General features: G+C 49.6%; 2 protein-coding genes across 3 annotated transcripts; both read right to left on the reverse strand.

Annotated features, from left to right (window-relative positions):
* Positions 1-8,860: 8,860 nt before the first annotated feature.
* On the reverse strand, positions 8,861-57,063 carry ppp1r13l (protein phosphatase 1, regulatory subunit 13 like). Its single transcript, XM_085973322.1, has 13 exons — positions 56,840-57,063; positions 31,515-31,636; positions 28,455-28,603; positions 26,011-26,557; positions 24,979-25,080; positions 23,199-23,281; positions 19,432-19,807; positions 17,468-17,970; positions 16,435-16,572; positions 12,957-13,090; positions 11,897-12,063; positions 11,080-11,279; positions 8,861-10,119 (listed from the first exon to the last, which is right to left on the reverse strand). The coding sequence occupies exons 2-13, from the start codon at positions 31,576-31,578 to the stop codon at positions 10,090-10,092; spliced, it is 2,493 nt and encodes an 830-aa protein (XP_085829448.1). The 5' UTR covers positions 31,579-31,636; positions 56,840-57,063; the 3' UTR covers positions 8,861-10,089.
* A 9,862-nt stretch (positions 57,064-66,925) lies between these two features.
* ppp5c (protein phosphatase 5, catalytic subunit) lies at positions 66,926-117,221 on the reverse strand. Of its 2 annotated transcripts, XM_085973323.1 has the most exons (13): positions 117,112-117,221; positions 105,525-105,766; positions 99,922-100,069; positions 94,391-94,512; positions 87,534-87,599; positions 86,068-86,166; positions 84,134-84,239; positions 80,210-80,352; positions 77,738-77,825; positions 76,651-76,691; positions 73,700-73,878; positions 72,858-72,939; positions 66,926-72,096 (listed from the first exon to the last, which is right to left on the reverse strand). In XM_085973323.1, the coding sequence occupies exons 1-13, from the start codon at positions 117,200-117,202 to the stop codon at positions 72,034-72,036; spliced, it is 1,470 nt and encodes a 489-aa protein (XP_085829449.1). In that variant the 5' UTR covers positions 117,203-117,221; the 3' UTR covers positions 66,926-72,033. The 2 variants fall into 2 exon arrangements, with proteins under 2 accessions (XP_085829449.1, XP_085829450.1); XM_085973324.1 differs by lacking the exons at positions 105,525-105,766; positions 117,112-117,221 and adding an exon at positions 102,477-102,572.
* Between the last annotated feature and the right edge of the window lie 7,053 nt (positions 117,222-124,274).

The raw sequence follows: 124,274 nt of genomic DNA on the forward strand, positions 1-124,274 counted from the left end.
AGCATGGCAGATGCTGCAATAATGTGGATAAATGCGAGGTTATCCACTTTGGTGGCAAAAACAGGAAGGCAGATTATTATCTGAACAGCAATAGATTGGGAGAAGGGGAAGTGCAACGAGACCTGGGTGTCCTTGTGCATCAGTCGCTGAAGGTAAGCATGCAGGTGCAGCAGGCAGTTAAGGCGGCAAATGGTATGTGATGTGCCTCAATGATTGATGTGCCTCAATGAATCCGAGGACTCAACGTTAACAGAGCAAAGCAAGGCTTTTATTAACTCAGAAAGTAATACACAGTGGAGAAGTGTCTCTCATCCAGAGATCTGCTATACTGCCTGTGAGACACGCTGGGGCCTGCTTAAGTAGGGGCCAGGTATGGGCGGAGCCCTACACACAATACAATACAGGTAAGGAAATGAAACTGAAACTAAACTCCCCTGCTTGTCACAGTCACAGGCACAATCAAACACAGAGAATACAGAGTGCCTGATGAATGGCATATTTCATCACATTCGCCCCTTCTACAGATTTAGTCTGTTCGGGGGTTTGATAGTCCTCTGTGACCGACGTAGCTGTTGTGGTGCCGCGGGTGTCGGCTGGGTGTCCCCGGTGGCCTCCTGGGTCTCTGCCGGGGGCGCCGCCAGGGTTGTTGAAGGGGTAGTTCGGTGGGGGCACCGTTGGTCGATGTTCTTCCGGGGGTGATGAAAGGATAATGGGTGGGTAAGAGGTGCTGTGATCGTTGTTGCTGTTGTTGTCGTGGTTGTTGTCGTTACCGACTGGGGCGACGTCTTTTATGGACACGGTGTCCTCCCTTCCGTCGGTGTGCCGGACATACGCGTATTGGGGGTTGGCGTGGAGTAGGTGCACTGACTCCACGAGAGGGTCCGTCTTGTGGCCCCTCACATGCCTTCGTACAAATACCGGACCTGGGGTGGAGAGCCATGACGGCATGGATACGCCTGAGGTGGATTTCCGGGGAAAGACAAACATTCGTTCATGAGGCGTGGCATTAGTGGCAGTACACAATAGCGACCGTATCGAATGGAGCACATCTGGGAGGACTTCCTGCCAGTGGGAGATAGGGAGGCCCTTGGTCCTTAGAGCTAGAGTGACTGCTTTCCATACTGTCCCGTTCTCTCGCTCCACCTGGCCGTTACCCTGGGGGTTGTAGCTGGTGGTACGGCTCGTGGCGATCCCCCGGACAGCATGCACTGGCGTAGCTCTTCACCCATGAAGGACGCCCCCCTATCCGTATGGATGTAGCTCGGCATACCGAACAGGCAGAACAGGCTGTTGAGGCATTTAATGACCGTGGTGCTGGTCATGTCTGGGCAGGGGAAGGCGAATGGGAAACGGGAGTATTCGTCCACAATGTTCAGGAAGTAAACATTGCAGTCGACTGACGGGAGGGGGCCCTTGAAATCTAAGCTGAGCCGCTCAAAGGGCCGTGTAGCTTTGATTAAGTGGGCTCTATCTGGGCGGTAGAACCGAGGCTTGCACTCAGCGCAAGTGCGGCAGTTCCTGGTCAGAGACCGAACTTCCTCAATCGAGTAGGGTAAGTTGCGGGACTTTATGAAGTGGAACAGCCGTGTGACCCCTGGGTGGCAGAGGTCGTTGTGGAGGGTCTGTAGCCGATCCCCGGTGGCGCTGGCACACATCCCTCGTGAGAGGGCGTCGGGGGATTCGTTAAGGGCCCCTGGCCGGTAAATGATGTCATACTCGAAGGTGGAGAGCTCGATCCGCCACCTGAGAATCTTATCATTTTTAATCTTCCCCTTCTGTTTATTATTAAACATAAACGCTACTGACCGCTGGTCGGTAAGTAGGGTGAAGCGTTTGCCGGCTAGGTAGTGGCACCAGTGGCGCACTGCCTCCACGATGGCTTGGGCCTCCTTTTCCACGGAGGAGTGTCTGATCTCGGGCCCTTGGAGGGTCCTCGAGAAGAAAGCTACGGGCCGCCCCGCCTGGTTGAGGGTGGCCGCCAAGGCAAAGTCAGACGCATCACTTTCCACTTGAAAGGGAGTGTTCTTGTCCACTGCCTGGAGCGTGGCCCATTCAATATCCCGCTTAATGCTTTTGAAGGCGGCGTGGGCCTCAGCAGAGAGCGGAAAAGAGGATGCTTTCAAGAGGGGGCGGGCTTTGTCGGAGTAGTTGGGGACCCATTGGGCATAATAAGAAAATAACCCCAGGCACCTTTTCAGGGCTTTGGGAGTGTTGGGCAGGGGCAGCTCCCGTAGGGGGCGCAATCAGTCGGGGTCTGGTCCGATTTCCCCATTCTCCACCACGCTGCCTAGTATGCAGAGGCGCGTGGTGTTGAAAACGCACTTGTCCTCGTTGTAAGTGAGGTTGAGTTTTTGTGCGGTTTTCAGGAACCTCTCGAGGTTCGAGTCATGATCCTGCTGGTTGTGACCGCAGATGGTGACGTTGTCGAGGTAGGGGAAGGTTGCCTGCAAGTGGTGGTCATCGACCATGCGGTCCATCTCCCTCTGGAAGACCGAGACCCCATTCGTCACCCCAAAGGGGACTCTGAGGAATTGGTAGAGGCGTCCGTTCGCCTCGAAGGCGGTGTACGGGCGGTCCTCTGGTCTGATAGGGAGCTGGTGGTACGCTGACTTGAGGTCGATGGTGGAGAACACCCGGTATTGGGCAATTTGGTTCACCATTTCTGATATGCGGGGTAGCGGGTAGGCGTCTAGTTGGGTGTACATGTTGATCGTTTGGCTATAGTCGATCACCATCCGTTTCTTCTCGCTACCCCTCACCACCACCACTTGGGCGCGCCACGGGCTGTTGCTGTGTTCAATAACGCGCTCCCTCAGCAGCCTGTCCACCTTGGTCGCGATAAACCGCCTGTCCTCCCAGCTGTACCTCCTGCTTTTGGTCGCTATTGGCTGGCAGTTGGGAGTAAGGTTCGCGAATAGCGAAGGCGGCTTTACCTTCAGGGTAGCCAGACCGCACACTGTGAGGGGCGGCTGGGACCCACCGTAATTGAGCGTGATGCTTTGGTGGTGGCACTGGAAATCCAGGCCCAAGATCACGCTCGCACATAGACTCTTCATGATTAGTAATTTAAAATTATCGTATACAGTTCCGTTAACGGACAATTGTACCGCGCAGTAACCCATAATGGTCGATGTCTGGGTTTTATCAGCCATAGAGATGGTGCCCCGAGCAGGGACCACCGTTAGAGAGAGTTGTTGTGCTAGTTCAGGGTGGATAAAACTCTCCATGCTTCCACTGTCAATTAAACATTTAACCCCGCACCCGTTTACCTCGATGTCCACCATTGATTTGGATAGCGGGTGCGGTCTGGTCTGGTCCACTGTGACCGATGCCACTGTAGGGCCCTGATCGAGACAAGATGGCGTCCACGCTGTCTGCTCACAAGATGGCGGACCCCACGAGGTCAGGCAAGATGGCGTCCAAGATGGCCGCTCCCACGGCGGTGGCGGGTTTTCCAGCAGGGTTCCCTCTGCACACCTTCCCGAAGTGCCCCTTCTTACCGCACTTAAAGCAGGTGGTGCCTTTCGCTGGGCACAGGTTTCTGGTGTGCTTCGGCTGCCCGCAGAAGTAGCAGTTGGGGCCCCGACGCGTCGCGGCTGTCGTAGGGCTTCTGGGGGGAGAGCGGGGCCCCGACGGTGTCAGGCTGCCGGGCGGGGAAGATGCCTTCCAAGATGGCAGTGCCCTTGGTGCACACGTGGCGGCGTGGGCGGCGCAGGCTGAAGAGTAGGCGTCCGAGTTTCTCTGGGCCACATCCAGGGATCGTGCTGTGTCCACAGCCTGTTTCAGGTCCAATCCCGTTTTTTCCAGTAGCCTCTGCCGGATGTAAGTGGAGCCGAGGCCTGTGATAAAGGCATCACGAACAAGCTCGTCAGTGTACACTGCGGCTTTTACATCTTGGCACTTGCAGTCTTTGCCAAGCGTTTTCAGGGTGACTAGGAACTCATCCAGCAATTCCCCAGGTCGCTGTGTGCGAGTAGCGAGCAGATGCCTAGCGTACACCTCATTCGTAGGCTGCTGGTAATGCGCCTTTAGGATGTCGCAGGCGGCCGGGTACGTGTCGGCATCTTGGATGAGGGGGTAAACCCGGTGGCTTACCCAATTCCGCAGGATTCAGAGTTTCATACTTTCAGCGTCCGTAGCGTCTGTGATGGCTGCGGAATTGTCCAGGAAGAATTCCATACACTTAAACCAGTGTCCGAATCGTGCCGATGCGTCTGAAGCATGCGGGTCCAAATCCAAACGTTCGGGTTTCAAGATTTGATCCATTGCGTTGAAAATTGAGTTAATAAAATTGATGTGCCTCAATGAATCCGAGACTCAACATTAACGGAGCAAAGCAAGGCTTTTATTAACTCAGAAAGTAATACACAGTGGAGAAGTGTCTCTCATCCAGAGATCTGCTGTACTGCCTGTGAGACACGCTGGGGTCTGCTTAAGTAGGGACCAGGTATGGGCGGAGCCCTACACACAATACAATACAGGTAAGGAAATGAAACTGAAACTAAACTCCCCTGCTTGTCACAGTCACAGGCACAATCAAACACAGAGAATACAGAGTGCCTGATGAATGGCATATTTCATCACAGTATGTTGGCCTTCGTAGCGAGAGGGTTTGAGTACAGGAACAAGGATGTCTTGCTGCAGTTGCACAGGGCCTCGGTGAGACCACACCTTGAGTATTGTGTGCAGTTTTAGTCGCCTTATCTGAGGAAGGATGTTCTTGCCATGGAGGGAGTGCAGCGAAGATTCACCAGGCTGATACCTGGGATGGCAGGAATGACGTATGAGGAGAGATTGGGTCAATTGGGCTTATACTTGCTGGAGTTTAGAAGAATGAGAGGGGATCTCATTGAAACTTATAAAATTCTGATAGGACTGGACAGACTAAATGCAGGAAGGATGTTCCCGATGGCGGGGGAGTCCAGAATCAGGGGTCACAGTCTAAGGATAAGGGGTAAGCCATTTAGGACAGAGATGAGGAGGAATTTCTTCACCCAGAGAGTGGTGAACCTGTGGAATTCTCTACCACAGAAGGCAGTTGAGGCCAATTCATTAAATATATTCAAGAAGGAGTTGGATATATTTCTTAAGGCTAAAGGGATCAAGGGATATGGGGAGAAGGCAGGGACAGGGTACTGAATTTGGATGATCAGCCATGATCTCATTGAATGGCGGAGCAGGCTCGAGGGGCCGAATGGCCTACTCCTGCTCCTATCTTCTATATTTCTGCTGCTCTGAGTGCCGTGGGATCTTTTACGTCCACCTGAGAGGGCAGACGGGGCCTCGGTTTAACGTCTCACCCGAAAGACGGCACCTCCGACAGTGCGGCACTCCCTCAGTACTGCATTGGGAGCGTCAGCCTAGATTATGTGCTCAAGTCTCTGGAGTGGGACTTGAACCCACGACCTTCTGACCCCGAGGCGAGAGAGAGCACTGCCCACTGAGCCACGGCCGACGGCCATTCAAACCTCGGGACAAACCGGTGACCTCCCTGGTTGCCTCAATGTTGTACCAACCACGAGGTGCATTAGCGAGGGTCTTGGGTTCTGGAGCTTGGCCAACCTCTGTAAGAGTCACAGGCCAGCAAGAGACAACACCTTCTGGAGAGGAGAACTATGGACAAAAAAAAACCCCACCACATACATCTCTGAAACGGTTAATACGTGTCAGGTCTGCGATTGAGTTCAGGATACTGTGGAAAGTAAATCAGTGGCTCTCGGGATCACAGTTCGAGGATGCAGCAACCGTAGGCAGCGGATATACGATTCCAGGAGGCGGATTCAGCACAGACAAGGATACGATAGGAAACGGGAGTCGGGGGGTTTTCCCCATATTAGCAACACCAGCCCCACTGCTGTAACAAGTGGGATCGGACAGCCAATCGGAGCAGGTCTCCCGCCCCCGTGCTTCTCGGGGGCGGTGCGGGACGGTGCTAACGGGACACGCTGGGAGTTGGAGGATCTCGCAGCCCCACAGCTCGACAACCTCTGGAAATCGCATCAGTCGGGACGTCTCCATCTCCCCCCCCTCCAGAGTGTTCTTGGATTTCGCCACCAGACTCAACTGGGAGACCCCCCTCGACATCTCTCCGGGTTCTTCCCGATTACATGGCAGCTGTTAGAACAATTTGCAGAAAGGATTGCGGCACCGCAGGGGGGGGGGGGGGGGAACTGATGCTTCTCGTTCTCATCCTTGTGTTGTCAACGCGACCCTTCCCAGTCGCAGTGTGCGCCGGCAACAACTGCGCCAAGATGCTGTTCCACTGTTGTCACGCATGGCATCCCCTGCACCACCTCCCCCCCCCCCCAAGCACACTCCTCTCTGCAAAAGACTGGCTCTCGCTGTGGTACAAATCCATACATCCCCCACCATCTCACCATCAACCACACAGCACCGCAGCCACGCCTGATCTTACCCTCGCTTGACTCTCTCGCGTTCTCCAGCTGGGGGAGGGGGACACTGGAGATTATTCCCACTCCCCCTCCGGCCCATGGGCTGCCTACTCCTGCCCCCCTAGAGATAAGCTAACTCAGCAAAGACTGATGTGGAGAGACTGAAGAAGCTGGGATTGTTCTCCTTAGAGCAGAGGAGGTTCAGGGGAGATTTAATAGAGGTGTTCAAAATAATAAAGGGTTTTGATCGAGTAAATAAGGAGAAACTGTTTCCACTGGCAGGAGGGTCGGTAACCAGAGGACACGGATTTAAGGCAGTTGGCAAAAGAACCAGGGAGGTGGAGAATTTTTTTATTTATTTATTTTTTTTAAAACGCAGCGAGTTGTGATCTGGAACGCGCTGCCTGAAAGGGCGGAGGGAGCAGATTCAAGAGTAACTTTCAAAAGAGAATTGGATAGACTCCTGAAAAGGAAAAATTTGCAGGGCTGTGGGGAAAGTGGGACTATTTGGAGAGCTCTTTGAAAGAGCCGGCACAGGCACGATGGGCCGAATAGCCTCCTTCTGTGCTGTATGGTTCCAAGACAGGGAAATTGAACCTGGAATCTTGCTGTGCACTACGCCTGTTGAAGCGGCCCAGACAGCGGGGACAGCACCATCTGCTGGCCAGGTGGAGCATTTACCTGCACCGTTCTATGTATATAGCACTAGTCAGTGCGAAAGGTGGGTGCTGTGCTTGACAAATCAAAGGCTCTTGTAAATACAGCCTCCGGCCACTCCTCAAATCATACAAAGACCCCGACAGGAGCTGCTGCAGAACTGGTTTCAGGCCTGGTGGACAGGGCCTGGGGCCGGAGGCAGCACTGATGCTCCAGATTGCCAGATACCAGGCCTCTCAGTCCGACTAGGCCGCACAGCCCAGAGCGACAGGTTCAGTTCCAGGGGAGCTGAATCAAATGTCAGGTTCGAGTCAGAAGGTTGTGGGTTCAAATCCCACTTCAGATACTTGAGCACAAAATCCAGGATAGCACCTCAGTTCTGCACCGTCAGAAGTGCTGTCCTTCGGAGGAGGCTTTAAACCAATCCAGCCTGCCCTCTCAGGCGGACGCAAGAGATCCCATGGCCACTATTCTGATGACGAGCAAGGGAATTCTGGTGTCCTGGCCAAATACTCCCAGGGCAGGTACAGCACGGGTTAGATACAGAGTAAAGCTCCCTCTACACTGTCCCATCAAACACTCCCAGGCCAGGTACAGCACGGGTTAGATACAGAGTAAAGCTCCCTCTACACTGTCCCATCAAACACTCCCAGGGCAGGTACAGCACGGGGTTAGATACAGAGTAAAGCTCCCTCTACACTGTCCCATCAAACACTCCCAGGGCAGGTACAGCACGGGTAAGATACAGAGTAAAGCTCACTCTACACTGTCCCATCAAACACTCTAAGGGCGAGAGCACACCTGGAGTACTGCGTACAGTTTTGGTCTCCTTATTTAAGGAGGGATATACTTGCATTGGAGGCAGTGCAGAGAAGGTTCACGAGGTTGATTCCGGAGATGAAGGGGTTGTCTTATGACGAATGGTTGAGCAGGTTGGGCCTATACTCATTGGAGTTTAGAAGAATGAGAGGTGATCTTATTGAAACATAAGATGCTGAGGGGGTTTGACAGGGTGGATGCTGAGAGGATGTTTCCCCTCGTGGGGGAATCTAGAACTAGGGGGTACAGTTTCAGAATAAGGGGGCACCCATTTAAAATGGAAATGGGGAGGAATTTCTTCTCAGAGGGTCGTGAATCTTTGGGATTCTCTACCCCAGTGAGCTGTGGAGGCGGAGTCACTGAATATATTCAAGGCGGAGATTGACAAGATTTTTGAAAAACAGGGGAGTTGAGGGTTAGGGGGAGCGGGCGGGAAAGTGGAGTGGAGGCCAAGATCAGAGCAGGCATGATCTTATTGAACGATGGGGCAGGCTCAAGGGGCCAAATGGCCGACTCCTGCTCCTATTTCTTAGGTACAGCCCGGGTTAGATAGATAGAGAGTGAAGTCTCAACAATGAACCCCAGCCTCTGGAGAGTGCCCCCGACTGCACCCATATGACTTGCCAAGTCCCCACACCTGTGCCACCTCGTGACCTCGGAGTCACAATGCCTACCGAGCGCCCGGTTTCCTGCTGTGGGTCGATGCCCGCGAGCAGATGGGTTGAGATTTCCCCCAACTCATTTCGCCCAGGAGCTTTGTAGAGAACACGCTCGGTCCAGCAGCCCCGGGCTGGAGTTGTGCTCAAGATCTCCAGAATTGAAAGATCAGCGCTGACACACTGCCGGAGAAATCGGTCAGTGCGCGGACTGCGGGCGGAGCCCGTTGGCATCCAGTCGTGACCCCCCGTCTCCAAAGCTCCTGCGATTACAGACACTCCCCGCCTCCTCTCCTCCCATGGATTGCACTGAGCACAGAAGACACTGCAAGTTCCTGCATTATTATTATTTTAATAATCGTACAAAGCATTAAAAACATTTTTAAAAACACTCAACGACACTTTCTGGCCCCTAGCTGTGCATCCAGGTTAGCGGAATGGAAGTGAAGTGAATCTGGACGCGGAGAGAGAGTTCACCAGATGAAATGTAAACCCAATGATAGCAAAATACTGCGGATGCTGGAAATCCGAAATAACAGAAAACGCTGGAAAAACTCAGCAGGCCAGGCAACATCCGTGGAGAGAGAAACAGTTAACGTTTCAGGTCTGGGACCCTTCGTTCTGACAAAAGGTTTTCGACCTGAACCGTTGACTCTGTTTCTCTCTCCTCGATGCTGCCTGGCCTGCTGAGTGTTTCCAGCATTTTCTGTTGTTGTTTCTAGTCTGATTATATTCAGCTTTTAAAAAAAAAAAGCACTTGAGAAGTTCATGGTTTGCGCCACCAGTCTCGCGCCTGCCTTGAGCGGAGGTGAAGGAGCAGGCGGGCAGCGCGAGCGATCAGCCTCCTCCCGAGGGGGGGGGGAACCGCTGAGGCAGAGAATCACGAGGCAAGATTGAGACCGCGCGGCTCGCGAATCGGATCCCATCTAGGCACTTTCCCGCAAAAGGTCCGTCTCCGTCTTGATCGACGAGCGACCGGTCGAGTTCAGAGAGCGCCCGTTCGTGCCGAAGACGTGGTTTGGGGGGGGGGGGGTCGTCTATTCCGCTGCGGGCGCCCGAGGACCAAGGAGATGGGCATCGGCGTCACAAGTCGACTCCCGAGCGGATTGAGGGGGAAGAGAGGGCGGTGGGTGGTGAAATATTTAATCTCTCACCGGGACACCTCAAATATTATTCGGAGAAGCATCAGACGCCCGCCGTCGCTCTGGCACCAGGGAGACGCGATGCTTTCGTTCGGGAGGCTTCCAGGAGGAACACGCGGACAGTCATGAGTAGAGGGGGACCGAACGTGGGAGGGGGGACGGTGGGTCAGTGATCGTCGCTCTTGCCGGAATGCACAGAGCCGATGACAGTCGGGAGAAAGGAGCAATTGCTGGATGATTTATGGTCGCATTTTCTCTCGGTGACCGACCTGCATCAGCAGGGGGGGTGGGGAGGGGGGGGCGATGGGGGTCAGCACTGTGGTCGGACAGCCCCGGGCGGTGGTGCCAGGCGCTCGGCGGCCTGGGTACCCCGCTGCTGTGTAATGCAGCCGTCAGTCGGTACACGGAGAATGCCCCTCGCTCCTACACCACGGGCCTCACTCTCGGAAACAGCTGCAAAGAGAGAGAGCAACGTGTAAACAGAACGTCCATTCCAAAGAACGCGCGGTTCTACCGCTCCTTTCTCAACCTCAGGACACCCCAAAGCCCTTTACAGCCAATCAAGTGCTTTGTGAAGAGTTGCAATGTGAGGAAACTCGGCAGCCAATTGGCGCACAGCAAGACCCCACAAACAGCAACCAGATCATCTGCTCTGACGAAAGGTCATCGACCTGAAACGTTATCGGTGTTTCTCTCGCCACAGATGCTGCCTGACCTGCTGAGCATTTCCAGCATTTGCTGCCTTTGTTTCAGATTTCCAGCATCCGCAGTATTTTGCTGTTGTAATCTGTTTTTTTAGTGATGTTGATTTAGGGATAAATATTGGCCCCAGGACACCGGGGAGAACTCCCCCCTGCTGCTCTTCGCAATAGTGGCCCGTGGGATCTTTTACGTCCACCTGAGAGAGCAGACGGGGCCTCGGTTTAACGTCACATCCGAGAGACGGCACCTCCGACAGTGTGGCACACTCTCAGTACTGGACTGGGAGCGTCAGCCTAGAGTTTTGTGCTCAAGTCTCTGGAGTGGGGACTTGAACCCACGACCTTCTGACTCAGAGGCGAGAGAGAGTGCTGCCCACTGAGCCACAGCTGACACCTGAAATTTTGGCGAGTTCGAGTGTGCCAGTCGTGTGAGAATACCTCCCACAAAAAAAAACTCAGTGGGTATACAAGTCCCCCCCCACTCCCCCGCAGAGCGGTACTGAGGCTCACAGACCAGCAGGGCACTAGGTTCCACCTCTGGATCTGCGCCCTCAGCCTGGGCAGCAGGTGGAAGCTGCTACACGCTCCTCGTGGCTCTCCAGTGCCACCTGCTGGAAGGTGCAGGCCTTGGGGAAAAGGAATGGGCTTGGCCCGCGACGCCTCGCATAGCCGAATTGCTGAATTCAAAAAAATATCGGAACTAAGCACTTACTCCAAGGAAATTGTAGGGCACGTAGCCCTCTCGGCCGTAGAGCGACGCCCACCACCAGCTGCTCTCCTCCGTGTCCCCTCGCCGCAGGATGGTTATTGTTTCGCCTTCACGGAAGGACAGCTCGTCGCTGTTCTCCGCCTCGTAATCCCACAGCGCATACACGACCGCGTTGTTCAACATCCCCGCCTGCTGCTCCGCACCTGGGAGGGGAGGAAGGAAGAGAGATACTGAGGGGCTGATGGGAGGGAGGGAGGGAGGGAGGTGGGAAGGAGGGAGTGAGGAAGAGAGATACTGAGTGCGCGACGGGGAGGGAGGAGGGAGATACTGAGGGGGTGACGGGAGGGAGGGTGACAGGAGGGAGGGAGATACTGAGGGGGTGACGGGAGATGGAGGGAGGGAGCGAGAAAGCACAGAAAAGGAAAGTACAGAAAGCGTGTGCGCAAGAGGAGGAAAGAAAGAGGGGGAGACAGGCCATAGAATGAGCGGAGAGAATGTACGAGCGGAGACAGGTGGAGTGTGAAAGGAGAGTGCGCGTTTCGCAAGGAGGGAAGAGAACGAACGAGAAAGGAGTGGGAGCGGGTGTGAACTGGAGGTTCGTACAGGAGAAAAAGGAATGCGAGGGCAGAGACTGCAAAGGGGGGGGGAAGAGACGGGGGACGGAAGAAAGGAGGGAGAAAGTTCACACAAGAGGAGAGAGCAACAAACAGGACAGAGAGAGAGATCATGAAAACAGAGGGGGGAGAGACAGAGAGAGAGAGAGAAAGGAGCGAGACGGGAGAGAGGGAGCTGGCGGTGTGGGTCTGGGGCGTCCACTTACTGAACAGAAACCGCGCGCACTCCTCGTAGCCGTCCAAGTAACGGTCGCATTTCTCGGCGGCCGTGTCGCCGTCGCTCAAGGTCATGGCGAAGACGGCGGCTCCTTTCCTCACCAGGAAGGTGCAGATCGGCAGGTCATTGCAGGACGCCGCGCAGTGCAGGGGGGTCCTAACCGCACAAAAACACACCGTCAGCTCAACACAGCGATGGCACCCACTCGCCGGTCAGCTTAAATTGTAAACCCCTCCCTCACACCATTCCTTCCCTTCCTCTCCCTTCCCCTCTCCCTTTATTGGGGCAGCAGGAGCGAACAACTGGTCCTTCATCACGTGCGAGCCTGATCAACGAGCGTTGGCATGGCTATTTGACTGCGAGAGGCATCACAGCTGGGCAACCTCCAAAACCGGCCCACGTGCGCGCTGCCTGGGAGGGGCCAGTGGGTAATGAGCCGGAGCAGGAACCCTGGCCGATGTCCCCGCCGCGTCCTCTCCAGCGCAGGAAAGCTGAGGCGCAATCTTAGTCCCTCCGCCAAACGACCAACTCACTACAGGCTGAGGATTAAACTTGGGACCTACTGCGCTCCTCCAACTCTGGCCTCTTGCGCATCCTCCGATTTCCATCGCTCCACCACTGGCGGCCGTGCCTTCAGCTGCCTGGGCCCTAAGCTCTGGAATTCCCTCCCTAAACCTCTCCGCCTCTCTCTCCTCCTTTAAGACGCTCCTTAAAACCGACCTCTTTGACCAAGCTTTTGGTCACCTGGCCCAATATCTCCTTATGTGGTCCAGTTCTGACGAAGGGTCCCAGACCGCAAACGTTAACTCTGTTTCTCTCTCCACGGATGCTGCCTGGCCTGCTGAGTATTTCCAGCATTTTCTGTTATTTCAGTGTTGAACTGTTGTCTGATAATCGGCCTTGGGGCGTACTACTTTAAAAGGCGCTATGTAAATGAAAGTTGTTGTTGCTGCTCGGTTTGGCAGAGTTCTGCACTAGGGAATTAATTCACCCGTCTACCCCATGGGGGCGCTATTTGCACGGCGCGGAAACCATTTTTAAAAACTAACCATCCGTAGCTGTCGGGCGCATTGACGTTGACTCCGAAGTTGACGAGGAACTCGACGACTTTGTAATGGCCTCCGCACACCGCGTTGTGGAGTCCCGTGATGCCCTCGGCGTTGGACTGGCTCGGGTCGCTCATCTGGGAAGGGACAAAAGGAGCGCAAGGTCAGCGGGTTCACCGGGCGAGCGGCCGGAAGGGCAGACTCCAATCCACCCGGCCCCCCCCCCCAAAAACAATAGCCTATCGGTCAGTCTCCACCCCGCACCTACTGGAGGGGGTCAGACCCCTTCCTGACCCCCCCACTGCTGCTCCCGCACTCCCCAATACAGCCAGCAGGGGGCAGTTATAGCTCACATAAGAGGGGCCCCCCTAGTGGAAGGAGGATTTAATTACAGGTTCCGTGTAAGCAGGCCATTCGGCCCCTCGAGCCTGTTCCGCCATTCTATTAGATCATGGCTGATCTGCATCTTAACTCCATTTACCTGCCTTGGTTCCTGGGTAGCACTCTTGCTTTCTGTGTCAGGGACTTGAGCACAAAAATCTAGGCTGACGCTCTCAGTGCAGTGCTGAGGGAGGTGCCGTCTTTCAGATGAGACGTTAAACCAAGGCCCCGTCTGCGCTCTCAGGTGGACGTAAAAGATCCCACAGCCACTATTTCGAAGAGGAGCAGGGGGAGTTCTCCCCGGTGTCCTGGGGCAATATTTATCCCTCAATCAACATCACAAAGAGATTATCTGGTCATTATAACATTGCTGTTTGTGGGAGCTTGCTGTGCAATTGTCTGCCGCGTTTCCCACATTACAACAGTGACTACACTCCAAAAGTACTTCATTGGCTGTAAAGCGCTTTGAGACGTCCGGTGGTCGTGAAAGGCGCCATAGAAATGCAAGTCTTTTTAGTTATAGCTCACATAAGGGGACCCCTAGTGGAAGGAGGATTTAATTACAGGTCCGTGTAAGCAGGCCATTCGGCCCCTCGAGCCTGTTCCACCATTGAACTGGATCGTGGCTGGTCTGTATCTCAACTCCATTTACCCGCCTTGGTTCCGTAACCCCCAATAACCGTGCTTAAAAAAACATCCATCAATTTCAGTGTTGACATTTTCAAACGAATGCCGATGATTTGGAACGCGTTGCCTGATCGGGCGGCGGAAACAGATTCAATAGTAGCCTTCAAACGGGAACTGGAAAAACACTTGCAGGAGGTGAGAAAAAATGGCAGTGATTTAGGGAACGATCGGGGGAATGGGACTAACCCTTCGAAAGAGACTTGATGGGCTGCACGGCCTCAGCATAGAATGATTGAAATTTACAGCATGGGAGGAGGCCATTCGGCCCATCGTGTTCGCGCCAGCCGACAAAGAGCTCTCCAGCCTAATCCCACTTCCCAGCTCTCGGTCCGTAGCCCTGTGGGTTACAACACTTCAAGTGCATATCCAAGTTGTAGCGGTTCGTGTAGATCGCCACTAAATAAGAGAGTTTGACTTCGACGAACTATAAATAAGTTGTTTATTTACAGGAACAGGCTAATTACAGCAGGTAAGATGGCTGACTAGGAGCACCGTGGTGTAGGTCTTGTCCCAGCGGGGACTCCACGAGGACAGAGTTCGCAGTCCTGTGGGGAGCGTGATGACGTCATCGCATTTGTGTTGCGGCGTCATCACGTTGTTCGCGTTTCCCGCGCTTAGGGAGTCACGTGATGCGCGTTGTTGCGTCGCTGGCCGTTGAGGCCGATGTCGGGAGGCCGGGCTGTGCCGGTGCTTGCCGCGGGAGCGGAAGATCGTGTCGCTCCCGTCGGCTGGCCGTTGAGGCCGAAGACGCTAGACCGGGCTGTGCCGGCGCACGCACATCACGTCGTACATGACGTGACATCAGCGCGCTAGGGCGCGTCTTAAAGGGGCAATGGCCCCAACAGGTAAGTTAAAAGGGCAACGGCCCCAAAAGGTAAGTTAAACATACAGTAAGATAAGTTAAAGGGAATTATGTGTCTCAATGTAAGGGACAACCAGTGGTACCACCACAAAGTCCTTTTTAAATGCGGTGAGGGTCTCTGCCTCGACCACCCTTTCAGGCAGTGAGTTCCAGACCCCCACCACCCTCTGGGTGAAAAAAGATCTCCTCAACTCCCCTCTAAACCTCCGACCAATTACTTTAACTCTATGCCCCCTGGTTATTGACCCTTCTGCTAAGGGAAATGGGTCCCTCCTATCCACTCTATCCAGGCCCCTCAATTTTATACACCTCAATCAAGTCTCCCCTCGGCCTCCTCTGTTCCAAAGAAAACAACCCCCAGCCGATCCAATCTTTCCTCAAAGCTAAAATTCCCCAGCCCAGGCAACATCTTCGTAAATCTCCTCTGTCCCCTCTCTAGTGCAATCACATCCTTCCTGTAATGTGGTGACCAGAACTGCACGTAGTATTCTAGCTGAGGCCTAACTAGTGTTTTATACAGTTCGAGCATAACCTCCTTGCTCTTATATTCTATGCCTCGGCTAATAAAGGAAAGTATCCCGTATGCCATCTTAACCACCTTATCTACCTGTCCTGCTACCTTCGGGGATCGCCAAGGTCCCTCTGAACGTCTCAGTGTCCTACCATTTATAGTATATTCCCTTGCCTTCTGTGCTGTATGATTCCAAGATAATAGTTTGCTTCACAGAGGGTGGGGAATATGTGGTTCAGGGAGACGGTGAACTCCGGGCAGTGTTTTGCCAAATTCAAGAGGAAGCTGCTTGGACTTCTGCTGAGCGGCCAGTGACGGTGACCCACAGTGACCCCGCCAGGCACTCGCGAGAACTGCAGCAAAAAGAAATAAACGAGGACTTGCATTGCTATAGCGCCTTTCACGACCACCGGACGTCCCGAAGCGTTTCACAGCCAATGAAGTACTTTTTTTTTTGTTGAAGTGCGGTCACTGTTGTAATGTGGGAAACGCGGCAGCCAATTTGCGCACAGCAAGCTCCCACAAACAGCAATGCGATAAATGACCAGATCAGCTGTTTTAGCGATGTTGATTGAGGGATAAATATTGGCCCCAGGACACTGGGGAGAACTCCCCCCTGCTCTTCTTCGAAATAGTGGCCGTGGGATCTTTTACGTCCACCTGAGAGAGCAGACGGGGCCTCGGTTTAACGTCTCATCTGAAAGGCGGCACCTCCGACAGTGCGGCACTCCCTCAGTACTGGCACGGGGAGAGTCAGCCTGGATTTTTGTGCTCAAGTCTCTGGCGTTGGACCCGAACCCACGACCTTCTGACTCCGAGGCGAGAGAGAGTGCCTCCCACTGAGCCACTGGCGAGAGAGGAACTTCCTCCAGCGGCTGCAGTTATCCCAAGCGCCTGGTGGGGTCAGTGTGGAGCTATTGAACCCCCCGAGCCCAGTGGGTGAGAGATTTTACATAAATAATCACCGATTTCCTCTTAAAAATACTTCCGGGAGGGGGGGTCGAAAGTGGAGATGGCAGAACGGCGACCGGCGAATTTACCTCGTATACGACCCGCTCCAATATATCCAGCTCCCCGAGCAGCGCAGAGTCCAGTAAAAGCACCAACGGGTCCAAGCGAGCCCTCGTCTTCTTGCTCGACCCAGGCCAGCCGTCTCGCTTGAGGATTGAGCGCTTCAACTGGAAAGGGCCGGAGAGAAGGACATGTCAGCACAGACTCTCCCTCCGGCGGCGGCGGTGTCACCGTGTAGGTGGCACGCACGGGGTTAAACACCAACAAGCACAAGTGTTCTAAATAACACGCTTCACAGTCCTGGTTCGTCCATCCAATAATAGTCCCACACAGGTTGTGGGGGGGGGGGGGGGATTAGTGAAAACAATCAGATTGTTACAGATCAGTCTTGGGAATTGAACACTTTAATATCAGGTACCCAGTCCCATCAAACACTCCCAGGGCAGGTACAGCACGGGTTAGATACAGAGTAAAGCTCCCTCTACACTGTCCCATCAAACACTCCCAGGGCAGGTACAGCACGGGTTAGATACAGAGTAAAGCTCCCTCTACACTGTCCCATCAAACACTCCCAGGGCAGGTACAGCACGGGTTAGATACAGAGTAAAGCTCCATCTACACTGTCCCATCAAACACTCCCAGGGCAGGTACAGCATGAGCTAGATACAGAGTAAAGCTCCCTCTACACTGTTCCATCAAACACTCCCAGGGCAGGTACAGCACGAGCTAGATACAGAGTAAAGCTCCCTCTCCTGGCAACATGCCTCAGTCCCCACCTCGGAACATTGTCCGCTGCTGCAGCAGGGCGGCATTCCCGATCCTCGGGCCTCCCAGAATTTGGCGCTGAATCAGGGTCGTGCCCGATCGGAGCTGGGCTGGGCCGGGCCTGGGGCAAGCCCATTTCACATGAAACTGCGTCAAACAGCAAAGGAGGGGAGGGGGCAGCCAGCCAAGTCCTCAATCTCTGGCGACGTGCGAGCGGGACAGAAGCACGGATTTGCCGGCCCATGTTATGCAGGTGACCCCCACACGGGCGGAGGTCGTGACTGCGGCTCAACTTACGGGCAGCGTGGGCGCGGAGGTCAGAGATTCCACAACCGGGGTCAGAAGGACGGGAGTGAAGTCCGAGTCTGATTCGGGCGAGATCTGCAGGGAAGCGGAGACTGGGGAGGAGGACCCGCCGTCCTCGGCCAGCCTCTTCTGGGTGGCGCGGGTGAAGAGCTGGGTCAGCTGCTGGTACATTCTGGTGCCTTTGTGCTTGGGGAGTGGCTGGCCCGCCGGCTGGTCGATGGAGGTCCGCTTCTTCAGGGCGCGCGGGATGGCGGCTCGGATTCGCAGCAGCTCCTCCATGTCCTGGATGGCCTCGGTGTCGGGCAAGGAGATGGGCTGGAGCCGGGTGGGGCTGAGGGGCCGGGGGACGCTCTCGGGGCCCTCGAGGTCCGTCGCCTCGCCGGTCCGAAAGATGCTGGCGAGCTCCTGCTCCACCTCACCCGTCTCCGCCGGGGGAAGCAGGGGGCACCTGGCATCCGAAGGCAGGGGCGAGGAATTGGACACCCGCCTGCTGACTGCAAGAGGAGAGAGAAAACACCACACGCTTTAAACCACAATATTAACAGAGCTCCAAACCCAACCCCAAATCAGCAGCCTAATTTACATCTCCTCTCCTGAAGGCGCTAACTCGCCCCAAGCCCCGTTCGCCCATCACCCCCTGACCCACACTGGCTCCCGGTCCAGCAACGCCTCGATTTGAAAATCCTCATCCTTGTTCTCAAATCCCTCCGTGGCCCTCGCCCCCTCCTCCCTAATCTCAGTGACCTCCTCCAGCCCCGCAAACCCTCCGAGATCTCGGCGCGCCTCCAACTCTGGCCTCTTGAGCCTCCTCCCGATTTCCATCGCTCCACCATTGGCGGCCGTGCCTTCAGCTGTCTGGACCCCAAGCTCTGGAATTCCCTCCCTAAACCTCTCCGCCTCTCTCCTCCTTAAAACCAACCTCTTTGACCAAGCTTTTGGTCCCAATATCGCCTTAAAACATCCCAAGGCGCTTCACAGGAGCGTTATCGAACAAAATTTGACACCGAGCCACATAAGGAGATATTAGGGCAGGTGACCAAAAGCTTGGTGAAAGAGGTAGGTTTTAAGGGGCGTCTTAAAGGAGGAGAGAGGTGTAGAGGGGTGAATTGAGGCCCTGTATACCTGGTCACGTTAAAAATCCCTGGCACTGTCCCAAGACGAACAGAGTTCTCACCTGGTGTCCTACCCGACATTCCTCCTTCAACCAACCCCACCGAGGACAGATCAACAGATGACTCACCTCATTGATGTTCGCGGGACAATCCCTTGCACAGATTGGCCGTGTTTGCCCGCATATGAACAGTGACTACACGTCAAAAGTATTTCAACGTGTGCAAAGCACTTTCAGACGTCCCATGGAAGTGAAAGGTGCTGTAGAAACGTGGCGCAGCGGGCAGCACCCTCGCGCCTCGGAGTCAGAAGGTCGTGGGTTCAAGTCCCACTCCAGAGACTTGGACACAAAAATCCAAGCTGACGCGCCCAGTGCAGTACTGAGGGAGTGCCACACTGTCGGCGGTGCCGTCTTTCGGATGAGACGTTAAACCGAGGCCCTGTCTGCTCTCAGGTGGATGTAAAATCCCACGGCCACTATTTCGAAGAAGAGCAGGGGGGAGTTCTCCCCGGTGTCCTGGGGCCAATATTTATCCCTCAACCAACATCACTAAAAGACTGGATGATCTGGTCATTACCACATTGCTGTTTGTGGGAGCTTGCTGTGTGCAAATTGGCTGCTGCATTTCCCACATTACAACAGTGACCACACTTCAAAAAAAGTACTTCATTGGCTGTAAAGCGCTTTGGGACGTTAGTTGGTCGTGAAAGGTGCTAAAGAAATGCAAGTCTTTTCCCCCAAAAAGTCGCTTCTGTGGCTCAGTAAACAACACGATCTCATCACGCACACACACGGCCCGCCCCAGCCACCCACACACACAACACACCCCGCCGCGGAGCCTCACCGTCCGGTGCCTGTTGGGGATGAGAGTATCTCCTCGTGGCGGGCACAGCGGAGTGTGCCGGTGGGGGCCTGGCGTGGGCCGGCAGCCTTCCTCGGCCGCCGACGATCGCGGGTCTGATCAGGACCGAGAGCGGCAGCACGTTCCTGCGCTCCTTGATGGGAGAGGCCCGCGGGCTGCCCGGCGCGACGCCGTACCGGGCCGGAAGCGGAGAGGGCCAGGACCAGGGGGCTTGCGGTGAGCCGGGGATGCCGGGTCGCTTCTGCTTCGGGAGGGTAGCGTCGTGTCTCCTGGGGGACAGGTTGGGGTCCTGGAAGCTCCTGGGGAGGGTCCCGTATATTTGAACTGAATCGTACCTCTTGTTTTGCCCTCCTGCAGCCTAGACAGAGAGAGAGAGAGAGATACCAAACAAAATTAATTCCCCCTCTCATCTATCACAGCCTCCCTCGACTCACTACAATTGTTGCTTCTTCCCCAAACGTACCTCTCCTGGGATTTAAGATCATTGGCAAAAAAGCCGTGAGGGTGAGGGGGCGATGAGGATTTATTTATTTATTTATTTTTAATGCAGGGAGTTACGATGATCTGGAACGCGCTGCCTGAAAGGGCGGTGGAAACAGATTCAAAAGGGAAAATGGGACAAATACTTGAAAAGGAAAAATTTGCAGGGCTACGGGGAAAAGAGCCGGGGGAGGGGGAGTGGGACTAATTGGAGAACTCTTCCAAAGAGCCGGCACAGGCACGATGGACGAAACGGCCTCCTCCTGTGCTGCAAGATCCTGCGATTCAGTCGCAGCTGAAGGCCGGAGGGTTTGAGGCAGGCAGCCAGCAGTTGCCAAAGCTGATTCACAGCTCCGTCATCACACAGAAATCACACAGAAACCCCACAGTGCAGATAGAGGCCATTTCGGCCCTTCGAGCCTGCACCGACACATATCCCACCCGATCCCCGTAACCCCTACACCAACACATATCCCACCCTATCCCCGTAACCCCACGTATTTAATCCCCCTAACACTAAGGGTCAATTTATCATAGCCAATCAACCTAACCCACATATCTTTGGACTGTGGGAGGAAACCGGAGCACCCGGAGAAAACCCACGCAAACACGGGGAGAATGTGCAAACTCCACACAGACAGTCACCCGAGGCCGGATTCGAACCCGGGTCCCTGGCGCTGTGAGGCAACAGTGCTAACCACTATGCCACCGTGCTGCTGAGGTGTGACTCTCTCGTCTCTCGGTCTCCTTTGTTCGACGGCATTCACACACAATAAACATCTCTCAGGTCTTGTCTTCTTTAATCCTGGGATTAGAAAAGTCGACAGCCACTATATGCAGCACCACCCAAGTGCTGGAGATGAGGCGTTTCTGAAAGGGGTGTGGATCTAACTGTAGGCTTTCAGCACTTGGGTATTAGGTGCAGCTCACAGATCAGCCAGCGGCTCAGTGGGTAGCGCAAACTCGCCTCGGAGTCAGAAGGTCATGGGTTCAAGTCCCACTCCAGAGACTTGAGCACAAAAATCTAGGCCGACACTCCCAGTGCAGTACTGAGGGAGTGCCGCACTGTCTGAGGTGCCGTCTTTCGGATGAGACGTTAAACCGAGGCCCCGTCTTCCCTCTCAGGTGGACATAAAAGATCCCACGGGCACTATTTCGAAGAGGAGCAGGGGGGAGTTCTCCCCGGTGTCCTGGGGCCAATATTTATCCCTCAATCAACATCACTAAAAACAGATTATCTGGTCATTGTCACATTGCTGTTTGTGGGAGCTTGCTGTGTGTAAATCGGCTGCCGCATTTCCTACATTACAACAGTGACCACACTTCAAAAAGTGCTTCATTGGCTGTAAAGCACTTTGAGACGTCCTGAGGGGGTGAAAGGCGCTATAGAAATGCAAGTCTTTCTTTTACTTTTAAATAATGTGCGCTATGAGAATTGTACGTTATGTATCTAACCCGCCCATAGTTGGAATTCAAAAAAGTGAAGTTACACAGCAGTTGTAGAGCTCTGGTCAAAACCCTATCGGGAGTACAGGAAACTTTGGTTTTTCCGGAGGTTGTATGTCCGGAAACCTCATCTAACGGCAGAAATCAGCAGCCGTTTTGGTTAGGTTTTTTTTCTTCTCTTAGCATTCTTTTAACAGTCAGGCTCTGGAAAGCATCTCTGTAGCTTAGCAACAGCTTCAGAAACGCTTCCAAGGTACGGGCCGAGTGTTTACAAGCTGTTGCTAAGCAACAGTGTTTGTTGTCAGATACGGAGATGAAAACCTCCATATCCTTCAACATTAGCGCTGGTCTATCTGGAAGTTTTGATAGATTGGCAGCAGCTCGGTCCCGTCGGTGCCGGATATCGCGAAGTTTCCTGTAACTGGGTTCAGTTCAGGGCCCCGCACCTCAGGAAGGTTATCTCGGCCTTGGAGGGGGGTGCAGCCCAGATTCACCAGAATGATACCGGGGCTAAAAGGGTTAAACTATAAGGAGAGACTGGGCTTGTATTTCCCCCCCCCCCCCTCCCCCCGAGTTCAGTAGAGGGGTGATCTGATCGAGGCCTTTAAAATGATTACGGGATTCGATAGGGCAGATGCAGAGAAACTATTTCCTCTGGTGGGGGAAAGAGTCCAGAACAAAGGGGGCATCACCTTAAAAGAAGAGCCAGGCCGCTCAGGGGTGATGTCAGGAAGGGTAGTGGATATCTGGAACGTTGGGTCAAGTGAAATTTTCAAGACAAGATTTTTGTTGAGTAACATAAGGATATCAAGGGACATGGAGCAAAGGCAGGTAAGGTCATGATCTACTTGAATGGTGGAATAGGCTTGAGGGGCCGAATGATCCAGTTAACCAACCGTACAATGCCACAACAGCCAGTGTCTTGCGGTGGCCACCAGATTTGGACAGGTTGGGTGATTGGGCAGAAACATGGCAGATGCAATATAATGTGGATAAATGTAAGGTTATCCACTTTGGTGGCAAAAACAGGAAGGCAGATTATTATCTAAATGGCAATAGATTGGGAGAAGGGGGAGTGCAACGAGACCTGGGTGTCCTTGTGCACCAGTCGCTGAAGGTAAGCATGCAGGTGCAGCAGGCGGTTAAGAAGGCAAATGGTATGTTGGCCTTCATAGCGAGAGGGTTTGAGTACAGGAGCAAGGATGTCTTGCTGCAGTTGTACAGGGCCTTGGTGAGACCGCACCTTGAGTATTGTGTGCAGTTTTGGTCGCCTTATCCGAGGAAGGATGTTCTTGCCATGGAGAGAGTGCAGTGAAGATTCACCAGGCTGATACCTGGGATGGCAGGAATGGCGTATGAGGAGAGATTGGGTCGATTGGGCTTATACTCGCTGGAGTTTAGAAGAATGAGAGGTGATCTCATTGAAACTTATAAAATTCTGACAGGACTGGACAGACTAGATGCAGGAAGGGTGTTCCCGATGGTCGGGGAGTCCAGAACCAGGGGACACAGTCTAAGGATAAAGGGTAGGCCATTTAGGACAGAGATGAGGAGGAATTTCTTCACCCAGAGAGTGGTGAACCTGTGGAATTCTCTACCACAGAAGGCGGTGGAGGCCAATTCATTAAATATATTCAAGAAGGAGTTGGATATATTTAAGGCTAAAGGGATCAAGGGATATGGGGAGAAAGCAGGAACTGGGCACTGAATTTGGGTGATCAGCCATGATCTCATTGAATGGCGGAGCAGGCTCGAGGGGCCGAATGGACTATTCCTGCTCCTATCTTCTATGTAAGTACAGCGGGATTCCGACCAAGGCTTACCTTGTTTGGTAAAACTGCTAAATCGAGGTCCGTCTGTCGCCAGCTGCCTCCTTGCATGGCTGCATTCCAGTTCGGGTCACGCTCTGAAGTAAAACACAGATACAAATACAATTAGATTGTCCCTCCTCAGGCTCCCCTCAGCAGCCTGGGAATCAAGACAGCCTCAGCAGCAGGTTGGACAAGCCTCCAGTTATCAGCCTCCCTCAGCAGTTTGCATTCAGAGGCCAAAGGCTTGCGTTTCCCCCAAGTTCCTTCAGCGGTTTGGGGGAGGGAGGGAGTCAGAGGCCCTCGGGGGCCCTGTCTTTAGGCTTCCTTGGCAACCTGTGGCCAGCGAACACTGGATGTCTCTGTTGTGTGCTGAAGAGGTAGGGTGCAGTAAAGATGTCAATGGGCCTTTCACTTGACCCAACTTTAGAGAGAGTTCCAGATTTCCACTACCCTTCGTCTGAAGAAGTGCGGCCCGACATCACTCCTAAATGGCCGAGCTCTAATTTTTAAGGAGGAGGCCATTCAGCCCTTCGAATCTGTTCTGCCATCCAATTAGACCATGGCCGACCTGTATCTTAACTCCATCTACCCGCCTTGGTTCTTAATACCCTTGTCCAACAAAACTCTATCACTCAACTTTGATTATTTTAATTGACCCCCAGCCTCAATAGCTTTTTAGGGGAGAGGGCTCCAGATTTCCACTACCCTTTGTGTGAAGAAGTGCTTCCTGACATCACCCCTGAACGGCCTAACTCTACACATCCTCTTACTTTCTAATCAGGAGTCACTGGATAGTGATCAGGAACAGAAATAGCCCTTGCTGGATTGCCCCCGTCCTTAACCCAGGGTCCTGAAGTCGAGCGTGGCACCCAAGACCCCAATATCCTGGTCTGAGAGCCCCCCCAGTACCCCACCTGGTGATGCAGTCGCCCATTGAGCCACTGGGTAAGTTTCTGCAATTCAAGCCCAAGTCTTTTTCTCAACTAAGGTACCAGGGTTGACTTGGAGAAGCCGGGATTGTTCTTAGAAGTAAAGGGAATTAAGGGTTACGGGGAGCGGGCAGGAATTTGGACATGAGTCTAGGTTCGGATCGGTCATGGCCCTGTGGGTAGCGGAGCGGGCCCAGGGGCCGTGTAGCCTGATCCTGCTCCTATTTCGTGTGTCTAATTCTGTTAGATTCAGGAGATGGTTCTGTGATAGTGGATTGGCGGTTAGGATCAGATCAGCCATGATCTTATTGAATGGCGGAGCAGGCTCGAGGGGCCGATTGGCCTACTCCTGCTCCTATTTCTTATGTTCTTATGCTCCTTAGAGCAGAGGTGGTGAAGGGGAGATTTAAGAGGTGTTCAAAATGATGAGGGGTAGAATAGACAGGGAGAAACTGTTTCCAGTGGCAGGAGGGTCAGTAACCAGAGGACACAGATTTAAGATAATCGGCAAAAGAACCAAAGGGGGAGATGAGGAGAATTTTTTTTTTTTTTTTTTTTTTTTTTTTTTTTTTAATTAAACGCAGCGAGTTATGATCTGGAACGCGCTGCCTGAAAGGGCGGCGGAAGCAGATTCAATAGTAACTTTCAAAAGGGAATTGGATAAATACTTATAAAAGAAACATTTGCAGGGCTGTGGGGAAAGAGCTGGGGGAGTGGGACTAATTGGAGAGCTCTTTCAAAGAACCGGCACAGGCACGATGGGCCGAATGGCCTCCTTCTGTGCTGCATCACTCTATGAATTTAAGTTTTCAAATCCATGTTAATAGACAATTAACAAACTGCTGCCCGGAGACAAGACGTACTGTTTTCGTAGCTGGGGGTCTGCGAAGGTTTCTTCTCGTACGCGACGTCCAAGTCGGCCTCGGCCCACACACTGGCCGCTTTCTTTTTCTTCAAACTGTCACCTGCGGGAAATGAATGACGATTTTTAACCCACAAATCTTTTACCCGACTTCAGTGTCAGCGCCGCCGCGGATTCGTCTCAGCGGGAACGTACACAGCGCAGACGGCAACTCTGTACAGTTACACAGCCCGTGACCCTTACCCTGCTGAATAAACAGCAACTCTGTACAGTTACACAGCGAGTGACCCTTACCCTGCTGAATAAACAGCAACTCTGTACAGTTACACAGCCCGTGACCCTTACCCTGCTGAATAAACAGCAACTCTGTACAGTTACACAGCGAGTGACCCTTACCCTGCTGAATAAACAGCAACTCTGTACAGTTACACAGCCCGTGACCCTTACCCCCTGCTGAATAAACAGCAACTCTGTACAGTTACACAGCCCGTGACCCTTACCCTGCTGAATAAACAGCAACTCTGTACAGTTACACAGTGAGTGACCCTTACCCTGCTGAATAAACAGCGACTCTGTACAGTTACACAGTGAGTGACCCTTACCCTGCTGGATAAACAGCGACTGTACAGTTAGCGAGTGATCCTTACCCTGCTGAATAAACAGCGACTCTGTACAGTTACACAGCCTGTGACCCTTACCCTGCTGAATAAGCAGTGACTCTGTACAGTTAGTGAGTGACTCTTACCCTGCTGAATAAACAGCAACTCTGTCCAGTTACACAGCGAGTGACCCTTACCCTGCTGAATAAACAGTGACTCTGTACAGTTAGCGAGTGACCCTTACTTTGACTGGGGATGGAACTTGTAACCTTACCGATCTATACGACTCAGAACCGCACAGGCTGCTGCATTCACGCACTGAGCCATTGGTCAGATTTTGGGGGTGGGGCGGGTGGGACAAAGAGGGGGACGAGCCGATACCTTATTTTACACCGTTTGAGCTCCTCATCACAGTCAAGGTAACACATCTTCACCTGCATTGGCGTTGAGCGCTCCACGATCACGCAGCTTCAGTCCTCCTCCCGGCGAACCATCCTCTGCTTCGAGAGAGAGCCTGGTATGCTCGGGGACCCACGAGCACGGAGAGAGGAGCGGCTGAACGTTCTCACGCGGACTGATTCCGGGAAATGGATCTGTTGGATAGCAGGGTCCTGTGTAGCGTGACGGGGGACCAGACATCATCGGGCGGGGAGAGGGGGCGCGATCCGGCTGAGCGCGCTGGTTCGGCGGTGAATAAAACAGTGGGGGTCCAGACATCATCGGGCGGGGAGAGGGGACACGTTCTGGCTGAGCGTGCTGCTCCTCATGTCGGTAAAGTACTGTGGGGTCAATCGGGTCAAAACTGTAGGGCGAGGGAGGCCGGTGGGGTGGCAACAGTGGCATGTAGGTTTGGGGCGGTTGCGGGGACTGGCTTCGATCCACACTGATGACGGGCAATAGCTTGTCGTATTTACTCTGCGATTCAGACTTGCTCGAGCCGTACGTGCTGGGCGTGGTCGGCGACCCATCGTTTCCATAGGTCTGAAATTTAAAAAGAAAACACAGAACTTAAAACAAGAGTTCTGATGGAAGGTCGTTGACCTTGAGCACATAAATCTAGGCTGACACTCCCAGTGCCAGTACTGAGGGAGTGCCGCACTGTCGGAGGTGGGAGGTGCCGTCTGCTCTCTCCGGTGAACATAAAAGATCCCACGGCCACTATTTCGAAGAGGAGCAGGGGGACTTCTCCCCGGTGTCCTGGGCCCAATATTTATACCTCAATAAACATCAACAAAAACAGATGATCTGGTCATCATCACATTGCTGTCTGTGGGAGCTTGCTGTGCGCAAATTAGCTGCCGCGTTTCCTACATTACAACAGTGACTACACTTCAAAAGAGTACTTCATTGGCTGTAAAGTGCTTTGGGACGTCTGGCAGTCGTGAAAGGCGCTATATAAATGCAAATCTGTCTTTTATTGCCTCTCGCTCTCTCCACAGATGCTACCTGACCTGCTGAGTGTTTGCCAGCACTTTAGTATTTCAGATTTCCAGCATCTGCCAGTATTTTCCTTTTGACAGACAGTTAGGGGATCGCGACCCAGCAACAAGCAACACGAAGCTTCATTTTTGCCCCATCTCCCGCCAGCTCTTGTCGCGGTGCGGTTAGACACGGACAACCCAAGCCTCGTGTTTCCATTCCACATAAGATATTAAAATTCCGGATCCAGCACGATTGGGAGTCCCTTCCGTTCAATTACATCGAATTTAAAAAGCACAGAAACAGGCCATTCGGCCCACCTGGTCCGTGCCGGTGTTTATGCTCCACACCAGCCTCCTCCCACCCCCTCTTCATCTCACCCCATCAGCGTATCAATCGGTACAACTTAGATATAAAATAAAGAACACGGAGTATATCCAAAGGCCGAGATTGATAGACTTTCAGACTCTAGGGGAATCGAGGGATATGGAGATCGGGCGGGAAAGTGGAGCTGAGGTCAAAGATCAGCCATGATCTCATTGAATGGCGGAGCAGGCTCGAGAGGCCGAATGGCCGACTCCTGCTCCTAATTAGGTTATGTTCTAGCGCAATAGAGTAACATCTCTGCATTCTGTCCCACAGCCCAAGGCCGAAATTCACTCCCTGGAGTCCCCTGCCTTTTCATCTTCCAGCAGTACTTTGTTCACGAGTTGACCGTACGCTTTTGAAAGGCCTCTCTCTCTCTCACTTGGGTCTGAAACCTCTTTCCTACATTTACAACACTCCTGAAGTGCTTCATTGGCTGTAAAGCGCTTTGGGAGGTCCCGAGGCCGTAAAAGGATATACTTGCCATAGAGGGAGTGCAGCGAAGGTTCACCAGACGGGTTCCTGGGATGGCAGGGCTGTCGTATGAGGAGAGATTGGGTCGACTAGGCCTGTATTCACTCGAGTTTAGAAGAATGAGAGGGGATCTCATTGAAATGTATAAAATTCTGACAGGGCTAGAGAGACTGGATGCAGGGAGGATGTTTCCCCTGGCTGTGTGGGGGGGGGGGTCTAGAACGAGGGGTCAGTGTCTCAGGATACGGGGTCGGACATTTAGGACTGAGATGAGGAGAAATGTCTTCACTCAGAGGGTGGTGAACCTGTGGAATTCTCTACCACAGAAGGCTGTGGAGGCCAAGTCACTGAATATATTTCAGAAGGAGATAGATAGATTTCTAGACACAAAAGGCATCGAGGGGTATGGGGAGAGAGCGGGAATATGGTATTGAGATAGAGGATCAGCCATGATCATATTGAACAGGCTCGAAGGGCCGAATCCTGCTCCTATTTTTCTACTTTTCTAAGGTGGTGAAAGGTGCTATAGAAATGCAAGTCTGTCTTTAGTTTTTTCCTTCAATATTGCCTCTCCCTCCTCCCCGAGTGCCCAAGTATCGCCCCGCCCCGCCCTGTGTACCTTGGCTTCCTGCTGTAGGCGGCCCTCGGCTGCAGAGCTGCTCTGTGTGGACCACATCGAATCCAGCTCCTGCGACAGCCTGTCCAGCTCAAACGTCGCTTGGCTGAGCTTCTTCTGCTCGGAATCAAACAAGTGGCCCATCTGACATTCTTTATATATATATATTTTTTTTAAATGAAACAGAAACACAAAACAGAGGGAGAGGCGTCAGTCAATGAGGCACAAGAGAGGGAGTGGAGTTCCCGGGAGCAGTTTCGTAAATAAAAAAAGAGTCGAGTATCACCGGGAATGTCACACTCAAAGAAGATGAACACAGGAAGGAGGCCATTCAGCCCATCGAGCCTGTTCCGCCCTTCAATTAGATCTTGGCTGATCTGTATCTTAACTCCATCTGCCCGCCTCAGTTCCGTATCCCTTAACACCCTTACCCAACAAACATCTATCCATCTCAATTTTGACATTTTCAATTGACCTCCAGCCTCAACAACTTTTTGGGGAAAGAGTGTTCCAGATTTCCACTACCCTTTGTGTGAAGAAGTGCTTCCTGACATCACCACTCAATGGCCTGGCTCTAATTTGAAGGTTCTGCCCCCCTTGTTCTGGACTCCCCCCACCCCGGCCACCAGAGGAAATAGTTTCTCTCTCTGTATCTACCCTATCCAATCCTTTAAACACCTCGATCAGATCACCCCTTAATCTTCTGTACTCGAGGGAACACAAGCCCAGTCCGTGCAACCTGTCCTCGTAATTTAACCCTTTTAGCCCCGGGTATCATTCTGGTGAATCTGGGCTGCTCCCGCTCAAAGGCCGAGATATCCTTCCCGAGGCCCAGAACTGACCGGCGTGCCCCAGACGGGTTGAGAATATGATGGCCCGATAATGATGGCGGATCGCGGCAGCGCAAGAGCAGACCCCAGCGTTTATAGCAGGCACGCTCGTGTGCACACGATTGACCCGCTACGCCGGGGTATCGCGGTGACAATTCTCGACTGTAGATCGCCGTTGGAAGAAACCAAACATGATTACATCCAATGCAACTATTTAAACCGCAAAGCCTAATACGTGTGCATCAATGATAAGGGATTAGGGCTTGTGCTAATTGGAGCTTAAAGGGGGCAGACATTCAAACCGGTTAAAAATGTCACGCAGTCACAGAGTTGCTGCATCGCGTGAACGAGCCAAGATTTGAGTTCAGCACGATCTTTGCAGTGGCTGTGTTGCAGAGTGCCCATGAAGGGAACAGCACTGTGGGAGCAGGAGTGAGGTCTCGCAGGGTAAAGCTTGCGATCACAAGGCACTATTCCAAGAGCGGGGGGGGGGGGGGGGGGCGGGGAAAGAGAGTTCTCCTGGGGCCAATATTTATCCCTCAACCAACATTACTAAAATGGATTCTCTGCTCATTTATCACATTGCTGTTTGTGGGAGCTTGCTGTGCATCAGTTGGCTGCCGCGTTTTCCACATTACAACAGTGACTACACTTCAAAAAGTACTTCATTGGCTTTGGGACGTCCTGAGGTTGTGAAAGGTGCTACATAAATGCAAGTCTTCTCTTTCTTTATATCTCCACAGTGTTCTGGTCGGCTCACCGACTCCAACCCTCGAAGTTAGTGGAAGTCAGCTCAGAAAGGGGCATCGGGGGAGCAGACAGTCCACTCGATGACACCTCAGGGAAAAGAAAACATCTTCGCAATGTCATAGGACCGTAGGGACAGGAGGAGGCCATTCAGCCCCTCGCGCCTGCTCCGCCATTCAATGAGATCGTGGCTGATCTGCGACCTAACTCCATCTGCCCGCCTTTGGCCCATGTCCCCTTAATACCTTTGGTGAACAGAAAGCCATCAATCTCAGATTTAAAATTAATTGACCCAGCATCAATTGCCGTTTGCGGAAGAGAGTTCCAAACTTCTAGCACCCTGTGTGTGTAGAAGTGTTTCCTAATTTCACTCCTGAAAGATCTGGCTCTAATTTTTTAAGACTGTCCCCCCTTCTAGTCCTAGACTTCCCCCAACCAGCGGAAATAGTTTCTCTCGCTAACTAACCTATCAGTTCCCCATAATATCTTGACAACTTCGATTATGGGACAATTGGCGGAGGAGATCTCCCACAGCTCCACAATGAGTCTCGGTGCCCTTTGGCCTGCGGGAGACGAGAACGGAGCCTGGGCTCCTGGTGTTCCCTGGGCAGTTGTAGGTGGGTGGGTGTTGAGGGAGGACAGGATTGGGCAGCAGCAGCTGCGAAGCTCTTCACAGGCAGGTGCCCAGGCTCACTCGTGGCCAAGTAGCGGAGGAGTGGCCGGTGCTTGTGACCCACACGCCAAGGATAGAGTCAGCGTCTCCAGGAAACAGAAACACAGAAGATAGGAGCAGGAGTAGGCCATTCGGCCCCTCGAGCCCGCTCCGCCATTTAATGAGATCATGGCTGATCATCCAAACTCGGTACCCTGTCCCTGCTTTCTCCCCATATCCCTTGATCCCTTTAGGCTTAAGAAATATATCTAACTCCTTCTTGAATATATTTAATGAATTGGCCTCCACTGCCTTCTGTGGTAGAGAATTCTACAGGTTCACCACTCTCTGGGTGAAGAAATTCCTCCTCATCTGTCCTAAATGGCTTACCCCTTATCCTTAGACTGTGACCCCTGGTTCTGGACTCCCCGACCATCGGGAACATCCTTCCTACATCTAGTCTGTCCAGTCCTGTTAGAATTTTATAAGTTTCAATGAGATCCCCTCTCATTCTTCTAAACTCCAGCGAGTATAAGCCCAATCGACCCAATCTCTCCTCATACGTCATTCCTGCCATCCCAGGTATCAGTCTGGTGAATCTTCGCTGCACTCCCGCCATGGCAAGAACATCCTTCCTCAGATAAGGAGGAGAGGAAATAAAAGGATCATCACGGAAAAAGATTCTACCGAAAAACAAGTGCTTACAATTTTCCAACGCAGCCACTGCAACAATGGCGACGATCATGGCTTTGGTCACCATCTTGGATTAAGACGCATTCCCCCACCCCCCACTTTATCGGTGATAGGACCACACTGATTTGGAGAGGGTCTTACCCAGTGCAGGGGTGAACATATTGCCCATGGGCAGCGGGCTGACCTCGAGCCGTTCCTCCGTCATCCTTTTGCGAGTGTGCGGCGTGCCGTTGCCCAGCAGCTGTTCCAGTAATACAGAAATCCTAAAAAGGGGAAAGAGGAAACCCCATGAAATCACAACAGGCGACGACGTGAGCGGCTGAGCTGGGGCCCAGCTGACCGAACCCGCTCTGACCGTTAACAGGGCAGACTGTCCCAGCCTGTGGCCCTGTGGGCAGCACCCTCGCCTCAGAGTCAGAAGGTCATGGGTTCAAGTCCCACTCCAGAGACTTGAGCACAAAAATCCAGGCTGACACTCCCAGTGCAGTGCTGAGGGAGTGCTGCACTGTCGGAGGTGCCGTCTTTCAGATGAGACGTTGAACTGAGGCCCCGTCTGCTCTCAGGTGGACGTAAAAAGATCCCATGGCCACTATTTCGAAGAAGAGCAGGGGAGTTCTCCCCGGTGTCCTGGGGCCAATATTTATCCCTCAACCAACATCACTAAAAAAACAGATGATCTGGTCATTATCACATTGCCGTTTGTGGGAGCTTGCTGTGCGCAAATTGGCTGCCGCGTTTCCTACATTACAACAGTGACTACACTTCAAAATAGTACACAAAGCGCTTTGGGATGTTCGGAGGTCGTGAAAGGCTTTCTTTCTTTGATGGTACCTGTGACAGGACAACTGTCCATGGTCCTAATGTGCACCAAGATTCCCCACCACAGTCTAAAGCAAATGATCAGAAAACGGTGACAATACACAATTTATGGCTTCCGAGGGGGTTGGGACAAGAACTCTGCGCCCCACACAAAAACAACCAAATCCCCCACCATCAACATCCTGGGGGTCACCATTGACCAGAAACCTAACTGGACCAGCCACATAAATACTGTGACAACAAGAGCGGGTCAGAGGCTGGGTATTCTGCGGCGAGTGTCTCACCTCCTGACTCCCCAAAGCCTTTCCACCATCTACAAGGCACAAGTCAGGAGTGTGATGGAATACTCTCCACTTGCCTGGCTGAGTGCAGCTCCAACAACACTCAAGAAGCTCGACACCATCCAGGACAAAGCAGCCCGCTTGATTGGCACCCCATCCACCACCTTAAACATTCACTCCCTCCACCACCGGCGCACCGTGGCTGCAGTGTGTACCATCTACAAGATGCACTGCAGCAACTCGCCAAGGCTTCTTCGGCAGCACCTCCCAAACCCGCGACCTCTTCCACCTAGAAGGGCAAGGGCAGCAGGTGCACGGGAACACCACCACCTCCAAGTTCCCCTCCGAGTCACATACCATCCCAACTTAGAAGTATTTCGCTGATCCTTAATCGTCGCTGGGTCAAAATCCTGGAACTCCCTCCGTAACAACACTGTGGGAGTACCTTCACCACGCGGACTGCAGCGGTTCAAGGCGGCGGCTCACCACCACCTTCTCAAAGGCAATTAGGGATGGGCAATAAATGCCAGCCTTGCCAGCGACGCCCACAACCCATAAGCGAATAAATAAAAAAACGAATTGACCGTTCCTGCTGGCGACCGCCTCAAAAACAGTAACTGGACACTTGGTTGAAACCTGTTCTTGCAACAAAAATCAGACAAGGAATCTGCAACCACTTACAACATGAATAGTCTTGTTAACGGACAGCTGGGGAGGGGGGAATTGGAACTGGTTCTTAAGCAACACTCGATCAAAGCCTAGTCGGTCCTGTGCAGGAGGATCACAATATTATCGAGAGAGAGAGAGGGCTGACTGTCGCTGCGACTCCGAGACACGGACTGCACTGAAGCAGTGCATGTGAAGACATATATATCCCCAGAGATTGGTCCCACGCCTAGGCCGGTGGTTGTGGTTGCGTCAGCCAATGTGACGTGAGTCGGACAGGCCACTCCCAACCCTCCCTCTGGCTGGTGCTGTAAGCTGAAAAGGGTGCAGCCACTTTTCTCCGCTGATTCAGGAGATTTTCTGGTGTACCAAGACAGGCAAGTTAAATCGGCCGAGCTCGACATTGTACCACCGCTGGCCGAGGGCACGAGAGAGAGAGCGCGTGCGAGAGTGAGAGAGAGAGAGTGTCCCAGGCCATGGACGAAGGGGGGGGGGGGGGGGGGGGGGGGGAGAAAGAGAGAAGAGGGCAGGCAGGGAAATGTAAGGTTCCCACCGCCTGATCAATATGTAATGGGAACAGTAGCATAGCGGCTATGTCACTGAACTCGCAAGCGAGAGGCCTAGATGAATGATCCGGAGAACGAGTTCAAATCCCACCAGGGCATGTGGGGAATTTAAATTCAGTTCATTAAATAAATCTGGAATTAAAAAGCTAGCGTCAGTAACAGTGGCCATGAAACAACCGGATTATCGAAAAAACCCATCTGGTTCACTAATGTCACTTTAGGGCAGGAAATCTACCCGGTCTGGCCTATATATGTGACTCCAGACCCACAGCAATGTGGTTGACTCTTAACTCGAATCCCAATAAGTCAAACTCCTTCCCACTGTATAGAATTCGAACAGACTAAATCCCTTCCCATTTACTGACTCTACAAAATCCCAATGGACCAAACCCATTCCTAATAGCTCCCACTATATAGGATCGCAAGAGACCAAACTCCCTTCCCATTGAACAGAATCCCAATGGAGCCAACGTCTGTTTTTTTTATATTTATGGGATGTGGGTGTCGCTGGCAAGGCCGGCATTTATTGCCCATCCCTAACTGCCCTCGAGAAGATGGTGGTCAGCCGCCTTCTTTAACCCCTGCAGTCCGTGTGGTGAAGGTGCTCCCACAGTGCTGTTAGGGAGGGAGTTCCAGGATTTTGACCCAGCGACGATGACGGATCGGCGATATATTTCCAAGTCAGGATGGTGTGTGACTTGGAGGGGAACTTGGAGCTGGTGGTGTTCCCAAGCGCCTGCTGCCCTTGTCCTTCTAGGTGGTAGAGGTCGCGGGTTTGGGAGGTGCTGCTGAAGAAGCCTTGGCGAGTTGCTGCAGTGCATCTTGTAGATGGTACACACTGCAGCCACGGTGCGCCGGTGGTGGAGGGAGTGAATGTTTAAGGTGGTGGATGGGGTGCCGATCAAGCGGGCTGCTTTGTCCTGGATGGTGTCGAGCTTCTTGAGTGTTGTTGCAGCTGCACTCATCCAGGCAAGTGGAGAGCATGTGAAGGAATAAGCCACATAACCTATTTAGAAAAATACACTATTCTATGAAAGAATTCTGGCTATTGAGATAAGACAGTTGTTGACCCTGAATAAACGACCTTATCGAAACAGAAGGTGAGGGGCTCTGACAGGCTGACTTTTGGGAACAAAAACAATGGTCCACCCTGGATAAGGTGTTTTAATTTAAACTTCGTAAAGATGGCACATAAGATAAGGAACATTTGCCCTCGTAAAGATGACAAAATAAGGGACACCTGCTCTCGACACCGTTTTATATGGTGACCCCAGAACACCTGGAGATGAAACAAGATTCTGGAATATTACAAGCTGATGTAGCAGTAAGAATTGCACAGGTCGGCAGAAAGATGAATAGGGATAATTAACTTGCAGCAGCAGAAACTTTAAAGGAAATACCACTGAAAAGGGGTATAAATATTGAAGTCTCAAATGGGATATCAGACTTGCTTTATTCAGGCAAAGCGATTCTCGACCAGAGGTGGCACTGTGGTCTCCAACTCTTTGTACCTCGGGGATCAAAGGTATTTGATATTGATGGATATCCTGTACAGAAAACTTCAAGAACTGTAATACTGTAGAGAAGTTAAGATTTAAAAGTAAGATTCTCTGTTAATAATAAGATCGTATCGTTTCTCTTTTCAGAACTGTTAATGTTGCGATTGACTGATTCACCAACTGTAAACTGCGTGTTGGTTCTTTAACAAATCTCTATATATTTTTTAGAATTGTCTCACATATGTCTTCTGTATCAATACCTCGCGAACTCAATCTCTGTACACTCTTTGGTGAAGAGTTACAGAATTCTGAAGGAGTTCTCCGGACCCTCATAATATCCGGGACATTACAGTCTAGCTAAACTTATTAAAAGCGCTATCTGGAGGATGGTAACATTCTCGGGTTGTTCCTTTCCTTTAGGGAGAGACAGCCCGGACCTTTACACCCAATTAAGCATCTTTAGGATTCGGCTAACTCAAACTTTAGTTGAAAGTGAACGTCTGAGAAATACGCATGATCCGGGATAGCCCCAAAGGGGCTAGGACTAGTAAATAGCCTTTCAAGTGTTCCATCACACTCCTGACTTGTTTGCATGTGAGAGGCAGAGAACAGACACACTGGATGTAAAGGAGTGGCTCAATAATCTTATATGATTGAAAGCTTTACATACAGTTTAGACAGGTACTGGCATCAGAACTCCTAGTTAAATTCCTGCCTATTAACTCCACTCAACACCCCCCACCCCAGTCCCCACAATTGTACAACGTTAAGAAAATTTGAATGCCTTGAACACCATCTGCAGAGTGAACAAGGCTCCAAACACAATACAGGGTGCAGCACATGACCCCAGGTGCTTACAGCACAATTATCATGTTCAATGCTCGGGCAATCCGATCTCCCTTACAAGACCGCTTACAGCCGACTCTCGAGACAGACGCTCTGAAGATTTTTTAAGAAGTTTGACCTTGCCCTTGGAGACGGCCATTCCCCTGTGTCTTTCCCCTCCCCTCCCACACCTGTTGAGATCTGGGAGGAGCGAAGGGGAGAAAGAAAGCAGGCCCATTGTAAGCTGGAATTATACCCTGAACTTACTGGAGCTTCCCTCGTACATACAGTCTGATAAAGAGATGTTAACAAACCAGTTTATCAAACGATTATCTCGAGTCTCGGCATGTACAGATTGCAACAGTCACAGTACTACATTACAACAGTGACTACACTCCAAAATACTTCCTTGGCTGTCCAATGGTCATGAAAGGCGCTACATAAATGCAAGTCTTTCTTTTCTTTCTTTATTATTATCAGGCCAATGCTCTTCACTTGCCTGGATGGGCGGTGAGAGTGACTGCCCTTGACAGTACCCATACGACCAGATTTAGGAACAGCTTCTTTCCCAGGGCTGTCATCCTACTGAACTCCACAAATAAACTCTAAAGCCTGCACATCTGCCAATGCACTTTATTATGGTTATGTTTATGTTAATGTATTACAAGACAAATGTATGTTGAATGTTTAAATGTCTTAATCTAAATGTACACTCTCGGGAGCCGCAAGCCTACGTTTCGTTGTACTGCACTTGTGCACTAACAATGACAATAAAGTTGATTATTATTATCAAGGCAGCATTTGGCCGAGTGTGGCATCAAGGAGCCCTAGTAAAACTGAAGTCAATGGGAATCGGGGGGGGTGGGGGGGGGGGGGGGGGAAGAAGGAGAAACTCTCCACTGGCTGGAGTCATACCTAGCAGAAAGGAAGAAGGTTGCGGTGGTTGAAGGTCAATCATCACAGCCCCAGGACATCGCTGCAAGAGTTCCTCAGGGTAGTGTCCTAGGCCCAACCATCTTCAGCTGCTTCATCAATGACCTTCCCTCCAATCAAAGAAAGACTTGCATTTCTATAGCGCCTTTCACGACCACAGGACGTCTCAAAGGGCTTTACAGCCAATGAAGTACTTTTGAAGTGTCGTCACTGTTGTAATGTAGGAAACGCGGCAGCCAATTTGTGCACAGCAAGCTCCCACAAACAACAATGTGATAATGACCAGATAATCGATTTTTTTTGTTATGTTGATTGAGGGATAAATATTAGCCAGGACACTAGGGATAACTCCCCTGCTCTTCTTCGAAATGGGGATGTCCGCTGATGACTGCACAGTGTTCAGTGCCATTCCAAACTCCTCAGATAATGAAGCAGTCCATGCCCACATGCAACAAGACCTGGACAACGTTCAGGCTTGGGCCAATAAGTGGCAGGTAACATTCGCGCCAGGCAATGACTATATCCAACAAGCGAGAGTATAACCAACGCCCCTTGACATTCAACGGCATTACCATCGCCATATCCACCTCCATCAACATCCTGGGGGTCACCATTAACCAGAAACTTAACTGGACCAGCCACATAAATACTGTGGCAACAAGAGCAGGTCAGAGGCTAGGTATTCTGCAGCAAGTGTCTCACCTCCTGACTCCTCAAAGCCTTTCCACCATCTACAAGGCACAGGTAAGGAGTGTGATGGAATACTCTCCACTTGCCTGGATGAGTGCAGCTCCAACAACACTCGAAGATCGACACCATCCAGGACAAAGCAGCCCGCTTGATTGGCACCCCATCCACCACCTTAAACATTCACTCCCTCCACCACCGGCGCACCGTGGCTGCAGTGTGTACCATCTACAAGATGCACTGCAGCAACTCGCCAAGGCTTCTTCGGCAGCACCTCCCAAGCCCGCGACCTCTTCCACCTAGAAGGACAAGGGCAGCAGGCGCATGGGAACTCCACCACCTCCAAGTTCCCCTCCAAGTCACACACCATCCTGACTTGGAAGTATATCGGCCGATCCTTCATCGTCGCTGGGTCAAAATCCTGGAACTCTCTCCCTAACAGCACTGTGGGAGCACCTTCACCACACGGACTGCAGCGGTTCAAGGCGGCGGCTCACCACCACCTTCTCAAGGACAACTAGGGATAGGCAATAAATGCCGGCCTTGCCAGCGACGCCCATGTACTGAGAGTGAATTTTAAAATAGTCTTTCACAACTTAGCCCTATTTTATCAATACAACTGTGGCTATTGATCCTCCGATCTTTCCTCACTTATTCCTATTGAGCACCGTATACACCGACCTAAAAACTCTTCCTTCACTCTGAAGTCGCAACTACGTTGAACGCAAGACTCACTCCACCATCTCCTATTTCGCAAGTTATTCTTTCCTTGTCCTAGGCATGATGATCCAATGGTGGGCACAGCGGAGTGAGTCCGACAACACGCCAAAGGGCCCCACCTCATGAAGTCGCAGTGTGCTGGGAGCTGGAGCAAAATTCACCTGCTCTTCTTCGAAATAGTGCCGTGGGATCTTTTACGTCCACCCGAGAGGGCAGACGAGGGCCTCGGTTTAACATCTCATCCGAAAGACGGCACCTCCGACAGTGCGGCGCTCCACTGGGAGTGTCAGCCTGGACTATGCGCTCAAGACGCTGGTATGCGGCTGTGAACCCACGCCCTTCTAAGAAAATAAGAAATAGGAGTCGGCCATTCGGTCCCTCGAGCCTGCTCCGCCAGTCAATAAGATCATGGCTGATCATCGACCTCAACTCCACTTTCTCGCCCAATCTCCATATCCCTTGATTCCCCTACAGTCCAAAAATCTATTGATCTCAGCCTTGAATATACTCAACGACTGAGCATCCACAGCCCTCTGGGGCAGAGAATTCCAAAGATTCACCACCCTCTGAGTGAAGAAATTCCTCATCTCAGTCCTAAATGGCTGACCCCTTATCCTGAGACTGTGCCCCCTAGTTCTAGACACGCCAGCCAGGGGAAACAACCTCTCAGCATCTACCCTGTCAATCCCCTTCAGAATTTTGTATGTTTCAATGAGATCACCTCTCATTCTTCTAAACTCCAGAGAGTATAGGCCCATTCTACACAATCTCTCATCATAGGACAGCCCTCTCATCCCAGGAATCAATCTAGTGAACCTTCGTTGCACCGCCTCTAAGGCAAGTATATCCTTCCTTAGATAAGGAGACCAAAACTGTGCCCAGTACTCCAGGTGTGGTCTCACCAAGGCCCTGTACAATTGTAGCAAGACTTCCTCACTCTTATACTCCAACCCCCCTGCAATAAAGGCCAACATGCCATTTGCCTTCCTTATTGCTTGCTGTACCTGCATGCTAGCTTTCTGTGTTTCTTGCACGAGGACACCCAAATCTCTCTGAACGCCAACATTTGAAAGTTTCTCACCATTTAAAAAAAATTGTTTTTCTATTCTTCCTACCAAAGTGAATAACCTCACATTTCCTTACATTATACTCCATCTGCCACTTTACTGCCCACTCACTCAGTCTATCGATATCCCTTTGCAGACTGTGTGTGTTCTCCTCACAGCTTACTGTCCCACCTAGCTTTGTATCTGACTCGAGAGACGAGCGCTCTACCAACCCAGCCGTGGCTGACACAACAGCTTATAAGTAGCTACAAGTCAGAGCATCGGGCTTAAAGGCCAGGTAAATATTACAACCGCGATCCAGATTCGAGACAATTTATCAGCAATGAGATGGAAGATCAGCTAGTATTAAAAAAGTGGTCTCCTCTACACTGGGGAGAGAGACCGAACGCAGATTGGGAGACCACTTTGCGGAATGCCTCCGTTCAGTCTGTAAGGGTGACCCCGAGCTTCCGGTCGCCTGTCACTTTAATTCTCCGCTCCACTCCCATTCTGACCTCTCCATCCTCGGCCTCTTACACTGTTCCAATGAAGTTCAACATAAGCTCGAGGAACAGCACCTCATCTTTCGATTAGGCACTTTACAGCCTTCAGGACTCGACATAGAGTTCAACAATTTCAGATCATAACCTCGGCCCATTCTTTTTTTTCCCCCATTTATTTTCCCTCTCCCACACGGCAGCTGTCTGTCATTCTGCCAGTGCCATTTACACTTCATCTAGAGCCATACTTTGTTTCTTAACTTGTCCCATTACCATCTCCTTTTGCCTCGCACCATCATCCCTTTTGTCTCTCAATCTCTCCTGCCTTCCATCCTATCACAGACCTTCCCTTTTGTTCTTTCCTCCCCTCCCCCCTTTCCCTGCCCCTACACTGGCTTAAAAACCTGTTCCATCTCCAGCTTTTTCCAGTTCTGACGAAGGGTCATCGACCTGAAACGTTAACTCTGTTTCTCTCTCCACAGACTTGCTGAGTATTTCCAGCATTTTCTGTTTATTCTAAAAAGTGACCATCTTCTCCCCCTTCACCCACGCACTGCTGAGTGTGGACATCATGTTTAGGAGAGCAGAACTCAAACAGGTAATTCGGACATTACAAGCCGTTCCACTTCAACGTCCTCGATACAAGCAATTACAAGGCTTAGAAACATAGAAAAATAGGAGCAGGAGTCGGCCCTTCGAGCCTGCTCCGCCATTCAATATGATCATGGCTGATCCTCCATCTCAATACCATATTCCCGCTCTCTCCCCATACACCTTGATGCCTTTTGTGTCTAGAAATCTATCTATCTCCTTCTTAAATATATTCAGTGACTTGGCCTCCACAGCCTTCTGTGGTAGAGAATTCCACAGGTTCACCACCCTCTGTGAAGAAATTTCTCCTCATCTCAGTCTTAAATGTCCTACCCTGTATCCTGAGACTGTGACCCCTCGTTCTAGACCCCCCAGCCAGGGGAAACATCCTCCCTGCATCCAGTCTGTCTAGCCCTGTCAGAATTTTATACATTTCAATGAGATCCCCTCTCATTCTTCTAAACTCCTAGTGAATACAGGCCTAGTCGACCCAATCTCTCCTCATACGACAGTCCTGCCATCCCAGGAATCAGTCTGGTGAACCTTCGCTGCACTCCCTCTATGGCAAGTATATCCTTTCTTAGGTAAGGAGACCAAAACTGCACACAGTACTCCAGGTGTGGTCTCACCAAGGCCCTGTATAACTGTAGTAAGACATCCTTGCTCCTGTACTCAAATCCTCTTGCAATGAAGGCCAACATACCATTTGCCTTCCTAACTGCTTGCTGCATCTGCATGTTTGTTTTCAGTGACTGGTGTACAAGGACACCCAGATCCCTTTGTACATTAACATTTCCCAATCTATCACCATTTAAATAATACTCTGCCTTTCTGTTTTTCCTACCGAAGTGGATAACTTCACATTTATCCACGTTATACTGCATCTGCCCACTCATTCAACTTGTCTAAATCGCCTTGAAGCCTCTTTGCATCCTCCTCACAACCCCACCTAGTTTTGTGTTGTCAGCAAACTTGGAAATATTACATTTGGTTCCCGAATCCAAATCCTTGATCTATATTGTGAATAGCTGGGGCCCAAGCACTGATCCCTGCGATACCCTACTGGTCACCGCCCGCCACCCCGAAAAAGACCCATTTATTCCTACTCTGTTTCCTGTCTGTTAACCAATTTTCAATCCATGCCAGTATATTACCCCCCAATCCCATGTGCTTTAATTTTGCACAACCTCTTATGTGGGACTTTATCAAAGGCCTTCTGAAAATCCAAATACACCACATCTACTGGTTCTCCCTTATCTATTCTACCAGTTACATCCTCAAAAACTCCAGTAGGTTTGTCAAACACGATTTCCCTTTCACAAATCCATGTTGACTTTGTCTAATCCCGTTAATATTTTCTAAGTGTCCTGTTAACACATCCTTTATAATAGGCTAATGTAATCCTAGACAAAAGGAAAGAGAACACAGTAGGAAAAACCATTAGACCAAGAGCTCAAAGCATTGGGTAGAGTAAAAGGTCAAACCATAATCACTCAATGTTGGAGATTACATACACAAAGCTTGTGGATCCAGCGCGCAACCAGGAAATCATCTCAAAGCAGTGTGTAGACACAGCTCCATCTTTCCCCTCCTGTATTCATAGGATGTGAACTAGATATTCTTCCGACAACAATGTCTTTGCGAGTTGTAGCTTTAGCCTCCAATAAAATGAAGACGACTTGCATTTCTACAGCGCCTTTCACGACCTCAGGACGTCCCAAAGCGCTTTACAGCCAATGAAGGACCTTTTGGAGTGTAGTCACTGTTGTAATGTGGGAAATGTGGCAGCCGATTTGCGCACAGCAAGCTCCCACAAACAGCAATGTGATAATGACCAGATCATCTGTTCTAGTGATGTTGATTGAGGGATAAATATTGGCCCAGGACACCAGGGAGAACTCCCCCTGCTCTTCTTCAAGATAGTGGCTGTGGGATCTTTCATATCCGCCTGAGAGAGCAGACGGGGCCTTGGTTTAACGTCTCCACTGAAAGACGGCACCTCCGACAGTGCAGCACTCCCTCAGCACTGCACTGGGAGTGTCAGCCTGGATTTTTGTGCTCAAGTCTCGAGTGGGACTCGAACCCATGACCTTCTGACTCAGAGGCGAGAGAGTGCTGCCCACTGTGCCACGGCTAAAAGGTGAGAGGATCTCCCTTCACGCTTTTCAGAAACCAAGGTGGCCGGCCAAAACCACCAATACCTCCTCACCAAGGTTGAAAAGGATTGCAGCAGATGTGACGAGGTAAATGACAAGGTGGTGATGAGAGAACACCAAGTTCAGGCTTGCAAACCCTGCAGACTGTGGGAGGACAGACAAGTTGGGGGAGGCGAGGAGAGGAAGTCTACAGGTTTAAGGGTAAGAACATATGACAGTGCATTGGCTGTACCTGGGATGGCAGGAATGACGTATGAGGAGAGATTGGGTCGATTGGGCTTATACTCGCTGGAGTTTAGAAGAATGAGAGGGGATTTCATTGATACTTATAAAATTCTAACAAGACTAGACAGACTAGATGCAGGAAGGATGTTCCCGATGGCGGGGGAGTCCAGAACCAGGGGTCACGGTCTAAGTATAAGGGGTAAGCCATTTAGGACAGAGATGAGGAGGAATTTCTTCACCCAGAGAGTGGTGAGCCTGTGGAATTCTCTACCACAAAAGGCAGTGGAGGCCAATTCATTAAATATATTCAAGGAGTTAGATATATTTCTTAAGGCTAAAGGGGATCAAGGGATATGGGGAGAAGGCAGGGACAGGGTACTGCATTTGGATGATCAGCCATGATCTCATTGAATGGCAGAGAAGGCTCGAGGGGCCGAATGGCCTACTCCTGCTCCTATCTTCTATGTTTCTATGTCTTCCTCACCCACCACAAAGCACAGAAACATGGGCTGCTTTACTCATGGGCCCGGAATTTCTAGGAACATCGAAACATAAGAACATAAGAAACAGGAGCAGGAGTCGGCCATTCGGCCCCTCGAGCCTGCTCTGCCATTCAATGAGATCATGGCTGATCATCGACCTCAACTCTACTTTCCCGCCCGATCCCCATATCCCTCGATTCCCCTAGAGTCCAAAAATCTATCGATCTCAGCCTTGAATATACTCAACGACTGAGCCTCCACAGCCCTCTGGGGTAGAGAATTCCAAAGATTCACCACCCTCCGAGTGAAGAAATTCCTCCTCATCTCAGTCTTAAATGGCCGACCCCTTATCCTGAGACTATGCCCCCTATTTCTAGACTCTCCAGCCAGGGGAAACAACCTCTCCGCATCTACTCTGTCGATCCCCTCCAGAATCTTGTATGTTTCAATGAGATCAACTCTCATTCTTCTAAACTCCAGAGATTATAGGCCCATTCTACACCATCACTCATCAGGCCATTCAGCCATTCCACATGTTTATTCTCGTAGTCCCTGTAAGCATCAGCACAGGCCCCAAAGATTTTTTTTGTATCAGACATTTTGTATGATTGTTACTGCTGATTGACCAGCAGCCTGTATAGAAAAGATGGGAAAGGCCCAGGTGTTCATAATGGACGGAGATTCCAGCCAGGCCGACAAACTGATTACGGGAGAATGTCTGAGCAGACAGAGTTCTCTGGGAAACAATGGGCTCGGGCAGGTGACTCATACGGTGATGGGCAGAGGATGGAGGGCCATTGGAAAATAATGGGAAACCACTTAACCCGGGATCGGGTGAGAAGTGCAGCCCATCATCTGCCATTAACACCAGCATCGAGATGGGATAGCCCCGAAGGGCGGGAAACCAGACAGACAAAGAAGCGCGATTAAAAAGACATCACTGCAATACACAGACCTTAATGAACTTTTAGGGTATAAAAGAAGGCAGCTTTGGCCATTCTCGCTCTCTCTCGCCTTCGCGTGCCCTCATCTCTGATCCAAGAACCGAGCACTCCGTCCGAGATGGAGAGAAGAAACCATCACGAGCGACAAGAGCCGCGCCTTGCTCTCCGACTGTAGGAACGAACCTTGAAACTGGGACTTGGACACCGCATCGGCGATACGGAACCAGGAGACACGCTCTACACAGGGGAGCAGTGAGCAAGAAAACGGACAATGGGGTGAGCATTGTCCAAGCCCACGCATCCTTAAGACCACCAGTACTGTGTGAGGGGGTGTTGTGCGTCCCAACCAATCCAGAGGGGCATGGTGGGGCGGTTGTGTGTGTATGTTCCGGGGTTTGTGGGATAAGTCCATGTTATACTCTGTATAGCAACACAGTGTGATTTTAGGCGTCTTAACACTAGACAGGGGCCTGTTCGACGGGCCAAGTTGTATTGTTGTACAGGAAACTTTCGTTTAACCGGAGGTTAAATATCCAGAACGCTCTATCCACCGGCAAAATTCAGGAGTCGGTTCAGATAACTTTTTTTTACTTTTCGTTGCTTTTTTTCTCCATTCGTGGCTCTGCGAGCGTCTAGCTGAAGCTGTTGCTTAGCTAGAGACACTTGCAAGCTGCACCGACTGTTTTGAGGCTGTTGCAGATTTGTTGCTTCAGACGGAGCTCAGAAGCTCCGTATGTTTTAACATTAGCGCTCGTTTTTCCGTCAGTGTTGATCAACCGGCACCAGCTCGGTCCCGTCAGTGCCGGATACCAGAAAGTTTCCTGTACTGTTTGTTTTACACCACCAGGCATTTTATGTACCGGAGGCGGGTGTGTGTGTTAACCTTATTAAACACCGGACGGTTGAGTCCGAAAAGCTTGTCTGTGTTCCAATCCTGTTCACCGTAATTCCCGTCATCGAGAACCAAGTAGGAGAGGTGATCAGAACCACCAAGGCAAACCACCTACACCCGTCCAGCATTTGATATCCCCCGATGAGGGCCCGCCACCACCCCCCTCGCTCTCTCGCCTTATCCCAAATGTATTCTCCACTCCCTAGCACAGCAGTGAGGTGCAAGGCAGAAAATCAGCTGATCTGCCAATTCTACAGGAAACCGCGCTCCCATCGCAGCTACGACCCACATGCTACCGTGGCTCAGTGGGCCACACTCTCACCTCCCGAGTCAGAAGGGGCAGGGAGAGGGACACACCCCAATCTACATCGAAGGGGCTGAGGTGGAGAGGGTTAGCAGCTTCAAATTCCTGGGTGTATTCATTACAGAGGACTTAATGTGGTCCAATCACATCGACGTCGTAACCAAGAAGGCATGCCAACGCCTGTTCTTCCTCAGGAGACTGAAGAAATTTGGAATGGCCCCCCAGATTCTCACCAACTTCTACCGGTGCACCATCGAGAGTATCCTGTCCACCTGCATCACTACCTGGTATGGCAACTGCACCGCCACAGACCGCAAGGCTCTACAGATGGTGGTGAAAGCTGCACAACATACTATAGGAATTAAACTACCTGCTGTGCAGGATATCTACCCCGAGAGGTGCCGGGGGAAAGCCCTGAGAATCATTAAAGATGCGAGCCACCCCAGCCACAACCTCTTCGCCCTGCTCGCGTCCGGTAAGAGATACCGAAGCATACGGTCTCGTACCAGCAGGTTTCGAAACAGCTTCTACCCCCAGGCCATAAGACTCATGAACGTATAATTTATTATTAATTATTACTGTTGTTTTATTTATTATTACTGTATTTCTATTAGTATATTTATCATTGCTATGCCATATTTATTCCAAATGTTGGGAGGACTCGTAAAAATCAACATTTCATTGTGCAGTACACGCGTTTGCTGCATATATGACAAATAAAATTGAATTGAATTGAATTGAGAAGGTTGTGGGTTCAAGTCCCACTCCAGAGACTGGAGCACAAAAATCCAGGCTGACACTCCAGTGCAGTGCTGAGGGAGTGCTGCACTGTCTGAGGAGCCGTCTTTCAGATGAGACGTTAAACCGAGGCCCCGTCTGCCCTCTCGGATTGATGTAAAAGATCCCACGGCCGCTATCTCAAAAGAGCAAGGGAGTTCTCCCCAGTGTCCTGGCCAATATTTATCCCTCATCCAACATCACTTTGGATACAGCAAAGGCTGTGGGCCCCGACAACATCCCGGCTATCGTGCTGAAGACTTGTGCTCCACAACTAGCCGCACCTCTAGCAAAGCCTTTCCAGTACAGCTACAACACCGGCATCTATTCAACAATGTGGAAAACTGCCCAGGTATGTCCTGTCCACAAAAGCAGGACAAATCCAACCTGGCCAATTAGCACCCCATAAGTCTACTTTCAATCATCAGCAAAGTGATGGAAGGTGTCATCGACAGTGCTATCAAGCAGCACTTACTCGCCAATAACCCGCTCACCGCTGCCCAGTTTGGGTTCTGCCAGGACCACTCGGCTCCCGACCTCATTACAGCCTTGGTCCAAACATGGACAAAGGAGCTGAATTCCAGAGATGAGGTGAGAGTGACTGCCCTTGACATCAAGGCAGCATTTGACCGAGTGTGGCATCAAGGAGCCCTAGTAAAACTGAAGTCAATGGGAATCGGGGGGAAAACTCTCCATTGGCTGGAGTCATACCTAGCACAAAGGAAGATGGTTGTGGTGGTTGAAGGTCAATCATCACAGCCCCAGGACATCGCTGCAGGAGTTCCTCAGGGCAGTGTCCTAGGCCCAACCAGCTTCAGCTGCTTCATCAATGACCTTCCCTCCAACATAAGGCCAGAAATGGGGATGTTCGCTGACGACTGCACAGTGTTCAGCGCCAATCACAACCTTAGCGTCTTTGGCTAGGGTGGGGAATATAACACAAAAATAGTAAATCCGTCAGCTGAGGGGTAAATATTGGCCAGGACACCGGGGAGAACGCCCCCTGCTGTCTCAATATCCACAGGGGGGTCACCAGGAAGGCATCAAAGTTTGAAAACCAGTGCCCTAGTCTTACATGGCTCAAAGTGATCTCTCCAGACACAATCGGGCTCGGAAGCGCCGAATCTAAGCGTTCTACTTCTGCGCAAGAAAAAGGAAAAGCAAGACTAGCATTTCTACAGCACCTCTCATGGCCGCAGGACGACCCAAAGCGCTTTACAGCCAATGAAGTGCTTTTGAAGTGTTGTCACTTGTTATAACTGCAGCCAATTTGCGCACAGCAAGCTCCCACAAACAACACTGTGATAATGACCAGTAATCAACGTTCCCCCGCAATTTCTTTTTTGGTGTGCGCGGCCCACTTGCAGATTAGTGTGCCCGCGCGAGTTTTAACGGTGCATGGAGAGCTGTGCGGCTTAAAGGGAACGTTGCCAGTAATCTGTATTCATTGCTGATGTCGGTTGAAGGAGAAGTATTGGGCCGGGACAGCGGGGTGAACACCCAGCTCTTCTGCCAAATCTTTTACGTCCACCCGAGGGGGCAGACGGGGGCCTCGGTTTAACGTCTCATCCGAAAGACGGGCACCTCCGACAGTGCGGCGCTCCCTCGGTACCGCGCTGGGAGTCCATAGAAACATAGAAGATAGGAGCAGGAGTAGGCCATTCGGCCCTTCGAGCCTGCTCCGCCATTCAATGAGATCATGACTGATCATCCAAATTCAGTACCCTGTCCCTGCCTTCTCCCCATATCCCTTGATCCCTTTAGCCTTAAGAAATATATCCAACTCCTTCTTGAATATATTTAATGAACTGGCCTCCACCGCCCTCTGTGGCAGAGAATTCCACAGGTTAACCACTCTCTGGGTGAAGAAATTCCTCCTCATCTCTGTCCTAAATGGCCTTACCCCTTATCCTTAGACTATGACCCCTGGTTCTGGACTCCCCGGCCATCAGAAACATCCTTCCTGCATCTAGTCTGTCCAGGCCTGACAGAATTTTATAGGGTTTCAATGGGATCCCCTCTCAATCTTCTAAACTCCAGTGAGTACAAGCCCAATCGACCCCAATCTCTCCTCATACGTCATTCCTGCCATCCCAGGTATCAGCCTGGTGAATCTTCGCTGAACTCCTTCCATGGCAAAGAACGTCCTTCCTCAGATAAGGCGACCAAAACTGCACACAATACTCAAGGTGCGGTCTCACCAAGGCCCTGTACAACTGCAGCAAGACATCCTTATTCTTGTACGCAAACCCTCTCGCTACGAAGGCCAACATACCATTTGCCTTCTTAATCGCCTGCTGCACCTGCATGCTTACCTTCAGCGACTGGTGCACAAGGACACCCAGGTCTCTTTGCACTTCCCCTTCTCCCAATCTATTGCCATTCAGATAATAATCTGCCTTCCTGTTTTTGCCAAAGTGGATAACCTCACATTTATCCACATTATAGTGCATCTGCCATGCTTCTGCCCAATCACCCAACCTGTCCAAATCATACTGGAGTCTCACGACATCCTCCTCACAGCACACCCTCCCACCCAGCTTTGTGTCGTCTGCAAATTTGGAGATATGACATCCAATTCCCTCGTCCAGATCATTAATATATATTGTGAACAGCTGGATTTTTGTGTGTGCTCAAGTCGCTGGAGTGGGGCTCGAACCCACAACCGTCATGACTGAGACGGGAGTGCGACCCAATGAGCCACCTTAGACATTTCAGTGGAAATTTCACACACCCTCCCTTATGACTTAAATGAAGGATGCGTCAACACTCCTTGCAATAGTAATCATTAAACTTAGAAGGTAACCGCACAACTGTCGAAAGGAGGTGAAGTGAAAGAATTTGCCATGGGGGAGGAGCAGAGCTCTCTCTCTGGAATGTGAAATTAGCTGTTTAGCACACAATATGCCAAGCTGCGTCACCACACCCTTCAAAAGCTTTGAAGTCAAACCACCTCATATTGGCACAATCTGTACTGTCGCCGGATGCGGATTGTCACCGGACACGTTTCAAACCAACAAAACCATTATTGTTACATAGCGCGATACATATCAAGGCTACAGCACAGAAACAGGCCATTCGGCCCAACTGGTCCGTGCCGGTGTTTATGCTCCACACCAGCTCCTCCCCCCCCCCCCTTCCTTTTTCTCTCCCACCTCAGCATATCTCTTCCTCATTCACTTTACACCTACTCAGCTGTTTCATCGAGCTCCCTCTTAACTGTATCTTCTACTTATTCGCCCTTCACTCATCTCTCCCTGTTGGCAGCCAATTTGCGCACAGCAAGCTTCCCACAAAACAGCAACTGTGATGATCCAGGCAACAACCTTGGAGAGAAATTTGAGTTGACGTTTCGGGTCGAACCCTTCTTCAAAACTGGAAAGAAAAGAAAACAGACCGAAGGCAGGGCAAAAGAAGTGAAAGAAACAAAAGAGCTAGACGAAATGGTAATACGCTGAGATTAGGTGTAAAGTGTACTGGCAGGGCAAGAGATAGCTGCCAGGTGCGAGAGAGAAACAAAAGGAAAGGGGGGGGGGGGGGGGGGCGGGGGGGCAAGGAGTGGACAAATTACAAGGGGCGGGAGGGTAAGCTGCGAGGAGGATGTCGGGAAACTCCAGTACGATTTGGACAGGTTGGGTGATTGGGCAGAAACATGGCAAATGCACTATGTGGATAAATGTGAGGTTATCCACTTTGGTGGCAAAAACAGGAAGACAGATTATTTGAATGGCAATAGATTGGGAGAAGGGGAAGTGCAAAGAGACCTGGGGGTCCTTGTGCACCAGTCGCTGAAGGAGGGAGTGCAGCGAAGATTCACCAGGCTGATACCTGGGATGGCAGGAATGACGTATGAGGAGAGATTGTGTCGATTGGGCTTATACTCACTGGAGTTTAGAAGATTGAGAGGGGATCTCATCGAAACCTATAAAATTCTGTCAGGTCGGGACAGACTAGATGCAGGAAGGATGTTTCTGATGGCCGGGGAGTCCAGAACCAGGGGTCATAGTCTAAGGATAAGGGGTAAGCCATTTAGGACTGAAATGAGGAGGAATTTCTTCACCCAGAGAGCGGTGAACCTGTGGAATTCTCTACCACAGAGGACGGTGGAGGCCAGTTCATTAAATATATTCAAGAAAGAGTTGGATATATTTCTTGAGGCTAAAGGGATCAAGGGATATGGGGAGAAGGCAGGGACCGGGTACTGAATTTGGATGATCAGCCCATGATCACATTGAATGGCGGAGCAGGCTCGAAGGGCCGAATGGCCGACTTCTGCTCCTATCTTCTATGTTTCTAAAAATGTGTTAATAGGGGCCGAGGTTATGATCTGAAATTGTTGAACTCGATATTGAGTCCGGAAGGCTGCAGAGTGCCTAATCGGAAGATGAGGTGCTGTTCCTCGAGTTTACGTTGAGCTTCCGTGGAACAATACAAGAGGCCAAGGACGGTGAGGTCCGAGTGGGAATGGAGCGTTGAATTAAAATGACAGGCGACCGGAAGCTCGGGGTCACCCTTATGGACTGAACGGAGGTGTTCCACATAGCGGTCACCCAATCTGCATTTGGTCTCCCCAATGTAGAGGAAACCATCTCGTCTCGTTTTGAATACCTCTTAATGTCTCTTCACTTCTTCTTGTTCTCTCCCAGCCCTGCCTTCGATCTATTTCATTTCCTTTCCAGTTTTGAAAAAGGTTTCGACCCGAAACGTCGACTCTATTTTCTCTCCACGGATGTTGCCTGGCCTGCTGAGTTTTTTCCAGCATTTTCTGTTATTAGAGCAGACGGGGGCCTCGGTTTTAACGTCTCAAGACGGCACCTCCGACAGTGCGGCGCTCCCTCCGGGTGGTTGGAATCTGGAACTCACTGCCTGAAAGGGTGGTAGAGGCAGGAACCCTCAACATTCAAGAAGCATTTAGATGAGCACTTGAAACGCCATAGCATACAAGGCTACGGACCAAGTGCTGGAAAATGGGATTAGAATAGACGGGGCTTGATGGCCGGCTGCGGGACATGATGGGCCGAAGGGCCTCTTTCTGTGCTGTATGACTATGACAGCTGAAAGAGAGAGAGCGTGGTTTCAGGTCAAACGACCTTCCATCAGAACTCTTGTTTCAAGTTCTGTGTTTTCTTTTTAAATTTCAGACCTATCGAAAAGATGGGTCTCAGTGACCACGCCCAGCACATACGGCCTCGAGCAAGTCGGAATCGCAGAGTAAATACGACAAGCTATTGCCAGTCATCAGTGTGGATCGAAGCCAGTCCCCGCAGCCGCCCCCAATCCGCCGTGTCTCTCTTCATAGCTGAAGCGCTCCAGCCCAGGTAACATCCTGGTGAATCTACAGTAGGTGAGGATGAACTCTCGGCAATTGTGCCCAGTCAACAGTCCAATCTAAAAATCGATTTTTGAAACTACGGTCACTCTCCCCTTCTGCAGGTTGGTCCAGCACAAGGGGGGCACAACCTTAAAATTAGAGCTCGGCCATTCTGGAGTGAAATCAGGAAGAATTTCTTCACATTAAGGGAGGTGGGAATGTGAAATTCTCTCCCCCCCCCCCCCCAAGAAGGCTGTGGAAGCTGGGAAGGGGGATCAACTGAAATTTTCAAGATTGAATTCGACAGATCATTATTAGTAGGTATGGTGTCAAGGGATATGTTTCAAAGGCAGGTAAATAGGGTTGAGGGGTACAGATCAGAGGACTTGAGTACAAGGGAGGTAGAAGTTATGCTGCAGCTGTGCAAAGCCCTGGTTTGACCACACCTGGAGCACTGTGAGCAGTTCTGGGCACCACACCTTAGGAAGGATATATTGGCCTTGGAGGGAGTGCAGCGTAGGTTTACCAGAATGATACCAGGACTGCAAGGGTTAAGTTACGAGGAGATTACACAAACTAGGGTTGTATTCCCTGGAATTTAGAAGGTTAAGGGGTGATCTGATCGAAGTTTTCATGATATTAAGGGGAACAGATAGGGTAGATAGAGAGAAACTATTTCCGCTGGTTGGGGATTCTAGGACTAGGGGACAAAGTCTAAAAATTAGAGCCAGACCTTTCAGGAGTGAAATTAGGAAACACTTCTACACACAAAGGGTGGGAGAAGTTTGGAACTCTCTTCCGCAAACAGCAATTGATGCTAGATCAATTAATTTTAAAGCTGAGATTGATAGATTTTTGTTAACCAAAGGTATTAAGGGTTGTGGGACAAAGGCGGGTATATGGAGTTAGGTCACAGATCAGCCAGGATCACACTGAATCGCTCGAGGGGCTGAATGGCCTCCTCCTGTCCCTACGGCACCATAAGGCCTCCGACACCTCCCCCAAGCAACCATTCCTCGATTGAGACTAAAAACGTCGTAGAGCGAGGAACGTTTTTGGACAAACTGTCTGGGCTAAACTGACTTGCCTTCGTACAGCAACGACGTGCTTTGATATAGTACCTTTAACGTTAAAAAAAAAAACACTACCCCGCGGAGCTTCACAGGTAGCATTAGATATGGGAATGAAGGGAGAGATCGGGAAAAGTTACTGAAGTCTTGGTTGAAAAGTTGGGTCTTAAAGTTTTTTTTTAAAATAGAGGTAGAGAGCGGTGGAATGGTGCAGGGCTGGACTTTGAGTCTATTGCATTGTATGTACAGAACAAAACAGGCCATTCGGTCCATGTCGGTGTTTATGCTCCACATGAGCCTCCTCCCACCCCTCGTCATCTCACCCCATCAACATATCCCTTCTATTCCTTGCTCCCTCGTGTGTCAGCCGTGGCTCAGTGGGCAGCACCCTCGCCTCAGAGTCTGAAGGTTTGTGGGTTCAAGTCCCACTCCAGAGACTTGAGCACAAAAATCCAGGCTGATAGTGCAGCGCTCCCTCAGCACTGCGCTGGGAGTGTCAGGGGTGCCGTCTTTCGGATGAGACGTTAAACCGAGGCCCCTTCTGCTCTCTCAGGTGGACGTAAAAGATCCCATGGCGCCATTTCGAAGAGGAACAGGGGAGCTCTCCCCGGTGTCCTGTCCCAATATTTATCCCTCAATCAACATCACTAAAAACAGATGATCTGGTCATTATCACATTGCTGTTTGTGGGAGCTTGCTGTGCGCAAATTGGCTGCTGCTTTTCCCACATTACAAGTGTGACTACACTTCAAAAAATACTTCATTGGCTGTAAAGAGCTTTGAGACGTCCGGTGGACGTGAAAGGAGCTGTAAAAATGCAAGTCTGTCTTTTCGCTCATGTACGTATCTAGCTTTCCCTTAAAGGCATCTATTCTACTCTCCTCAGCCACTCCTTGTGGTGGCGCAGTCCACAGTCCAACCACTGCGAGTGGAGAAGTTTCGCCTGAATTCTTTATTAGATTTATTATCCGAGTCCGGAAGGCTGTAAAGCGCCCCATCGAAAGATGAGGTGCTGTTCCTCGAGCTTACGTTGTGCTTCGTTGGAACAGTGCAAGAGGCCGAGGACGGAGAGCGGTGAATTAAAGTGACAGGCGACCGGAAGCTCGGGGTCACGCTTGCGGACTGAACGGAGGCGTTCCGCAAATAGATCACCCAACCTGGGTTCGGTCTCCCCAATGTTCCTTTACTTGTCCCATTACCATTGCCTTTCGTCTTTTAATCGCTCCTGCCTTCCACCCCGTCACAGGCCTTCCCTTTTGTTCTCCCCTGCCCACCCCCCGACTTTCCCAGCCCCCCTGCACTTGCTTAAAACCTGTTACATCTCTAAACTTTTTCCAGTTCTGACGAAAGGTCACCGACCCGAAACGTCAACTCTGTTTCTCTCTCCACAGCCTGACCTGCTGAGTGCTTGCAGCATTTCCTGTTTTCATTTTATATTTATGGCCCCTTTGTTCTGGTCTCCCTCACAAGGGGAAACACTTTCTCCACGTCCACCCTATCAAACCCTGTGATAATCCTAAAAGACTTCCATCAGGTCACCCCCTCAGCCTTCTCATCGAGGGGAAAAGAACCCCCAAGCCTGTTCAGTCTTTCGATCAGCGAAGAGTCGGGTCTACTGGAGGGCGAGGTTAATTCAGAAACCGATATAAAGGACTGGAGGGTGTGGGAAAGGGATACAGGGCTGGAGGAGTTGCAGAGATAGGATGGGGCGCGGCCACGGAGGAATTAAGGTGCGGTTTTCAAATTTCTTGCGCTAGATGACGGGGTTGGCGAGTGGGTCTTAGTCCAGAAGGTTGCGAGTCCCACTCCAGGGACTTGAGCACAAAAATCCAGGCCGACACTCCCAGCGCAGTGTCGGAGGTGCCGTCTTTCGGATGAGACGTTAAACTGAGGCCCCGTCTGCTCTCTCAGGTGGACGTAAAAGATCCCACGGCCACTATTTCGAAGAGGAGCAGGGGGGGTTATCCCCGGTGTCCTGGAGCCAATATTTATCCCTCAATCAACATCACTAAAATAGATGATCTGGTCATTCTCACATTGCTGTTTGTGGGAGCTTGCTGTGCGCAAATTGGCTGCCGTGTTTCCCACATTACAACAGTGACTACACTTCAAAAAGTGCTTCATTGACTGTAAAGCGCTTTGGGTCGTCTGGTATAAATGTCAGTCTTTCTTTCAAAACATATTTTGGTGACTGCACTTTGGATAAGTGGAGGTTAAGGATGGTGGAGAATTAACCGAGTCTCGAGGCGACAAAGGCCTAGATGAGGGGGTCCTGCTCCTAATCTTTGGCACGGCCCCCTTGTATCGGAATCACAAGCTGTCAATTTGCTTCCCTCTGCTCAAACTCGGGAGGCTGAATTACAGACTCGGAACTGGAAACAGGGACAAGTTTGGCCACGTTTGATCCAGCACAGCTGTGATTGAAGACAGCCTCAACAATCACCAGTTCATAAATCCCCAGACGCAAGAGCAGCCTCTGCTGTTCACTGCCTTGCAAGATGTAAATTGCTTCAGAAATGGTTTTAAACTGCTTCGGAGGGTTCGCCACGGCCGCCATTGCATGCTGGGAACTGCAGAAAGTCACGAAGCGTCACCGCCACCAATCGATGCACCAAAACATGCCACCGTGGCTCAGTGGGCAGCACTCTCTCGCCTCTGAGTCAGAAGGTCGTGGGTTCAAGTCCCACTCCAGGGACTTGAGCACAAAAATCTAGGCTGACACTCCCAGTGCTGAGGGAGTGCCGCGCTGTCGGAGTTGCCATCTTTCGGATGAGACGTTAAACCGAGGCCCCGTCTGTTCTCTCAGGTGGACGTAAAAGATCCCACAGCCACTATTTCGAAGAGCAGGGGGAAGTTCTCCCTGGTGTCCTGGGGCCAATATTTATCCCTCAATCACATCACTAAAAACAGATTATCTGATTATCACATCGCTGTTTGTGGGAGCTTGCTGTGCGCAATTTGGCTGCCGCCTTTCCCACATTACAACAGTGACTACACTTCAAAAAGTACTTCATTGGCTGTAAAGTGCTTTGAGACGTCCGGTGGTCGTGAAAGGTGCTGTACAAGTCTTCCTTTCTTTCAGGACCGGTTCAGCACTGTTATGTTATATTTTGCAAAGCAATAGTTACTTCAACTAGCTGCGGTGTGAAAGAACCTCACTCCACAAATGGTGCGGACCCGAGGACAGGTCTGGCGATACATTCACAGTCAGACACGCCGAATAGTATTTTGCCCTACATCAGACACCGAACATCAGCAGAATCCTCCAAATTCAAGAATCTAACCTGCAGCAAAACAGCCAAGAATGTTGGGTTAACTGATTGCAGCTGGGGCGTTGGTTTGGGTGGTGTTGGGCGTTTTAATTGGCTTCAACCACCCTTCACCTCCCCCAGGCTGGGGAGCAGCAAATCAACCGGGGCAACCTGTTCTTCATCGCTGTGCGCTGGTCTCCCCGCCAAGTCATAGAGTCCCAACGGCACAGGAGGCGGCCATTCGGCCCATCGAGTCCGTGCCAGCTCTCTGTCGAGCAATCCAGTCAGTCCCATTTCCCCCACTCTATCCCCGTAGCCCTGCAAGTTTATTTCCCTCAAGTGCCTATCCAGTCTCCCCTTGAAAACTGAGCGTCTCCGCTTCCACCACTTCCGTCAGCAGCGAGTTCCAGGTCCTCACCACTCGCTGCGTAAAAAAGTTTTTCCTCACATCCCCCCTGTATCTCTTGCCCAAAACCTTAAATCTGTGTCCCCTAGTCCTTGTACCATCAACTAGTGGGAACAGCCTTTCCCCGTCTAGCCTATCCAAACCTGTCATAATCTTGTACACCTCTATCAAATCAAAGTGGGCACGATGACCACGGTACAGTACGGTACGGTGCCACTGCAACCCAAACCCAACCCTCACCCCACCCCACCCCAAACCACAACAATCCCACAAACAAATAGGCAGTGATGCCTTCCCTTGCCGACCAGCTCGTCCTTACTCACTGCAGCTGCAGCCCAAGGTAAGGAGCCATTGCCTTCGGGGAGAAACAAATGTACAAAAGAAACCCAGTTAAAGGGGAGCGGGAGTTATAGAGCCCCAGGTTGCGGGATTGGGCTACAGAAAACATTGGGAGGGGTTGAGTGGGTGGGGGGAGGGGGAGTTGGCCTCAGTACCACTTGCAGGCTCTCGCTCACCTGTAGCTGCGGCTCCACTGACAACTCCAAAAAAAGGAAAACAAAAAACAAAAAAAAAAGAAAAAGTTTTAGCCGAAGTCTGCAGACGAGAAAACTTTCCTCCTCCCTCCAGCGAACTTTTCTCCGCACTGTCCCGGCGCAGGCGCAATGCTCGCCCCAGCCCAGCTGCGGGCTCCAGGTGCAGCCCGCAGGTGTGGGGGGAGGCGGCAGCTCTGCGCAGGCGCCGCGCTACCCGCCGGGACTTGTAGTCTTTCTCCCCCTCCACACACACACACACACTGGGCGCATGGGACTCCAACTACCGGCAGCCCCCGCGCGCGGTCCCAGGCCACTGACTCAAGCCACCCTGTTGCCAACCTCTCCAGGATTGACCTGGAGCCTCCAGGAATTGGGGATCAATCTCCCGGATACCGACCTCCCCCACCACCACCCGGGGGGCAGAAAAAACTCACGCCGGCGTTAAAAAAATAAATTGTGTTTTTTTGCATTTTATTTTCTTTGTTCAAAATGTTGGCGATAGGGCTACAAGGAAAGGGCGGGGGGAGTGCGACCGGCTGAGGTGCTCTTGCAGAGAGCCGGCATAGGCTCGACGGGCCGAATGGCCTCCTTCTGTGCTCTGACCACTCTATGAATCTATAATTCTAAGACTTGCATTTCTATAGCGCCTTTCACAACCACCGGACGTCTCAAAGCGCTTTACAGCCAATTAAGTACTTTTTTTTTAAGTGTAGTCACTGTTGTAATGTGGGAAACGCGGCAGCCAATTTGTGCACAGCAAGCTCCCACAAGTAGCACTGTGATAATGACCAGATCATCTGTTTTTGTTATGTTGGTTGAGGGATAAATATTGGCCCCAGGACACCGGGGAGAACTCCCCCCTGCTTTTCTTCAAAATAGTGGCCACGGGATCTTTTACGTCCACCCGAGAGAGCAGACGGGGCCTCGGTTTAACGTCTCATCCGAAAGACGGCACCTCAGACATTGCGGCGCTCCCTCAGCACTGCACTGGGAGTAACAACAGAAAATGCTGGAAAAACTCAGCAGGCCAGGCAACATCCGTGGAGAGAAATTAGAGTCGACGTTTTGGGTCGAAACCCTTTTTCAAAACTGGAAAGGGAATGAAATAGATCGAAAGGCAGGGCTAGGACAGAACAAAAGAAGTGAAGAGACATTAAGAGGTATTCAAAACGAGACGAGATGGTGATAGGACTAGTGGAGACAAAAGATGGCTCAGATTAGGTGTGAAGTGTTCTGGCAGAATGAGAGACAGCTGCCATGTGGGAGAGAGAAAAAAAAGGAAAGGGGGGGAAGGGAAAAACCAAAACAAAGGGGTGGATAAAAAATATAAGTAAAAATGTAATAGGGGCCGAGGTTATGATCTGAAATTGTTGAACTCGATATTGAGTCCTGAAGGCTGTAAAGTGCCTAATCGGAAGATGAGGTGCTGTTCCTCGAGTTTACGTTGAGCTTCCGTGGAACAATGCAAGAGGCCAAGGACGGTGAGGTCCGAGTGGGAATGGAGCAGTGAATTAAAATGACAAGCGACCGGAAGCTCGGGGTCACCCTTACGGACTGAACGGAGGTGTTCCGCAAAGCGGTCACCCAATCTGCACTGCACTGGGAGTGTCAGCCTAGCTTTATGTGCTCAAGTCCCTGGAGCGGGACTTGAACCCACAACCTTCTGACTCAGAGTTCTATAGGAACAGGAGGAGGCCATTCAGCCCCTCGAGCCTGTGCCGCCATTTAATCAGATCCTGGCTGATCTGTATCTCACTCCATCCACCGGCCTTGGCTCCATATCCCTTTATACCTTGTATAAAAGATGGGGGGGGGGGGGGGGGGGGGGCGGGGGAATGCTATTTGATTGACAGTCACCAGTCATCCAATCGGTTCCTGAGAGAGCAGACGGGGCCTTGGTTTAACGTCGCAGACGGGGCCTTGGTTTAACGTCACATCCGAATGACGGCACCTCCGACAGTGCGGCGCTCCCTCAGCACTGCACTGGTGGATACAGGCAACACACAGTAAACACAAGTTAAAAATCACATACGGCGGAGTCTGGAGTGACGCTGTAGTTAGCACTAATGCCCTGCACACCCATTCTCCTGCTTGCCCATGAACTCTCATCAAGGTCTAACCGGCACCCCATGAGTTTTCACCCTGACCAACAGCAAGAGCAGACAATGATGTACCACGTTCAATCCGTCCATTCCCCTTCACAGTTCCACAGCACGGTGCCACACACTGATTGCCTACATTCCAGCTAACTGCAGCTAGCAGCCTAACACCATAAAACAGGGTAATAAAGAACGACTGCGAGATACAAATAAAGCCCATCTCCATGGAACAGCATTGCAATGGAATGCAGTCCCTCTTTAAGTATCTGTTGCCTGCAGTGTGGAATGTGAAATGTGCATTTTCAAAACAAGGGTTATCAGGATCGGATTATGGAGGGCATTCTGGAAAGGTTATCTGGCCAGCCCTTGACAGCCACATAAATCCTGACAATGCCTCCTGTCTGATAAACTGTACTTTCCCAACACGGGGTTTATGCCTAAATTTGGTTGACACTGAATCCTTCTCTCTCCCTGTCACAACCTTGTTTTGGCTCTTAATCGATCAAAGTGTGGCCAATGTTGTTCCTTCCAAGCTCCAAATAAAAAGCTGTCCTACATAAAAAGGAAGACTTGCATTCCTATAGCGCCTTTCACGACCTCAGGATGTCCCAAAGCGCCTTACAGCTAATAAAGCACTTTTTTTGAAGTGGAGTCACTGTTGTAATGTGGGAAACACGGCAGCCAATTTGCGCACAGCAAGCTCCCACAAACAGGTGACTGATGAGTCCAATGCAGGACCTACAGTTTCTGTCACAGGTGGGGCAGACGGTGGTTGAAGGGGCGGGTGGGTGGGGTGCTTGGGTTGACGTGCGCTTCTTGCGCTGCCTGTGCTTGGCTTCCACTTGCTCTTGGCGAAGAGACTCGAGGTGTTCGGCGCCTTCCCGGATGCTTCTCCTCCACTTTGTGCGATCTTGGGCCAGGGATTCCCAGGTGTCGGTGGGGATGTTACACTTTTTCAAGGAGGCTTTGAGGGTGTCCTTGAAGCGTTTTCTCTGCCCACCTGGGGCTCTCTTGCCGTGCCGGAGCTCCAAGTAGAGCGCTTGTTTTGGGAGTCTCGTATCGGGCGTGCGGACGATGTGGCCCATCCATCGGAGCTGATCGAGCGTGATCAAAGCTTCGATGCTGGGGATGTTGGCCTGAGCGAGAACACTGACGTTGGTGCGCCTATCCTGCCAATGGATTTGCATGATCTTGCGGAGGCAGCGTTGGTGGTACCTCTCCACTGCTTTGAGGTGCCTGCTGTACATGGTCCATGTCTCTGAAGCATACAGGAGGGCGGGTATCACTACTGCTCTGTAGACCATGAGCTTGGTGCCGGGTTTGAGGTCCTGGTCTTCAAACACTCTCTTCCTCAGATGACCGAAGGCTGCACTGGCACACTGAAGGCACCCGATCCACCCATAGTCCAACCGGGAGAGCAGAAACCTCATTAAAGTAAGTCCCAAGTGAGCTTCCCCCAGTCAAAATTCAGATTGGCTTTTTCAGGAACCAAAAACGACCGGAACAAATTAGCATTTACACGCCACCTGAACTCATCCTCAGGGCAGCCTAAAGGTCTTCTCAGACAATGAATTCTTTTTGAGGTCAACCTTGGCTCAGTCAGCAGCACTCCGAAAGTCATAAAGTTGTGGGTCCCAGACCCACTCCAGTGACTTGAGCACAAGAATCTAAGGCTGACGCGCCCAGTGCAGTGCTGAGGGAGTGCCGCACTGTCGGAGGAACCGTCTTTTGGATGAGACGTTAAACCGAGGCCCCCGTCTGCTCTCTCAGGTGGACGTAAAAGATCCCGCGGCCACTATTTTGAAGAAGAGCAGGGGGGCAGTTCTCCCCGGTGTCCTGGGCCAATATTTATCCCTCAACCAACATCACTAAAAACAGATGATCTGGTCATTATCACATTGCTGTTTGTGGGAGCTTGCTGTTTGTGGGAGCTTGCTGTGTGCAAATTGGCTGCCGTGTTTCCCACATTACAACAGTGACTCCACTTCAAAAAGTACTTCATTGGCTGTGAAGCGCTTTGGGATGGGCTGAGATGGTGAAAGGTGCTGCAGAAATGCTCGTTTTTCTTCTTTGCTTGTGTTTTTTAGGCGAAGACAGCAATCAATTTGGAGAGTTGCAGCAATTTCCAACAAAGAAGACGAGTGACCAGCCAATCTGCTGTAGCTGGCGGTAGTGGAGGGAGGAATCTTTGACCTTCCTGCTCTATTAGTGCCATGGGATCTTTCACAACCACCTGAACAGGCAGGACGGGGCACCTCTGACGCCCCCCACCCCCTTCTTCACATCAATTTCTATAGCGCCTTTCACGACCACCGGACGTCTCAAAGCACTTTACAGCCAATGAAGTACTTTTAGAAGTGTAGTCACTGTTGTAATGTAGGAAACGCGGCAGCCAATTTGCGCACAGCAAGCTCCCACAAACAACAATGTGATAATGACCAGATCATCTGTTTTTAGTGATGTTGGTTGAGGGATAAATATTGGCCCCAGGACACCGGGGGAGAACTCCCCCTGCTCTTCTTCGAAATAGTGGCCGTGGGATCTTTTATGTCCACCTGAGAGAGCAGACGGGGCTTCGGTTTAACGTCTCATCTGAAAGACGGCACCTCCGACAGCGCGGCGCTCCCTCAGCACTGCACTGGGAGTGTCAGCCTAGCTCTTATGTGCTCTCGAGTCCCTGGAGTGGGATTTGAACCCACAACTTTCTGACTCAGAGGCGAGTGTGCTACCCACTGAGCCATGACTGACGCAATGGAAACAAAGTCATGGCTGGGGCACAGGAGAATTTCGAGATGGACGCAGAGTGAATGGGGGAGAAAAAAAGATTGAGGGAAAATGTACAGGAAGCACCTTTCACTACCAGAACACCAGAACATAGAAAGAAAGAACTCGAATTATATATAGTGCCTTAAGACGTCCCAAAACATTTTACAGCCAATTTTAAGTGCTGTTGTAAATAAATCTAGGAAACGCGGCAACCAATCTGCACACAGCAAGCTCCCACAAACAGCAATGTGATAATGACCGGATAATCTGTTTTTACTGATGTTGATTGAAGGATAAATATTGGCCTCAGGACACTGGGGAGAACTCCCCCCTGCTCATCTACGAATAGTGGCCGTGGGATCTTTTACGTCCACCTGAGAGGGCAGACAGGGGGGCCTCGGTTTAATGCCTCATCCGGAAGACGGAGTGCGGCGCTCCCTCAGCACTGGCACCGACCAGAGTCTCTGGAGTGGGGACTTGAACCCACGGCCTTCTGACTCAGAAGCGAGGGTGTCGCCCTCTGAGCCACGGCTGAACACTCCGCAACGCTTGCGCAAGAGCTGCGTGTCAACAACACCATACAGCCCGGGTTAATTTTTAACCAACTTTTTAGGCCCACCGCACAATGCGCTCGTAGAGAAATTGTGTGGGTAGTTGGGCAAACCCCAAACTGGTGTTTTAAAAAGAAGTTTATTGATTGTAGGAAGACCGAGGGAGATTGCATTCTGCAGTTTCGAGGCCGCGGGGAAAGAATGAGTTAAGAGTAGCAGATTTGTGTGGATCAATTGGTCACATTCCTGTCCTGACAAAGCCTCAGTTGTCAGGCATGGGGAGGGCTGGGTGAGCTCACTCACACTATTTGTGCTGCTTGATCCCGTTGATTCGAGGCCAAGACCGAAGCACAATTCAAATTCCAGAACTGATGCCAAAACACAAAAAAAAATGCCAATGCTGTAAATCTGAAATGAAATCAGAAAAATTAAACCCAACGGAAATACAAGAGCAGCAAATCAGCATCCTACAGAGGGGGCGGGTTAACGTTTTGGGGAACAAGAGACCCGGACCCGAATGCCCGGGGGGCGGAGGAGGGGGAATGCAGTCAGGGCTCAGCATTTTTGATCGCTGTTCAGTGACACTTGGGGGAAAGTTTGTGTGTGATGTTTGTGTGTTTGGTGCGCCGACAACAACCTGGCCCTTAACATCAAGAAAACCAAAGAAATCATTGTGGACTCCAGGAAGTCCAAAGGCGGAAGTCACACCCCCATCCACATCAATGGGGCTGTGGTGGAAAGGGTGGACAGCTTTAAGTTCCTCGGAGTCCACATCACGGAAGACCTCTCCTGGTCCCTCAATACCTCCTCTCTGGTGAAGAAGGCCCAGCAGCGCCTATATTTCCTAAGGAGGCTGAAGGGATGTAACCTGTCACCCCTGATCCTCTCTAACTTTTACCACTGCACCATAGAGAGCATCCTGACAAACTGTATCACAGTATGGTATGCCAGCTGTAGCTACTATGACCGGAAAGCCCTGCAGCGGGTAGTCAAAACTGCCCAACGCATTACCGGCACCCGGCTACCGACCATAGAGCACATATACCAGAAATGCTGTCTATGGAGGTCACGGTCCATCATCAAAGACCCTACCCACCCCAGCCACAGTCTGTTCGCCCTCCTGCCATCTGGGAGACGCTACAGATGCATTCGCACCCGTACGACCAGATTTAGGAACAGCTTCTTTCCCAGGGCTGTCATCCTACTGAACTCCACAAATAAACTCTAAAGCCTGCACATCTGCCAATGCACTTTATTATGGTTATGTTTATGTTAATATACTACAAGCCAAATGTATGTTGAATGTTTAAATGTCTTAATCCAAATGTACACTCTCGGGAGCCGCAAGCCTACATTTCATTGTACTGCACTTGTGCACTAACAATGACAATAAAAGTTGATTTGATTTGATTTAGGGCAAGATTGGGTGAAGGTGTGATGCCTTACGAAGTTGAATAACTCACCAACAGTCACCGCCTTTGCTCGCACATGAAGAATGGCCACTTGGGCGGGGAAGAGGGCGCCGGTATCACCGTAATCCAGTAAGAATGAGTACCGTCAGGAGAGAAAATTTAAAATGATTGCAAAAAACCTTCACTAAATCCCATCAAAGCATCGACATTGGTAGGGTAGGGTATTATTTGCTCGGGGGGGGGGGTTGAGCGAGCGAGACTTTTTAAAATTCGTTCATGGGAGGCGAGCATCGCTGGCAAGGCCAGCATTTATTGCCCATCCCTAATTGCCCTCGAGAAGGTGGCGGTGAGCTACCTTCTTGAACCGCTGCAGTCCGTGTGGTGAAGGTGCTCCCACAGTGCTGTTAGGGAGGGAGTTCCAGGATTTTGAGCCAGCGATGATGAAGGAACGGCCGATATATTTCCATGTCAGGATGGTATGTGACTTGGAGGGGAACTTGGAAGTGGTGCTGTTCCCGTGCGCCTGCTGCCCTTGTCCTTCTAGGGGGCAGAGGTTTTGGGAGCGGGACTAACTGGATTGCTCTTCGAAACAGCCGGCGCAAACTCGATGGGCTGAATGGCCCCCTTCGGTGCTATACTATTCTATGAAATCCGCCATCAAGGTAACAGCTTAAATCTGCGACAGAGCGAGAACAGAACCACTCGAAGGAGTCGCAAGGCTGTAATCAAGGATGGAGTGCAGTACTGCACGCATTCACACAACAGGAGCGTGGCTGCAGACTACACTGACGCTAAAAGTTGTGGTGCAAATCTAATGCCTGCGCAGCACACGCCTTTGCTTCGCCCCAGTCAGGCAGGCTAGTCCCCGAGTCACACTGGAACTGCAGCGCTGGTCCGAAGTGACACTAATTGTAGTATAAATGCAACCTGAACTTCTGTTTAAAAAAAAATACGTTTGGTGGTGAAACTGTTTTAAGTTGCTCTTCGGTTCAACAACCAAAACAAAAAAAGCTAGAATCATAGGATAGAAATGGGCCATTCGGCCCATCGTGTCTATGCTGGTCGAAAAAGAGCAATCGCAGCCTAATCCCACTTTCCAGCTCTTGGTCCGTAGCCCTGTAGGTTACGGCACCTCAAGTGCATATCCAAGTACTTTTTGAATGCGATATAATCCCAAGAGCAGATTTATACAAATGGACTAAGTCTGGATTTAAATCATGGGAACCGGTGCCAGCAGAAGGTCACCTCCTCTCTTTCTGGTCTGAATTTCCCCCCACCACACCCTGCAGGTTAAAGGACTCGTTTCCCAACCCCGCTTCCTCCAAGTGCTTATGTGCGGCTCCGCAGTTCAAACTTAAGTCAAGTGACGAAAGGTCAATATTGATTCTTGAGCCTGCGGTTAGAAGTTTCTCATCCAAGTGACTCCCTTTCTGGATTGCACTGCTTCTCTGTGGGAAAGAAAGGTTCTGGCCCCAATTCAAAAAAAAGAACCAGATTATCTGCTCATTTATCACATTGCTGTTTGTGGGAGCTTGCAAATTGGCTGCTGCGTTTCCTACATTACAACAGCGACTGTACTTCAAAAGTACCTCATTGGCTGTAAAGCGCTTTGAGACATCCTGAGGTTGTGAAAGGCGCTATATAAATGCGAATCTGTATGTCGTTTATTGGGTCTAAGAGCTTCTGTCAGGTTGCAGTCAGAGAGTAGGGGGGAAAAAGAGGGTAGTACAACATCCTAACGCAATTAGAAGGCTTGACTTTCACACCCTCGCAACGTCCCAATGTGCTTTACAGCCAATAAGTACTTTCAAAGTGTAGTCACTGTTGTAATGCAGGAAAAGCAGCAGCCAATTTGCACACAGCAAGCAAGCAATGTGATAATGACCCGATAATCTGTTTTTAGTGATGTTGGTTGAGGGATAAATATTGACCCAGGACACCGGAGAAAACTCCCCATCTCTTCTTCAAAATAGTGCTGTGGAATCTTTCACGCCCACTTGAGAGAACATAAGAAATAGGAGCAGGAGTAGGCCAATCAGCCCCTCGAGCCTGCTCCGCCATTCAATAAGATCATGGCTGATCTGATCCTAACCGCCAATCTACTATCACAGAACCATCTCCTGAATCTAACAGAATTAGACACACGAAATAGGAGCAGGATCAGGCTACACGGCCCCTGGGCCCGCTCCGCTACCCACAGGGCCATGACCGATCCAAACCTAGACTCATGTCCAAATTCCTGCCCGCTCCCCGTAACCCTTAATTCCCTTTACTTCTAGGAAACTGTCTATTTCTGTTTTAAATTTATGTAATGATGTAGCTTCTACAGCTTTTTGGGGCAGCATATTCCATGGACTTACCACCCTCTGAGTGAAGTAGTTCCTCCTCATCTCAGTTTTGAAAGAGTAGCCCCTTATTCTAAGACTATGCCCCCTAGTTCTAGTTTCACCCATCATCGGGAACATCCTCCCCGCATCCACCCGATCCAACCCCTTCACAATCTTATATGTTTCAATAAGATCGCCTCTCATTCTTCTGAACTCCAATGAGTAGAGTCCCAATCTACTCAACCTCAACCAAGGGTAAGTTGGTTTAACGGCTCATCTGAAAGACGGCACCTAGCACAGCGCTCCCTCAGTACAGCGCTGAAGTGACAGCTTAGATTATGTGCGCAAGTCTCTGGACTTGAACACAACCTTCTGCAGTGAAGGTCCCAGGTCCGCTCCATGGTCCCTGTTGTATTATATCAGTAGGGGAGGGGGGGCAGCAGTCAGGGTGCTGTAATTGGTCTCGGTACCTCCGAGCTATGAGGGGCGGGGACCAGCAAGGGTTCTCGCTATCCAGTGATCCTTATTATAAAGTTAAGGTGTCAAATGAGAACAAGTTCAACCCCCGTGGTCGGATAGCCCACTGGCTCATTGCCTAGACTTGTGGATTAAGAATGGTCCATTTAATAAAATACAAATGGTACCACAGCCCCAGGAGAAGGGGGGACAGCCTCTAATTTTGCTATGGGGATTTAACTGTGGCTCAATGGTACATTTGGTTCCATGTCCCCTTTAACAAGTCAGCTAACTTCACAGAAGAGCCAGCGGGGGGAGATGAGGCAGCGAGAGCGTCTACCAGAGAGCGTCCATCTTTAACCTGTAGTGCCGGATTTGAAACCAAGGCCCACGCAAGGTGAAGGGCTGCGTTCTGACCCACGGAATGGACAGGTTCAAAGGTCTGAGCAAACACAAGTTCCTTGCAATCTTTATTTTATTCAACATATTGCTGCCTCCTGGCAAATACACAGTCTTGTAGGAAGTTGCAAGCCATCAAATACCACAATGCAGTGTCATTAAATATAATTCAGAATTCTAACATTTGAATAAAATTTTATTTGTCAGTGACATTATGATGGCAAACACATACAATTATAAAACTCTTGTGCCTAAATGGAGCACCAGGTCGTCAAGTCTCTCCCCTCCCCCACCCGCCCCCACCTTTTTGTTTCAAACTCAACACCAAACTGCGAGCAGGTTTGAAGTCTACAGGACACGCGATGCCCAGCAGGCCCTTGCCCGTAGATCAGACCTGGTCTTGGCACTAGGGAGTGCCGACCTCACGGAAGTACCACGGCATCGAGGAGGGAGCAGAGGAACAAAAAAAGAGAAATCCATCACTCACTGCATCAGGCGCCGCTCCCTCGGCGTCAGGCGAAACCACAATTGCGGTCTCGGAACAACCAAAGTGCTTCCCAGGGGCAGTGGAAAATTCCAGGAGGAAAATGGTCGTGACAATTATTATTATTATTTTTTTTTTTTTTTTTAAACCTTGCAGGACTTTCTAGAGGCTCTGAATGATTGTCACGTTTCCCCCATTGGAGTAGGTCTCCTCTTGTATAGAAGTCAACAGAACTTGGCTGCTAACTCTGGAAGATCAGCTGTGTCCAGAAGGAATATTAGCAGTGGGTGGGAAGAACTGGAGCATTTTGGTAAAGTTAGGAGAGGGGAGAAATTAGGAGCGTTGGATATTAACTGAAGACATTTTCACTTCATTGATCAGCACCCATGATCTTTCTCCCTCACTATGAAACAGGCGTACATCCCTATTCTAGCCAAGATCAGGGTTTCCCCAGCATTACTCCATGCCCGTTATAAGCTGAGCATGCTCCCAGTGCCTTAGAGGGGGGGGAAATGAGATTTCTCACCCCATTGCCTCCGTCTCTATTAGTTTTACTAAATTTTCCAAAGCATTTTTCTCCGCCAAGTTTCAGGTGGCAGAGTAATCGCAAAGTAAGCAACACATCCCCCCCTCAGGTCACTGGCGGAGACCGATCAGGGGTGGGGAGACTCCCACTCACCCAGGCTGAACTAACACGGCCGCCCGCGCAGGAACAAACAGCCAACACCAACCAGTGTATGATCTGCAATCGAAACAAGGCTCCTCCCTTCTTGCCCCTCTTAATTTTTCCATTCCCTTCCTGGGGGGCATTGATGGCGCACACACGCGCAGCAGGGGCTAATGGGACTGTGCCGAGGTGGTGAGCCACGTAGCGAGTGTCGGTGGACTCCTTCAACCGTACAAGGTTCTTCATAAACATCTTCGGTTGGCAGTACCCGTTCTGAATGTAAAGTTGCAGGGACCTTGATGTGTCCATATTAAGAAAACCTGCATTTGAAATAAGCACCTTTCACAGCCTCAGGACATCCCAAAGTGCTTCTCGGGCGATGAATTACTTCGAAGCGCAGTCACTGTTGGGTGGGCAAGCGCGACAAGCCAATTGGCACAAAGCAAGATCTCAAAAACAACAATGGGGCAAATGACCAGTTAATCTTTGTGTTCTTTTGTTTTTTTAAAGTGGTGTTGGTTGGAGGAATGAATGTTGGCCGGAACAGCGCAAAGAACATGCAGCTCTTTGGACAGTTCCATGGGATCTTGCATGCTCATCCGAACAGGCAGAAAGGGCCTCGGGTTTAACATCTCACCCGGAAAGCTGGATATTACAGGAACGGATTGCTACCCAGAAGAAAAGCTGGAATGAAACGCCCGCCTGTCTGTTCCATCGGGCACGATTCTGTAGCCAAAGGTCCTTTTGGTGGCCTTCCTTTGGCCATCAGTTGCGACATACAGGTTACTCCTTACTGAAATATGTCAGGAACTAGAAATGCCAACTCGAAAAACTTTTACTTGGGGACGCTGCGTTGAAGATCAAGAGAAGCCACTGCGGGTGGCCTCTGCTGAAACAACTCGCCGCAGATTTTAATTACAGGAACGCCATGCTACCCAGCATGAGAAAAGCCAGGAGCCTGGTTTCAAGCATCAGGTTGATTTCTCCGCCTTGAAAAGGGGTGCGAGACCGTCTGCTGCAGCGGAGAAGGTGGCGGGGGGGGGGGGGGGGGGGGGAGAGAGAAAGAGAGAAGGAGGAGGATAGAATAACGCCCCAAGATAATAATGGCTGGACCCCCCACCAAAATCAGAGACATTCCCCCTCTCCAATTGCCTCCTCCAGAGAAACGTGGGCCTCTCAGCCTCTAAGGGAAGAGAAACAATAAATTGAACTTGGAAGGGATCGACTGGGTAGATGCGGAGAGGACGTTTCCCCCTAGCTGGGGGGTCTAGAACTAGGGGGTCACAGTCTCGGGATAAGGAGTCGGCCATTTAGGAGTGAGGCGGAGGAGGAATTTCTTCACTTAGAGGGTTGTGAATCTTTGGAATTTTCTACCCCAGAGGGCTGTTCAATTCGGAGATCGATAGGTTTTTTGGACACTAAAGGAATCGAGGAATATGGGGATCGGGCGGGAAAGTGGAGTTGAGGTCGAAGATCAGCCATGATCTTATTGAATGGCGGAGCAGGCTCGAGGGGCCGAATGGCCGACTCCTGCTCTTATTTCTTATGTTATGAACTTCAAACTAAACTGCATAAATAGGGCAAGGGGGCACGGCCAAATGAACAGCGGGCACATGTAGGACTGGTATCAGTAAGCTCTTCACACATGGTGACCAACACCTGGAATGGAGTAGAGGAAGGCACCAGAGGCTAAAAGTTGTCGGAGAAACAGCTGGATGCGGGGGGAAATTGCGGGCCCCTTTCTGCATGGACGAGCCCAGATGGGCTAAATGGCCACCTACTCCTCAGTGTGGATCTTGTGATCTGTGAACTCGAAACATTAATCCCCGACCCCCCTCAGTGTGGAGAAGCAACATTTGATTAAATTTTGGTTGGGGGTGGTGGCGTCACCCGATGGTCGGGCGAAAATGCATCATCCAGTGAGGCATGGGGCTTTTACAGAACCAGGACATCTCCAGGTTGAACCCCTGGTCTGTGCTGTGGTAGCTGATCGTCACGGGATTGGAGGGGGGGGGGGGGGGGGTGCGCACCGCAATGGATTCCGTCACCGTCAAGGTTCTCGTACGAGCACCTGGCACTTGGGCGAGGTGCTGCAGGACAGCTGGCATCAGTGGAACCCTCTGCCAGCGCTCATGTTCCACTTTGCTCTGCTGGCCGATTGTTCTGTGCGTTAAACCCACTTATTTGTTACATTATAAAAAGATCCAGCGTGTGCGCTTCGCTCCCTCGTGCGCACCTGGAGTTAAAATCTCCTTCGCACTGAACTGGAGATTCAAAAGGAAAGTCATGAGCTGGCACGTGGAATGGACTGAAGCAAATTGGAGAGAGAGAGGATCCATCACTGAACAGAGCGAGAACCAGTGAGAGGGGGGACCCATCGCTGCAGACAATGCAAACTACACCGCACCCTGTACCCGCCCCGGCTGCCCTCTCGGGTGGACGTAACAGATCCCGTAGCACGAGCAGCCAAGTGGCCTATTCCTGCTCCTATTTCTTATGTTCTCCTGCTGCCCGGGCATTTACCCCTCAAGCCAACGTCCCTGAAACAGTTTAATTGGTCATTTATCGCAGTTGCTGCTTGTGGGAGCTTGCTGTGCGCAAATCGGCTGCCGCGTATCCTACATTACGACACTTCATAAAAGTACCTCACTGGCTGTAAAGCGCGTTGGGACATCCGGAGATGGTGAAAGGCGCTGGAGAAATGCAAGTATTGCTGCACCCTCACGAGTGTTGTCAAGATTAACGATGCAACTTCAGCTGCATAGCTCTTAAGCTGCACTGACCAGGGCGCAGTAATGCACTGGTTCTCTTCCTATCCCCCACCTGCCCACTCACTGAAATTTAAAAAAACAGTATTTGATTGCAGTTTGTCACTGGATAAAACATTCCCACTTTCACCGTTCGTTAATCCAGCCCTTCGGCTTCTCAAACTGCAAGTTTTGACAGGCTACGCAAGATTTAACTAGATCGGATGCGCCCCTGTTTTTTAAAACTTTGCCCGCTGGTTGCGTGTGTAGAGCTCTGGATCAGAAACCGCGGTTCCCATTAATTTGCAATAGGTGGCCCGTTGCTGGCGTCGACAGAGTCGGATCTTTAAGATTTGCCCGCCAAGCAGGCAGCAGTGCCAAGAACAGGCCTGTCCAAACCTGCGCCCCACCCAACCACCCCAACCAGGGCCCATGAAACTCAAAACAGCACAAACCAGCGAGCAAGGGGGAAAAAAAAAAAGGCAGGTGAGAAGTGAGCTGCCAGGGCTGTGAGGCTTGCACTGTCAGGGTTCAGGGGGTATAGTCTGAACATCCCAGGGCTGAAAAGGAGTTAGAACCAGCGACTGGGAGGGGGGGGCGGGAGAAAAGAGAGGTCAGAACCTACTTTGTGCCAACAAGTTTCTTTCCCTGTGTAAAACTACTGTGCGTCGTAATTAACTGTGCGTTCTATTACATCTCCTGTGTCATTTGTTCACGGAACGCTGGGGCTCTGGTTTTGGTGAGGGGGGCGGGGGGAATGGAAGGGGAGAATTGGGGGGGGGGGGGGGGGGGGGGGGGGGGGGAGGGGGAACGAAACAACCCTCCACCTCTGCTCGATCAACCAGCCAAATCAGTGAACGTCACCCCTGCCCTCCTCCACCCAGGAAGAGAAATCACTGGGCTGGTTAAGAGTGGGAGAGAGAAACCGGAGTAGATAAGGAAATTAAATTAAATTTATTCTGCAGAGTCTAACTGAGGTGGATATTAAAGAATATATGACCTGAAACACTGCTTGCAAGGGCGCACGAGACAGCGCATGTCGCACACGTTTTGTATGTGAGATTTACACGCTACGCACTTGGGAGGACCCTGCACGTCACAGGACACAAGTCAGCGAGGGCCGTGGTACTGGGAAGGCGGGAGGGACTTGGTTCAGAGATGGCAGAGCTAGTGAGGAAGATTAAATTAAACCCTGACTTCCGCCCCCCCCCGCCCGCCCCCACCTGCCGTGGGAGGGGGGTTACTATCCAAACCAGACATGCTCAATGCTACATCATCCCCATCTGCAGTAGCGAGTTCGCATACGTCATCGGTTTAACATTCGGGTGAGGCTGGAAGAGAAAACACGCACCCGTTACATAGTTTAAAAACCGTCCCAACACCCCCCAAATGTATCGGCCCGAGCGCACACCATCGCCCTTCCTCGCACACTCTCCCTGTTGAAATCAAGTCTCATTGCACCTTCCTCTCGCTTTACTCCACTCATCCTTTCCCGGGAGTCGAAACTGCGCAACTTCTAATCTCCTTCAGTGTTCCCATCCTTCGCACAAGCTCTTAAAACGCAAGATCACTGCTTCTCTCTTGCCTCTTGGTCCTGTACTATGTCCTTGGCCCTCCACCTAGTGCTCTCCCATGAAACCCACCCCCACGACCCGCCACCTGCTGGGTCTCAACCTCACTCCCGGTCACCCCACATTACAAACTGATAATGTTCTTATGGAGCGGGAAGGACTAAGAATTAGGAGCCCCTCGAGCCTGCTGCACCATTCGATACGATCATGGCTGATCTTCGATCTCAACTCCACTTTCCCGGATCCTCAGGTTCTCCTAGAGCCTAAAGATTTATCGATCTCAGTCTTGAACATAAACGACTGAGCTGAGCATCCACAGCCCTCTGGGGTAGAGAATTCCAAAGATACCTGCACGCTAACTTTGTGTTTCTTGTACGAGGCCATCTGCCAAAAAGCCCCGCTGTAACAAGTCTCCTTTATCCCCAGCTCACGTTACGTTATAAACCCAACTGCATCTCACCGCCCCCCCCACCCAACACGCCGCGGCTCATGTTAGGCACCATTTCCAAATTTAAACTCACCACAGTTTTAAACTGATGAAAGACGGGCTTCAGGTCAGAACCCAGGAGGTGAATGTAGGCCCCTTGGTTTCCCATCTGATCACTGCAACAGAAAGAGCGTTCCTTGAGCCGGCTTCAGACACAGACAATGACTATGCACAAGCAAGCGTGCGTTGGTGTACGGTGCAGGGTTTTTGGTTGCCTCTCCCAGGGAATTTTTAAAAAAAAATTCATTCACGGGATGTGGGCGTCATCATTTATTGCCCGTCCCTATTTGCCCTCGAGAAGATGGTGGTGGTGGTGAGCCGCCTTCTTGAATAAGTGGATTTGCTCGGCCATTTCAGAGAGCAGTCAAGAGTCAACCACATTGCTGTGGGTCTGGACTCACATAATCGGCCAGACCGGGTAAGGATGGTAGATTTCCTTCCCTGAAGGACATTAGTGAACCAGATTTTTTTTTTTTTTTTTTTTTTTTTTTTTTTAAAAAAACAATCCGGTAGTTTCACGGTTACTAGCTTTTTATTCCAAATTTAAATTCCCCAGCTGCCGTGGTGGGATTTGAACTCCCGTCTCCGGATCATTAGTCCGGGCCTCTGGATTATTAGTCCATGGCTGCGGAGGGAAGGGGGAAGTGTTAAGTCACGCTGCTCTGGCCATCTCGAGTGTGGGGCAGGCTTGATGGGCCTGCCCAGCGGCTCGTTCCCTGCCCCGTCAATTCTGTATGTTCGTATGTACCCGTGATCGGTGCCAAGCTCACCCGAAGCGGAGTTCAGGTGCCCCCCCCCCCCCCGCCACCGTCTTTCACTCGAGAGAACCAATTGACTGCGCGCTAAAGAGTGGCTGGAACAGTACAGAATACTCACCAGTAGTTTGGTGCTGAGAACACAGTGATGCACTTGCCATTGTGCGTGACCTCGTAGCCCTCGGGTTTCACCTCGTGGCTCCTGATTATATAGTCCAGTTGGTTCTCTTCCAGGAAACGGCTGGTGACGTCCGGCCCGAATTGGCAGCTGACGCCGCGCTTGCTGACCGACCTCCCGTTCTGGAAAAAGGCAACAGAGACGGGCACTTTCACTCTGGAGCACTGGACAAGACACACCAGCAAACAACTGACACGGACGGCAGGCTACTGAGCAACTACTCGGCGCCTTGACGGAGCATCTCTGATGGCCAACTGGGAAAGTGCATTGGTGTGGTACTGAGCCCCACAGATCAGAGAGCCAGGGTTTGACCCCCCCGCCCGCCCCTACCCCCACGGCCGGTGATCTCAGATTGGGTGGAAGTTGGGGTGCCGCAATGGGTCTCGGGAGTTCCTTGGTTAGGGAAGGAATGGTGGCGGGTTATCCAGTACAAAGGGCAGGGACGTGCAGCGAGCCAAGGATAGAAACATAGAAGATAGGAGCAGGAGTAGGCCATTCGGCCCCTCGAGCCTGCTCCGCCATTCAATGCGATAATGGCTGATCATCCAAATTCAGTACCCGGTCCCTGCTTTCTCCCCATACCCCTTGATCCCTTTAGCCTTAAGAAATATATCTAACTCCTTCTTGAATATATTTAATTTAATGAATTGGCCTCTACTGCCTTCTGTGGTAGAGAATTCCACAGGTTCACCACTCTCTGGGTGAAGAAATTCCTCCTCATTTCTGTCCTAAATGGCATACCCCTTATCCTTAGACTGTGACCCCTGGTTCTGGACTCCCCAACCATCAGGAACATCCTTCCTGCATCTAGTCTGTCCAGTCCAGATCATACCACGGGGCTTCGGGGGAAATCATGCTCCCATTATCCTGCAGATATCTCCGGTTGCTGATACTGACAGATCTCAGGTGTTCTATGCTGGACACCCTGGAGAGATGCAGGTTGGACATCTTTGGGAGTTAAGGATTAACAGTTGAACTTCTTTGCATCTTGGAGCAACCGGCTTTCCCAGATAAACAGCATGGCTTTGAAATGTCGTGAAAGTGATGTGAAGAGAGCTTGTGTAAAGAAATACATGACAGTAATGACATCAGCCATGAGTGATTAAAGTGTAACTTCAGGGACTAGGGTAATAAACATGGGTAGGAGGTATCCATTAGCTATAGGATAGAAAGTTAACGGTTGATAAAGTCTGGCCTTCAAAGATGTTAGTAACTGTTACGTCAGGAAGTCTTGTTTGAGGGAAGTAGCTTTGGGGTAAACAACAAGCGTTTACATGAATAATCTGTTCTCAAAGGATTTGGAACAGATACATCATGCAGTCTTATCTAAAACATTTACCTTTGATGTAGGCAAAATATGGTGTAGAAAGGAGCGTGGTTTTCAGCATTTCTTTGGAGAGCTGGAAAGATACAGAAGCCGAAAAGCCACACTGTATACAGTTAGGCTGATCGCCTGTACTGTGCATCAATAAAGTCTGTTCTGGATAAGGGGTAAGCCATTTAGGACTGAGTTGAGGAGGAATTTCTTCACCCAGAGGGGTAGATTTTCCTGGAGTCGTCAGGCGGGGTTTCAGGCGTGTTTGGGGGGGGGGGGGGGAATCCCAATTTCGGGGGTCCCGACACCATCCCGCCCAAAACCCACGTCCACGTAAGTTTCACAGGAGGCGGGTACCCGCCCTCCCGAGGCGGGAAGGGATGAGTGCCAATTAACTGCCTGTTAACAGGTAGTTAACAGGCAGTTTTTACCCTAATCCCTATTTTGAGGGGTGTCGTGTGGGATTCCCGACGGCTCCAAACCACGCCAGGTTAGAGCAGGCGGGCCGTCGGGTTGAAGGACTTGGAGGGGTCGCGATGTCGGTGTTCAGGTGAGTGATGGGTGCATGAGTGCAAAGGTAAGTGTGTTTGGTGTGTCTAAAGAAGTTTAAATTACCTGTACTTACCTTAACAGCCTTTCTTCCTCTAGGCGTCGGGAGTCCATCACTCAGCCGGCACTGAAAGCAAAATGGCCGCGAGCTGTCAAAAGTGACAGCCTTCAGCTTTCATTGCCGGTGAGAGTTCTAACTGAGTCTGTGTAGAAGGACTCAGGTTAGAAGTCAGACTGTCAGTGTTTGACAGCTTCAAACAGCTGTGAAACACTGATATTTCACCTGTCAAGACCTCTTGACAGATGAAATTTCAGTCTGTGACGTCACCTGTTGCCGGGTGGCCCTTAATTGGCCTGCTGAGCCCGCTGGGCGGGCTTAATAAGGTCAATCAAAGAAAAATCGCGTGGATTGGCCGGACATCGATGTAGGTGGGACTAAAACCCGAAAATTGTAGTCCCGCCTCCTTCCCGACAGCTTTAGGAAAATCTACCCCAGAGAGCGGTGAACCTGTGGAATTCTCTGCCACAGAAGGCAGTTGAGGCCAATTCATTAAATATATTCAAGAAGGAGTTGGATATATTTCTTGAGGTTAAAGGGATCAAGGGATATGGGGAGAAGGCAGGGACAGGGTACTGAATTTGGATGATCAGCCATGATCTCATTAAATGGCGGAGGAGGCTCGAGGGGCCGAATGGCCTACTCCTGTTCCTATCTTCTATGTTTCTATGTACACTACACTACGAAGTGTCTCGTGCTGCAACGTGTTGTTGAGAACCAGAGAAGGAAGAAGGTTGAATGCCAACATTTTGATTTAGGATTTATCCACAAGAAAACAGGGCTAAGCGTCCTTTCCAAATGTCCAGGCCGACATTAATTCAAACAGACAAACTGGCAAACAATAAAGCGCATCATGAAATTGGATGGGCTTCGTCTTGGTCCCTAGGTCTACAGTTTGGACAATGGACACCTGTTTTACACATAGAATGGCCGCCAAGGTTTGAGCGCAGAGAGTCCTGGTTTTGTTCTTACCTGAGGCTGTGGATCTGACCAGAGCAAGTCGCACATTGGACCTGTTGCAAAAACAAAGTAAATTAGAACATTAAAAAGAAAATGTAGAGGAACACAGGGAGAGAGAGAGAGAAAGGGAGAGAGAGAGAGAAAGGGAGAGAGAGAGAGAAAGGGAGAGAGAGAGAGAGAGAAAGGGAGAGAGAGAGAGAGAGAAAGGGAGAGAGAGAGAGAGAGAAAGGGAGAGAGAGAGAGAGAGAAAGGGAGAGAGAGAGAGAGAAAGGGAGAGAGAGAGAGAGAGAGAGAAAGGGAGAGAGAGAAAGGGAGAGAGAGAAAGGGAGAGAAAGGGAGAGAGAGAAAGGGAGAGAGAGAAAGGGAGAGAGAGAAAGGGAGAGAGAGAAAGGGAGAGAGAGAAAGGGAGAGAGAGAAAGGGAGAGAGAGAAAGGGAGAGAGAGAAAGGGAGAGAGAGAAAAAGGGAGAGAGAGAAAGGGAGAGAGAGAGAGAGAAAGAGAGAGAAAGAGAAACACCAAGCCCAATATTGGATAACAGCAAAACACTGAGGTGAGACAGGAGAAGAGGAGCGAAGATAAGTGGAGGAAGATGGAGAAAAACAGGGGGGGGGGGGGGGGGAAAGAGAAAAACTGATCAGTTTATTGATTCTTTGTATGACCAAAAAAAACCTCTGTTGAGTTGAGAAACAAGAAAGCCTCTTCATTTGTAATCTAGAAATCCCATGTGACTGGTAGAAAGATAAATTCTACTTCAGTCAGTGGAATGGGTTTCACACGAGCGTATAATAAACTCTCCCATACACACACACACTGTGCACAGTGCTGAAGGGGTTAAATCTGCCTCAAAACAGGAACGTTAAAGCTTTATACATCTACACGCAGTCCTTCCTGAAGTGTAAAGATAAACATTTACAGCTTAAAAAAATAAATTCCAGCTTAAGAAAGAATGATATATTTTTTTAAAACACTGATCTAATTCACGAGCAGTCAGTCAGGGACTCCTGCTGTATTCCACCCCAGATGGCCCCTACTATGCTCTCAAGTCATGGGCGCCTCGGTCAGATAACGTGCTCACAAAGCAGCAAGGTGGGATTCCATACCCGAGTCAGGAGGCTGTCTGTTCCGCTCGATCTTCTTGATGTCATCGAGGGTTATGCCATCTTCACTGAAGAGTCCTCCGTGCATAATCTATATGGTGGATTAATTTTTTAAAAAATCAATCAGAAAGTTGCTCAGTCCAGCATCATCCGGATGCCACCCCCATTGCGCCACCGGCCCCCCCCACCTTACTGGGCGAGTGACTAAGTAGCATTTGTTACCTCAGGACTCGACTACTCCAACGCTCTCCCGGTCGGCCTCCCTCCTTCCGTAAACTTGAGCTCGTCAAAACTCTGCTGCCCCGTGTCCGAGCTCGCACCAAGTACCGCACACCCATCACCCCCACGCTCGCTGACCTACATTGGCTCGCGGACCAGCAACGCCTCCATTTTAAAATTCTCCTCGCGTTCAAATCCCTCCGTGGCCTCGCCCCCCACCTCCTATCGCCCCGTCAAACCGCAAGAGATCTCCACGTTCCTCCAATTTTGGCCTCTCGGGGCAAAGAAAATTGGCCACGCGCATCATTGGTGACGTGTGCCTGGGGGCCCCCCTCAAGCTCTGGAATTCCCTCCCTAAACCTCTCCGCCTCTCTCTCCTCCTTTAAGATGCTCCTTAAAACCTGCCTCGTTGGCCAAGCTTTTGGCAATCTGCCCTAATTTCTCCTTAGGTGGCTCGGCGTCAGATTTTGTTTGGTAACGCACCAGAGAAGCGCTTCGAGATGCTTTTTATTGTACTAAAGGCGCTTTTTAAATTCACGTTGTTGAGATAAACAGATCAGGAAGTCACGGTCTACACCAAGCTGGCTGAATTCAGCCCGGGCAGCAGTCTGGGTACTGTCTAGCGAGCTCAGGGTCTGGCTCGCTAGCTGTGATGCCCCCCTCCTTCCTGTAGTCGAAAAGCCTGGTGCAGCTCATTGTCTAAATTCACACATGAACAGGCACTTGGGTGCGGTTCCCAAGATCTGCTGGTACTTGCGGGACTGCACCAGACATTGCCTTCGGGGCCAGACAGCCAAGAAAGCAAACCCCAACCAGGCAAGAAACAATACATGGCCCGTATTTTCCGATCTGGAAAAATCTGCGCCCTTACCCGAGGGCTCCCGGGGACGCACACGCTTCCGCTCCTGGGCCTCACCAAACTTAAAAGTGCGCAGGGCCCACGTATCCCAGGGGCGCATGCAGCTCACAGCATCCCTGGGATCACGTGGGCCATGGGAAGCCAATCACAGAAGGGAATCTCCCTTCATACATTTGACAGGAAGACCCATCAAATATATGAATGGAGATCAATGAAAAAATAGTAAAACTTTAAATAAATTAAAAAAAAATCCATCTCATTTTAAAAATGTCTTGAAATTACAATAAATTAAGTATTTTAAACAAAAATTAAAGTTTTTACGGGGCTAAAAATAAACTTACCTTTTTAAAAAAAAGTATTTTTAAATGATAGATCAATGAATTAAAAAAAAAACTTTTTGAACTCTTATCCTACTTTTACCAAGCGTAAGAATTGGAAGGGTTTTCTGCAGGCGGAGGGTCTCCAAAAAGCAGAACTATCCGCCCGCAGAGGCCCTTCTCCAGGGCAGCCGGAGGATCTGCCAAGAGCATTCTTGACAGATCGGAAATGCCGGTTTTCAGCGCATGCCTGAAACCGGCATTTCCGTTGTCCCTACGGGTGGGTACGCTCGTACCCACTCGTAGGGGTTGGAATATCTGGGCCATTATTCGGCTTGAACGCAAAACCTAGGCTGATACTCCAGTGCGGTACTTAGGGAGCTCGCCGCGCTGTCGGAGGGGCAGTGCGGTACTTGGGGAGCTCGCCGCGCTGTCGGAGGGGCAGTGCGGTACTTGGGGAGCTCGCCGCACTGTCGGAGGGGCAGCGCGGTGCTGAGGGGGAGCTCGCCGCGCTGTCGGAGGGGCAGCGCGGTGCTGAGGGGGAGCTCGCCGCGCTGTCGGAGGGGCAGCGCTGTGCTGAGGGGGAGCTCGCCGCACTGTCGGAGGGGCAGTGCTGAGGGAGCGCCGCACTGTCGGAGGTGCCGTCTTTCGGATGCGACGTTAAACCGAGGCCCGTCTGCTCCCTCAGGTGGACGGAAAAGATTCCACGGCCACTATTTCGAAGTGGAGCAGGGGAGTTCTCACCGGTGTCTTGGGGCCAATATTTATCCCTCAATCAACATCACTTAAAAAAAAAAAAAAATTTAACAAAAATTATGTGCTCATTATCACATTGCTGTTTGTGGGACCTTGCTGTGCGCATTTCTGCATTTCCTACAACAGTGGATACGTTTCAAAACAAGTACTACATTGGCTGTAAAGCGCTTTGGGATGTCCGGAGGTTGTGAAAAGCGCTACAGAAATGCAAGTCTTTCTTTCAATCAGTGGCTCTCTGACCTTTTCTTGAAAGAATCTGGAAAGTCAAGAAACAAGCGGTCAGTGTCAGGGTGCAGCAGGATAGACAGATCAAAGCTTGCTCACCAATACTTTACTGTTGATGCACTGAGCCAGGGGCAGCCACTGGAACACCTCACTGAAAAGCTCAAACATCTGCGATGTGTATTTGGCCTTCACCTCACCCTCAAAGCCGTACATTTGGTTCATGTTGTCTGTTTCGTGGTTACCTGCAATGGCCAAGAACAAACCTCCCGTTAACCGCGGGGTGCCACTGTTCAGCTGCAAGCCCAACAAACACCGTCAACCCCTTTTTCAAATGGCCACACCACTTCTGGGTGTGCGGGGGGGGGGGGGGGGGGGGGTGGGAAAGAGAGAAACAGACAGGCAGGTTTACTGCTGCACCAGCACGCGACCCAGTAACCCCTGCTGACCCCTAACCTCTATTGACAGGGTTGGGCTCGGCTGCAATCTCTGCCCTTGGGCAATCTGCCTGCAGAGACTCTCGTCTAGATTTTCAAGCAATAAACGGCTGCCCGGGCAAGGTACCCGGGGGAACGGGGTGCCTGTGAGGAGGGGGGAGATGGGAGAAAACTTGGCGGGGGCTGGGGAGGGAAGAAAAGGACACGTAAAAAGGAAATAGATCAGATTTTCTCTGCCCAGTGGGTGCTCTTTTGCTGCAGCTCACTCACTTTCTATCAAATTTATTCTTGCTGCTTCTTGCTTTCCTTTGCGTCCACTACTCCTTTTATAAGTCTCTTCATAGCGAGCGGATTCGAGTACAGGAACAAGGATGTCTTGCTGCAGTTGTACAGGGCCTTGGTGAGACCACACCTTGAGTATTGTGTGCAGTTTTGGTCGCCTCATCTGAGGAAGGATGTTCTTGCCATAGAGGGAGTGCAGCGAAGATTCACCAGACTGATACCTGGGATAGCAGGAATGACTTATGAGGAGAGATTGGGTCGATTGGGCTTATACTCGCTGGAGTTTAGAAGAATGAGAGGGTATCTCATTGAAACTTATAAAATTCTGACAGGACTGGACAGACTAGATGCAGGAAGGATGTTCCCGATGGCGGGGGAGTCCAGAACCAGGGGTCACAGTCTAAGGATAAGGGGTAAGCCATTTAGGACTGAGATGAGGAGGAATTTCTTCACCCAGAGAGTGGTGAACCTGTGGAATTCTCTACCACAGAAGGCAGTTGAGGTCAATTCATTAAATATATTCAAGAAGGAGTTCGATATATTTCTTGAGGCTAAAGGGATCAAGGGATATGGGGAGAAGGCAGGGACAGGGTACTGAATTTGGGTGATCAGCCATGATCTTATTAAATGGCGGAGCAGGCTCGAGGGGCCGAATGGCCTACTCCTGCTCCTATCTTTTATGTTTCTATGTTTGCACCGTCACTCACTTTTGTGCTATTCCCGTCTTTCGCTGCCGTCAGCAGCTTGCCCAGTGGAATTATATTCCGTTGTGTCACACTTGTCACCAGCGAGTTGTGATGCCGTAGAGAATTGATTGCTGAAAAATGCTTTCAACTTCGAGCACCGCGCATCTCAGTTGGGTAAGCTCTCGGGTCCGAGTAAGGTGGTCGCGGATTCAAGTCCCACCCCAGAGACCCAAGCACATAAGGCGGGCTGACACTCCTCCAGTGCTGCACTGTCGGAGGGGCCGTCGTTCAGGTGAGACGTTGAGAGAGAGCAGAGGAGGCGCCATCTGCTCTGCCGGGTGGATGTAAAAGATCCCGCGGCACTATTTCAAAGAAGCCTAGCGGAGTTTCCCGGGTGTCCTGGCCAACTTTTATCCCACATCAGACATCACACAAATGGTTCACCTGGTCATTTATAACATTGGCGTTTGTGGGCCACAAATTGGCTGCGGCATTTCTTTACATCACAACAGGGAATACACATCAAAAGAACTTCATTGGCTGTAAATAACAGGTGTCCCCATTGGCTTTGGGGTTTTCAGAGGTCATGAAAGGCAAACACTTCTTCGTGTAGCCACCCATCGGTTTTTAATGAATCCGATGAGTTAAGACATGCTTTCAGACCTCCTCGCCAGGCTATATGGCAAGCTGCAAAGGCACGTTTCAGTCTCCTTCTCTGCCATTGTTCAGTCACTGCTCCCCTCCTCTTATCTTGAATTCTCCCCTGCAACCACGTACTACCTCCCAACTCACCTTCCTTTCGTCTTTTTTTCTCCCCCCCCCCCCCCCCGCCCCCCCCAAAAAAATGTTTCCTCTCCTCCTGCTCAGTGTCTACTTTCTGTCTCAAATGGTCAGCATCCGGAGTGGTAAACACAAACTAATTTAAGCTAAAATAGAAGGGCCAACATTTGAATTCTCCTCACTCATCATCCTTATCCCCACTTTCATTTTCCCATTCCCCATTCTCATTTCTAGTTACTCCCTTTTCCAAGAACTTCAGTTTTTACTTCTTTTGTCCATCTAACCTCTATGTTCTCCCGCTTTAATAAGAACAAAAGAATTAGGAGCTGGAGTCGGCCATGCGGCCCCTCGAACCTGCTCCGCCATTCAATAAGATCATGGCTGATCATCTGCCTCAACTCCACTTTCCTGCACTATCCCCATGTCCCTTGATTCCCTTAATATTCAAAAATCTATCAATCTCTGTCTTGAATATACTTAACGACTGAGCCTCCACAGCCCCCTGGGGTAGAGAATTCCAAAGATTCACCACCCTCCGAGTGAAGAAATTTCTCCTCATCTCAGTCCTAAATGGCCGACCCCTTATTCTGAGACTGTGACCCCTGGTTCTAGACTCCCCAGCCAGGGGGAAACATCCTCCCTGCATCTACCCTGTAATAATTTTGTACATTTCAATGAGATCGCCTCTCATTTTTCTAAACTCGCGAGAATATAGGCCTAGTCTCTCCTCATAGGACAATCCCCCCATCCCAGGAACCAGTCTGGGGAACCTCCGTTGCACTCCCTCTATGACAAGTATATCCTTCCTTGGGTAAGGAGACCAAAACTGAACACAATACTCCAGGTATGGTCTCACCAGGGCCTATAGAATTGCAGCAAGACGTCTTTACTCTTACACTCATTTAACTGTTGTTCCTGCCTCTTTTCTGGCTGCCATGCTCCATTTTTGAAGTGGGAGATAACTTTTTTTACAAAGCGTTTTTGTGCATCAAAACTGCTGCCCCATCGCAAGTGCTCGTGGCATCATTCTCCCCCCCACCCCCCACCCCACTTCAGGGCATGCGTCCACGACACGGTGTGCCTCTTTTAAACCAAACCCCTGGCTAGTTGGGACTTTTTTGGGGGGAGGGTCAGGGAGCAGGGGTGAAAGGGAAACCGATTGGGTTGGTATGGATCCTTCCCTCAGAACCAGAAAGGACACCCATTTTAAGATGATCAGAGGGACAGGATACACCTGAAAAAGAGAGATAATCTGGTCATTTATTTCATTGCTGTTTGTGGGAGCGTGCTGTGTGCAAATTGGCTGCCGCGTTTCCTACATTACAACAGTGACTACACTTCAAAACGTACTTCATTGGCTGTAGAAACGTAGAAGATAGGAGCAGGAGTAGGCCATTCGGCCCCTCGAGCCTGTTCTGCCATTTAATGAGATCATGGCTGATCATCCAAACTCAGTACCCTGTCCCTGCTTTCTCCCATATCACTTGATCCCTTTAGCCTTAAGAAATATATCCAACTCCTTCTTGAATATATTTAATGAATTGGCCTCTACCGCCCTCTGTGGTAGAGAATTCCACAGGTTCACCACTCTCTGGGTGAAGAAATTCCTCCTCATCTCGGTCCTAAATGGCTTACCCCTTATCCTTAGACTGTGACCCCTGGTTCTGGACTCCCCGGCCATCGGGAACATCCTTCCTGCATCTAGTCTGTTTAGTCCTGTTAGAATTTTATAAGTTTCAATGAAATCCCTCTCATTCTTCTAAACTCTGTAGAGCGTACTGAGGTCGTGAAAGGCGCTACAGAAATGCAAGTTCTTACAAAAAGGGAAAACAGAATCTTACCTCTGAGAACGTGGAAGTGGTTAGGATGGAGCAGCTTGAACCCAAACAGGACTAATATAACCTCCACGGAGAAAGACCCTCTGTCTACAAAGTCGCCATTAAATAACTGAACAAGGTGCAGATTAAGGAACGTGCACCAGGTTAGCTGTGAACAAGACCTCAAACAGGATTGGTTCCCGCGTTACACCAAGGGAAGTGGGCAAACAGCGACGGAATGCCACGCTTGGTTTGGTGGATATATCCCGTCCTACCTCTGGGGTTTTGGGGGGGGGGGGGGGGGGGGGGGCGGATCATAAGCAATGTTGCCCCTAATTTTGTTTTGGGTGCCCGGTCCTTTTAACAGGCTGCGCAGCCCTTTCAAACTTTTGCACATGAAAGAAAATGACCAGGATCGGTAGCATAGTGGCTGTGTCACTGGGCTAGTAATCCAGAGACCTGGGCTAGTGTCTCCGGAGACACCAGTTCAATTCCCACGGCAGCTGGGAAATTTAGATTCAGTTAATAAAATAAAAAGCTAGTGTCAGTAATGGTGAACCATGTAACTATCAGATTGTCATAAAAGCCCACCCGGTTCACTACATGTCCTTTAGGGAAGGAAATCTGCCGTCCTTACCCGGTCTGGCCGATAGGGACTCCAGACCCACAGCAATGTACTCTCCGAAATGGCCTAGCTACTCAGTCGCCAAGTATAAGACTGCCGTGGTTCAAGGCGGTGGCTCACCACCACTCTGCGAGGGCAATTAGGGATGGGCAATAAATGCCGGCCTTGCCAGCGCCGCCCAGATGGTGGGAGGGAAAGGATCGGGCTGCGATGCTATCCACAGCCGAATAGTCGGTTCAAGAGTGGTCAGTTGGACGAGGGGCCAGAATGCTGGCACTATGGAACAGGGTAACAAAGAATCAATGCTGGCAGAGGAAAACTAGCAAGAAACAAATAAATGAGATAGGAGTGAGATCATGTCCTGGACACTGGCTTCTCATTAGTAATATCACAATCAAGCCAAACACACGACACACTGTTGCCAGTTAGCTATCACTACACACTTCTTTTGTTTATCTGCACTCAGAGAACACTCGTGCCTCTGGGGCAGAATGTATTGGGTTCAAGTTCCACTCCAGGACTGGAGTACAGATCCCAGACTGACACGTCAGTGCACTACTGAGGGATTGCTGCATTGTTGGGAGGTGACGCGCTTTGGATGAGATGTTAAAATGAGGTCCTGTCTCTTTGTTCAGAGGGATATAGAAGTGCGGCATTGTCAGAGGTTAAATCAAATCCTGTCTGCCTGTTCTGGCGGACACAAAAGATCCTATGGCATTTTGGCTAAGAGGAGTAGGGATGGCTCCCAGTGTCCTGGCCAACCATTATTCCTAAACCAACATCATCAATACAGATTACCTGGTTGGTTATCTCACTGCTGTTTGTGGGACCTTGCAAATTGGCTGCCCGTTTCCTATATACAGGAAACTCTTCTTTATCCGGCACCGCCGGGGTGCCGGTTTATCAAAAAAGTCCGGATTACAGAGAGTTATAGTTAAAAAGGTACGAGTGCTCCGTACACAGCAACAAATCCAGGCTTCCCTGTTGCTTAGCAACAGCTGCAAGAACCCCGGCCACAGACCAAGCGTCCCTGTTGCTTAGCAACAAGTGCAGAAACCCCCGATTACACAGCCAAGAATCAAGAAACGGCCACTAATATGAAGAAAAACTTAACTGAACCTGCTCCTGAATTTTGCCGGTTAACCGAGATTTCCGGTTGTTTGGGTGCCAGTAAAGCGAGAGTTTCCTGTAACACTAGCGACTGCACTTCAAAAGCAAGCCAATGGCCGTGAAGCGCTCTGGGATGTCCTGAGGGTCCGAAAGGTCCTATATAATTGCAACTTCATTTGTATTTCATTTTATCCCCAGGGCTCCTCCAACGTGAAAAGGATACATAAGGATTAGATTCTGAAGGTAAGCCATTGAGTTCAAATATATTCAACAGGTCGTAGTATTGTCCGTGAATGTCCCCGCAAATGGTGATGGACTCTTTCTGAAAGAGAAACAGGCAGCTGTGTACAAACGGGTAACAGGCGTGCAAATGCAACCAACAGACTAAACAGTGTCCTCGCAAAAGTATATAAAAGAAAATAACATGGGAGTCTCTGATGTCTCGAGGAGTTTACACAGCGAGGATCTGAGCCCAACAGATGAAAGGTCATCAACCTGAAACGTCAACTCTTTCTCTCTCTCCCCACAGATGCTGCCTGACCTGCGGAGTGTTTTCCAGGATTTTCTCTTGCTAGACCAGGAGGGGTTCTTGGTTCAGCTTCCAGTCCGTGCTGAGCAGGGTGGCAGAAGGGGGATCTTAATTGACTTCAGTGTGTGTTGTCCAGGACAGGGAACAAAAAAAAAAAAAATCTGTAACAGCAACCCCTACTACAAAGTGTGTGGCGAGTACAGAATTGGGTTTAGCTGTGATGTTGAGTACCCCAGCAACACTCAATGCCCCCCCCCCCCCCGGCGCTCTCAGGAATATGGGAACTCAGACGAGCTGCCATTGCCCAGGAGTGGTTTCTGGGAAGAGGGAAAAAAAAAATTACATGGAATATACAGCACAGAAACAGGCCATTCAGCCCAACTGGTCCACGCTCCACACGAGCCTTGTCCCACACTTCACCTCACCCGGTCAACATAACACGCTATTCCTAAAATCACCTCGAGTCGCCCTTGTGTTTGTGTGTCAGATCAGCCTTGATTCTGAGCACTTGCTGGAAAAGTAGGGCTTTTGTGTCAATATACAGGAAACTTTCAATTAACTGGCCCCTAAATAACCGGAAATGTCGGTTAACCGGCAAAATTCAGGAGTAGGTTCAGGTAACTTTTATTACTTTTTTTACTCCGTGTGTTGCTGTGCAAGGGTGTGGCTGCAGCTGTTGCTAAGCTACAGAGACGCTTGCAACTTGTGCCCATTGTTCTGAAGCTGTTGCTAAGCAACAGGGTTTGTTGCTTTATACGGAGCTCTCAGCTCCGTATCTTTTACTATAGCGTTCAGTTAGCCGGAATTTTTGATGAACCGGCACCACGTCGGTCCCGTCCGTGCCTGATACCAGAAAGTTTCCTGTACCCTACTTGTCCTGCACAAGTGCTCAAAGTCCTTGACCAGTTGCCAACACCAAGGTTGCTCTGACAAGAGCAGCTTGAAGCTTTCCTTATTCTCTGGTTACATATAAATAAATCAATCAATCAACCAACCAGAGAATAAGGAAAGGTTCTAGTATTACAGAATTGTACAGCACAAAAGGGGGCCATTCGGCCCATCGTGTCTGTGCTTTGAAAGAGCTGTGCAATTAGACCCATCCTTATAGCGACAGAAACATTAGTTTCCGTGGAGGGATTGCTACCGGTCATAGCCCTTACCTCACCCAGTGTGATCTCCACTAGACTGGGTAGTTTAGACAGCACTTCCTTCACCTGGACCAGAATCTGCAAGAGAAGGCGAGAGAAGTCAGCCGCACAACGCGGAGAGCGGGAGTAAGTAGCAAACAGGAGCCTTAATCCAAAACTCTCAAGGCACAGAGATATGGGAGCTGAGTTAATGTGAAAAATACTGACTGGTATCAAACTTGACCAATGATTTAGTGGAAGGAGGGGTAAGGGGGCTGGGGCCGATGCATATTCTCGTACTGATTCCAGGACACAGGCAAACTAGGAGGCATGTGCTCCACTGCAGGTTTTACACATCTCACGAGCAGCAGTTTCGCTCCCAGACACTCCCAAGCTTAACTTCAGGCTGAACGCATTCCTGGCAAGTTTACACACGTTTCAATGTAACTTTCACAGCGATATAAAGCGACGGTGTTGATCTTCTAAAGATAGCTGATCCAGCAGCTGGAAAAAATACCTTGAAGAGCAGGTTTGCAAATAGAGAAAATCTCTCGCTCTCCTTCCCAAAAAAAGTTTCCACTCCGAAGGGTGGGTGGGAAACAGAAATACTGTTCACTATATTAAACATTAAAGTTATCTGGGGTGGAGGGGAAGGAGGAGGAGGAGAAATGGTTGGGAAATAAAAGAGACGATGGAGGGAAGACAAAGAGCTAGGTTACTATAGTAATAAAAATATTTCTAGTACAATAGATTTATTCCTGTAATTTGAGAGATTGCTTCAGCGTCACGACGTGCGAGCTGCAAACTAATCGATAAAACTGGTTGGCCCATGACAACTTGCATTTGATACATAGAGTCAGAAATTTACAGCACAGGAGGCCGTTCGGCCTGTCGTGCCTGTGCCGGCTCTTTGAAAGAGCAGGCGTGCTTAGACCCACGCTCCCGCTTTGTGTCCGTAACCCTGTGAGCTCCTCATCTTCAAGAACCCGTCCAACTCCCTTTTAAAATTATCGCTGGAATCAGCTTCCAGCACCTTTTGGGGTCGAGCGTTCCAGACCCCCACAACTCTCCGAGTGAAAACAATTCTCCTCGTCTCCCCTCGAGATCTTTTGCCAATGATTTTGAACCTGGTTATTGACCCACTCGCCAGAGGGAATCATTTTTCTGTTTACCCGATCAAAACTTCTATTAGGTCGCCTCTTGACCTTCTCTGTTCCAAGGAGAACAATCCGAACGTTTCCAACCTCTCCGCAGAACCCTAGTCCTTCATCCCTGGTAACAACCCTGGTAAACCTCCTCTGCACCCGCTGGCCTTGACATCTTTCCTGACAGCAAGCAATAAGGCAGGCAAATTGCATGTTGGCCTTTATTGCAAGGGGGTTGGAGTACATGACTGGGAACTAAACATACAAGGGTATTTGACAATTAGGAAGGACAGACAGGAAGGAATGGGAGGTGGGGTTGCTATGTTAATCAAGGATGGAATCACTGCAATAGTCAGAAATGATATTGGGTCAAAGGATCAGGATAGTGAAACAGTTTGGGTGGAGATAAGGAATAATAAAGGGGAAAAAGTCACTAGTGGGTGTAGTCTATAGGCCTCCTAACAGTTGCAACTCTGTTGGTCGGAGTATAAATCAGGAAATAGTTGGGGCTTGTAATAAGGGAACAGCTGTAATCATGGGGGATTTTAACTTTCATATTGACTGGACTATTAGGGACGGGTTCCTTGAGCAGTATGTAACTGAACCAACCAGGGGGCAGGCAATCTTAGATCTGGTCCTGTGCAATGAGACAGGATTAATAAAAAAATGTCCTAGTAAAGGATCCCCTTGGAATGAGTGACCATAATATGGTTGAATTCCAAATTCAGTTTGAGGATGAGAGAGTTGGATCTCAAACCAGCGTACTGAGCTTAAATAAAGGAGACTATGAAGGTATGAGAGTAGAATCGACTAAAGTGGACTGGGAAAACAGATTAAAGTGTAAGACGGTACAAGAGCAGTGGTCTACATTCAAGGAGATATTTCACATCTTTCAAGATAAATATATTCCACTGAGGAAAAAGGGGAGTAAAAGAAAAGACAGCCATCCGTGGCTTAGTAAAGTAATAAAGGATAGTATCCGACCTAAAACAAGGGCATATAAAGTAGCCAAATCTAGTGGGAGGATAGAAGATTGGGAAGCATTTAAAAGCCAGCAAACAATAACTAAAAGATTAATTAAGAAAGGGAAGATAGATTATGAAAGTAAACTAGCAAAAAATATAAAAACAGATAGCAAGAGTTTCTACAGCTATATAAAAAGAAAAAGGGTGGCTAAAGTGAACGTTGGTCCCTTAGAGGATGGGACCGGGAAACTAGTTGTGGGGAACATGGAGATGGCAATGACGCTGAACAAATATTTTGTATCAGTCTTTACAGTAGAGGACACTAAAAATATCCCAACACTGGACAAACAGGGGGGGGGGGGGGGGGGAGGAGCTAAACACGATTAAAATCACTAAGGAGATGGTACTCAGTAAAATAATGGGACTTAAGGCGGATAAATCCCCCGGACCGGATGGCCTACATCCTAGGGTCTTGAGAGAAGTGGCGGTAGGGATTGTGGATGCATTGGTGATTATTTTCCAGAACTCCCTGGACTTAGGAAAGGTCCCGGCAGATTGGAAAACTGCTAATGTAACACCCTTATTTAAGAAGGGAAGTAGACAAAAAGCTGGAAACTATAGACCAGTTAGCCTAACATCTGTGGTTGGCAAAATGTTGGAGTCCATTATTAAGGAAACAGTAACAGAACATTTGGATAAACATAATTTAATAGGACAGAGTCAGCATGTTTTTATGAAGGGGAAGTCATGTTTGACAAATTTGCTCAAATTCTGAGAGGATAAAGGGGAACCAGTGGATGTAGTGTATTTGGACTTCCAAAAGGCATTTGACAAGGTTCCACACAAAAGATTACTGATCAAGATAAGAAATCACTGGATTGGGGGTAATATACTGGCATGGGTGGAAGATTGGCTATCTAACAGAAAACAAAGAGTTGGGATAAATGGTTCGTTCTCGGGCTGGCAATCAGTAACTAGTGGTGTTCCGCAGGGGTCAGTGCTGGGACCCCAACTCTTTACAATCTATATTAACGATTTGGAGGAAGGGACCGAGTGCAACATATCCAAGTTTGCCGACTATACAAAGATGGGAGGGAAAGCAGTGAGTGAGGAGGACATAAAAAACCTGCAAAAGGACATAGACAGACTAAGTGAGTGGGCAGAGATTTGGCAGATGCAATATAATGTTGGGAAGTGTGAGGTTATGCACTTTGGCAGAAAAAAATCAAAGAGCAAGTTATTATCTAAATGGAGAGAAACTGCAAAGTGCTACAGTACAAAGGGATCTGGGGGTCCTGGTGCATGAAACACAAAAAGTTAGTATGCAGGTACAGCAGGTGATCAGGAAGGCCAATGGAATCTTGGCTTTTATTGCAAGGGGGATGGAGTATAAAAACAGGGAAGTCTTGCTGCAGTTATACAGGGTATTGGTGAGGCCACACCTGGAATACTGCGTGCAGTTTTGGTTTCCATATTTAAGAAAAGATATACTTGCTCTCGAGGCGGTTCAGAGAAGGTTCACTCGGTTGATTCCAGAGATGAGGGGGTTGACGTATGAGGAAAGGTTGAGTAGGTTGGGACTCTACTCATTGGAGTTCAGAAGAATGAGAGGCGACCTTATCGAAACATATAAGATTGTGAGGGGGCTTGATCGGGTGGATGCAGTGAGGATGTTTCCACTGATGGGAGACTAGAACTAGGGGGCATAATCTAAGAATAAGGGGCTGCCCTTTCAAAACTGAGATGAGGAGAAACTTCTTCACTCAGAGGGTAGAAAATCTATGGAATTTGCTACCCCAGAGAGCTGTGGAAGCTGCAACATTAAATAAATTTAAAATGGAGATAGAGTTTCCTAGCAGATAAGGGAATTAGGGGTTACGGGGAGAGGGCAGGGAAGTGGACGTGAGTCTAGATTCGGATCAGCTATGATCCTATTGAATGGCCGAGCAGGCTCGAGGGGCCCGCACGGCCGACTCCTGCTCTTACTTCTTATGACGTGTGGTGCCCAGAATCGTCCAGTGCCCCAGCGGAGGCCTAACCAGTGATTACCGTTTTAAATTATAATATAGTGGAAAAAAGCGTTTTAAACATAACTAAAGTGGCACTTGTGCCTTCAGAGGCACAGAGATCCACCTTCAAATGGGTTTCCAAGGGGCCAGCAGAGGCAAAGTGCTGCCAATGGTGAATGAACGAACAAGCACTACCAAATGTCACTGGCCACTAATTTTTTTTAAATATAGCCACGGGTAGGTGATCTCTCAGCCTTACATACAGGTCACAGCAACAGCACAAGCAGCCTTTCACTCATTTTGAAACCTCTTGCCAGATATAATGATGTAGCTTCAACATTAGAATATCTTATTTTTTTTTAAAAACCACCAACAACCTGGTTAAAGATCAATGTCAGCGACTCTAAAAAGCCACGAGTGCCGTGACATCGAAGGAATAGCTTGGAAAAGTTTCTAAAAAAACGCGTTCAGTTGGAATTATTTAACATGTTAAAAAGGGCCTGCAATGAGATTCCCTCAGACAAATTTGCAAATCAACTATTTCACATGGTTAAGTTTAAATTTTTTAATTATGGAGCGGCAGCATTAAGCGCAAATCTGTTTTTTTTTAAATAAAAAAAGGGACCATAATTAGATAGCTGGGCAATGTAACAGAGAAGCTCACCTTATTTCAGCCCAGTGTTTATTCAGCTTATATTTCATAATACGGTCAGTGCTCAATTGCTGCACAAACTACTCCGTTTCCTACATTACAACAGTGACTACACTTCAAGTGTGCTTCATTTGCTGTAACGTGCTTTGGGGGGCCGCCCAACACAGTGCCTTTTAATGTAGCAGAACATCTCGAGGCACCTCACAGAAGCGTGATCAGACAAAAAAAATAAGAGGGATGGATGTTCCCACGATCCTGCCGACGCTGCTCTGCTTACGATGTGGTAGTTGAGGCATCTTGTGCAGTTGTCACCCTGACATCTCCTGGTTGCAATGTGGTAGAGCAAGTCTTTGAAAAGGACTTGGGACAATCGTAATTGGAGTTTAAAATTACATAGAATTTACAGCACAAACAGGCCATTCGGCCAAATAGGTCCATCCTCCACACGAGCCTCCTCCCACCCTAGTCGGCATATCCTTCTATTCCTTTCTCCCTCCTGTGTTTATCCAGCTTCCCCTTAAATGCCTCTTATGTTATTCGCCTCAACCACTCCCTGTGGTAGCGAGTTCCACATTCTCACCACACTCTGGGTAAAGAAGTTTCTCCTGAATTCCTGACTGGATTTATTAGTGACTGACTTATATTTATGGCCCCTGGTTTTGGTCTCCCCCCCCCCCCCACAAGTGGAAACTTCGCCAAGTCTATGAGGATGATACCAATCGACTGCAGCAGGACATAGAAAGTGGCAGACGGAATTTAATACAGAGAAGTGTGAGGTGACGCATTTTGGCAGAAGGAACAGGGAGAGGCAATATACACTTAATGGCACAGTTTTAAAGAGTGTGCAGGGACAGAGGGACCTGGGAGTTAATGTGCATCGGTCCCTGAAGGTGGCGGGACATATTGAGAGAGTGGTTAGCAAAGCATATGGGATCTTGGGCTTCATAAATAGCGGTATGGAGTACAAAAGTAGAGAAGTTACGCTGAACCTTTATAAAGCGCTGGTTAGGCCACAACTGGAGTATTGCGTCCAGTTCTGGTCACCACACTTTAGGAAGGATGTGAAGGCCCTCGAGAGGGTGCAGAGGAGATTTACCAGAATGGTTCCGGGGATGGGGGACCTTAGCTACAAGGACAGGTTGGAGAAGCTGGATTTGTTTTCATTAGAGCAAAGGAGGTTGAGGGGTGATTTGATAAAAGGTGTACAAGATTATGACGGGTTTGGATAGGCTAGATGGGGAAAGGCTGTTCCCACTAGTTGATGGTACAAGGACTAGGGGAGACAGATTTACGGTTTTGGGCAAGAGATACAGGGACGTGAGGAAAAACCTTTTTACGCAGCGAGTGGTGAGGACCTGGAACTCGCAGCTGACGGAAGTGGTGGAAGCGGAGACAGTGTTTTCAAGGGGAGACTGGATAGACACTTAAGGGAAATAAACTTGCAGGGCTACGGGGATAGAGCGGGGGAATGGGACTTACTGGATTGCTCTACAGAGAGCCGGCGCAGACTCGATGGAACGAATAGCCTCCTGTGCCGTTATGACTCTACCCTAGCGAACCCTTTCATCATTCTGAAGCCCTCTATCATGTCACCCCCTCAGCCTTCTCTTTGAGCTCCAGTTTGTTCAGCCTTTCCTGATTGATGCCAGAACTGAGAGGTTCTTTCTCGTAAAAGGGAGCGAGATCATCGACCCGCCCACTGTAGAAAGCAGGCATGGATGGTGACATCCAACAGCACACAGCTGGATGGTGCTCGCTGCCTAGGAAGAATGGGCTTCTGGGTGAGGTGCCACAAGGCAGCCAACGCCCCAGGCATCGTAGCCCAGCCAGAGTTGGTGACCCCCGGGGAGGAAGGGTTTGGGGGGGAGGGGGTAGAAAAGTGGAGAAGATTATATACGATGGTTGGACACGGGGAGTGAGTGAGCACAAAGCAGCAGCAAGAGGAGTCACAAAAGAACAGCCAAGGGACAATATTGAGCAACGGAAGCAAAAAGGGACTGAATCAGTGCACAGGAGGACCTTGCCCGAGGGTGAACTGGCTCCTCTGTCGCTATCTACACCAGAATGCCCAGGGCTTTGCGGTTACCTCCCCCGATGGTACAAAGCAACAGCACCTTACCTGATAGGCACACTTTCTGTGCAATTTCTTCTGATCTTTGAACCATTGCATTAGGTCCTTCATGAACTGTAAAGTGACTGTCCCGTCTTCCAGTTTGGGCCCGGTATAATCGTCTTCGATTGCTAAACATGAAAAAAAAAAGCGCAAACCCAGGAGGCTGAGAGATTGCAACATGTACAGGCTCAAAACACAGGTTAGATGGAGGGGGAGAGACAGCACACTGCTAGCACTGGTGGGTGGGTGGTAAGGGGGCAGGGCCTCGTCACAGATCACTGAAACCTGGAAGCAGAGATGGGGTTTATTCGGCACCCCATCCCATCTAAAAGTAAAACCCTACTTCAGCACACCTGACAATACTGTGGGTAAGTAAAGGTACCACCTGATGTGGTACTATGCCACACAGACCAGCGGGTCCCAGGCAATGTTCCCATTCATTTTTTTTTTTTTTTTTTGGATGCGCAACCCAGTCTAATTTCCACGCACACGGGGCTTCACAGGACCTCCAGACAGCTCAATGGGAACACTGGTCCCAGGCTCAACTCCCGGCCTGTGCTGAAGCAGAGCTGTGGCATGCAGCACAGGTACGATGGGCCGAATGGCCTCCTTCTGTGCAGCATCAGTCTATGATTCTAATTAGCCTCAGTGCCATTGGGCTGGGGAATGGGGGGCAGGAGAGAGAGAGAGAGAGAGATGCAAGAGGAAAAAAAAAAATCAATGCCCCAGATCATAATCCAGTGATTGCCACTGGGAAGTGCGAGTACGGATATCATGTTCGGCTGTGATAAGCAATGCTCCCTCTAATTTACTTCTGAGTGTATGGCCCCTTTAACGGGTTGAGCGGCCCATTCAAATTCCCACGCATGCGCAATTTTTCTGTGTAAAAGCCGGTGAGCGGCCTGTGCGGGACCTCCAGACCGCTGCACAGCTCAACCGGAACACTGGCGATAACCCCTCCGTAACATCTTTAGGGCTCTTAGCCACCGGGATCAACTCAAGGAGTTGGGAAATACAGACTGAGAAAATACAATTTGAGCTTTTTCAAAAGGACGAAAGAAAGAGATTCTGTCCTGGTGGGGAGGTTTTTTTTTAAAGCTCAATAGGAACTGGAGCACGCGAGTATAAAATACAAAAGCAGCAGCGCATCTTTTCACGAGAGTTATTGATCACTCGATTACCAACAAGCGCAGTAGATCGGTAAGCATGCAGGTGCAGCAGGTGGTTAAGAAGGCAAATGGCCTTCGTAGCAAGAGGGTTCGAGTACAGGAAACAAGGATGTCTTGCTGCAGTTGTACAGGGCCTTGGTGAGACCGCATCTTGAGTATTGTGTGCAGTTTTGGTTGCCTTATCTGAGGAAGAATGTTCTTGCCATGGAGGGAGTGCAACGAAGATTCACCAGGCTGATACCTGGGATGGCAGGAATGACGTATGAGGAGAGATTGGGTCGATTGGGCTTATACTCGCTGGAGTTTAGAAGAATGAGAGGGGATCTCATTGAAACTTATAAAATTCTAACAGGACTAGACAGACTAGATGCAGGAAGGATGTTCCCGATGGCCGGGGAATCCAGAACCAGGGGTCACAGTCTAAGGATAAGGGGTAAGCCATTTAGGACAGAGATGAGGAGGAATTTCTTCACCCAGAGAGTGGTGAACCTGTGGAATTCTCTACCACAGAAGGCAGTGGAGGCCAATTCATTAAATATATTCAAGAAGGAGTTGGATATATTTCTTAAGGCTAAAGGGATCAAGGGATATGGGGAGAAGGTAGGGACAGGGTACTGAATTTGGATGATCAGCCATGATCTCATTGAATGGCGGAGCAGGCTCGAGGGGCCGAATGGCCTACTCCTGCTCCTATCTTCTATGTTTCTATGTAAATAGGAATTCACTGCAGACCTTCAAAAAAAGGGGCTCTGCCAAGTTCGAGAGTGGAGGCCACCTCGAGTTACGGAAGGTAGGTAAAGGACAGGCGACGACTTTTGATACAAGTGACTGCCCTCTCTTGGAGTTTGGCTGGATTGGAGAGGAATGTTCAAGAGCTTCTCTTAACTGGTCTAAGCTGTTGTCTTTTTTTCTGCCTCTCAGGAGATTGTACGACTGAGGTGGGGGTGCGGGGGGATGGGGGTAAGGTTGTAGAGGACAGACCCGCCGCTCATTGCCTGCCCTTTTCATAAGTCTGTGCGTCATCCAGCCGGCAACATTCACCCTCTGGGATCACGTGTGAAGAATGCCCAACTGGACCAGGTACCGGGGAGGGTGGGGGAATTAACACCAAGACAGAGGAGAGAATCTGGAAATGAATCAAGCAGACATCACGCACGATAGCAAAATACTGCAGATGCTGGAAATCCGAAACAACAACAGAAAATGCTGGAAAAACTCAGCAGGCCAGGCAACATCCGTGGAGAGAGAAATAGAGTCAACGTTTCGGGTCAAACCCTTTGTCAAGACTAAAGAAGCACAGGAAATGAAATAGATTAAGAGGCCAGGCTGGGAGAGAACAAAAGAGAAGAGACATAGGCCTAGAAATTCGGTGGGCTGCGCCACCAGTTAGCGCCCAAAGAGTGCACTCAGTGGCTTTAGCGCCACTGGCCACGCGATATTTAGCGGGGCGCTAATGGCGGCGTTAGCTTGTAGCGCTGCGCCGCCACCGATGACGTCATTGGTGTGCGCAGCGCCCCGCTCCCGATATTTGGTCGCGCCCGCCTCTAACGCCGGTCGCAAATCACGCCCGGTTCACAGGGCCTACCTGTGGCAGTAGTGGCGCAAATTAAGGTGGAGGTGTGGGGCGGCCATTTTTTCCGGTGGCCGCCTGCCAGCACCTCCTCGCGCCGCCCTCCCCGGCCTCCTGATCCACCCCCCGGGCAGTGCCGGCTGTGTCCCAAAAGCCCGGCACTTCTCCTCGGTGTCAGGCTCTTTTGCTGGCACTCGCGATCGGTGATCGCGCTGGTGCAGGCCCCTCCCCCTTAAGAAGGGGAGGAAGGCCTGCAGTACAGCAGCGCGCCGTGCCACAGCATGTGGCGCTGTGGCACGTAGCGCGGCGATATTCAGTTTGAGCGCCCCAAGCGGGACGCGGGGAGCCTCGAGTCCCTCTTGGGGCGCTCCCACTGAATATCGGGAGGGCGCAAGCGGCTCTGGCCGGAGCGCAAATTCCGGCGCCCAGGCGAGCTTGGCGCCCCAAACGCGGCGCCACCGAATTTTTAGCCCATTAAGAGGTATTCAAAACGAGACGAGATGGTGATAGGACTAGAGCCGTCTTTTGTCCCCGCTCTTAATGTCTCTTCTGTTTTCTCCCAGCCTGGCCTCAATCTATTTCATTTCCTGTGCTTCTTTAGTCTTGACAAAGGGTTCACCTGAAACATTGACTCCATTTTCTCTCCACAGATGTTGCCTGGCCTGCTGAGTTTTTCCAGCATTTTCTGTTGTTACAAGCAGACATCACGTTGTAGGAATCACGGGGAAATAAAACCATGGGCCTGTTGCTACAAGCTACTGTGACTCGCTCCCTAACTCAGGATCATTGGCAAAATGCTTGGGGGGAAAGTCACTGCTAGTCTGAGCAGATTCTGTAGCACACCATCTATTTAGGAGTAGCTAGTGAAACAGGAAAGGCAACGTTCTGATCTCAAACAAAGCTACCGTCAGTTCTGTGAGGAAAAGGGCATCATTTATTAATGCAGGTAGCCCCCCCCACCAAAGCCGGGCTCATAAAGCTACCGATACATATTCAGGCTCGCTGCTGGGGCAGAGGCTTCAGAGATCCGACTCTGAAGGTTATCCTGTGCACAATCCCCGTTTATTTTTAGACAGAGTTAATTCTGCAAGCATCACGGCAAATTCTGATGCAATGTAAACAACGCCCAACAGCCGCGACTCAGCATCGAAAACAAAATCATTTCACACACCAGAGAGCGAGATTTTTTTCATTACTTGGCTAGAGTTACAGACACGTGCACACCCGCGGTGAATGTGGCAGCCAAGATAGAGGGCTGCAACACGGCAGTCCCAGTTTGCTGACCCACACTCACTGTTAATGAGCCACTGAACCGCGAGTGCATCATCGCTAAGTTGGCCTACGGCCTGTATCCCAGACAGGAGAAGGAAATTTTAATGTCTTGCGCCTGAACTAGATAGAAATTTGGGTCCCTATCGAAAGCAGGCCCCCACTCCCCTTCCCCTCGCCGATTCATTCGGGCCTCTCCTGAAGGTGCTGACACTTTGCTGGCTCCATGGATGTCGAACACCCTCGTGTCTCACTAACAGCTAATCTTCAAGTGAGCCTAGCCAGCAAGGGCCAAACAGGAAATTGGACCACAAGAACCATCACATTCCAGGGCCATCCTGTCCTCATGGATGTCCAGACACACTCATGTTCCAGCAGTAACCACTAGATAGTGATTAGGAACAGGAACTCCAGCCGATTCCCCATCTCGAACCCAAGGGTCCAGCCCACCACACCCCCATCACCCTAGATCACATAACAAGAGACCGCGGATCAAAGCCTGAACATTCTATGTATCGGGAGAACCACAGGGAAGGTTTACGATCAGATTATTCTACTGTCTGCATCAGGCAGATCTTTGTCAGTTCCCTGATGGCCGAGCGAATAAGGCACCGTCTGCTGTAGTGCTGAGACACTCAGATTAGAAGATCCCGGGTTCAACTGCTGGCATGTGCCCAGTTAGCCAAGCAGAGATGAGGAGGGATTTCTTCACTCAAGAGTTGTGAATCTTTGGGTGCCCTCCCCATGGTCGAATAGCCCAGAGGGTTGCAGATGCTCAGTTGTTGAGTATATTCAAGGCTGAGATCGATAAGATTTTTGGACTTGAGGAATCAAGGGATATGGGGATCGGGCGGGAAAGTGGAGTTGAAATCGAAGATCAGTCATGATCTCATTGAATGGCAGAGCAGGCCAGAGGGGCCGTATGGCCTACTATTGCTCCTAATTCTTAATGTCCTTATGATCGGAGTTGTGGAATTAGCAGGGGCAACTGGTCTCAGGAGGGGGGAGGAAAAAGAAAATGAGCCCGAAGTTTGCACGGCGATGCTTCCCATGGTCAAATAGCCTAGCAGCACTTGTCCTCTAAACTCAAGAATAACAACCACTCAAGGCGAGTTACTGGGGGGCTCCTGGTACCTGCACCACAACAAGACTCAGTGCTTTCAGGAAGAGTTGAAAAAGAACCAGAGAGCGAGATGAGGAGAATTAATTTTACGCGGCGAGTTAGGCGATCTGGAAATGCACTGCCTGAATAGTAACTTTCAAAAAGGGGAATTGGATAAATACTCGAAGGGGAGAAATTTACCGGGCTGTGGGGAAAGGGCAGGGGGGAGTGGGGCTAATTGGACAGCTCGTTCAAGGAGCCAGTACAGGCCCGATGGGCCGAATGGCCTCCTTCCGTGCTGTATCATTCTATGATTCCCAGAGCTGGGGAAAGAACGGAGTGCGGGCTGGATCCACCTGCAGGTCCATCGCTCCGAGTGTGAAACGTGCAGTCTCCATTTTTAAAGCTGGCCACCTCCGATACTTACTCATGCTCTCGATGTCTAAAGAGTCCACCACCGACCTCTTCAGCTCGTCGTTTGCTATTGCACGCTCAAACGCTTTCTGTTTGACAATTTTGTTACATTCTTGGTATTTCATTTTAGCGTCTTTGTCATTGGGCTTCACCTTGACCACCTGCAACAGAACAGAAAAAGGCACATGGGTTACACCCGACTGCATGTCGCGTAGCGTTCATTAGTTGGGGGGGGGGGGGGGGGGGGGGGGGGAGAGAGGTGCAGAGACTGACCCTTCCCTGAAAGGCAAAGTCATAAGACATAGAACATAAGATGTAGGAGCAGGAGGTCACTCAGCCCCTCGAGCCTGCTCCGCCATTCAATAAGATCATGGCTGATCTGATCGTGGCCTCAACTCCACTTCCCAGCCCGCTCCCCATAACCCTCGACTCCCTTACCGTTCAAAAATCTGTCTATCTCCACCTTGAATATATTCAATGACCCAGCCCCCACAGCTCTCTGGGGTAGAGAATCCCAAAGGTTCACGACCCTCAGAGAAGAAATTCCTCCTTGTTTCCGATTTAAATGGGCGACCCTTTATTCCGAAATTATGCCCCCTATTTCTAGATTCCCCCACGAGGGGAAAAATCCTCTCAGCATCCACCCGGTCAATCCCCCTCAGAATCTTATATGTTTCAATAAGATCACCTCTCATTCTTCTAAACTCCAATGAGTATAGGCCCAACCTGCTCAACCTTTCCTCATAAGACAACCCCTTCATCCCAGGAGTCAACCGAGTGAACCTTCTCTGAACTGCCTCCAATGCAAGTATATCCCTCCTTAAATAAGGAGACCAAAACTGTACGCAGTACTCCAGGTGTGGTCTCACCAACCCACCCAGCCACACACTCATAAGAAAGAAGTCTGGAGTGAGAAAAGGCCATTCGGCCCATTGAGCCTGCTCCTTCCAATGTCATGGTCGTCCCCCCGTCCCCCCACAACCAACTCTGTTGATCCCAATGTCCATTCCTTGACTAGACAACACGTGTGAAGTCCAGGGAGCCGGGAGTTGGCTTTGCTGTGGAGTGACAAACGTACCAGCTGGATTTTTTTATTTAAAAAAAAACTTACTTGGGCCAACTGTATATAACAGCTACCCGAAGTCAAATACTCCAACTCAAATACAAGACCATCAACTGCAGGTTGGACACTGCCCGCGTGTTGTTAACGGGCTTATTTCATGTATTGGTGCCAATACATGAAATAAGATTAACAAGGATACCACCAGAAATGTCAGGTTATACCCATCAGGAAAGGACGAACAGGCCGGGTCTCTTTTTCTCTTGAAAAGAGAAGGCTGAGGGGGTGACCTAATAGAGGTCTTTAAAATTATGAAAGGTTTTGATAGAGTAGATACAAGAGAGAGTGTTTCCACTTGTGGGGCAAGAGCATAACTAGAGGCCATCAATATAAGTCACCAAGAAATCAAATAGGGAATTCAGAAGAAACTTCTTTACCCAGAGAGCGGTGAGAATGTGGAGCTCGCTACCACAGGGAGTGATTGAAGCGAATAGTGTCGATGCATTTAAGGGGAGGCTAGATCAGCATGCGAGGAAGAAGGGAATAGAGGGTTATGCTGATAAGAGTTAGATGAGGAAAGGTGAGAGGAGGCTCGAGTGGAGCATAAACGGCGGCATGGACTGCTTGGGCCAAATGGCCTGTTTCTGTGCTGTATATCCCGTGTAATATACCACTGAGAGATCATGCTTAAACCCAGTGAGCATTAACGGGACGTGATCTGCTTTGTGGGCGACTCCGAAACCATCTCAACTTGTTCCTACCACCAGCAACAGACCTATAAGCGCCAGCACTTCATTCTGATTACACAGCTCAAATTGTTCAAGGTTTGGAAGGACGCAGTTCCGAAAGGGGGGGGGGGCTTTTCCACGGTTCAAATGGACACACCGTATGGGACTGTCCAGAAATACAACTAAATGCCGGACTGGAAACTATCCGGCTCTCTTAGAAATGCCCAGCAACCTATTAAGCAGCGAGAGGGGAAAAACCTGCATACTTGACACACCCAAAATACTTGGTGAATTGCAGAATCGTTCGAGGACAACAAGCACACAAACACAGACAAGACGACAAATATTATATCATCAAAGAATCTCACCTTAAAACTAAAGCTGTCGGGACGGAGATGCGTTAGCAGCGATTTTAGTGGCAGAGTTTGAAAAAAAGGGGGGAGGGTAGAATGGGAGTGACGAGCCTGCACTAAAATAAGTCATGAATACACCCAACTTGTATTTAGAACAACTGACTGGATGTGGAATGATTCTCGATTGATCTTTTACAGGAGATTCATCACCCTTACAGCCTCGCTATAAATACCCTGACATTTCTGTGCATGCACCTGACTACATGCCGCAGCAACTGTTAAAACCTTTGCCAGCGTTTTATACAATTTGTTGGCGGGCGTTACATGGAATACGAGAAACAAAATCGGCACAAAGGACCCACATCGGGAGTCGGTCAAAATGAAAATGCCCAGACTTGCGCCTCGCTATCTTTTTTAATAAACTCACAGTGTGATTATAGGACTGTCTTACTGCTAGGGTTTCCTCGCTTCGGAGCAGAGAGGTGCGTGCGGACAGGCGGGAGGACATCTTGTTTGGACACTGGGAAGGCACGGCACTTTTAAATACCAACCGCAGGCCATCCTACAAATCAGCTCAGCAGGCCAGGCAGCATCCGTGGAGAGAGAAAGAGAGTTAACGTTTCAGGTCGAAGACCTTGCGTCAGAAAGGTCTTCGACCTGAAACGTTAACTCTCTTTCTCTCTCCACCGATGCTGCCTGGCCTGCTGAGTTTTTCCAGCGTTTTCTGTTGTTATTTCGGATTTCCAGCATCCGTAGTATTTTGCTATCCTACAAAGCGGCTCCCCCACCCTCGGTTTGTGTTCAGTGCTTCAAGCGCCACACATTTTTCTCTCTTTAATTAGTCAGGCTCCTGCGAAGGTTCAATTGTCAATGGTGGTGTGCGACCAGCCAGGGAATGGTTAGCCGGGGCTCCTGCCATTCCTGTTGGAACCCGTAGGGGGCGCGGGCGGACAGGAGTCAACTCAGCTGCGATGACCCCCACAGTCGAACAGCCTACCTGCACTCAGCTATATAAGATCACACATGAACGATCGACCGGTTCTGTGGCACTGTACCCCAACGTGTTTGCATATTCAGCAGAAGTGAAAGCGAGAAAACAACTTGTATTTATATAGCGCCTTTAACGTAGTAAACCGGCCCAAGGTGCTTTGCAGGAGCGTTATAAAACAAAATTTGACACCGAGCCACATAAAGGGGATATTAGGACAGGTGACCAAAAGCTTGGTCAAAGAAAAAGGTAGGTTTTAAGGAAGAAAGAGAGGTAGAGAGGTTTAGGGAGGGAATTCCAGAGCTTAGGACCTAGGCAGCTGAAGGCACGGCCGTCAGTGATGGAGCGATTAAAATCAGGAATACTCAAAGAGGCCAGGACTAGATGAGCGCAGAGATCTCGGGGGTTGCGGGGCTGGAGGAGATTACAGAAATAGGGAGGGGGCGAGGGCATGGGGGGGATTTGAAAACAAGGATGAGAATTTTAAAAATCGAGGTGTTGCTTAACCGGGAGCCAATGTTGGTCAACGAGCACAGGGGGTGATGGGTGAACGGGACTTGGTGCGAGTTAGGACACGGGGCAGCCAAGGCTCACTGTTACAACAGAGATAAATAACAAAAGGAAGAAGGAATGTGCATTCATTTACCCCCATCACATCCTCAGGATGTCCCAAAGCGCTCCACAGCCAACAAATTACTTAAGTGCAGTCACTTGCGTAGGAAAGTGCAGCAGTCACTGTGTGCACAGCAAGGTCCCACAAACAGTAAGGAGATAAATAACCAATTTGATATGCATTGGTGATGTTGGGTTGAAGGACAAATGTTGGCCAGGGTACTGGGAGCCATCCCTGCTCCTCTTTGACAAAATGCCACATGATCTTTTACGTCCACGGGTCTGATTTAGCCTCGCACCTCAAAGACGGCGCCTCTGACAATGCAGCACTCCCTCAGTATTGCGCTGGTAGGCCAGCCACGGTACTGCAGTGGCGTTTGAACCCACGACCTTCTGATTCACAGAGGCGACCCACTGAGCCAAACTGACGGGAACAAATAAAGCAAACTTCCTCTTTTAGAAACAAGCTCCCCGCATTAAAACTCGCGAGATGTGTGTTATAAATTCCCTTCCCCTGTGGACTTACAATCCGAGCTCACGAGCACCCATTTTTAGCCTGCACAGAGTGGCGGATACTTGGAGTTGTCCCGGTGTTATTCGGCTCTGCCACTCTATCGGCCTGGATTAAAAAAGAACAGCCCTCAGCAGAGAAGTGGGACGGGGGTGGGGGGACACACTAATTCTGTTAGCATACGCTGTAAATATAGTCAGTCAGTCTACAGGAGTGCAATGCTGCATTTCGCTTTACAGTTTTGTTACAAGAGATTACAGTAAACAGTAAAAAAAAGTTTTCATACCAAGGGCTGTGCCCAAACACTGAGTACAAAGTACTGGTGCTTACAGGCCCGTCACTGATCGTGACAGCAGTGTGAGTAAGTTGAGGTGAGCACTAGCTCACGAGGCACCCCCTGTGGCTCAGTGGGTTTGCAACGTTTTTGCTGACCGCCATCGGCTCCCGGTCCAGCAACGTCTCAATTTTAAACAACAACAAAAAATGCTGGAAATACTCAGCAGGCCAGGCAGCATCCGTGGCGAGAGAAACAGAGTTAACGTTTCAGGTCTGGGACCCTTCATCAGACCCAGACCTGAAACATTGACTCTGTTTCTCTCTCCACGGATGCTGCCTGGCCTGCCGAGCATTTCCAGCATTTTCTGCTGTTATTTCAGATTTCCAGCATCCGCAGTATTTTGCTATTATATTGTCTCAATTTTAAAGTTCTTAATCTGGTTTTCAAATCCTTCCCTATCTTTAATCTCCTCCAGCCCCCAAAACCCCTGGAGATCTCCGCGCTCCTCCAATTCTGGCCACTTGTGCAACCCCGATTTTAATCGCTCCATCATTGACGGCCGTGCCTCCAGCTGCCTGGGCCCTAAGCTCTGGAATTCCCTCCCTAAACCTCTCTCTCCTTCTTTAAGATGCTCCGTAAAACCGACCTCTTTGACCTGGATTTTGGTCACCTGTCCTAATATCTCATGTAGCTCGGTGTCAAATTTTGTTTGATAACCCTCGTTGGGGCGTTTTACTACGTTAAAGGCGCTATATAAATGTAAGTTGTTGATTAGCTGCAAGATCCCACGGCCACTATTTCGAAGAAGAGGAGAGTTCTCCCCCGGTGCCCTGGCCAAATATTTATCCCTCAATCAACATTACTAAAAAAAAAATTATCCGGTCATTATCATGTTGCTGTTTGTGGGAGCTTGCTGTGCGCAAATTGGCTGCCGCGTTTTCTACATTACAACAGTGACTACACTTCAAAAAGTACTTCATTGGCAGTAAAGCGCTTTGGGATGTCCGGTGGTCGTGAAAGACGCTATATAAATGCAAGTCTTTTTTTCTCTCCTGCGCCTGAAACAAAATCAGGAGATTCCACTCACCGTATCGTAGTCTTTGAGTGCAGCCTTAAACTTGCCCAGCGCCATGTTGGCGGTCGCACGCCTGTAGTACCCTTTAATGTATTTCTTGTCCAGGTCCAGCGCCTTGGTGGCGTCTGACAAGGCGTAGCCATAACATTCAGTCCGTAAGTATGCCAAGCTACGGTTTCCGTAATAAATAGCATTCTGCGCGTTCATCTCGATGGCCAGCGTGTAATACTTAATGGCATTGTCATACTCCTTGTCTGCGGGGGCAAAAAGCCATCGTTAGAAAGTGACAACAGGCAATGCAGCCAGATAGAGTTCGCAGCGTTAAACAGAAATTATACACAAACTTGAGAGATTGGGTCGATTGGGCTTATACTCGCTGGAGTTTAGAAGAATGAGAGGGGATCTCATTGAAACTTATGAAATTCTAACAGGACTAGACAGACTGGATGCAGGGTGTTCCTGATGGCGGGGTAGTCCAGAACCAGGGGTCACAGTCTAAGGATAAGAGGTAAGCCATTTAGGACAGAGATGAGGAGGAATTTCTTCACCCAGAGAGTGGTGAACCTGTGGAATTCTCTACCACAGAAGGCAGTGGAGGCCAATTCATTAAATATATTCAAGAAGGAGTTGGATATATTTCTTGAGGCTAAAGGGATCAAGGGATATGGGGAGAAGGCAGGGACAGGGTACTGAGTTTGGATGATCAGCCATGATCTTATTGAATGGCGGAGCAGGCTCGAGGGGTCGAATGGCCTACTCCTGCTCCTGTCTTCTATGTTCCTATGTAACCTTGACTAACTGTATTGGACAAGGCAGCTGGGGAATTTCAATTCAGTTAATTAAATAAATCTGGAATAAAAAGCTAGCGTCAGTAATGGTGACCATGAAACTACCGGATTGTCGTAAAAACCCACCTGGTTCACTAATGTCCTTTAGTGGAAGGAAATCTGCTGCCCTTACCCGGTCTGGCCGCTATGTGATTCCAGACCCACAGCAATGTGGTTGACTCTCCCAGCAAGCCACTCAATTGTAACAAACCGCTACAAACAAGTATCCCAGACTGCAGCGGTTCAAGGCGGCGGCTCACCACCACCTTCTCATGGGCAATTAGGAATGGGCAATAAATGCTGGCCTTGCCAGCGACGCCCACATCCAGTGAATGAATCATTTTTTAAAAAGCCAACACTGTTTACAGATTTTGCATGACGTGCAAGTCAGAATTCAGGGGTGACCAGCCTAATCTGGACCTTAAATAGTAGCACCCCCCCATAATTCCTCTCCCATCCTTTTCTAAAGGTGCTCATTCATAGAAGAAGATAGGAGCAGGAGTAGGCCATTCGGCCCCTCGAGCCTGCTCCGCCATTCAATGAGATCATGGCTGATCATCCACATCCAGTACCCTGTCCCTGCCTTCTCCCCATATCCCTTGATCCCTTTAGCCTTAAGAAATATATCCAACTCCTTCTTGAATATATTTAATGAATTGGCCTCTACTGCCCTGTGTGGCAGAGAATTCCACAGGTTCACCACTCTCTGGGTGAAGAAATTCCTTCTCATCTCTGTCCTAAATGGCTTACCCCTTATCCTTAGACTGTGACCCCTGGTTCTGGACTCCCCCGCCATCAGGAACATCCTTCCTGCATCTAGTCTGTCTAGTCCTGTTAGAATGTTATAAGTTTCAATGAGATCCCCTCTCATTCTTCTAAACTCCAGCGAATATAAGCCTAATCGACCCAATCTCTCCTCATACGTCATTCCTGCCATCCCAGGTATCAGTCTGGTGAATCTTCGCTGCACTCCCTCCATGGCAAGAACATCCTTCCTCAGATAAGTTACTGGGTTCCATCACACAGGCAGCTTTCCCCGCTGCCCATCCTTCCTGCGTGAAGGTGGACTTTAGGAGCACTCGCTGGCTGTTCCGCCATGGACAGCATCACCGCCCACCTCAATCCTGCCCTCACCCTGTGCCCTCACCAATCTCGGGTCGCTGGCTACTAAATCGGGAACAATGTACCCACTCCTGCGCTGGCAGGCAAGGGAGCAATTACCCCATTGCTGGGACAGGGGGACCCATTACTTTCGATTTATGTTTACACAGCAAATGTAGCACAAACTGTTCAAAGAGCACTCTGAGTGGAAATTAAGTGATTTTAGTCATTAAAATGTGTATTGTTCCTTCAGCATCAGCTCTTTCTAGAGGGGGACACTGCTGCAGCTAAGCTCAGTAGCAGCATCATCGCCTCCAAGTCAGAAGGTTGTGGATGCAAGCCGCTCTCCTGGATTTGAGCACGGGTAATCATACAAGGAGGCGGCCATTCAGCCCCTCGAGCTTATTCTGCCATTCAATCAGCTCATGGCTGGTCCCCGGACCACATCTCCAGTTACTCGCCTTTACGCCACGTTCCTCGATAGCTTTACACAACAAAAATCCCATGGATCTCGAGTCTTGAAAATTTCAACTCACCCAGCGGCCAAATCAAGGCCGCTATTTCAGTGCTGCATTGCCATAGGGGTCAGCGCGTGGAGGAGGCGTTAAAACAAAGACCCGCCTACCTGTTCAGGGGGACGCGAACTATCCCACGGCACCACTTGTCGGGAGTTCCTTCAGTGCCCTGGCCAACATCTGTCCCAAATCCAACTCCGCCAACGACAGATTAACTGATCGTTCATCGCATTGTAGTTAGTGGGATCTTGTGGTGCACAAATTGGCTGCCACTTTTGTTTACATAAACAACACTGACTACCACTTCTAAATTCATCAGCCTTTGGGATGTCCTGAGATCATGAAAGCAGTCATGTAAATGCAAGCAGCTTATAGTGGCTGCGCACTCTTCTGAATACAGTATTGCCAACTCTCGCGATGCCATTCCATCTGGCGACGGAACATCTAAATCTTGGGATTTTGGTGGGGGGGGGGGGGGGGGGGGGGGGGAAAGGAGATTTGCGCATGTGCGAAAAAAAAACAGGTTCAGCGGGCTTTCCATAACACCCATTGAGTTCTTCACTCCGCCGCCATCATATATAAACACGCACAGGCGAGGGCCAGGATTACATAGGATATACGGCACAGAAACAGGCCATTCGGCCCAACCAGTCCATGCCGGCGTTTATGCTCCACTCGAGCCTCCTCCCGTCTTTCCTCATCTAAATCCATCAGCATAACCCTCTATTCCCTTCTCCCTCAGATGCTTGTCCAGTCTCCCCTTAAATGCATCGATACTATTCGCTTCAACCACTCCCTGGTGGTGGCGAGTTCCACACTCTCACCACTCTCTCTCTCTCACAATCGGTGAACAAACGACCAAGTGAGCTGCCCCCTCACCCTCCCTCCGAGCGGAGGGAGCCGCGCTCAGCTTCCTCCCCTCCGGCCCCTGGCTGATGACAGCACCGCTGTCCCTGTTGTGTTGATTGGCTCCGTGACCTTGGACCCCGTCCTCCTCCTCCTCCCCCTCGCGAATGCCGAGAGAGCTCGTGATATCTTGTGCCGCCTGCAGGTTTACCGTGATAACGGAGAGGCAGAGCGAAGCGGCTAGAGCACAAGGTTGGGGGGGGGGGGGGGGGGGGGGAAAGCAAAAGACGGTTGAACAGAAGAACTCGATCGTGAAACCAAGTCAAGTATTGAAGCCTTAAATGAATCCGGTTTATGGAGAGTATAGTATTATGGAGGGTGCTGTAATCCGCTGCCAGGTACCAGCTTCAAATAAATTAGAGTTTTCTCACTCCAGGTTAAAGAGGAATCTAATAAAGGGTTTTCAAAATTATGAATGGTTTTGAGAGGGCAAAGAGTGAAAGGCTGGTTGGTGAATTGGTAACAATTGTAATTATTAGTGTCAAAGACAAAGTTAGAAATGTTTTCATAGGGCTTTACCACAAGTGGCCATTGAGATAGGCACTTTAACTTTACTTAAAAAGAAATTGGGTAAATATTTGAAAAGGAATGAATACAAAAAAAAAATCATACGGGCAAAGGAAACGGGATTAGGATAGCTCCAGTTAAAAGGTTAGCACCATAATACGGCACAATGGAGCAAATAGTCGCCATCATTTCTATGATTTAATTGATTTTATAGCGCAAATTGAAGTTGGATGGGCAGGTTAGGGTTCTAGAGGGATGAGCTTTTGCAGGCCGAATCCCTGTGGTTGGGCAGCTGCAGGGACTGCACTGCGCGGTGGTGGTAACAGGTAGGGTTTTTGAAAAGTTGTGTGTGTAAAGTATTTTCAGCTGCGGTAATATCGTTTTTGCGAAGAGCTGTGACCTGCTAAAAGGTTAAATAAAGCTACGCGATGCTGAGGATGTTGTGGATAGCACATTCAGTGAGTTGGTCACACCGCAGGTAAAGGCTAGCTCAGACAGTAAATGGGTGACCAAAAGGCAGGGTAAAGGCAGGAAGGTAGTGCAGGAGTCACCTGCGGTCATCTCCCTCCAAAACAGGTTTACCGTTTTGGGTACTGTTGGGGGAGATGACTTATCAGGGGAAGGCACCAGCAGCCAGGTTCAGGGCACCATGACTGGCTCTGCTGCACAGAAGGGCGGGAAAAAGAGGGATAGGGCTATAGTGATAGGGGATTCAATTGTAAGGGGGATAGATAGGAGTTTCTGTGGCCGAGACCGAGACTCCAAGATGGTATGTTGCCTCCCTGGTGCAAGGGTCAAGGATGTCTCGGAGCGGGTGCAGAGCATTCTGAAGGGGGAGGGGGATCAGCCAGTTGTCGTGGTACATGTAGGTACCAACGATGTAGGTAAAAAGAGGGAGGAGGTCCTACAAGCTGAATTTAGGGAGTTAGGAGCTAAATTGAAAAGTAGGACCTCAAAGGTAGTAATCTCTGGATTGCTACCAGTGCCACGAGCTAATAAGTTTAGAGAGAGTAAGATAGATAAGCTAAATACGTGGCTTGAGCAGTGGTGCAAGGGAGAGGGATTTAAATTCTTGAGGCATTGGAACCAGTTCTTGGGGAGGAGTGACCTGTACCAAGGGGACGGTCTACACCTGAACTGTGAGGGAGCCGATGTCCTCGGGGTAATATTTTCTAGGGCGGTTCGGGAGGATTTAAACTAATTTGGCAGGGGGATGGGAACCTAGATAGTGGAAAAGAGGGAAGTCATATGAAGTCAGAAATAGATGGTAGAAAGGTGAGAAGCAATAAGCAAAGGAGAGAAACACAAAGGGCCAAACTAATTCATAATGAGAGTGTGAAAAAAGCAAGCCTGAAGGCTTTGTATCTTAATGCTAGAAGCATTAGGAACAAGGTGGATGAATTAGTTGTGGAAATAGAGGTAAACAAGTATGATTTGATTGGGATTACAGAAACGTGGCTGCAGGGTGGGCAAGGCTGGGAACTTAACATCCAGGGATATACAATATTTAGGAAGGATCGGCAAAAAGGTAGGGGAGGTGGGGTAGCATTGCTGGTAAAGGAGGGGATTAATGTAATGGAAAGGAAGGATATTAACTCGGATGAAACGGAATCTGTATGGGTAGAAATGAGAAATAGCAAGGGGAGGAAAACGTTAGTGGGTGTGATATATAGGCCTCCAAATAGTAATATGGAGGTGAGGGAAGGCATAAAAAGGGAAATTAGAGAAGCGTGCGATAAGAGCACAGCTGTCATCATGGGTGACTTTAATTTACATATTGATTGGACTACCCAAATTAGTAAAAATTCTGAGGAGGAGGAATTCCTGGAATGTTTTCGGGACGGTTATCTGGACCAATATGTCGAGGAGCCGACTCGAGATCAGGCCATTTTAGACTGGGTATTGTGCAATGAGAAGGGACTTATCAACAATCTTCTTTTACGAGGCCCCTTGGGTCAGAGCGATCATAATATGATCGAGCTCTCAGTCGAGATGGAGAGTGAGGAAATTGAATCAGAGACTAAGGTCCAGAACTTAAATAAAGGGAATTACGAGGGTATGAGACGGGAATTGGGTAAGATTGATTGGGTGGTGTTTCTGGGGGGATTGACAGTGGATAGACAATGGCAAGCATTCAAAGATAGAATGGAAGAATTCCAGAACATGTTTATACCGGTTTGGCATAAAAATAAACCTAAAAAGGTGGCTCAACCGTGGATAACGAGGGAAATTAGGGACAGCATAAAATCAAAAAAAAGGGCATATCAACTGGCAAAAAAAGCACCAGACCGGAAGATTGGGGGCAGTACAGGATACAGCAAAAGAGGACAAAGGGATTAATCAGGAAGGGGAAAATAGAATACGAAAGTAAACTTGCAGCAAACATAAAGACAGACTGCAAAAGCTTTTATCGGTATATCAGGAGGAAAAGACTGGTAAAATCCCAAGTCGGTCCCCTGCAGTCCGATTCGGGAGAATATATAATGGAGAATAAGGAAATGGCAGACCAATTAAACTCATACTTTGGTTCTGTATTCACAAAGGAGGACACAAATAACCTCCCAGGAATATCGGCAAACATAGGGACTAATGAGAGGGAGGAGCTGACAGAAATTAGTATCTCTAGGGATATGGTGTTGGGTAAGTTGAGGGGACTGAAGGCCGACAAATCCCCGGGGCCTGATAAACTACATCCTAGGGTACTTAAGGAGGTGGCCCTGGAGATAGCAGATGCTCTAAGGATCATCTTCCGGAACTCCATTGACTCGGGAACAGTACCCGTGGATTGGAGGGTAGCTAATGTTACCCCAATATTTAAAAAGGGGGGTAGAGAGAAAGCAGGGAATTATAGACCAGTAAGCCTTACATCGGTTGTGGGCAAAATGCTAGAGTCCATTATTAAGGATAAAATAGCGGAGCACTTGACAAATGGGGAAAGGATCGGACAGAGTCAACATGGATTTACAAAGGGTAAATCGTGTTTGACTAATCTGCTGGAATTTTTTGAGGAAGTAACTGGTAAAATAGATGGGGGAGAGCCAGTGGATGTGGTGTACCTTGACTTCCAGAAAGCCTTCGATAAGGTTCCACACAAAAGATTATCATGCAAAATTAAGGCTCATGGGATTGGGGGCAAAGTATTAACGTGGATAGAGAACTGGCTGGCGGATAGAAAACAGAGAGTTGGAATAAACGGCTCGTTTTCGGAGTGGCAGGCAGTGACCAGCGGGGTGCCGCAAGGATCTGTCCTGGGACCCCAGCTGTTCACAATATATATATAAATGATCTGGATCAGGGAATTGGATGCAATATTTCCAAATTCGCTGACGACACTAAACTAGGAGGAGGGGTGGGCTCTGATGAGGATGTCAGGAGGCTACAGTGCGATTTGGACAGGTTGGGGGAATGGGCGGATACGTGGCAGATGCACTATAATGTGGATAAATGCGAGGTTATCCACTTTGGGGGTAAAAACAGGAGGGTAGATTATTATCTAAATGGCAATAGATTGGGAGATGGGGAAGTGCAGAGGGACCTGGGTGTTCTTGTGCACCAGTCACTGAAGGAGAGCATGCAGGTGCAACAGGCGATTAAGAAGGCAAATGGTATGTTGGCCTTCATATCAAGGGGGTTCGAGTATAGGAATAGGGATACCTTACTACAGCTGTACAAGGTGCTGGTGAGACCGCATCTGGAGTATTGTGTACAGTTTTGGTCGCCCCATCTGCGGAAGGATGTTCTTGCCATGGAAAGAGTGCAGCGGCGATTCACCAGGCTGATACCTGGAATGGCGGGAATGACCTACGAGGAGAGATTGAATAGTTTGGGCTTGTACTCACTGGAGTTTAGAAGATTGAGAGGGGATCTCATCGAAACATATAAAATTATGGCAGGCCTGGACAGGCTGAATTCAGAGAGAATGTTTCCAATGGCAGGGGAGCACAGAACCAGGGGCCACAGTCTAAAAATAGCGGGCAAATCATTTAAAACAGAGATGAGGAAGAATTTCTTCACTCAAAGAGTGGTGAGCCTGTGGAATTCCCTGTCACAGAGGGCTGTGAAGGCTAATTCAATAAATATTTTCAAGAGAGAATTGGATATATTTCTGAAGGCTAAGGGGATTAAGGGTTACGGAGAAAAGGCGGGGACGGGGTACTGAACTGGTAAGATCAGCTAAGATCTCAGACGAAGATCAGCCATGATCTCATTGAATGGTGGAGCAGGCTCGAAGGGCCGAATGGCCTACTCCTGTTCCTATCTCTATGTTTCTATGTTTCTATAAACAAATGGTTGATCACAGAGTCGTAGAAATTTACAGCACAGAAGGAGGCCATTCGGCCCATCGTGTCTGCGCCGGCCGACGAAGAGCGATCCAGCCTAATCCCACTCTCCAGCACTTGGGTCCGTAACCCTCTGGTTACGGCACTTCAAGTGCGTATCCAAGTACTTTTTAATTGTGATGAGGGTTTCTGCCTCTACCACCCTTTCAGGCAGTGAGTTCCAGAACCCCACCACCCTCTGGGAGAAAACATAGAAGATAGGAGCAGGAGTAGGCCATTTGGCCCCTCGAGCCTGCTCCGCCATTCAATGAGATCATGGCTGATCATCCAAATTCAGTACCCTGTCCCTGCTTTCTCCCCATATCCCTTTAGCCTTAAGAAATATATCCAACTCCTTCTTGAATATATTTAATGCATTTGCCTCCACTGCCTTCCGTGGTAGAGAATTCCACAGGTTCACCACTCTCTGGGTGAAGAAATTCCTCCTCATCTCTGGCCTAAATGGCTTACCCCTTATCCTTAGACTGTGACCCCTGGTTCTGGACTCCCCGACCATCGGGAACATCCTTCCTGCATCTAGTCTGTCCAGTCCTGTTAGAATTTTATAAGTTTCAATGAGATCCCCTCTCATTCTTCTAAACTCCAGCGAGTATAAGCCCAATCGACCTGATCTCTCCTCATACGTCATTCCTGCCATCCCCGGTATTTAGCCTTAAGAAATATATCTAACTCCTTCTTGAATATATTTAATGAATGAATTGGCCTCAACTGCCTTCTGTGGTAGAGGGCACAACTCCCCTCTCAAGTTCTCAACTCCCCTCTAATCCTTCCACCAGTTACTTTAAATCTATGCCCCCTGACTAATGACCTCTCTGCTAAGGGAATTACATTTGGAGATAAATAGCAACTCATGATTTCTTACCAAACCACATTTTTTTTTTATATAAACAAACAGAGTTTGTCTCCTGATTTATGAGGGTTGGCATTACTGTGAATATAATCACTTTTTTTCCCCCAAGCTTGCCCACCATCTTTGTCTTGTTTGCCTTCTGTGCCTGCCTGCCTACAGGCCAACAGTCAGTGATGGGAGGCCACTGTTCTGTGGAACTTCGATTAGATTAATGCCCACAACTCACTCACTCTTGAATAAGCATTCTTTTAGGTCAGAAGCGATTTACTAGAATGGTTCCAGGAATGAGGAACTTCAGTTATGTGGAGAGACTGGAGAAGCTGGGGCTGTTCTCCTTACAGCAGAGTTAAGGGGATATTTAATAGAGGTGTTCAAAATCATGAACAGTTTTGCTAGAGTAAATACATAGAAACATAGAAGATAGGAGCAGGAGTAGGCCATTCGGCCCCTCGAGCCTGCTCCGCCATTCAATGAGATCATGGCTGATCATCCAAATTCAGTACCCTGTCCCTGCCTTCTCCCTATATCCCTTGAGCCTTAAGAAATATATCCAACTCCTCCTTGAATATATTTAATGAATTGGCCTCCACCGCCCTCTGTGGTAGAGAATTCCACAGGTTCACCACTCTCTGGGTGAAGAAATTCCTCCTCATCTCAGTCATAAATGGCTTACCCCTTATCCTTAGACTATGACCCCTAGTTCTGGACTCCCCGGCCATCGGGAACATCCTTCCTGCATCTAGTCTGTCCAGGCCTGACAGAATTTTATAGGTTTCGATGAGATCCCCTCTCAATCTTCTAAACTCCAGTGAGTACAAGCCCAATCGACCCAATCTCTCCTCATACGTCATTCCTGCCATCCCAGGTATCAGCCTGGTGAATCTTCGCTGCACTCCTTCCATGGCAAGAACATCCTTCCTCAGATAGGGAGAAACTGTTTCCAGTGGCAGAAGGGTCGGTAACCAGGGGAAACAGATTTAAATATTGGCCAAGGCACCAGGGATAACTCCTCTGCAAAATAGTGCCATGGGATCTTGAACGTCCACCTGAGAGCGCAGATGGGGCCTCGGTTTAACGTCTCAACTCACCTGGGCTATCCCTTTAAAACCATTGCTGAAGCACTCCTTGTGAGAGTGGTTGTAATAGGTAAATGCAGATAATCGGAAATGCTTGAAGTCAATATGGAAATAGTAACTGCCTGTAAATTTCAGTCCTCTGGGCAAAGACTGGCTCTTTAAAGAATTAAACTGCTTTGCAATGTGCTATGAACATACACTAGGCTATTATAGATACGCAAGATCGTGTGCGTGCAATTCTCATCATATTAAGATAGTTCCCCATCTGTCAGATATTGCCAATCTCTATGGTACCCGCCCCCCTCCCCTCCCTATGGCTCACTATCTGGCATCCAACCTCCCCAATAGTTACTAATATCCCTCTATCTGGTAGGGAATCTCACCAATATTACTAATACCCCACTATCTGGCAGGGAATCTCCCCAATAGTTACTAATATCTGACTATCTGGCAGAGATTCTAGCCAATAATTACTAATACCTCACTATCTGGCAGGTAATCTCCCCAATAGTCACTAATACCTCATTATCTGGCAGAGAATCTCCCCAGTAGTTAATAACACCTCACTGTCTGGCAGGCAATCTCCCCAATAGTTACTAATGCCTCACTATCTGGCAGGGAATCTCCCCAATAGTTACTAATACCTCACTATCTGGCAGGGAATCTCCCCAATAGTTACTAATACCCCACTATCTGGCAGGGAATCCCCCTAATAGTTACTAATACCTCACTATCTGGCTGGCAATCTCCCCAATAGTTACTAACACCTCACTATCTGGCAGGCAATCTCCCCAGTAGTTACTAATACCTCACTATCTGGCAGGCAATCTCCCCAACAGTTACTAATACCTCACTATCTGGCAGGGAAACACCCCCATGGTTATTAACGCCTCACTATCTGGCAGGAAATCGCCCCCATGGTTATTAATGCCTCACTATCTGGCAGGAAATCTCCATGGTTATTAATGCCTCACTATCTGGCAGAGAATCTCCCCCATGGTTACTAATGCCTCACTATCTGGCAGGAAATCTCCCGCATGGTTATTAATACCTCACTATCTGGCAGGAAATCTCCCCCATGGTTATTAATGCCTCACTATCTGGCAGAGAATCTCCCCCATGGTTATTAATGCCTCACTATCTGACAGGGAATCTCCCCCATGGTTATTAATGCCTCATTATCTGGCAGAGAATCTCCCCCATGGTTACTAATGCCTCACTATCTGGCAGGAAATCTCCCCCATGGTTATTAATACCTCACTATCTGGCAGGAAATCTCCCCCATGGTTATTAATACCTCACTATCTAGCAGAGAATCTCCCCCATGGTTATTAATGCCTCACTATCTGGCAGGGAATCTCCCCCATGGTTATTAATGCCTCATTATTTGGCAGTGCCGACTTTCTCCTCACACACGAGGGGCCGGAACCGGCTCAAGGCCTCCGGGCAACAAGCCCTCAACCCTGCCTCTCCTTACCTTTGAAATACTGGTTGGCCTTGGTCTTCAGCCCCTCGGCCCGCTCCCATTCCGCCTTCTCGCCGCTCGCCCCATCCGTGCCCTCCGCCATTTTGTCCCTCCTGCCATAAAACCCCCCCCGCCCCTCTCCTATCCTCGCCGGCCTTAGCAACCGGTCGTAAAAGAAACAGCGCCGCCGGCCGGCCGGTGTCGTAAAAAAAAAGCCTCGGGGCGGGGCTGGGTGACGTCACCCGCTGCCGGCCGCGGGCGGGTTACCCAGAGACCCGGGGGAGGCGCGCGCGGGATCCCCGGCACCGACCCGTGCTCTGCAAAACGATTTAAAACATCGCCTCACTGCCCCATGCACTGCAATTAAACATCGTCTGACTGTTCCATGCAATGCAATTAAATATCACCTCACTGTCCCATGCAATGCAATTAAATATCGCCTCACTGTCCCATGCAAAGCAATTAAATATCGCCTCATTGTCCCATGCAATGCAATTAAATATCACCTCATTGTCCCATGCAATGCAATTAAATATCACCTCACTCTCCCATGCAATGCAATTAAATATCGCCTCACTGCCCCATGCAATTCAATTAAATATCACCTCACTGCCCCATGCAATGCAATTAAATATCGCCTCACTGCCCCATGCAATTCAATTAAATATCACCTCACTGTCCCATGCAATGCAATTAAATATCGCCTCACTGCCCCATGCAATTCAAATAAATATCATCTCACTGCCCCATGCAATGCAATTAAATATCGCCTCACTGCCCCATGCAATGCATTTAAATATCGCCTCACTGTCCCATGCAATGCAATTAAACAGACCCTCACTGTCCCATGCAACGTAATTAAATATTGCCTCACTGTCCCATGCAATGCAATTAAATATCACCTCATTGCCCCATGCAATGCAATTAAATATCGCCTCATTGTCCCATGCAATGCAATTAAATATCGCCTCACTGCCCCGTGCAATGCAATTAAACATCGTCTCATTGTCCCATACAATGCAATTAAACAGCGTCTCATTGTCCCATGCAATGCAATTAAATATCGCCTCACTGCCCCATGCAAAGCAATGAAACATCGTCTCATTGTCCCATGCAATGCAATTAAATATCGCCTCACTATCCCATGCAATGCAATTAAATATCACCTCACTGTCCCATGCAATGCAATTAAATATCACCTCACTGTCCCATACAATGCAATTACATATCGCCTCACTGTCCCATGCAATGCAATTAAATATCACCTCACTGCCCCATGCAATGCAATTAAATATCGCCTCACTGTCCCATGCAATGCAATTAAACATCGCCTCACTGTCCCATGCAATGCAATTAAACATCGTCTCATTGTCCCATGCAATGCAATTAAACATCACCTCACTGTCCCATACAATGCAATTAAATATCACCTCACTGTCCCATACAATGCAATTACATATCGCCTCACTGTCCCATGCAATGCAATTAAATATCGCCTCACTGTCCCATGCAATGCAATTAAACATCGCCTCACTGTCCCATGCAATGCAATTAAACATCGTCTCACTGTCCCATGCAATGCAATTAAATATCGCCTCACTGTTCCATGCAATGCAATTAAACATCGCCTCACTGTCCCATGCAATGCAAGTAAATATCGCCTCACTGTCCCATGCAATGCAATTATATATCGCCTCACTGTCCCATGCAACGTAATTAAATATTGCCTCACTGTCCCATGCAATGCAATTAAATATCACCTCACTGCCCCGTGCAATGCAATTAATTATCTCCTCATTGTCCCATTCAATGCAATTAAACATCGTCTCACTGTCCCATGCAATGCAATTAAACATCGTCTCGTTGTCCCATGCAATGCAATTAAATATCGCCTCACTGCCCCATGCAAAGCAATTAAATATCACCTCACTGTCCCATGCAATGCAATTAAATATCACCTCACTGCCCCATGCAATGCAATTAAATATCGCCTCACTGCCCCATGCAAATCAATTAAATATCGTCTCACTGTCCCATGCAATGCAGTTAAATATCACCTCACTCTCCCATGCAATGCAATTAAATATCGCCTCACTGCCCCATGCAATTCAATTAAATATCACCTCACTGCCCCATGCAATGCAATTAAATATCGCCTCACTGCCCCATGCAAATCAATTAAATATCGTCTCACTGTCCCATGCAATGCAGTTAAATATCACCTCACTCTCCCATGCAATGCAATTAAATATCGCCTCACTGTCCCATGCAAATCAATTAAATATCGTCTCACTGTCCCATGCAATGCAGTTAAATATCACCTCACTCTCCCATGCAATGCAATTAAATATCGCCTCACTGCCCCATGCAATTCAATTAAATATCGCCTCACTGCCCCATGCAATGCAATTAAATATCGCCTCACTGCCCCATGCAATGCATTTAAATATCGCCTCACTGTCCCATGCAATGCAATTAAACAGACCCTCACTGTCCCATGCAACGTAATTAAATATTGCCTCACTGTCCCATGCAATGCAATTAAATATCACCTCATTGCCCCATGCAATGCAATTAAATATCGCCTCATTGTCCTATGCAATGCAATTAAACATCGTCTCACTGTCCCATGCAATGCAATTAAACATCGTCTCATTGTCTCATGCAATGCAATTAAATATCGCCTCACTGTCCCATGCAATGCAATTAAATATCACCTCACTGCCCCATGCAATGCAATTACATATTGCCTCACTGTCCCGTGCAATTCAATTAAATATCGCCTCACTGTCCCATGCAATGCAATTAAACATCGTCTCACTGTCCCATGCAATGCAATTAAACATCGTCTCATTGTCTCATGCAATGCAATTAAATATCGCCTCACTGTCCCATGCAATGCAATTAAACATCGCCTCACTGTCCCATGCAATGCAATTAAATATCACCTCACTGCCCCATGCAATGCAATTAAATATCATCTCACTGCCCCATGCAATGCAATTAAATATCGCCTCACTGTCCCATGCAATGCAATTAAATATCATCTCACTGCCCCATGCAATGCAATTAAACATTGCCTCACTGTCCCATGCAATGCAATTAAATATCGCCTCACTGTCCCATGCAATTCAATTAAATATCATCTCACTGCCCCATGCAATGCAATTAAATATCGCCTCACTGTCCCATGCAATGCAATTAAACATCGCCTCACTGTCCCATGCAATGCAATTAAATATCACCTCACTGCCCCATGCAATTCAATTAAATATCATCTCACTGCCCCATGCAATTCAATTAAATATCATCTCACTGCCCCATGCAATGCAATTAAACATCGCCTCACTGTCCCATGCAATTCAATTAAATATCATCTCACTGCCCCATGCAATGCAATTAAACATCGCCTCACTGTCCCATGCAATTCAATTAAATATCATCTCACTGCCCCATGCAATGCAATTAAACATCGCCTCACTGTCCCATGCAATTCAATTAAATATCATCTCACTGCCCCATGCAATGCAATTAAATATCGCCTCACTGTCCCATGCAATGCAATTAAATATCGCCTCACTGTCCCGTGCAATGCAATTAAATATCATCTCACTGCCCCATGCAATGCAATTAAATATCGCCTCACTGCCCCATGCAATTCAATTAAATATCACCTCACTGCCCCATGCAATGCAATTACATATCGCCTCACTGTCCCGTGCAATTCAATTAAATATCGCCTCACTGTCCCATGCAATGCAATTAAATATCGCCTCACTGTCCCGTGCAATTCAATTAAATATCGCCTCACTGTCCCATGCAATTCAATTAAATATCATCTCACTGCCCCATGCAATGCAATTAAATATCGCCTCACTGTCCCATGCAATGCAATTAAATATCACCTCACTGCCCCATGCAATTCAATTAAATATCATCTCACTGCCCCATGCAATGCAATTAAATATCGCCTCACTGTCCCATGCAATGCAATTAAATATCACCTCACTGCCCCATGCAATGCAATTACATATCGCCTCACTGTCCCGTGCAATTCAATTAAATATCGCCTCACTGTCCCATGCAATGCAATTAAACATCGTCTCATTGTCTCATGCAATGCAATTAAATATCGCCTCACTGCCCCATGCAATGCAATTACATATCGCCTCACTGTCCCGTGCAATTCAATTAAATATCGCCTCACTGTCCCATGCAATGCAATTAAACATCGCCTCACTGTCCCATGCAATGCAATTAAATATCACCTCACTGCCCCATGCAATGCAATTAAATATCACCTCACTGCCCCATGCAATTCAATTAAATATCGCCTCACTGCCCCATGCAATGCAATTAAATATCGCCTCACTGCCCCATGCAATGCAATTAAATATCACCTCACTGCCCCATGCAATGCAATTAAATATCACCTCACTGCCCCATGCAATTCAATTAAATATCACCTCACTGCCCCATGCAATGCAATTAAATATCACCTCACTGCCCCATGCAATGCAATTAAATATCACCTCACTGCCCCATGCAATTCAATTAAATATCGCCTCACTGCCCCATGCAATTCAATTAAATATCATCTCACTGCCCCATGCAATTCAATTAAATATCGCCTCACTGTCCCATGCAATGCAATTAAATATCACCTCACTGCCCCATGCAATGCAATTAAACAGACCCTCACTGTCCAATGCAATGCAAACTGTATTAAAAATCTTAAATCTCCATGCACTTTCTGTCAACTTTATCCATTGTCGATTCCTATGATATAATGGAGATCTAAAAATTAGGGCACGATATATGAATTACATTTGCAGGTCTCGTTGCAATTATCCATCAAACTCTAACTCTGCACCACGTGATGGCTACATTCGGTTTTGACTTCCTCGTGGAACCTGCCTATTTAAACTTGTCACGCTGTAATTATCTCCTCCCCCCAATGGAGGCGCTGGAGTGCAACCACTGGCCTGATGGTGCCATTAAAACAGAACAGACCGAGCCAGTTCCCATTATAAATGTGGGCACTGGTATTTACATTCGAAAGGTAAAAATAAGGAGACAATGCCTGATCTTCATCTGCGCACATCACCTGATGATTATATCTAATGTTGGCTCCATGTGTACAATGCCACGGGAGACCGAGTTACATAGACTGTACAGCACCGAAACAGGCCATTCGGCCCAACTGGTCCATGCCGGTGTTTATGCTCCACACCAGCCTCCGCCCACCCTTCACCTCACCCGAGCAAGATAACCTTCTATTCCTTTCTCTCTAATGTGTCAGCTGTGGTTCAGTTGGTAGCACCCTTGCCTCTGAGTCAAAAGGTTGTGGGTTTAAGTCCCACTCCAGAAACCTGAGTACATAAAGCTAGGCTGACACTCCCAGTGTGGTGCTGAGGGAGTGCTGCACTGTCGGAGGTGCCGTCTTTCGGATGTGACATTAAACCGAGGCCCCGTCTGCTCTCTCAGGTGGACGTAAAAGATCCCACGGCCACTATTTCGAAGAAGAGCAGGGGGGAGTTCTTCCTGGTGTCCTGGGGCCAATATTTATCCCTCAACCAACATTTTAAAAAAAACAGATGATCTGGTCATTATCAGCATTGCTGTTTGTGGGATCTTGCTATGTGCAAATTGGCTGCTGCGTTTCCCACATTACAACAGTGACTCTACTTCATTGGCTGTAAAGCGCTTTGAGACGTCCGGTGGTTGTGAAAGGTGCTATATAAATGCAAGTCTTTCTTTCTTTCATGTGTTTATCTAGCTTCCCCTTAAGTGCATTTCTGCTATTCGCCCCAACCACTCCCTGTGGTAGCGAGTTCCACATTCTCACCACTCTCTCTGGGTAAAGAAGTTTCTCCTGAATTCCTTAGCGACTATCTTATATTGATGGTCCCAAGGTTTGGTCTGCCCCACAAGGGGAAATATCTTCTCCATGTCTACCCTATCGAACCCTTTATTAAATTTTAAAGACCTCTATCAGGTCACGCCTCAGCCTTCACTTTCCTAGAGAACAGAGCCCCAGCCTGTTCGGTCTTTCCATGCTAGTTAGAACCTCTCAGTTCTGGTATCGTCCTGGCAGGTCTTGACTAACATTCCTTTTCTCTTGGAGCAACTTTGTAATCGTTTGAAAGAATTTATGGGTTTCGGCTTCGACGGAAAGTTGAGGCTGGGAATTCCACATTCCGGCCGCCTGAGCTTTGGGTTGCCAACTCCCGCTGGACGTGTTCCTGGAGGGTGCGTCACACGGTTCGCCCACCGCCAACCAGCCCCCAGGCTTCCCGCCATTGGTCGCCCGGCACGCCCGTCCTCGCGGCGCACCTCCTTCCCCGCGGCCAATCGGAAGCGAACAGACTCTTCGTTACCTGACCGGATAATTCTTGACCGTCAGTCGCGCACAGCCTTTGGCCCAACTCCAATATTTTTATTTACTTGTACTTCTCGCAATCTAGTACACTGTGTTCGCTGCTCACGGTGCGGTCTCCTCTACATTGGGGAGACCAAACGCAGATTGGGCGAGCGCTTTGCGGAACGCCTCCGTTCAGTCCGTAAGGGGGACCCAGAGCTTCCGGTCGCCTGTCACTTTAATTCTCCGCTCCACTCCCGCTCTGACCTCACCATCCTCGGCCTCTTACACTGTTCCAATGAAGCTCAGCGTAAGCTCGAGGAACAGCACCTCACCTTTCGATTAGGCACTTTACAGCCTTCTGGACTCAACATCGAGTTCAACAATTTCAGATCATAATCCCTGCCCCCATTTTTCATGCTGTATGATTTTTGCCATTCCCATTTGCAACATTTTATCTTTCCTGCCTCTTAGATAAGCACAGTATGTTCTTTCAATTCCTTCCTCCCCTCCTAAACCCCCCTCACCACGCGGTCTCTGCACCTGCTTAGTATCTGTTACATTTCCAGCTTTTTCCAGTGCACCAGTCGCTGAAGGTAAGCATGCAGGTGCAGCAGGCGGTTAAGAAGGCAAATGGTATGTTGGCCTTCATAGCGAGAGGGTTCGAGTACAGGAGCAAGGATGTCTTGCTGCAGTTGTACAGGGCCTTGGTGAGACCACATCTTGAGTATTGTGTGCAGTTTTGGTCGCCTTATCTGAGGAAGGATGTTCTTGCCATGGAGGGAGTGCAGCGAAGATTCACCAGACTGATACC

This window comes from Somniosus microcephalus, chromosome 34 (genome assembly GCF_052327205.1).
Source record: "Somniosus microcephalus isolate GS21.2 chromosome 34, FLI_Smic_1.0, whole genome shotgun sequence".
NCBI classification, from domain to species: Eukaryota; Metazoa; Chordata; class Chondrichthyes; order Squaliformes; family Somniosidae; genus Somniosus; species Somniosus microcephalus.

Bases quoted from the DNA above. Each gene is read 5' to 3' on its own strand.
- ppp1r13l (XM_085973322.1), bottom strand. From the start codon at position 31,578: ATGACGGAGGAACGGCTCGAGGTCAGCCCGCTGCCCATGGGCAATATG. The intron at 25,081-26,010 runs GTGAAGATGTGT...CATTTCCCGCAG, and splicing joins AGCGCTCAACGCCAATGCAG to GTGACAGTTTGAAGAAAAAG. The intron at 10,120-11,079 runs GTAAGTGCTTAG...CTCTCTTTGCAG, and splicing joins TGCCCTACAATTTCCTTGGA to CTGTTTCCGAGAGTGAGGCC.
- ppp5c (XM_085973323.1), bottom strand. From the start codon at position 117,202: ATGGCGGAGGGCACGGATGGGGCGAGCGGCGAGAAGGCGGAATGGGAG. The intron at 100,070-105,524 runs GTGAGTGGAATC...GTTCTGTTGCAG, and splicing joins CACTCAAAGACTACGATACG to GTGGTCAAGGTGAAGCCCAA. The intron at 76,692-77,737 runs GTATGGAATCCC...TTTTTGCAACAG, and splicing joins CAGACAGCCTCCTGACTCGG to GTCCAATGTGCGACTTGCTC.